This window comes from Pan paniscus, chromosome 11 (assembly GCF_029289425.2).
Source record: "Pan paniscus chromosome 11, NHGRI_mPanPan1-v2.0_pri, whole genome shotgun sequence".
NCBI lineage: Eukaryota > Metazoa > Chordata > Mammalia > Primates > Hominidae > Pan > Pan paniscus.
In genome coordinates, this window is record NC_073260.2 from 91,666,966 (window position 1) to 91,811,144 (window position 144,179).

The window sequence follows — 144,179 nt, forward strand, 5'->3', positions numbered from 1 at the left end:
TTTTTTTTTTTGGATGGTATAGTGTGAGGTAGGGATGCATCTTTATTTTTTTCAATTTTTACCTAATTGCTACAACTTATTTATTAAACTAGGCTTCATTTCTCATTCCTTTGAAATGCCATGTTTATGGTAAGTTAAATTCCAATACATATGAGTCTGTTATGGACTCCCTGTTCTGGTTCCATTGAGCAATTACTAAACTCATATCACAATTTTTATTACTATAATTATCTAGAAATTATTTTTTTTAACTTTAGGTATAGGATCTCACTATGTTGCCCAGACTTGTCTTGAACTCTTAGGCTCAATCTTCCTGCCTCAGCCTCTGAGTAGCTGGGAGTACAGGCATGAGCCAACATGCCTGCCTTGTAGAAATTCTTTATTCTCCCTTGTTTTTATTCTCCTCTTCCTCCCTACTTTTGTCTTTCCTACTTCCGTTTAACCTAGCCAAGCTAATACAGTACCCCCATGAAGATGAGGCAAGCAGGTGCACGCTTCACTCTCTATCTTCTCAACTATAGCTTCTTCTGTACCTTTCCTACTCATCACCTTTCCATTTCTTTGGTGCCCAGTATCATGCCTTCTAGGTCTTGCATTGTGTGGAAATTCTAGAATTAATAGGATTGCTACTTGTAGTTCAAACTTTTTTTTTTTTTTTACACTTCTTTTTGGACCTGCATTGTGCAAAATCTTCTGTTTTTCTCTATTGCTGGAATTAAAAATTCTCTTTAGGTTCTCTGAAGATGTAAAAACATCACTGACACCAGGATATATGGATTCACCTCTTTCTTTATTTCCTCCTTTATTCATCTTCTTTGACTGCCTGATTGGTTTCTTCAGGAAGGATGAAGCTCTTCTCTGACGTAGTGAGTGGGTGAATCTCAGAATTATGTGGCACATGAATGAGTTACATGGTGCTCAGTAGTCCCATATGGTCTTGTGAACAATTTGCTGCCCCAAATTCTGGCTGAATTTGTCCTGGATGCAGATAATGAGGAAGTTCATGTGACTCATAATGATGAGAAATAGGAGCATCCCTCCCTATGCTCCACCTCCCAGGGCTCTTTGGACTATTCTACTGTGACCTACCTTGACTTTCTCTATGGTCACGGCCTATCTGAACAGTGTTCTTTTTCTTAAACATTTTATTAGCTCAGCCGGGTGCGGTGGCTTACATCTGTAATCCCAGCACTTTGGGAGGCCGAGGCGGGTGGATCACAAGGTCAGGAGTTCAAGACCAGCCTGGCCAACATAGTAAACACCGCTTCTACTAAAAATACAAAAATTAGCTGGGCATGGCCTGTAGTCCCAGCTACTTGGGAGGCAGAGGCAGGAGAATCGCTTGAACCCGGGAGTCGGAGGTTGCAGTGAGCCGAGATTGCACCACTGCACTCCAGCCTGGCAACACAACAAGACTCTATCTCAAAACAAACAAAACAAACAGGAAACATTTTATTAGCTCAAATAGTTACTTTTCCAGATGAATGTTCTATGCAACTTGTCAGAGTCTATTTTTAAAAATTAGGATTTTCCTTTGATTATTTTTAATTTATCAATTAATGGGAGGGGTATTGCCCATATTAACCGTGTTGGATTATCAGAACAGATTTTGGTGCCAAGAGCTGGGACTGTAGTGGGTTTTGTGTGTATATATATATGTGTGTGTGTGTGTGTGTGTGTGTGTCTAGAATGGTGGTGGTGGGAGGTAAGCATGGAGGGCTTTCCTTTGTAGTGTCATTTTCATAGCAATTCTAGAGGGAAAAGTAAATTTGCTGGCTCACTCTGCCATCGTGGACTAGAGGCTCTGATAACTTTTATGAGATAAAACAATCTATATTTAAAAAGGATTCAAGGCCAAATAAGCCAATACAGTTTAGTTTACCTTAAAATGTTAATACATTATAAAGTCACTGAAGAATACACATGGAAAAGTTGCCATAGTAACAGTCATTTTCATGAAGTGGATTTAGATACTAAATTCTTGAGTGATGGCATGCCTTGTTATTTGCTTTAAGGCATCTTTAGTACTCTCTTTCTTGTCTCCTTGGGGAATAGAAAATGGGAAAGGGACTTGTACCTGATGCAGTTCTGTGGTTGAAAGCCACAGAAGTCAATTTTGGCTTATTTAAGTTGAAAATGTATTGGTAGGATGAAGGGATGGTTCATAGAGTTAAAGGAAATGTGGAAGAGAGGGAATTCAGAGAGGGGCTTTGGAGGGATCAGAAATTTGGAGCAACTCTGAGGACCTGGGGATCAGTAATCATGGGACAGCTTCTGATATGGTTAGGCTTTGTGTCCCCACCCAAATCTCATCTTGAATTATAATCCCCACAATCCCCACGTGTCAAGGGAGAGACCACGTAGAGGTAATTGAATCATAGGGGCAGTTACCCCCATGCTGTTCTCATGATAGTGAGTTCTCATGAGATCTGATGGTTTTATAAGGGACTCTTCCCCCTTCACTTGGCACTTCTCCTTCCTGCTGGCTTGTGAAGAAGGTGCCTTGCTTTCCCTTTGCCTTCCACCATACCATGATTGTAAGTTTCCTGAGGCCTCCACAACCATGCTGAACTATGATCAACTAAACCTCTTTCCTTTTTAAATTATCCAATCTTGGGCAGTTCTTTACAGCAGTGTGAAAATGGACTTAATACAGCCTCTTTAGGGCAAACATAAGGATGAGTGAGCTCTTACTATTTTCAATTTTGTTTCCCTACATTTGGAGTTCAAATTCCAGGGAGGTTCTGATCTGCCTGATTTGAAAAAAAATTCTGTGTGTGTACACACACACACACCCATACACACACACTTTTCTTTTTTCTTGTAGAGCGGATTCTTGCAGAGAAATTGTTCTAGTGGCTCACAGCTCTTTCAAATTATAAATAGTAAACCACAGGTAATAGACTAGGGATGATTATACAAAAAATGCCAGTTTCAAATGGAGAAACACATTATGCTGGAACAGCTTCACTTCTGTATGTGATTTTTCTTAAAACTTGTCATTCTCTTGGACTTCGTGTATCTTTCATGTATCTATGTGTTCCTGCTGTCTTATCTTCTTGTTCTTCATTTCTGATTTTCATCAGTAAATTTCAATTGTGAAGATGCTGTGCTTTACGATGTTCTTTTCCAGGGACTGCCACTGTGGCTCCTTCCCTAGCCCTTCCTCTGTCCCAGGCAATGTCCAAAATGCTACACATTTCTAGATCTTACTTTTCCCCTTCTTTCTGTCCTCTTCCTTTAGTGGCTTACTTTTAAGACCACTTGAATATTAAAACGGAAATGTCACCGTATAACTGGTTAACAGTGAGTTAATGTTACCTTTGACAGATTGTATTTTTGTTCACAATTCTTCAACCCTCCTATGTCCCTGCCTTTTGCTATGGGACTTTTTGTTTCCTCTCACTAGAGAGGGACTATATTTCCCTGTCCTACTGATGTTGGGATTGGCCATGTGATTTGCTTTGGCCAATGGGATGTCAGCGAACATGATGTTGGCAAAGGCTTAAAATATGCTTGTGGGTTTTGGGTTGCCCTCTTGTGCTTCTGCATTGCCATGAACATTTCTTGGTTTTCTGCTGTTCCCAATAGAAAATGTGACATATGGAGCAGAGCTGCCCCAACTGACTCGCACACCCACAGCCTGAGACTGAGCTGTCCCAGCAGACCTGCAGACTTATGAACACGAGAATAAATGCTTCTTGTTGCATGACCTTCAGTTTCAGAAGAATCTGTTAAGCAGCACTTTTGTGGCCCTATTTAATGAATACATTACTTTTACCAGTGAATGCATTTTCATTTAAACTGGGGTATTCTGGAGTTCATATTTGTATTCATGTGAATATTTTATAGATTCATTCATGGTAGCAAGAAAATGCTGGGCAGAAGGTGTCTTGTGGGATCTCCTCAGTATGCAACAGGAGGCAAAAACCTACTAAATACATGTTAGTTGCCCACATTAGATGATCAGTGTTTTCATTAGAGAATGGAGTAGTTCCTGAGAAGCCTTAGTAACTCAGAATCCTTTCCCAGCAAAGTACATTTTCACCATAGTTCTGGTATAGGTTAGAATGTGCCTCTGGTTACTATGAACTTGCCAGGGCTTTGATGGGCTCTTGAAACTGCTTAATATGGTACCGAGCAGATTTCCAGGTAGAAGTCCTCCAAGGTGGAAGCCAGCAACACTTTCCTGGAACTTGCTCTGTCTGAGATCAACTTTGAGTTTATCCTCTAGTTTTTTCTTTTCTTTTATTTTTTGGTCTATAAAAATCAGTGTTTTAATTTTGAGAGGCTTCTTATTTGTGGCAGCAGGCAGTATATAGAGGAGTGCTCATCTGTCATCCATGTCTTCCAGGAGCTCATGCTCTGAGAAGACACTGTGAACTATGTTTTAAAATATTTTAATTTATTGATTTATGGAGACAGGGTCCCACGTATTTTCCAGGCTGACCTTGAACTTCTGGGCTCACGTGATCCTTCTACCTCAGCCTCCCAGGTACCTGGGACTAGAGACACACACACCACCACACCCAGCTTCTTCTTGTTTTTTTATGCTTACGTAAAATACTTGCTTCTTATAAAATAGCCAAACAATACATAAATAAATGGCATAGTATGTAAAAGTTCTCAGTAATCCTACATCTCAGAGATAACTACTCACATTGCAAATGTATGCTTTTTTAAAAAAATTTAACAAATGGAATTACACTATAATGTCATTTTGCAGCTGGCTCTTTCCTACATAACAATATATTGTAGCCCTCTTTCCTTGTTAGTCAATACTGTATTTGAAAGGCCATTCTCTTTTAGGTATAATTTTGTTCTGCTTTCTAGGATTATATCATAAGCCAACGTAATTTTTTTATTTTATTTTTTTGAGACAAGGTCTCACTGTGTCGCCCAGGCTGGAGTGCAGAGTAGCTGGGACTACAGGCACATGTCACCATGCCCAGCTAAGTTTTGTATTTTTTTGTTTCACCATGTTGCCTAGGTTGGTCTCGAACTCCTGAGCTCAAGCAATCTGCCTGCCTTGGCCTCCCAAAGTGCTAGGATTACAGGTGAGAGCCACTGTACCCAGCCAATATAATTGTTTATTTGCAACTGCTGAAACAACAAAAACTTGGAAGAAAAAATTTTAAAAAGGATATTGGATAACCAAAATCAACACTAGAAAGTCCAGGTAATAAAAGCTCATACTCTTTACTCAGGAATGGATTTCAGTCTGAGGCAATTTTGTTTTAAAATTTAAATTTATTTTATTTTTTTTTAGAGACGAGGTCTCATTCTGTCTCCCAAGCTGGAGTGCACTGGTGAGATTATGGCTCACTGCAGCCTCGACCTCCTGGGCTTAAGCAATCCTCCTGCCTCAGCCTCCTGAGTAGCTGAGACCACAGGAGCATGCTGCCATGCCTGGCTAATTTTTGTATTTTTGGTAGAGACAGTGTTTTGCCATGTTGCCCAGGCTGGTCTTGAACTCCTGGGCTCAAGTGATCCTCCTGCCTCAGCCTCCCAAAGTGCTGGGATTACAGGTGTGAGCCACCATGACTGGCCCCCCTGTTTTGTTTTGTTTTTTTTTAACTTTAGATGCAATTTGTACACCTTAGCATAAACCCTTAGTAGAAGCAAGACATTAGAGGGAAAGGAACTGTTAGAAGTATGCTTGTGGACGCAGGAAGAAGTGACAGATGCCATCTGACTCTGAGGAAGGATTCAGAAAAAAACATTTCAAAAGAGTTTTAAAAAGACAGTAACCAAGGACCTTTTAGTATAGAGGCGGAGGATCAGCAAATCCTCAAGAGTTCCTGAAAGTAGTCCCAGTGAGAGGGCTGGTGTTCACGACAGTCGCCAGCCCTAGGAGAAGACTTACAATTGCCCACTGTTGAAACAGGGAAATTGTTATGCATCTTAGGAAAAGTTTCATCAAAATATGTAAAATCAAATGTGTAAAGGGCAAGCTCCAGTTACATGAAAAAGATAATTGGGTAGTTCCTTCTTCACCTATTGAGTAGACCCGGTTGACCATTCTTTCCTTGAGGGATGTGGAAGCAGTGTGGATCCACTTCCCAGGCTCCCCACTTGCGGATAGTTTGGCCTTGAGACTGAGTGCATTCAGAGGAATGTGAGCAGAAGGGAAGGCATCTCATTCAGATCTGGTCCATGAACAACATCCTTCTTCCTCTTTCCCCATCTGTTGGTGGGATGTCAAAGTTCAGGGCACCCTGAAAAACCTGTATTGAAGACAGCAGGGCTCCATCAGCCTGGTTCCTGACCTTCGTGTCTATCCAAGGCTGATCAGACTTTTTTTTTTTAATTTTAATGTGCACAAGGAGGCAATGATTAGACTTTTAGTTAAGTGAGAAAGTAATTTTCATTTTGTTCTACTATTGAGAAAATGGGGTTCATCTTTATAGCTGCAAGCATTACCTTCAGTTACAGTATAACACAGAGGCAAATACTCTTACCCCAGGCAACCTGCAATCTATGAAGATAGCACAGCTCCACTCGTTTATATTCTTTTGTGTGAAGTCTCATTACCATGAAAACATGACAACAAATGGACCTGGTGAGCTTTTCAGCATAGTGTCCTCCCATCGTCCAGTGGCTGATCACTGGGATCCTGCAGAAAGCCCAGCTCTCTATGTTTGGCATTACATCGTCACTGCCTTTGGCCTTGAATGGGGTCTCAGCGGGCCTGGGGAACTTCAGTTGTACAACCCTTGCACTTCCCTGGAAACTATTTGGTTCAAATCTTTATGTCTTACAGCACAGTTTTATAGTTTTCTTTCAATCTATACCCTCCACATTTCTTGTTAATGGTTATTCTTTATATATAAACAGATCATGTTGCTATTAAAGTGGTGGGATGTATATTTTTCATAATATTCATCATATATGATTTATTGTTCATATATAGCAAAGTTAGTGATTTGGGTAATTTATTGTATAACCAGCTCCTTAGCGAATGTTTTGATTAGTTCTGATAGTTTGGCAGTTGATTTACTGAAGTTTGTACATGGATTGTCATTTGATAATTCTTACCCCTTTCTGATAGTTTTACTTATTTATTTTTATTGCCTTCTCCCCACCCCTATTTGTTAAAATATTCAGAGCAATGTTAAATAATAGCTGTAATATTGGTTATTCCTGTCTTGATTATAAAACTTATTCTATATTTGTAACAGGCTTGATTTCTTATTTTTTGTTTTTTTCTATTCAGGGATATGTGAATTTTATTAAACGAAGGAAATTGTTCCCTAGTTTAATGCTCTGGAATGGATTACAGAGCATGGAAATTACCTGTACCCTGGAGTTGTGTTATTCTCAAATTATGTCAACTGGGGTGTGGAAGAAAATCACCTAAATTCTTTAAGAAGAAAGAAAATTGGAAAAGCAAAATACAATTTTCCCCTTTAAAAATAGAAGCCAGCTTATCAGTAGAGTGCTTGTTAGCTAGATTTTGAAGGTTCAAAAAAAGTGTCTAAGACAAATGCATTTGCTTTGATTGAACTAACTGTTCTCCAGCATCTGACACCCAAGGAGAAGATAAGAATTTTTCTAGCACTAAAAATCCTGTTAGTTCCTATCTTGTAGCACACGATAGATCTTTTTTTAGTTTACTGTCTCTAACATTTGTGAAATACTGTTTAGACACATTATATTATTATTATTATTTTTAAGACAGAGTCTTACTCTGTCCCCGAGGCTGGAGTGCAGTGGTGCAATCACGGTTCACTGCATCCTTGAGCTCCTGGGCTTACGTGATTGTCCCACCTCAGCCTCCTGAGCATCCGGGACTACAGGCACACTGATCACCATGCCTGGCTAAATCGTGTTTTTTTTTTTTTTTTTATAGAGACAGCATTTTGCCATGTTGCCGAGGCTGGCATTATGCTATTTTAATAGTAGTTTTTATGAAGGGGAATAATGAATAGCCTGTATGTTCAGTGATGTAAATGATTCACAGAAAACTTCTGAGACCATCCTTAAAGGTGAATTGTAATTACCATTTATATAAAAACATACACCTGATCTCTTCTATAATAGATTAAAACATGAAATAATTATTGGCAGTTTTGCCCCCTGAAACCTAAACACAATTCGATAAGTAATATGGTGAGATAAATATATGGCCATGGATAACCCCAAATTATAATGTAAACCAAACTCATCCAGTCAGTGTACAAAATGGATTGAATGTAAACATATTTGGCGCATACTGTATGCAGAAATGGGCACACACTTGTAGGCTATGTGCATCACCCACTGTCCTCAGCCCCTTGCTCTGCCCTCCCCTCTTCTTCACCTCCCCTCCCACTTTGAGAAACCCATTCATGGGGGAACCCATTCAGCCTGACTTCCTTCTTCTCCTTTTCCTGCATTAGCTCCTCCAGCTCTAAGCTTGGAGGCAATTGAGGCTGCTCACAGGTGAGTGTGCCACGTGTGCAGCTGCCCGAGTGGGATTTTCTCTTCCTGCAGGGAAATGGAGCACACCTAGGAATGACCTGCCAGCCCTCCCACGCCTCCCCAGCCCATTCCGCTTCCCTTCCTCCCAGGAGGGATCTGGGCGGTCAGCCTCCATCTTCTCAGGGTCACTTCCCCTGGGCCTGAAATGCTACCTGACATTTGACTCAAAGTTGACACACCGGGCTCAGGGCTGTGTGAGGCCAGGAGGGAGGGGGCACAGGAGCTAGAGCTGTCTGGTGTCTGGACCTGAGCTGCCAGGAAGTTGTCCTGTGTAGGCTCCATCAAAGCTGTGCTGGTCCACGTCGTGGGGGACTGCAGAGGACAGTGGTGTGGGCAGCAGGTCCCACTGATGCAGCACTGCAGGCTGCCCTCTGATGGGAAGGAGGAGGGCTGCTATGGGCTGAATGTGTCCCTGCAACATTTCTGTGTTGAAGCCCTAACCCCCAGTGTGATGGTATTTGGAGGTGGGGCCTTTGGGAGGTGATTAGGTTTAGATTAGGTCATGAGGGTGGGATCTTCATGATGCAATTAATGTCCTTATAAAAAGAGGAAGGCAGGCCGGTATGGTGGCTCACACCTGTAATCCCAGCACTTTGGGAGGCCGAGGAAGGCAGATCACCTGAGGTCAGGAGTTCGAGAGCAGCCTGGCCAACATGGTAAAACCCTGTCTCTATTAAAATACAAAAATCAGCTGGGTGTGGTGGCGGGCGCCTGTAATCCCAGCTACTCAGGAGTCTGAGGCAGGGAGAAGTGCTTGAACCGGGGAGGCAGAGGTTGCAGTGAGCTGAGATGGTGCCACTGTACTCCAGCGTGGGTGACAGAGCAAGACTCCATTTAAAAAAAAAAAAAAATAAATAAATAAATAAATAAAAAGAGGAAGACAGAGTTCTGTTTCTTTCCATACCAAGGAAAGGCCAGGTGAGCACACACTGAGAAGGTGGCTGTCTACAAGCCGGGAAGAGAGCTCTCACCAACAATGGAATCTGCTGGTACCTTGATCTTAGACTTCCCAGGCCCCAGAACTATGAGAAATACATGTGTTGTTTGAGCCACCCAGTTTATGGCATTTTGTTACACCAGCCCAAGCTGTCTAAGGAAAGGGCCATTCCACACAGTAGAACATGTGGAGTGCCTCTGTTGGCTCTATCTTTTCAGACAGTAGGCACCTTCTAAAGTATAGATCCTCTGTCCCTACCCCCTTAATAAATGTAAATTTTCCACAAATTCACTATTATTGTATCTTAATGGAATTACTCTAAAACATGTTCACCTAGCCCTAGCACCTACTTCCTGAAAGTAGTCCCAGTGCGAGGGCTGGTGTTCATGACAGTCGCCAGCCCTAGGAGAAGACTTACTAGATTATTCAGAATTTAATCTGTGTGTATGTCTATTTCTTTTATGCTGTGTATCTTCTCTTGTGACTTTTGGCTGGGTGCGGTGGCTCATGCCTGCAATCCCAGCACTTTGGGAGGCTGAGGTGGGTGAATCCCTTGAGCTCAGGAATTTGAGACCAGCCTGGGCAACACGGTGAAACCCCGTATCTACAAAAAATACAAAATTAGCCAGGTGTGGTGGCACACAACTCTAGTCCCAGCTATTTGGGAGACTGAGGTGGGAGGATGGCTTGAGCCCAGGAGGTCAAGGCTGCAGTGAGCCATGATCGTGCCACTGCACTACAGCCCTGGGTGACAGAGTGATACCCTGTCTCAGAAAAAAAAGAGTGACTTTTAAAATAGCAATATCTGTAATAATTTGAACTTACGGCTACATTTACAGGATTGTAGTGCTCACTGCGGTCTTCTTATTCCATAACATCCATGCTCTGGTTTCCATCTGTGGCTGGAGCAAGCCCTGTCAGGAGTTTCCCCGGAAGGTTGTGTGGTGGTGAACCCCAAGGCCTTGCACGTCTGAGCATGCACAAGTTGCTTTTCATGGGAAACACAGCTTAACTGGTGGGGAACTGTTGGATTATATCTTTCCCTCTTAAAATTCTAGCTTTTGTGTTGTGGGCAAAGGTTAGCCTGACTTTTCTTCTTTGTAGGTAATTTTGTTTTTGCTGCTTTGATGCTTCCAGGATTAATTTCTTACCTTAGAGTTCATTATTTGCATCTTGGTATGTCTGGAAGCTGGTCTTTTGCCATTTAATTCCACCTGGCTCCTAATGAGTCTTTTTCATCTAAGGATGTAATTCTTTCTTTTTTAGTTCAGGCAGGTTTTTTTCTCTTTCTTTATATGATTGTTCTTTCTTTTCTATTTGTTTTGGTCTTTAGGCACATACGTTATTCATATGTTAGATCGTCAGTCTGTTTTCGGTATCTATTTTCTTTCTCATAATTTTATCTCTGTTCTATTTCTTTAGCTTTCTGGGAAAGCATCTCAAATTTGTCCAAACATTATTGATTTAATTTTTTGCCGTGTTGATTCTACTCTGCATTTCTTCCAGTTTTCTGTAAGCTTTTGTCATCACATATCTGGTATCACAACATTCTTCCTGCTCTCATTTTAGGCTGTCTGGCTCTTAGCCAGACTCTTTTCCGACTCAGGCGGCTGCCTTAACACCTTGTCCCAGACATGTCCATCTGGGCCTGCCCTGCTCACAGCCCTTAAGAGGACCCTGGAGGGGCAAGCCCAGCACACCAGAGGCATCTCTCTCCTGCACTGGCTTTGGCTGATGGGACCAGGGATGTACATTTGAACTCAAGAGGCTTCATCTTTCACAAATTTGAAAAAAGCGACAGAGAGGAAAGTAGGCAAGTTGTTTAGGCACTAATATTTTATTGAATTCACTTTTTTAAAAAAACTTAGTGAATGTGCGAAACATATGTACAGTGAATACTCAGGTGTGCATGAAATATCACACTTAAAACTCTCTGTTCCTTGCCTGAATTTTGACTCTGGACCCCATCTTGTTAGATTGGTGGGAATTCACTTAATTTTTTTAATGGACTTTCTCATTCCAGGTTGGTAAAAAGGAGGTCTCACACAGCTTTAGGACATTGGGGTGGAAGCCCCAGGCATTGGTTCTCAGTCTGTTCTGATTATTACTGAGCCGTCTTGCACCGCACCTTCCGGTCCTAGGTCTCCTGTTTCTGTGCCAGGCATGGCGTGTGCAGCATTTTGGCATAACTGGGAACCTCTCAGCGATTCCTCTTGGAGGGCTTACATCTCCAGGCTTCGCCAGTGAGAGGGCTGTGGTCTTATCTACTTGTAGGCTTCTGGGAATCTTTTCTTGGTTTTAGGGAATATACTCATGTTCCTTCTTATTCCCTCAGAGACTCTTTTCTCCCTCAGGACATTTGGCAAATCTCCAACTGCTTTAGGTTTTGGAGCCAACAATCAGGAAGGGAAGTGTTGCAGCAACTTCTGCTTTCTGCCCTGCCATAAACCTCCACAAGGAAGGAAGCACAGAGCCTGTTACTGCTTGAGAGAGAAAAAGAAAAGAAGGAAACAGGTTGGGCAGGGCGTGGTAGCTCATACCTGTAATCCCGGCACTTTGAGAGGCTGAGGAGGGAGGATTGCTAGAGTTCAGGAGTTCAAGACCAGCCTAGACAAAGTAGTGAGCCCCTGTCTTAAAAAAAAAAAAAAGATGAAAAGAAAAGGAGGAAACACAAATTTATATTATGTAATGTTATGCTAATTTATTGCTTCTGGATTTCTGTTTTACATTTAAAAAAAACAGATCCCACTATATAGTTACTATTGTTTCTTTTTTGAGGTGGAGTTTTGTCCTTGTTGCCTGGGCTGGAGTGCAATGGCACGATCTCGGCTCACTGCAACCTCCGCCTCCGGGGTTTAAGCAATTCTCCTACCTCAGCCTCTGGGGTAGCTGGGATTACAGCTGGGATTACGTGCACCACCAGGCCTGGCCAAGTTTTTGTTTTTGTTTTTGTTTTTGTTTTGTTTTTGAGACGTAGTCTTGCTCTGTCGCCCAGGCTGGAGTGCAGTGGCGCGATCTCGGCTCACTGCAAGCTCCGCCTCCCAGGTTCACGCCATTCTCCTGCCTCAGCCTCCTGAGTAGCTGGGATTACAGGCGCCCGCCACCACGCCCGGCTAATTTTTTGTATTTTTAGTAGAGACGGGGTTTCACCATGTTAGCCAGGATGGTCCCGATCTCCTGACCTTGTGATCCACCCGCCTCGGCCTCCCAAAGTGCTGGGATTACAGGCTTGAGCCACCGCGCCTGGCCAGTTTTTGTATTTTTAGTAGAGACGGGGTTTCTCCATGTTGGTCAAGCTGGTCTTGAACTCCCGACCTCAGGTGATCCACCCGCCTCAGCCTCCCAGAGTGCTGGGATTACAGGCGTGAGCCACCGTGCCCGGCTATTGTTTGTTTTTATTCAAACTTGATCTATGAGATTCTATCCAAGATTGGTGTTGTAAGGATATTTCTTGGGTATTGTCACTTCTAGATGCTTTTAGGATCTCCCTCCTAACTGGAGCTGGAGGCTGGTTCCTTGCTCAGCGATGGCACAGCCTGAGAGAAATGTGTAGGCCGTTAAGCCTTGGTCAGGCCTGGTGGGACATATGGCACAACCGTCTTCGTTTGAGGAAATGACTGTGCTGGGAGTCAGACTTGCTGCCGCCGGGCTTTTTCCTCACGCTCCTGCCAGCTTTTTCAGGGAAGGAAATGCCCTGTGTCCTGCCCAGCCTCTTCTGGACATTGCTGTTGCTGTCTCGGGGCTGAGCCTTGCTGCACTGGGAAGATGTGCCTCCTGCTTCCACTGCTGCTGCTCTGGTTTGAAGCTTATGCCCTGGGCCCCCAGCCCTCCTACCTTCTCAGGCCCTTAGATCCACTGCTCTAAAGTTCCTCCGAGAGAGTGGATGTTGAGGGGATTCAGGTTCTCCTCTAAGTCCTTCCCACCAGACACACTAATTTTCTATGAGACGTCAGTTGGACATTGGCTTTTGCCCCCTTTCTTCATTTTGGCTACCAATATCATTATCTCTAGAATAATTTTTTGGCTCATGGATGGTACCTTTCCTTAATTTCTAGCACCAATGAGATTTGTCCCAGTTTTACATTTCCTTAGTCATTTCAGACACCTATGCTCAGATCTCCATCTGTTTTTTGAGTTGAACATCTTTTCCCACCCCGCTCCTCCACCAGTTGTCTGTTGCCTTTAATTAACCTCTAAATAGATAACACATTCTTCTTTAATTGTAATATGGAAATGTCTACAAACAAAACAGATACTTTTTTTTTTTTTTTTTTTTGCAAATGCCTAGGAAAGAGTGGTTCCAGTCAAGTTCATCCGAAGTTTTAGGCAGCTGCATCTACACAGCCCGGGGACATGGAGGTCAGTGTCTGGGGACAGAGGTAAATACCCACCATCTGTGCATCCCTTTGATTTTCCTTTTTTAGTGCCTGATTAATCATCCGGTGCTGAGGGACAGTTCTTGTTTCTTTAAATTCTTCTGGTTTGATTTGGATTTTATACATCACCTACAGCCTCCCGAAATGTCAGTGACTTGGATAGCTGTAGCTCCAGAAAACTTTTCTTTGAGAATTTGGGTCCCTTTGAGCTCCCCGTCAGTCTGGGAGGCAAACATTCAATGAACACAGTGCAGAAGAGGAAGCCTGCAGATCCTGCGTGGCAGAGGAGCTACAAGGGCAGGGTTCCACATCTCTGTGTCTGACTGATGTAGCCCGCCACCCCAGGCCACTGGGCCACCTGAAAGCTGAGCATCCTTTTTAAAAGAATTTTTGGACCTTTTATTTTGAAATAATTTTAGACTTAAAGAAAAGTTGCAAAAATTAAATAGAGTTCCTTTATACCCTTCACCCTGCTACCTCTGTTAACATCTTACATAATCAGGAAATTAACATTGACAGGAAATTAACCAGGAAATGAAACCAGGAAATTAACATTCGTACAATGCTCGTAACTAAATTGCAGACCTTATTCAAATTTCCCCAGCTTTCCCCTAATGTTGTATTATTAAGTATCCTTTAAAAAATGATTTTTAATGCATCAGAAATACTCACAAATGATTTGCATCGGATCTGTAGTCATACCTGGAGGCCCAAAGAGTGGGTTATATTAATTTTGAGTTATATGTTTGGTCGTTTGTGTGTTAATTTTGAAATCACAGACTAGCTCAGTGCCAAGCATGTAGTCTTGGCCGAATGAACATTGACTATGGCCCTATGCTTCACACTGATTTCAAAGACGAGCTAGATGGAGTCTCTGGAGTCGGCATTAAAATCTCTAGGGAAAATCATGTTCTTATGTTGGTAATTCCAAAGATAAGCTGTAAGGAGCACAGTTGGAGCATTTGCTCTCTAGAGATCACATGTTGTAAGGAAATTTTGCTTTTCTGAAAATTAGAAATTAGAAAAATCCTGTCAGCCAGTAAACTTTTAACAAATGGTGGAAACTAGAGCGAGACTGGGAGGAGAGGTATCAGGAATTAGGAAATGTGGCCTTGGCTGGCCTCCTCACCACACCCGGAAATATATCCCTTTGAGAGTAAATTAATGGGACCCCTACATTTACGGAATGAGGATAGTACTGATATTTGGATAACACTCTATAACCAGTGGTTTTCCATACAGCATGCCATTAAAAATCCTCCTCTCAAAACCTGATCATGGTGGTCTGGTGTGCAGAGTGAAATAAAGCATCTTCACCGGCTCTGTTTCTTTCCAGGCTTAGAGATGGCCTGGATCCAGAGGCCCCCTGTAAGTGCAGTCAGTGCGAGCCCTTCAACATGCCCTATATGGTGTCTGCTTAGACAACTCTCATGCCTATGCTGTCAGGACCGGAATCCTCCCCACCAGGTATGGCCTTGCCTAGGGATTCTCTACGTCTTATGTTTACCTGTGCTGTGCAGGTCAAATGTTCTAGTAGTGAAGGAATGACCCACTGATAGAAATGAAGTAGAGAAAGGCGACAATTTAGGAATTTCACCACTAGGCTAAACTACTTCCAAACATTCAGAGAACCTTGGATGAGCAGTTCAAAGTCCAGGGCAAGCACAGAAAATGTTGTGAACAGGTTTCACTCTTTATTCTCCTTTGTTATGAAGATGATGTATTAGTAACAGTGCTACAGGTAGTTAGGCATGAGTGGGGCAGGAGAGGGCTCTCCCTCCACCCACTAGAAATGTCGGGTGATGGTTTGGCAATTATTGCATTGCTTCTCTAAAACTTGTAATTTGGCAGCGCCAGGGAGAGGCCATTTCCTCATGGTTCACACCTGTTAACATCAAAATGCTAATTGAATGCAGGCCCCAGGGAGAAGCAACTTCCTGGGCATGCGTGTTAAGAGACAAAAATGGTGAAATATGATCTTCTGGGGGCACCCTCCACTGGAAAAGGAAGAAAGCCTCAGATGGGCATGTGTACAACTCCCTAAACTCACTGTGTGTGCTCAATTCCAAAGAGTAAGGAAAGCATGGGCATGCGGAAAGCCCACCCTAAGGGAAGAATCCTGGGAGAGAGGCGAGCCTATAAAGTCCCCTATAAAGGCGAACCTATAAAGATCAAGGTCAAAGGCCCCTTTTGCTGTCTTCTTCTGCTCTCATTTCTCTTTTGGACCTTCAGTGCCTGGTTGGGTCTCTTTCAAGCTAATTTTCCTTTCTTTCCTGTTCTAAAGCCTTTTAAATAAACTTCCACTCCTTCTCTGAAACTTGCCTTGGTCTCTTTTCTGCTTTATGCCCCTCAGTTGAATTTTGGAACCATACAGATATGCTGCCAGTAACTCGGGGAAGCTTGGATCTCTTTCACTGTAACGGTGGTAATTGTAATCAACGATAAGTGCTTCCTCTGTGGTTTACTTGAATTATTTCCTTTAATTTTGACTGATTTAATTTTAATTCTGATTTAATCTATAAATCTGTAAATTTTAATCCTGATTTAATCTATAAATAGGCAATAATACAGATGAAGCTTAAAAAGTTGGGTAACTAGATTGAGGTCAAGTAGCCAATAAGTGCACAGCAGAGCCTTGATTCACACCCAGGCATCCTGGCTAAGAGCCTGCCCTCTTAACCATAGACCATACTGGGACACAAGTAATCCCAACATCATTCTGTTTGATTTGACCTTCAGCATTCTCTCTTCTGATTTGTTTGACGCTCAAGGCCTGGTTTTCTTATTACCTAAACATATGCTCTTTGAGCTTTTGTTTCCTACTTCTTTGTAAAATGAGGTAACTCTGTTGGTCAGTCTCTAAGCTCCTTTCTAGGGCTAAAATTCTACAGTCCTGCAATTTTTTTTTTTTTTTGGTGGTTGTTGTTGTTGTTGTTGAGACAGAATCTCACTTTGTTGCCCAGGCTGGAGTGCAGTGGTGCCATCTCAGCTCACTGCAACCTCTGCCTCCTGGGTTCAAGTGATTCTCCCACCTCAGCCTCCCGAGTAGCTGGGATTACAGGTGCCCACCACAATGCCCAGCTAATTTTGTACTTTTAGTAGAGATAGGGTTTCACCATGTTGGCCAGGCTGTTCTCAAACTCCTGAGCTCAAGTGATCTGCCTGCCTTGGCCTCCCAAAGTGCTGGCATTACAGGCATGAGCCACTACACCCGGCCAGTCCTGCAATTCTTGATATCACTCTTTAAGTGTTGGATATCTTTAACATTGCTGCTGAAAATATGCAACAAACAAATTTTAGGCTTTCAAAAATAAAGAAATCTGGATGGACCCACCAGAATGTTACCCAGGGTTATTTCTGGGTGGAGGGATGATGGTTGTTTTAAAAACAATTATATTTCTTTTTTCTTTCTTTTTTTTTTTTTTTTTTCAGATGGAGTCTTGCTCTGTTGCCCAGGCTGGAGTGCAGTGGGGTGATCTCGACTCACTGCAACCTCCGCCTACTGGGTTCAAGCGATTCTCCTGCCTCAATCTCTCAAGTAGCTGGGACTACAGGCATGTGCCACCACGCCTGGCTAATTTTTGTATTTTTAGTAGAGACGGGGTGTCGCCATGTTGGCCAGGCTGGTCTCAAACTCCTGATCTCAGGCAATCCACCCACCTCGGCCTCCCAAAGTGCTGAGATTACAGGCATGAGCCACTGTGCCCAGCCTATATTTATTTTTGGCTTGTCTTTGTTTTCTAGTTTTTCTCTAACATAAATATTTGTGTAATAAACAAATATTAAAATTTAAGAAGTTGTGATCCTTTATTGTGGGCTGGTAGCCTACATTCAGCCCTTGACTTTGATGAGTAACAAAAGAATGAAATAGTCCCCTAGAAATAAGATAAAAATATTAAAAATTTTAATTGTGGTAAACAAAACCAAACCTAGCATCTTAACCATTTTTAAGTGTACAGTGCAGTAGTGTTAAGTATATTCATATTGTTGTGCAGCTAATCCCCAGAACTCTTTTCTTCTTGCAAAACTGAATCTCTACACCCATTGAACAACTCCCCATTTCCTCCTGCCCTTCAGCCCCTAGTGATATGGACAGGAGACAGGGAAATACTAAGGAGAAGAGGGTGGTTCCCTGCCAAAGGCCCCACCCTTAAGCCTGGAGACCTGTGGCCCTAAGTGGGAACAGGCATTTCTGTTTTTGTGCCCAAAAAGTTGTCTTTTGCCCTGCCATGCCCCCCATCCTATATCCATATAAACTCTGAGCCCCAGGCTTCAGAAGCAGACGAGCAGGTGAGGAGGCAGTGAAATAAGAGACAAGCAGATGAATGGCAGAACAACACAGCAGAGAAAGAGAGAAGAGGAGGAATGTCTGAATACCGAGAGGAGTTTGGCTAAGGGTGGTCAGAGGGGAGTTCAGCTGCTGGATGGCCATACTCCAGGGAAAGATCATCTTCCCACTTCATCCCCTTTCTAGCTCCCCACCCATCCCTCTGAGAGCCACCTCCACTGCTCAATAAAACCCCGCATTCATCCCTCAAGCCTGTGTTCCAGGGACACTGGGCAAGAGCTTGAGATACAGAAAGCTGTCACACTGGCCCTCTGCCCTTGCAAAAAGGCTGAGAGTCCATTGAGCTGGTTAACACTCAAGCTGTCCACAGACGGCAGGGCTAAAAGGGCACACTGTAACTCATGCCCACTTGGGCTCCTGCACCTGTCTGTCTATGTGCTTCCCCTCCCTTCAGGGGTTTGAGCAGCGGCAGTGACTGAACAGCTAAGCCACACCCCTGTTGCATGTCCTGTGAGGGGGAACAGGGAACTCTTCCGTTTCATTGGCAGCCACCATTCTGTTTTCTGTCTCTCTGAATCTGACTACTTTAGAAACCTCATATAAATGGTGCACAGTATTGTCTTTTTGTGACTGGCTTAGTTCACTTAGCATAATGTCCTCAAGGTTCATCTATGTTGCAGCATGTGTCACATTTCTTTTCCAGTTTAAGGCTGAATAATATTCTGTTGTATGTATATACCACATTTTTTTATCCATTCACCTGCCGATGAATAGCGTTGCTTCCACTTTTTGGCCATTGTGAGTACTACTACTTAAAGGTGTTTTTTAAAAAAAATGGGGGCTGGTGCCTAATTCAGGGAAAAAAAGGAAGTAAATATCTATGTACAGTAAGTCCTCACTTAACGTCATTGATAGGCTCTGGAAACTGTGACTTTAAGTAAGATGACATATAATAAAATCTTTTTTTTCAACTTTTATTTTAGGTTCAGGAGGGTACATGAGCGGGTTTGATACATGAGTAAATTGTGTGTTGCTGGGGTTTGGTATATAAGTGATTTTGTCACCCAGATAGTGAGCATAGTACCCAATAGTATAGTTTTTCCACCTTCACACTCCTCCCACCCTCCACCCTCAAGTATGGCCAGGTGTCTGTTGTTCCTATCTTTATGTCCATGTGTACTCAACATTCAGCTCCCACTTATAAGTGAGAACATGGAGTATTTGATTTTCTGTTCCTGCGTTAGTTCGCTTAGGATAATGGCCTCCCGGTGTATCCATGTTGCTGCAAAGGACATGACTTCATTGTAATTTACGGCTGTGTAGTATTCCATGATGTATATGTACCACATTTTTCTTTTATCCAGTCGACTGTAGGTGGGCACCTAGTTTGATTTTATGTCTTTGCTATTGTGAATAGTGCAGCAATGAATATATGAGTGCATGTGTCTTTTTGGTGGAATGACTTATATTCCTTTGGGTATATAACCAGTAATGGGATTGCTGGGTTGAATGGAAATTCTGTTTTCCGTTCTTTGAGAAATCCCCAAACCGTTTTTCACAGTGGCTGAACTAGTTTACATTCCTACCACCAGTGGATAAGCAGTCCCTTTTTTCCAAAATCTTGCCAACATCTGTTATTAACAAAACCAATTTTGCCATAGGCTAATTGATATAAACAAGAGTCAAGTTCCTATGACATATTTCTGGTCACAAAAACATCACCAAACTTCTAAATAAAGACTCCAAACACTCTTAATATTACACATTGAAATATGAAAGTGGACCATACATATACTTAAGAAAAATTAGCCGGCTGGGTGTGGTGGCTCACGCCTGTAATCCCAGCACTTTGGGAGGCCGAGGTGGGTGGATCACAAGGTCAGGAGTTCGAGACCAGCCTGGCCAACATGGTGAAACCCTGTCTCTACTAAAAATACAAAAATTAGCTGGGCGCAGTGGCAGCACCTCTAATCCCAGCTACTCGGGAGCCTGAGGCAGGAGAATTGTTGGAACCCGGGATGCAGAGGTTGCAGTGAGCTGAGATTGCGCCACTGCACTCCAGCCTGGGTGACAGAGCAAGACTCCATCTCAAAAAAAAAAAAAAAGAAAAAAAAGAAAAAAAAAGAAAAATTAATGAAAGCAAGTCAGATAACTACCCGCTTATTCCAGTTCAGGGTGCAGGTGGCCAGAGCCTCTCCCTGCAGCTCTGAGTGCCAGGTGGGAAGCAACCCTGGAGTTCGACATCCCATCGCAAGGCAAACTCACAAGCACCCACGCTCACTCACACTGGGACCAGTTAGACACCCGATTTACCTAATGTGTACAGCTTTGGGATGTGGGAGAAAGCCAGAGTACCCTCCGAAAACCCACGCAGACATGGGGAGAGGCGGGCAGATCACCTGAGGTCAGGAGTTCGAGATCAGCCTGGGCAACATGGTAAAACCCCATCTCTACTAAAAATACAAAAATTAGACTGGGTGCAGTGGCTCATGCCTGTAGTCCCAGCACTTTGGGAGGCCAAGGTGGGTGTATCACTTGAGGTCAGGAGCTCGTGACCAGCCTGGCCAACATGGTGAAACCCCGTCTCTACTAAAAATACAAAAAAAAAAAAAAAAAAATAGCTGGGCGTGGCGGCGGGCCCCTGTAATCCCAGCTACTAGGGAGGCTGAGGTAAGAGACTCACTTGAACCAGGGAAGTGGAGGTTGCAGTGAGCCGAGATTGCACCATTGCACTCCAGCCTGGCGACAGAGAGAAACTCCATCTCAAAAAAAAAAAAAAAAAAAAAAAAAAATTAGCCAGGTGAGGTGGCATATACCTGTAGTCCCAGCTACTTGAGAGGCTGAGGTAGGAGAATCACTTGAACCTGGGAGGCAGAGGTTGCAATGAACCAAGATTGCACCACTGCACTCCAGCCTGGGTGACAGAGCGAGACTCCGTCTCCAAAAACAAAAAGAAAAGAAAAATTTTTTTGAAATAGCTTAATCAGATATTTAAAATTATAGAATTATAAAAGAGATTATAGGCCATGATTACACTGTGCCCAAATGTTGTTGTTGGAAAATCAGGTTCTTGTGACACAACCAGGATAATTTAGGCACATGGACACATTGTAGGGTGTGTAGGGCAGGGTTCATTGGGTGAAAAGGAAGAAAAAAAGGGAAACAGGGACTCTCAGCAAAGTGAGAATCCTGCTAGATTGAATCCCCAGTTACCACATGGGAACAGGAGCGGCCAGGCTCTTCCCCACTGCAAACAGCTCAAACTTCCCGAGGCCCCACCCCGTCCTCCCAGTGCACAGGTGGGTTGGAGATTCTCCAGGGAGCCCTTTTTACTTGGCTGTCTCAATATCCTATAAACTCCATGAGAAGTGTTGCACCAGTATTCTCCTTATGTAAAGAAAGCAAAGACTGATATGGGAGGCATTCTCTACCACAAATACTAAAACTTTTTTTTTTTTTTAATTATTTTAGATTTACAGAAGAGTTGTAAAGATGGTACAGAGTTTTCATATACCCTTCACCCAGCTTCACCTTATGTTAACATCTTACGTAACGATGGTACATTGTCAAAACTGGGATATAATATCATCAACTAACATACAGAACATATTCATATTTTACCAGTTTTTCCACTAATGTCTTTTCTTTGTTCCAGGATCCAATCCAGGATACCATGTTGCATTTAGCCATAAAAGTTTTTAATTAGGAGAACAAAAGGAATATCAGCTGTTAGGTCGCAGAGAATATTTGTCAGTGGATGCATAGGGGTGTTGGTCAGGGCAAGTTTAAAAATCCTCTTTTTGACACTGGTGTCCGATGCAGTTCTTCCCAACTGTGAGAATGCCTTTTTTGGCATGATGTGGGCTGTCCAAGGAGCCCCAAGTTATTGAAGACTGGGAAGGGCTTGATTCACCCAAATGGTTCCTCTCCCGTTATTGAAATTTTTCTCACGTATCAATCTGTTGTTTTTTTTTTTTTTTACATTTGCACAAGGCATCTATAGCATGAGTCACAGTAAGAAACTCATCATGAGAAGGTGCCAGATTACAAAATAGATTTTCTTTTTTACCCTAATGGCAGAATCAAGATTTTAAAATTACTGTGATTCAGGAGGCTTAAGAGCATGAGTTTTGAAACTCCATGTCTTTTTTTTTTTTTTTTTTTTGCCAATGTAAACTGTATTTTGCACTATAAAAAACTAAAATTGCCATTTAATTCAGGCAATCTCAGGTTTAAAACAATTGCCCTGCAGAGCTGTGCTCTTCAAGTTGGAAATGAAATGTGCAATTATACCATAAATGAGGACACAGAGGGGACCACCAGGAGAGGCAGCACACGCCGCTTTGCTGTTCAGTGTGACTGAGTATGTGTGTGTGTGTGTGTGTGTGCTATGAGTGTATGTTGATTGTGTGTTGTGTGTGTGGTTTGTATGGCATGGGTGTCTTGTGTGTGGTGTATGTGTGTCTATGGTGGGTATGTGGTTTGTGTGTTGGGTATGTATGTGCTATGTATATATGGGTGTGGTGTGTGCATGTGGTGTAAGTGCATTGTCTGTGCAGTGTGTGTGTGATGAATGTGGATTATGTGTATGTCTGGTCTTGTGCAGGGAGCTGAGACCCAGGGCTTAGGGTTTTTGTTTTAAAAGTATCTCTGCATTGAGATCAATTGGTAAAGTCTTTTCAAATGTTTCGCCTCTCCAGAAATCATTTGGTAGGTATTTTCTTAAGCCCAAATGTTTGCTTTTTAGGAGGAAACTTCAAATACTGTAACCTAGATTAAAGTGAAAGTGATTGCTGCATTACTGTAATTTCAGTAAATGCTGAAGTTTAATTAAGCAAACAAAGCCACTTTTATTCAGTTGTTATGCTCAGAGATTCAAGAGGGCCTATCTCTTTTGTCTCTGATGTATAAATCTGTTTCTTCTTGTCAGTTGTAGCTATTTCTTGCTCTTCAGAGGTGGCTACATGGGATGATGTGCCTCATTTTGGCGTCTCTCCCCATTGGCCCTGTGCCACTCTGTGGGAGACAGACAGTGTTGTTTAGATGCTCAGTATGGGAGCCCTGGAATCAGACCGCCTGGGTCCAGCTGCTGGATCCACCAACTAGGTGAGGGCTTAACCTCAACGAGTTTCCTCATTTGTGAAATGGGCTAATGTTGGTACTTTCCTTGTAGGGATGTTGGGAGGCTTATGTGAGATGATGATGTAAACATAATGCATGGAACATAGTAAGTTTTCAGTGAACACACACTTTAGATGATGAGAGGATCTTGGATGGATACAGCTGTCCTCCACAGGTATAGAGGAGGGGGGAAGCCATTAGTGGGCCATTTTGTCCAAGATTTGTTATGAATGTATTCCATTTTGCTTGCCTACACTGATTAGATTCATGAGTGACCTCTTACCTTGTGCATCAGTGTACCTGCCCTCTTGGTGGGATAACTAATGCATCACTTAACAAATGCTCATGAGGGGTTCTGAAGATGCCAGTGTAGATCTGGTTCATTGTTAGGGCAAAAGTCCTTTGAGCAAAACTGCTCTCTCTCCAGTGTTGAAATTGGCCTTATCATCTATTTCCTGCACTGGAATAGGTAAGTGTCTCAGCAAAACGGTACTCTCAGAGCATTAAACAGTACTCTCAGAGCATTAAAAACAATGGTACTCAGAGTATTAAGAACAACGGTACTCTCAGAGCATTAAATGGTACTCTCAGAGCATTAAAAACAGCGGTACTCAGAGCATTAAGAACAACGGTACTCTCAGAACATTAAAAACAATGACAACAACAATAAATGCCTGGCATATTATATAAGTCACTCTGACTCTGCAGTTATTTGCCATGATTTTCAGATGAAAGTTCACTATTTCAGATGAAAATTCTGCTATTTCTGGGCCCTTATGCAGACATTAAGGTCTCAGCGAAGTGCCCATTAGAAGGCTCTGGGTGCTGAAATGGAGACTGTGGATGTGTGCTGCCTGCTGTGAAGGGCCTTTTCCAGGCCCTCTCCTGGTGTGAGGAATGCAAATTGTGGATTCAAGGGGGCTCTGGAGGTGGGGAAACTCCTACAGAAACTCAGAGCCTTCCACATGTCTAGCACTGAAGCCGCTGCAAAAGAGTTTTGTGAGGACATGTAGTGCCCAGCCAGCTGGAAAGATGCTGATGGGGACAACTGCTCCATCCACCATGCCAGCATCCGCTTCTGCCTGCTGGCCTTCCTGGTTAGTGCTGGTCTTTAAAATCACTGCTGGGAGTTTTGCTGAATGTCAAAAGTTATTAGTGAGAAAGCATTCCTGCCAGGTTTCTATCAGAACTCACCTCTCCCTCTCTTCCTGTCTTTTCTGCTGTAACCTCAGTCTGGGCCCCACAGGTGGATAAAGGGACGACCTCCAGGTAGTCGTCATTCAGTGTTAATGACAAAGCCTTCTCCTGCACCTGTCCTTTAATCCCAAATTTATCCCATCTCCCCTCAATCCCATCTACTCAGCCAAGACTTCTTCATTATTTCTCCAGCAAGAGGTGGATCAGTATCTTCATCTTTTTTCAGGCATGGCTTTGCTCCCTTCATTTCACTTTCTCTCCAGCAGTTTTTCCAGGACCATTTTCTTGTAGAATATTTTACCCCTTTTAGGTTCTCTGCTGCTAAACTTTGCATCAGGCTTAGCTGTACCTGCATGTCCTCCCCATCCAACTCACCAAGGCAAGTTGTCTTTTTGATGTAGATAACTCCTGCCCTCTCACTTTTAATAAATGTGTCCAAATTTTCAAAGGGTGATGACAATTTTCTTTAGACCCTGAATTATTCACCTGTACCACCTGGGGTTATGCTATTGATCAATCAACAAATCAATGAAGAAATTGGTAAATGATGAATGTTATTAAATGAATGTAATATGTGTTTTGAGGGCATATAAAAGGATAAAATCTATTGGGCTGCTTTCAAGAAGCTTATAATCATGTTAGAGAGACAATATTAACATACGTGAATCAATAAAAGAACAGAGGACTGGTATGTATTAATTTTTACAGCCTGCCCACATGAAGGAATTGAGGTGCTTTACAATAAAAGATAGGTGTATAAATGTTACAATAATGATACAAGATCAAAAGTCATATAATGAGTAGATAATTAAAAAGGAAACCCAATGTAAGGTAAATTGTTAGGCTTCAGTACAAAATTTAAGACTGAGCTTCCTGGAAGTTAAGACAAAGGAGAAACATGATGAGTTACATAATTTCCTTATACATTCCATGATTTTCTTACCTATTCCTGCACTGGAATAGGTAAGTGTCTCCGCAAAATGGTACTCTCAGAGCATTAAATGGTACTCTCAGAGCATTAAAAACAATGGTATTCAGAGTATTAAAAACAACAGTACTCTCAGAGCATTCATTGATTTATGTGTTGTGTACATACTGTGTTCCAGGCACCATGGATATGAAGGTGTACAAGATAAATTCTCTGTCTTCATAGGGTTTATATTTTAGTGGGGAGAAAGAGTCAATAAAGTCAGTAAAGTAAGTAATTCCTGGTAGTGATGAGTGCCCTGAAGGCAAATGAAGTGGATGAATGAGATAGAGAGTGTTGGGAAGGCGGGGGAAGATGTCTGAGTAGCTGACATTTGAGCAGACAGCTGAATGGTGAGAGGGAGCCCAGCTACCAGGCCCAGCCAACTTTTGGTATTTGTTGTGGTAGAGACTGGGTTTCACCATGTTGCCCAGGCTAGTTTCAAACTCCTGAGCTCAAGCATTCCACCTGCCTCGGTCTCCAAAGTGCTGGGATTACAGGTGTGAGCCACCACACCTGACCCAAGTTATCTCTTAAGTAGCTCAAATTAAACATGTCCAAAACAGAAGTCCTGATTTTGCTCCCCAGACCAGCCCAGTCTTTATCCAAAGAGCATTTCGGGAGAAGGAAAAGGAAGCTCCAAGACCCAGAGGTAGGAAAAACTTGGTATATTTGAGAAACAGCCAGTTGGACTGGAGAGGACTTGTACAGAGTGGGGGATACAGTGGTGGTGGTGGGGAGTGGCAGAGGCCTGGTAGGAGATGAGGTTAGAGAAGGTAGCCATGTATGGCTTTGTAGAGATTTGGATTTTTCCCCCAAGAGAGATTGGGAACCAGTGGAAATTTTAATCAAGGAGCAATGTTGTATATTTGAATGCCTAATTCTAATTTCCTCTGGCTACTGTCTGGAGAATGGATGTCAGGGAGCAAGAGTGGAAGCAGGGATGCCAACTGGGAGACTATTGCAGAAGTCTCAGTGAGAGATGACAGTGGCTTTATCCAGGATAAAGCTGGTGGAGTTGTGTTAAGTGTTCAGTATTGGAAGTAGAATCAACAAGACTTGCTGATTTGCTGCATGAAGGAAAGAAGAGAAAGAGAGGAATTGAGATTGCTCTAGGTTTTTGGCTCGAGACAATAGATGAATGATGATCCATCTTTTGAGATGGTGAAGACTGGGCTGGTTTGGGGAGCAAAATCAGGAATTCTGTTTTGGACATGTTTAATTTGAGCTACTTAAGAGATAACTTGACCAGGTGTGGTGATTTACACCTGTAATCTCAGCACTTTGGGAGACTAAGGCAGGTGAGTCGCTTGAGCTCAGGAGTTTGAGACTAGCCTGGACAACATGGTGAAACCCAGTCTCTACCACAAGAAATACAAAAACTTAGCTGAGTGTGGCGGCATGCGCTTACGGTCCCAACTGCTGGAGAGGCTGAGGTGGGAGGATTGCTTGAGCCTGGGGGGAAGAGGCTGTAGTGAGCCGTGATCACATCACTGCCCTCTAGCCTGGGCAACAGAGTGACACCCTGTCTCAAAATAAATAAATAAATAAAAGAGATAACTCATTGAGATGTCAAGTGGACAGTGGTCAGGTAGATTCTTAAGTATGGATGTCAGGGAAGTGGTGGGGAGAAGAGGTGTACACATTCGGGTGTGAGCAGGCATCCAAGTTGTGTCTATGACTGTTTCAGTGGAGCACTTGACATAATGGACAGGGTTCTCTTTTCTCTTTTTTTCAGACACCTATTGTTTGCTAATGGACAGTGTTTTCAATGGAACAAATATAGAAACATTTTTCAAATGGCTGCTTTGTGACTGTATTAGTCAAAGTTCTCCAGAGAAACAAATGTGTGTGTATGTGTATATGCGTGTGTGTGTGTGTGTGTGTGTGTGTGTGTATAAAATCTCCTGGTTCTCAGGCCTTTTTCAGATTTGGACAGGAACCACACATCAGCTCTCCTGGGTCTCCAGCTTGCCAACTGCAGATCTTGGGATTTCTCAGCCTCCATAATCACATGAGTCAATTCATTATAATAAATGCTAAAGTAAATCTCTCTAGAGGGAGAGAGAATATCTTCTATTATGTATGTCTAAATAATACATATTTATTGGTTTCCAGAGAAACAGAACCAATATGAATCTCTCTCTATTCTATATAATATATAGAATATTATGTCATATATAATACATATGGTACAAGTCTGATGGGGCACAAGACATCTCTGGTGGGGCAGCAAGTGTTGGTCAGGGAAGGATTCTCAGAGGAAGGGGGATCAGGGTTTTACTAGATGGAGGAGAAGGCAGGAAGCGGGGTATAGAGACAGGCATGGAGGTGTGGAGGAACCAAAGTGTCCAGACAACAGTGAGAAATTCAGTGTGACTGGTGTGTAGGGTGAACAGTATAGAGTGGAGGGAACTGAGACCAGTTGGGCCGAGGGAGTGAAGGACCTTGTATTTCTGCCTAAGGAACTTGGATTCTCTCCTGCAGGCCCATGGCTCTCTACCTTTCATGGGTACAAGAATTACCTGGGGAGCTCATTAAAAAAGGGAATTCCTAAGTCTTCTCTCCAAGGAGATGGTTGCAGTAGGTCTGGGGCTCAGCAAGCAATAGCTTAAGGAGCTCCCCCGCCTGATTCTTATGTGGTTGATACACAGATCCCACCATTGCTATGGGCTGTGAAAGGCTTTTCAGAACTGGAAGTGACATGGTCCAATTTACTTTTTAGGAAGATAATTCTGCCAACTGTGTGTAAGATGGACTGACTTTACTGGTAGGGAAAATATATAGGAGTTGCTGCAGGCATCCCGGTGAGAGAGGATGAGGGCTAGGGCTGAAATGTTAGTGGGGATGAAGAAAAGGGCTGAATCTAAGGCACCTGTGTGAGTTAGTGCGCACAGTTGACCTGAGCAAGTAAAGGACTGAGGAGATTGAAGGTTGATTCTTACATGTCTATTTGGAAGAACAAGTGGTCAATAGTAAGTACCAGGCAGTAATAATGCCTGGTTCTTGTTAGCTATTTGTGGAATGAGTGAATAAACAAATGAATAAATAAATATAGGACAGAAAGAAGTTGAGATGGGGGTAAGAAAGGAAAATTTCATTTTAGGTGTGTATTTAAAGTCAAAACAAGAAATATTGATCTAGTATTTGTGAGGGAAGTTCATACAGAGTTGGAGGTATGGATTTGGAAATTGCATAGAGATAAGGGTTCTTGAAGCAATAGCAGAGTCTGAGAATCTCACATTCATCAAGAAGGTGTAAGACCGAAAGAGAAGAAAGCCAAGGATGTAAAGCATTTGAGGTATTTAAGGTCAGACAGAGGAAAACTGGCTGGTAGAGAGGGGAAAGTGGTTGAACAGAAGTTAGGGGATTGAAAGGAGGTATGTTTTGAAAAGGCATAAAAATAAAGAAAAAGAATTTCATGAAGCAAGTGTGCATGTGTGAGTGCAAGTGTGTGTGTGTGTGTGTGTGTGTATTACTGGAGGGATATATCGGGAATATACTGTCAATCTGAATGTGTTCTACCTCAACTCTTTTTTTTTTTTTTTTGAGACAGAATCTTTCTCTGACACCCAGGCTGGAGTGCACACACGGATAATTTTTGTATTTTTATTTATTTATTTATTTATTTATTTATTTATTTATTTATTATTATTTTTTGAGACGGAATCTTGCTCTGTCACCCAGGCTGGAGTGTAGTGGTATGATCTGGGCTCACTGCAACCTCTGCTTCCTGGGTTCAAGTGATTCTCCTGCCTCAGTCTTCTGAGTAGCTGGGACTACAGGCACCTGCCACCATGCCTGGCTAATTTTTGTATTTTTAGTAGAGACAGGGTTTCACCATGTTAGGCAGGCTGATCTTGAAACTCCTAACCTCAGGTGATCTGCCCGCCTTGGCCTCCCAAAGTGCATGAGCCACCGTGCCTGGCCTGTTTTGTATTTTTAGTAGAGACAGGGTTTCGCCATGTTGGCCAGGCTGGTCTCAAACGCCTGGCTTCAAGCAATCCGCCCAGTTTGGCTTCCCAAAGTACTGGGAATACAGACATGTGCCACCACACCTGGCCCTAAATTCTTCTTTCTAATGTAGTTTGCAAGTTGATTTAGCTCTTTCTTAAAGTCATTCGTGAATCACGATAGGAAAACCAGGTCAACAGCATGAAGCTACTTGTCTTCCTATTTGCTACAGCTGGAGGACAGCACTTATTTTAAATAGAAGCTGTTTCAGCATATTTAGACATGAGGTGGGCCGGGACATATTAACTGTCACTCCATACCCACAGCATATGTTTCTTTGTAGTATTTAGGTTAGAATCAACCCTGTCAGTATCTCTTATCTGTTAACATTTTATAGATTTGAAGATGTATTAATATACTCCCATCATCAGACATGAGGGTGCCCATGTCACTCTTTTTTTTTTGGAAAATGTTTATTAAAAACATCTCTGGTAATATGTTTGGCAAAAACTGGTAATTCATTTTAATTTTGATTTCTACTCCAGGCAAACACTTTTCACATGGTTACTAGACATTTGTATTTTTATTAGACATTTTTTCTGTAAATTCTGTCCAGTTTTGTTGCCCATTTATATTTTGAGACCTTAGAGGTCTTTTAGATTGATATGTATATGTTCCTTTTTATTAAAGGCATTAATAAACCTTTTTTATACTTGTTCAATCATTGATACACTTGTTCAAACAATCACTTTTTCTTTTTTATTTTATTTTATTATTATTATTATACTTTAAGTTTTAGGGTACATGTGCACAATGTGCAGGTTAGTTACATATGTATACATGTGCCATGCTGGTGTGCTGCACCCATTAACTCGTCATTTAGCATTAGGTATATCTCCTAATGCTATCCCTCCCCTCTCCCCCCACCCCACAACAGTCCCCAGAGTGTGATGTTCCCCTTCCTGTGTCCGTGTGTTCTCATTATTCAATTCCCACCTATGAGTGAGAACATCCGGTGTTTGGTTTTTTGTCCTTGCGATAGTTTACTGAGAATGATGATTTCCAATTTCATCCATGTCCCTACAAAGGACATGAACTCATCATTTTTTATGGCTGCATAGTATTCCATGGTTTATATGTGCCACATTTTCTTAATCCAGTCTATCACAAACAATCACTTTTTCAAACAATCATCGATGCAGTGGTGGAAAGGAAGTGTTAACAGTCTTTAGAGCAGGCTTTACACTAAATTCTGGCCCTCTGACTCTCACCAGCCAGGGTTCTTGGTCTTTGGCTCTTACCCTTTTGTTTACATTTCTGGAAGATTCTACAGCCAAGCCCAAGAAAGTTTTTCTTACAGGAATGGTGCCCCTTGAAAAAAACTAGAGGATGAGCTTGTGGGTCCGATCTGCTGGATGACTTGGCTTCCTCTCCTCTCTTTCAAAGCTCAGGCAGGCATACTGGAAGTCTTATGGCACCCGGGGTATTGGGCTTCCTTGTAGTTGAATGCCAGGAATGTTGTTCTTGTTTTCTGCCTAAAAGGAAAACACACATGTATTTATGTCTCTTGGATAACAGGAGTGCAAGACCTTCTCTTTTGATTCCCTCCAAAGTTTTAAATTCAGCATCAGATGATGATTTTTAAAAAATTAAAATCTGCCCCAGTGGTCGGGTGCGGGGAGCAGATGAGAGCCACTATCATATCATTTTCACTCTGTTTTCCAGGCTTGAGTGCAGTGGCACGATCTTGGCTCACTGTAACCTCACCTCTTGGGCTCAAGCCATCCTCCTGCCTCAGCCTCCCAAGTAGCTGGAACTACAGGCATGCGCCACCATGCCTGGCTAATTTTTGTATTTTTTGTAGAGATGGGGTCTTGCCACATTGCCCATGCTAGTCTTGAACTCCTGAGCTGAAGCAATCCACCTGCCTTGGCCTCTCAAAGTGCTAGGATTATAGGCGTAAGCCACCATGCCCGGCCTCAAATTTCATTTTTAGTAGTTTATTTTTGGTGTTTTGTTGTATATTGATCTTGTTTACTAGTAAACTTGATCAATTCCCTTATTTATAGATTGTTTTCTCTGAGAGAAGTTTCTTAGTATTAGTCTTTCTTCTTCCTCAGTGGAAGAATTCATCAGTACGACCAACTGGATCTGGAGATTCCTTTGTGGAAAGACTTAAAATGATAGATTCAGTTTCTTTAATAGCTAAAGCACCATTCAGATTTTCTGATCTTTCTGAGGCAGTTTTAATAAGTTTTATTTTTCCAGGAGTTTGTCCATTTCATCTAATTTTCCGAATTTATTGGCCTAGGGTTGTTCTAATATCCCATTAGTAACTCTTTGATGTTTGTGGGGTGTAGGCCATTTTTGTAGTGAGGCCATTTTTGTTCCCTTACTTATGTAATTTGTGCTTGATTTCTCTTTTTTTTTTATTGGTCTTGCTAGATAATTATTCCTATTTTTTCAGTGTTGAAGGGAAAGTTACTGAGTATCAGGCTGTCTTCCCCAGGCCTCCTCTCTTCAGGAATCTTGGCTATTTAGGTCCTGGCTGTCTTGGCAGGCTCCAACCCAGCTCCACAAGATTGCCAGCTTCTTTGCCTCTTAGCATTCATTCTCTGCCTGCCTTCTCAGCAACCCTACTCCCTGACCCCCTACAACCCTGGCCACCCTAGGAGTCATTAATGCCTTGAGGGCGAAAGAGGTATAAAGAATATTGGACTCACTTAGTCAGCTTCTTTTTTCTTTGGAATCTTAGCCTTTCAAATTCTGGATATTTTTGACAGCTCTCTGATAATGTTAAACAGACAGTTTAAATCTCAGACCCTTTATCTATCACCCTCCTACCCTCTCATCATACCCTCCTCAGCCCTAGACAACCATTAATCTACTTTCTGTATCTATATAGATTTGCCTATTCTGGACATTTCATATAAATGGAATCAGATAGTAAGTGGTCTTTTATGACTGGCTTTGCATAATGTTTCAAGGTTTGTCCACGTTGTAGCCCTTCCCAGTATTTCATCCTTTTTTATTCCTTGGCAAATTGTCACCATCCTTTCAAGTTTGGATTCACTTTTAACATTTTATCCTCTGCACTTTCAAGGTTGTGAAATATCTTTGAGAGTTTCTTTAACCTGACATTTTTGGCAGCATCCCTTTCTCTGGGACATCTTTGTGCTTTTGTCATAGCCACTCTCTTGTTTGAGAGCATCATAACCTACTTTCCTTAACTAATTCTTGAAATCTTGTTTCAAATTTCACGGCAGAAAACTTATTTTCACCAGCTACTTAATCAGATAGCTTACTGTAAATCATTCATTCTGGCATCTGAAATGATGAAACCAGTCTTTATTAGCAGTAGAAGTTTCTTTGGCTTCCTTAGAATCACTGTTTTCTTTCAGCATGGCAATGATCACACTTTGGGATGCTAGCTGAACTGATTGAGATTATGTTTTATCGCAGCCCTCGATTCAAAGTGAGAGGTGAAGCTGACTGGACTTCTGGGTCGGGTGGGGACTTGGAGAACTTTTCTGTCTAGCTAAAGGATTGTAAATGCACCAATCACCGCTCTGTGTCTAGCTAAAGGTTTGTAAACTCACCAATCAGTGCTCTGTGTCTAGCTAATCCAGTGGGGACCTGGAGAACTTTTCTGTCTAGCTAAAGGATTGTAAATGCACCAATCAGTGCTCTGTGTCTAGTTAAAGGTTTGTAAACGCACCAATCAGCACTCTGTAAAAACGCACCAATCAGTGCTCTGTGTCTAGCTAATCGGGTGGGGACCTGGAGAACTTTTCTGTCTAGCTAAAGGATTGTAAATGCACCAATCAGCGCTCTGTGTCCAGTTAAAGGTTTGTAAATGCACCAATCAGCACTCTGTAAAAACGCACCAATCAGCGCGCTGTGTCTAGCTAAAGGTTTGTAAACACACCAATCAGCACTTGTAAAAATGGACCATTCGGCTCTCTGTAAAATGGACCAATCAGCTCTCTGTAAAATGGACCAATCAGCAGGATGTGAGTGGGACCAAATAAAGGAATAAAAGCAGGTCACCCCAGCCACCAGTGGCAACCTCCTCGGGTCCCCTTCCAGGGTGTAGAAGTTTTGTTCTTTCGCTCTTAGCAATAAATCTCGCTGCTGGTCATTCTTTGGGTCCGCACCACCTTTAAGAGCTGTAACACTCACTGCGAAGGTCTGCAGCTTTACTCATGAAGTCAGCATAGACCACAAACCCATCAGAAAGAAGAAACTCCAGACACATCTGAACATCTGAAGGAACAAACTCCAGACACGACATCTTTAAGAACTGTAACACTCACCGCAGAGTCCATGGCTTCATTCTTGAAGTCAGTGAGACCAAGAACCCACTGGAAGGAACCAATTGCGGACACAAAAGCAGAAGTAAGTACTCCATTTCAACCACATGTGGCCTTCTCTTCCTACTGCAATTTAAGCTAAAATATGTTGAAGCTGCTTTACCTCATTTTTTATATTCAGTGAACTTTGTCGGCATAGTTCATACCTTTCCTGAAGGCCTAGTTATTGTCCTATCTTTGCTTTGATGTTGCCATTTTCAAATCTTCTCATCACACCAATTTCAATTTTCTGCATTACCACTTTTCATTTCTTTGCTGCACTTTCAGATTTGTTGTAAACTTTTGTATGAATTTATCACTGGGGACGAGAAGGCGATACAACTCTATGCTTTATTGTCTGTACCTGAACTGAATAACAGATGCGTGGTGACCAGTCACTGACAGACTTTAAAAGAAGTGATGTGATTGGTTACTGATCATGATGCCCATCTGTTACTGATATGGTGATTTGTGGGCTTAGTTTAGCGCAAAGTTTGTATTTTATGTGATTACTCACCATTAATATACAGTGGTAACTGCACTTTGAGTTGTTTTGTTGGGTGACTGATGTTATTTAACTAAACTATGGTAACTGAAATTTGTACACATTAGAACCACGCAGAAGGTGGGACGTCTGTAATCGCTTATCTTTAAACATAATAAAAAATGTTCAAACACACTCTCTCATTATAATCATCTACTTAATAATGCTGGGTCTCTAACTCTGAATATCTTATTTGCATCAGAGTCTTAAGGCTGTACAGTTCTGGTTTTTGAGTTTAAAAATTATGGTATTGGCTCTGAGCTCTTGTGATTATCTTCCCAAAATGAGGTCTTCTCCTTGCTTCCTCCCTCTGCTAATGAGTTCTCCAGCAGCTCTTGCTCTGACATGTAGCATTTCCTTTCATGGACAAAACAGCAAGGCTGCTCTATCTCTAGCTCTTGTTCTCTCTCCCTTTCTTTATGTTCTTGTGATTTAGAGCTGCCCTCCAGAAACAAATCACACCCCACACCTGGCTTTATAGCTCCTAGCTTCCAATGAGGATGAAAGTTTTGCTTTGGCACCTACAGTGTCAGCCAGCTAGACCCTGAGTTTTCTAATGAATAACTTATAAACACTGAAAGCACTATTTTCCCTGAAGAATGCCTCACAGTGACTGTTACAACATTTCTTTCAAACCTCAGGCCAACCTATTATTTTTCCCTTTAAGAATCTAAGTTTCAAAAACTCTTCTATAGTATTTAACATGAGCTTCAAAGGCTCGCAAAAGGAAAGGGTTCCTGAAGAGGCTTTGTCTCTCTTTTTTTTTCTTTGGAACGTTTGATACATTTTCAATGTAACAAAATAGGTTTTAAATGAATCCAGAGAGATTCCATGTAGCTCTTTTGTACCTCCAAGCACTTAAAACATAACTAGGCATATAGGAAGCATTTAACAAATGCTTGTGGCTTTATTGATTGAACTTACAAGCTGCAGGCATACTTTTATTTATATGTAAATTTATCTCTGCAAATTGATTTTTGTGGGTTGGAGAGGGAGATGTGATATACTGAATTGGGAAGAAGGGAAGAAAACTTGCTCTGTGAAGATTCCTATTGTGGGTCATTTTATCAGAATGACAAATTCAGACATCTTTGTTTGATGATGCTTTTGTCAATAGGTTGTTTGCATCATAATTACTCTCTTTAACTAATTCTTGGAATCTTGTAGGGAAAATATCTTCTGTTTAAATCTGTATTTTAAATACAGCCACCTATTAGTGAATGATAGCCATCTATTAGCGAAAAACCTTTGCAGTCAAAATAAAGGATTGGCATTTAAAAAGATAAGGCAATGAGAATTGGGGAAAGGGATCTCATGAGCATCCTTACCACCTACCTATTTTCTGGAGGGAAAGAGCACAAAACCTAATGGGAATTTCTTCTGGAGGTGTGCTGGTGGCCAGGCTGTCAAGTCCTCCAGTAGTTGGAAGTCTGGGCTATGTTCCTTTTCACTTTGTGTCACCTATGATACCTTTGCTATGCTATGAATTCAGTAGACACCGAAAAAGTGTATAGTGAAGGGAGAGCTTCCTCTCCCTTCTGTTGTTATTTCTGAGCAACTTAGGGCTATTTGAAGGTAGAGATAAGTCCGTGAAGTAGTCTTGTTTTTGTTTTCTAAGCCTGTAGCAGAGAAGGGGCCTATTTACACAGGCGGGTGGGTGTGTCTATGGAGTGATTAAATCATGCTTTCTGTAACACTTTAGAAGATCCCTTCTGGGAGGATCAAAGGTCAGTTACAAAGCAGTTCAGGGCCCAACATGAAGGTTCTGAGAGCTTATGGTGCCATGTAGTGATATTGGATTTAGGAACAGAAAAGCATAATGCTAGAAATTCCTGTGTGACATGGTTCATGACATGATTTAAATTAAGGGTAAAATATTGGCAGTGAAAGTCTCCATAATCCTAGTGCTAATTGCACTGGACCAAAGCACCATTCAGGAGTTCCTCAGTGCTCGCTTAATTTGGTTTTTGTTCATCCATGTTGTTTTAGATGGAAAGTTTCTAGAAAGCAGGATTCGGGTTTGTTGTGGATGGAATTGTGTCCTTCCCAAAGTTAGTAGGTTGAAGTCCTAACCCCTAATACTTCAGAATATAACTATATTTGGAGATAGGGCCCTTACAGAGGTAATTAAGATAAAATGAGGTCTTAGGGTAGATCCTAATACAAATATGACTGGTATTGTAAAAAGATACTATTAGGACATGGATATGAACAAGGGAAAGATTACGTGAAGACACAGGGAGAAGAAAACATCTAAAAGCCAAGGAGAGCAGCCTCAGAACGAAACCAATCCCACTGACACCTAGATCTTGAACTTCTAGCCTCCAGAACTGTGAGAAAAGAAATTTGTTATTTGAGTCATTCAGTCTGTGGTCTTTGTTATGACAACCCTAGCAAACTAATACAAGGTCTATTTAAATCTCTCTGAATAGTGCCAAGTCTCAAGACGATATGTAAAATAGATGCCTTTAATGGAGAAGGCAGAAATATGACAGATGAACTGAACTTACTTTTATTTTTTTCTCGTGGCAGATGTTGCATTTAAAGGCCAGGAATTAAAGCAGGGAGAATCAGATAGGATCTTAGATTTATTATTATCTTTTATTTTACAACTGAAGATCTCTCAACTCCCTCAGAAGTAAGTCTTTGATAGGAGGCCGGGGATGGGAGGGAGTCCTAGACTACTTTGATTCCATTAGGGATTAGTAGAGATTATTTTGAGAAATGACTTTGGAGAGATATTTGGAAATTATTTGTATTTACTATTATCTGGTCTAAGCAGTGATTTTTAAATAGTGTAGCACCTTGGTTTTATCAATGTTCAGGTAAGAATGAAGTTGTATAGGATGTGCTAAAGATTAAGGAGCCTTCGAGCCAGGAGATCCCAAATGGGCAGACAGGAGTGGGCTCTGAGCAGAAATGGGCCCCCAAATGCTGCAGATGGTAGGGCTGACAGTTTCACCTGGGTTTCTGTTTCTTGTTTAATGGAATTTGTTTTTCCAGCTGTAAAAGTAGTGTAAGTTCCTTATAGACAATTTGGCAAGTCCATGGAAATGCCAATCAGAAAATAAAAATCTCAAGTAATCCCAGCAAGAAAAAAAAAAAAGTTGCAATAATAAAACAGGCAGTATATAGTATATATGTGCTTTTGCCCTAAAATGGGAGTTCCCTGTCCCTACTCACAGGACATGCGACAGGGTGTGGCTGGTCTGTTTGGCTACTGTGAGCACTCAAACCCCTTATGGGACGGGGAGCATGCAGACGGGCAACTGCAGGAGCTGGGGCAAGTGCTTTCTTGGCCTCCAGCGCCATGGAAGCTTTAGGGGTGAATGCCTGTGACTCCCAAAGCCCAAGTGGGTATGTATTACAGTGCGCTCTTTGAGCTTTGCCATCCATGTACAGCTTAAATATCAAACAGCTCAGTGGACCCTCTACCTTTTTGCAAGGCAGAGGGCCAGTGTGACAGCTTTCTGCATCCTGAGCTCTTGTCCGGCGTCCAGGAAAAATCAGATCGCACATGGACGTGAAAGACAGTGAATGCAGGGATTTTATTAGGTGATTGAGGTCGCTCTCAGTGGGGTGGGTGGGGAGCTAGAAAGGGGATGGAGTGGGAAGATGATATTCCCCTGGAGTTTGGCCATCTAGCGCTGATCTCCTCTCTGACCATGCCCAGCTGAACTCCTCTCAACATTCAGATGCCCCTTCTCCTCTCTCCTTTTCTGCTGCACCATTCTGCTGCTCTTCTGCTCTTCTGTTCATCTGCTCATCTGCTCATGGAGCTTGGGGCTTGGGGTTTATATGGGTACAGGACAGAGGGCTTGGCAGGCCAAAAGGCAACATATGGGCCTGAAAATAAGAATGCCTGTTCCCATTTAGGTCTGCGGCTTTCCAGGCATGGGGGTGGGGCCTTTGCCAGGGAACTGCCCTCTTCTACCAAGTACTTCCCTGTCTCCTGTCTGTATCAGCCCCATCTACTATTGTAGCACTTCCTACCCTGCTGTGAGTCTCCCTACTCTTTCTCCCTATTGCAAGTGATTCCCAGGGAGATATTCTCCTAGATCCTCACGAACACAGCCTTCTCATGATCTCCATCTGTCTATCTAATTATCTATCTATTTACAACAGTTTAAAGACTTGTTCAATATGTGTCATAAGTTTTAAGTGAGTTTGAATGTTTTTATTTGTTTACCTATATTTCATAATAGGGCCGCAGTAAAAGAAAATTTGTAAAATAGATTTTAAAAGATTACCCATGATCCCGTAATTCTAAAACAATTGTTAGCATTTGATTGATTTTCCTTTCAACCTTTTTATCCCATGCACAGGAACTTTTCTCCAAAAGTTGCAATTCTTTTTTTTTTTTTTGAGGCAGAGTCTTACTCTATCACCCAGGCTGGAGTGCAGTGGCACCATCTCGGCACACTGCAGCCTGTGCCTCCTGGGTTCAAGCGATTCCCCTGCCTCAGCCTCCCGAGTAGCTGGGATTACAGGCACCCCCACCATGCCCAGCTAATTTTTGTATTTTTAGTAGAGATGAGGTTTCACCATGTTGGCCAGGTTGGTCTTGAGCTCCTGCTCTCAGGTGATCTGCCTGCCTCCGCCTCCCAAAGTGCTGGGATTACAGGTGTGAGCCACTGCGCCCAGCTCCCAAAGTTGCAATTCTAATGTATACACAAGTTTCTATACTTCTATATATAGAAGTATAGAACTTCTATATATACTTCTATATATAGAAGTATAGAACTTCTATATATACTTCTATATATAGAAGTATAGAACTTCTATATATAGAAGTATAGAACTTCTATATATAGAAGTATAGAACTTCTATATATACTTCTATATATAGAAGTATAGAACTTCTATATATAGAAGTATAGAACTTCTATATATACTTCTATATATAGAAGTATAGAACTTCTATATATACTTCTATATATAGAAGTATAGAACTTCTATATATACTTCTATATATAGAAGTATAGAACTTCTATATATACTTCTATATATAGAAGTATAGAACTTCTATATATACTTCTATATATAGAAGTATAGAACTTCTATATATACTTCTATATATAGAAGTATAGAACTTCTATATATACTTGTATATATAGAAGTATAGAACTTCTATATATACTTGTATATATAGAAGTATAGAACTTCTATATATACTTGTATATATAGAAGTATAGAACTTCTATATATACTTGTATATATAGAAGTATAGAACTTCTATATATACTTGTATATATAGAAGTATAGAACTTCTATATATACTTCTATATATAGAAGTATAGAACTTCTATATATACTTGTATATATAGAAGTATAGAACTTCTATATATACTTGTATATATAGAAGTATAGAACTTCTATATATACTTGTATATATAGAAGTATAGAACTTCTATATATACTTGTATATATAGAAGTATAGAACTTCTATATATACTTGTATATATAGAAGTATAGAACTTCTATATATACTTGTATATATAGAAGTATAGAACTTCTATATATACTTGTATATATAGAAGTATAGAACTTCTATATATACTTGTATATATAGAAGTATAGAACTTCTATATATACTTGTATATATAGAAGTATAGAACTTCTATATATACTTGTATATATAGAAGTATAGAACTTCTATATATACTTGTATATATAGAAGTATAGAACTTCTATATATACTTGTATATATAGAAGTATAGAACTTCTATATATACTTGTATATATAGAAGTATAGAACTTCTATATATACTTGTATATATAGAAGTATAGAACTTCTATATATACTTGTATATATAGAAGTATAGAACTTCTATATATACTTCTATATATAGAAGTATAGAACTTCTATATATACTTCTATATATAGAAGTATAGAACTTCTATATATACTTCTATATATAGAAGTATAGAACTTCTATATATACTTCTATATATAGAAGTATAGAACTTCTATATATACTTCTATATATAGAAGTATAGAACTTCTATATATACTTCTATATATAGAAGTATAGAACTTCTATATATACTTCTATATATAGAAGTATAGAACTTCTATATATACTTCTATATATAGAAGTATAGAACTTCTATATATACTTCTATATATAGAAGTATAGAACTTCTATATATACTTCTATATATAGAAGTATAGAACTTCTATATATACTTCTATATATAGAAGTATAGAACTTCTATATATACTTCTATATATAGAAGTATAGAACTTCTATATATACTTCTATATATAGAAGTATAGAACTTCTATATATACTTCTATATATAGAAGTATAGAACTTCTATATATACTTCTATATATAGAAGTATAGAACTTCTATATATACTTCTATATATAGAAGTATAGAACTTCTATATATACTTCTATATATAGAAGTATAGAACTTCTATATATACTTCTATATATAGAAGTATAGAACTTCTATATATACTTCTATATATAGAAGTATAGAACTTCTATATATACTTCTATATATAGAAGTATAGAACTTCTATATATACTTCTATATATAGAAGTATAGAACTTCTATATATACTTCTATATATAGAAGTATAGAACTTCTATATATACTTCTATATATAGAAGTATAGAACTTCTATATATACTTCTATATATAGAAGTATAGAACTTCTATATATACTTCTATATATAGAAGTATAGAACTTCTATATATACTTCTATATATAGAAGTATAGAACTTCTATATATACTTCTATATATAGAAGTATAGAACTTCTATATATACTTCTATATATAGAAGTATAGAACTTCTATATATACTTCTATATATAGAAGTATAGAACTTCTATATATACTTCTATATATAGAAGTATAGAACTTCTATATATACTTCTATATATAGAAGTATAGAACTTCTATATATACTTCTATATATAGAAGTATAGAACTTCTATATATACTTCTATATATAGAAGTATAGAACTTCTATATATACTTCTATATATAGAAGTATAGAACTTCTATATATACTTCTATATATAGAAGTATAGAACTTCTATATATACTTCTATATATAGAAGTATAGAACTTCTATATATACTTCTATATATAGAAGTATTGAAGTTCTATACTTCGATATCACTAAAATGATGTATAATAATATACATCATTTTAGTGATGTATAATATAGCACTCAATCGAAACAGTAGTTTACTTATCAGTTTCTCAATTCTTAGACATTTGGATTGTTTCTAGTTATTTGTTTTTATAAACAACATGGATATCTTTTGACAATAGATATATTTGGACATAGGGTTTTTTTTTTCTATTTTGCATTTCTTCTTTAGAAATTCCACTTCTTTTGAAATTCCAAATAGCTAGTAATTCCCACTGGCTGAATTACTGTCAAGGGGCATGCTAAGTTTTGTGCAGAAACTTAGAGTATGTCTTATTGATGGCAGTAGGATCTCTTAAAGAGAATTTGTATCTGGAGCCACTCTTCTTATTTTAACCTCTTCCAAGATCCCTGATGGATTACAAAGACTTCTGTTGTCTTTGAGAAAGTCATCTATCTAGTTCATAGCTAGTGTATTTTACCTAATACATTTGAAAGATTGGTCTGATGAAAGACAAAGATAAAGATGGGACTAGACAAAAAGTGTCTAAGACTCATATGAGGAATTCGTGGAGTGCCTGAGGCTGCTTTATGTCCTCAGTGATCCCTCATGTATCGGTGAAGGGAAGTGTGAACCCAAGTAAGTGGGTGCAGAGAAGCAGGTCTGTGGCACTGTCCAGGGAGGAACCCTGGGTGTGGAGACTGAATTACTGCGGCTGTGGGTCTTGTTTGAGGAACCAGATCTCAGGTTTTTCTAGAGTTTAGGGGAATGTCTCTCCTCAGCCCATTATATTTCCTTTGTTCTGAATAATCTTCTGATTGGCTTCTCTGGTATCTTGATACGATGATGGTGGCACCATGTAACTCACTGTATATGCCTTGTGATTCCAGCTATAAGGAGGCTATTCTACAAGAATATATACCTCTCTCTATACATTGTGAGCTTACTTCACTTCCGATGCCACCTTGCTGTCTTATTTTTATTTGTTATTTGCCTCTTCTGTTTTTAAATTTTTGATTTATTTTCTCTGATAACTTGCCCACATATTTCTAAGTGGCCTTAAATTTGCTGTGGAATAAGGTGTGGTTTGGATGCAGGATGAATTGATTGGCTTTCTGGGTTTAGGAATTGGTTTGGCTCATTTAGTATGAGTTTGTCATGGAAAGGCTACTCTTCTTGGGTCTAGTGCTGTTAGACCTGACTGAGTCAAGACCAGAGAGTAGATCCTGTTGATTCAGCCCCAGTGCTGTCTTGGAGGACCTGTCATTAAAACACCAGCTGCCCTGAGTCACTCCACTTCCCCATTTTGTGCCCCTTCAAAAAGGCAAACACAGAGTTCGATAATATTTGTGAAAGAGTTAAAAGCTCAGTTAATAGTAAAGCATACTTACTGCGTTTGTCTTTTCTGTGTCCTTATACCTTTTCCTTCTCTACTTTCAACCTACAGAAATTTTAGTTTTGATCAAAGGAGAAAAGTGAGTTTAGCTTTTAGCCTGGATTATTCTGATGACTAAATGTTACAATTTAATAATTTAGAATTTTGGAACTAAACCCTTTCAATAGTTAGTAACTCATAATATTGAGCTTCCTAGCATCATTTTTTTAAACGAATATGTCTCTTCTTTCCTGAGTATGAACTCTACGCCCTCGCAGTATTGAGACCAAGTCTTTGCACAAAGCAGGAACTCAACACATGTGTGCTGAATTGAATACTCTCACCTCCAAACAGGCTTGAGAAAGCAAGATTTCTTGTCATCCTATCTTAAGAAACAGAAAGCAATGCTGCTAATAACATATATGTAGGATTGATACCCTTTACCAGAGACCCCACTCACTCAGGGATGGCAAGGAAAGACTGGCCTACTAGAGGTGGTGTTCCAGTTTCTGATTTAAATTTCATTAGTAGTCAGAGGAGCTTTGTTTATTTTAAGATTAAAAAGTATTTGTATGAAGGGCGTCATACAGTTAGTGCTAATTTTTTAATTTAGGAAGTGTCATTTCTATTCAGCTACTTGAAATTAAATTTTAAATCTTTCAAACGGTGAGAAACATCCCAAAATATTTCATGTAAGGTGAGAATAAGAGCCAAAGCTTGTAGCTATGGCCAAGAACCTCTGATTTGAGGTAAACATGTGATTCCTTTGGAAATCCATTCTAACATTCCAGTACATTTTATTAATCCCCTCCAGTGAATCAGATGATTTTGAGAGTGTAGGTAGGCTGAGCCATTTTAGCATTTAAAACTAATAACTAGACTTTGAGTATCCAGCTCATCATTACTGTGATATCACTTGAGAACAAAAGAAGAAAAGGGTTTTTTTTAAAGGGCAAATTCCATCTGGTCACATTAGATCATAGGACTAGGAAGCTAAATAACCCATTTTCAGAGCTCTTCAGAGTGATTACAGGATGTTTGCTGCAGAGTAGCTCTGATAAAGAGAAAGGATTTAAATAATTCCACCAGTGATCATTTTTTCTCACTTTTTTTTGCTCTGTACTTTCTTGTCATGATAATTGATACTTTCTCACATGTTAATGTAACAGCTGTCTCTACTGATAATAAAACAGCTTCTTTCTTTTGCAAAGGGGACAAGTGGGAAATGTGCCTCCTAGATTCCTGACGATGGACAAATGTTCACTCACATCTTGTTTGCTATGGCAAAATGACCCATTGAAACTGAACTCCTAAGGTTTGAGGCATTTCTTTTTTTATCTTTTTTTTTTTTTTTTTTTGAGATGGAGTCTGGCTCTGTCGCCCAGGCTAGAGTGCAGTGGCGAGATCTCGGCTCACTGCAAGCTCCGCCTCCCGGGTTCACACCTTTCTCCTGCCTCAGCCTCCCGAGTAGCTGGGACTACAGGTGCCCGCCACCACGCCCAGCTAATTTTCTGTATTTTTAGTAGAGACGGGGTTTCACCGTGTTAGCCAGGATGGTCTTGATCTCCTGACCTCGTGATCCGCCTGCCTCGGCCTCCCAAAGTGCTGGGATTACAGGCGTGAGCCACCGCGCCCAGCCAGTTTGAGGCATTTCTGCTGCCCAGGTCAATGCACAGACACACAGCTGTCAGCCATTGTCAGACAAGAAATGAACTCTTTAATAAAATAATGTTTTATGCTGATGTGTAACCGCTAATGGAGTACTTGCTATAATTGGAATAAAAATAGTTCAAGGGTAAGACTAGAGTAGAAACTCCCTGTGTGAAATCCATTCACTGTTATTCATAGACAATCTAGTTTAGAAAAGACTTGAAGTCAAAAGAGTACACAGGAGGTCATTTATTTGGTTAATTTTATAAAAACAAGGACTTTAGTAGCAGAATCACCCCAATATTTTGTAAAAATAAGAGGGTCGATTACGCAAAGTCACAAGAAGTTTTCTGGTCATCTTGTAGCAAAAGAATGGTCTTTCCATACAATACCTAGGAATATAGCTAACTGAAGAGGTGAAAGATCTCTACAATAAGAATTATAAAACACTGCTGAAAGAAATCAAAGATTATACAAATGGAAAAACATTCCATGCTCATTGAATGGACAGGAAGAATCAACATTGTTAAAATGGCCATACTGCTGAAATCAATGTACAGATTCAATGCTATTCCTATCAAACTACCAATGACATCCTTTACAGAATTAGAAAAAAGTATCTTAAAATTTATGTGGAACAAAAAATGAGCCCAAATAGCAAAAACATTTCTAAGCACAAAGAACAAAGCTGGGAGCATCACATTTCCTGACTTCAAACTATACTACGAGGTTACAGTAACCAAAACAGCATGGCACTGGTACAAAAACAGACACATAGGCCAATAGAACAGAATAGACAGCCCAGCAATAAAGTCACACACCTACAACCATCTGATTTTCAACAAAGTCAACAAAAGCAACAAGAAAAGGACTCCTTATTTAATAAACGCTGCTGGGATAACTGGCTAGTCATATGCAGAAGATTGAAACTGGACTCTTTCTTACACCATATACAAAAACCAACTTGAGATAAATTAAAGATTTAAATGCAAAACCTAAAACTATAAAAACCCTGGAAGACAACCTAGGAAGTACCACTCTGGACATAGCCCTGGCAAAAATTTCATGATGAAGATACCCAAAGCAATTGGAACAAAACCAAAGATTGACAAACAGGACCTAATAAACCAAAGAGCTTCTGCACAGCAAAAGAAACCACAGAGTGACTAGACAACCTACAGAGTGGTAGAAAATATTTGCAAAGTATGCATTCAACAAAGGGCTAATATTCAGAATCTACAAGAAACTTAAACAACTCAACAAGAAAAATACAAATAATCTCATTAAAAAGTGAGGAAAGGACTTGAACAGACATTTTTCAAAAGAAGACATACATGCAGCCAACAAGCATATGTAAAAATGCTCAACCTTACTAAATGCAAATCAAAACCACAGTAAGATACCATCTCACATAGTCAGAATGGCTATTATTAAAAAGTCAAAGAATAATAAATGTTGGCAAGGTTGTGGAGAAAAGGGAATGCCTATACACTGTTGGTGGGAATGTAAATTAGTTCAGCCATTGTGGAAAGCAGTTTGGCGATTTCTCAAAGAACTTAAAACAGAACTACGATTCAACCCAGGAATCTCATTAATGGGTATATACCCAAAGGAATATAAATTGTTTTACCATAAAGATACAAGCACGTGTATGTTTATTGTAGCGCTATTCACAATAGCAAAGACATGGAATCAACCTAGATACCCATCAACGGTAGACTAGATAAAGAAAATGTGGTACATATACACCATGGAATACTATGTAGCCATAAAAAGAATGAGATCATGTCCTTTGCAGCAACATGGATGCAGCTAGAGACCATTATCCTAAGCGAACTAATGTAGTAACAGAAAACCAAATACTACATGTTCCCACTTATAAGTGGGAGCTAAACATTGAGTACACATGAACACAAAGAAAGGACCAACAGACACTGGGGCCTCTTAGAGGGTGGAGGGTGGGAGGAAGGTGAAGATTGAAAAACTACCTATTGGATACTATGCTTATTACCTTGGTGACAAAATAATCTGTACACCGAACCCCCATGACATGCAATTTACCTATGTAACAAACCTGCGCATGTACCCCTGAACCTAAAAGTTAAAAAAAGGATGGCCTTTCTTAAAGATGAGTTATATACTTTTCTTTTTCAAGAAGAAACTTATTCTAAATCCACTGACATTTTCTGTAATACTAACAGCTATTTAAAATAAGTTTATTCTGTTTCTTCAAGGAAAAGATGATGTTTTGTTAGTGAGAGAGAAAGTATTATATCTGCTTTTCAAAAGAACTCTTCCTATGGAAGAACATCTTGAAAATAGATGTTTGGCACTGTTTCTATTACTATGCAATTTTATTGTTGAAAAGTGAGTCTCATCCTTAAAGATCTTGATAGTTCTGCACTTCAGAAACCACAGTTTTCTTTTAAAAAATTTTAAACACAACCTATGTGATTTGCTCTGTATGTACATATGTATGCATTTATCTATTTATTTCTCAACTTTTATTTTAGTTTGAGAGAGCACACGAGCAGGTTTGTTACTTGAGTAAATTGTGTGTTGCTAAGATTTGGTGTACGAATGATTCTGTCATCCAGGTAGTGAGCACAGTACCCAATAGGTAGTTTTTTGACCCTTAACCTCTCTCTTGCCCTCCCCCTTCTAGTAGTCTCCAGTGTGTGTTGTTTCCATCTTTATGTCCATGTGTACTCAATGTTGATGAGCACCTAGATTGGTTTCATGTCTTTGTTATTGTGAATAGTGCTGTGATGAATATACAAGTGCATGTGTCTTTATGGTAGAATGATTTATTTTCCTTTGGGTATACACCCAGTAATGGGATTGCTGGGTTGAATGGTAGTTCTGTTTTAAATTCTTTGAGAACTTTCCAAACTGCTTCCTTAGTGTCTGAACTAATTTACATTCCCGACAATGTATAAGTGTTCCCTTTTCTCCGCAACCTTGCCAACATCTGTTATTTTTTGACTTTTTAATAATAGCCATTCTGACTGGCGTGAGATGGTATCTCATTGTGGTTTTGATTTGCATTTCTTTAACGATTAGTGAGGTTGAGCATTTTTTCATATGCTTGTTTGGCCACATGTATGTCTTCTTTTGAAAAATGTTCATGTCCTTCACCCACTTTTTAATGAGGTTATTCATTTTTTTTCTTGTTTAATTAAGTTTCTTGTAGATTCTGAATATTACATTTTTGTTGGATGCATAGTTTGCAAATATTTTCTCCCATTCTATAGGTTATCTTTTTACTCTGCTGATAGTTTCTTTTGCTGTGCAGAAGCTCTTTTGTTTAATTAGGTCCCACTTGTCAATTTTTGCTTTTGGAAACTTAGTCATAAATTCTTTGCCAAGGTTGATGTCCAGAATGATGTTTCTACATTTTCTTCTAGGATTTTTCTAGTTTTATTGTTTAATTTTTTTGAGATAGGGTTTTACCCTGTCACTCAGGCTAGAGTGCAGTGGCAAAATCTTGGCTCACTGCAACCTCAACCTCCTGGGCTCAAGCAATCCTCCCACCTCAACCTTCCAAGTAGCTGGGACCACAGAGCATGCCTCCACACCTAGCTAATTAAATTTTTTTTTTTCCCCCGTGGGGACTGGGTCTCCCTACGTTTCTCAGGCTGGTCTTGAACTTTTGGGTTCAAGTGATCCTCCTGCTTTAGCCCCTCAAGTGCTGAGATTACAGGGGTGAGCCATCACCCCAATAGTTTTTTATAGTTGTAGGTATTAGATTTAAGTCTTTAATCCATCTTGAGTTGATTTTTGTATAAGGTGAAAGGTAGGGGTCTAGTTTCATTCTTATGCATATGGCTAGCCAGTTATCCCAGCAGCATTTATTGACTAGGGAGTCCTTTCCTCATTGTTATTGTTGACTTTGTTAAAGATCAGATGGTTGTAGGTGTGCAGCATTATTTCTGGGTTCTCTATCCTGTTTCATTGGTCTATGTGTCTATTTTTGCTCCAATGCCATGCTCTTTTGGTTACCATAGCCTTGCAGTATAGTTGCAGGTCAGGTAATGTGATGCCTCCAGTTTTGTCCTTTTTGCTTAGGTTTGCTTTGGCTATTCAGGCTCTTTTTTGGTTCCATATATAGTTTAGAACAGGTTGTTTTCTAATTCCATAAAAAATGATGTTGGTAGTTTAAAAAACAGAATTTTCTAACTGTGTAAACATCTCCAGGAAAGTCAGTGGGTTTGATTAGTTTTTGAGAACTGATTGACATGAGAAAGTAAGAATTATTTGTGAACCTAATATCAACAAAAGCCATTGCATAGTGGTTGGGATTAAAAAATAAAAAACCTGGCCAGTGATGTACCTTTTATTTCATTTGGACCCGTTTGTCACTCTGAATTAAGTTTTCAGTTGTACTGCCATTAAAACCAACTCTTGGAATAAACTGAACCTATACAGCATCAAATGTGAACTTTTACATCATCGAATTAAATGAAGTATTTTAAAACAATGAATAATAAATTAGTATTAAAAATTGAAATATTTATAATTTTGTTATAGAGAATACATTTTTATTAGTTATAAACTAAAAATATTAAAAATACCTTCACTCAAAGAAAAAATAATAAAAACAAACAAAAAACAACAAAAATACTTTCATTCCTCTTTTACATTTTTAAAAAAGATTTAAAAATTTTATTCATATAATTTATCAATAAATGTAATTATGAATACAGTTTGTAAATAAAAATATATCCATTGAAAGTATGTAGTTAAATTTTTTTACTGATAGAGATGTATAGTCAAAAAAGTTCAGAGATCATATACAGTATATATATTTGGGATTGAGATACAGTTTTCTTGTTTTTCAGTCACTCAAGCTGGAGTATAGTGGCATGATCTTAGCTCACTGCAGCCTCAAATTCCTCACTGTCACTTAGGCTGGAATATAGTGGCATGATCTCAGCTCAATGCAGCCTCAAATTCCTGGGGTCAAGTATCCTTCTGCCTCAGCTCCTGCGCAGCCAGGACTACAGGTGTGTGCCACCACGCCTGGTTAATTTTTACATTATTTGTAGAGATGAGGTCTTGCTACGTTGTCCAGGCTAGTGTCAAAGTCCTGGCCTCAAGTGATTCAAGTGATCTCCTGTCTCAGCCTCCCAAAGTGCTGGGATTACAGTCATGAGCCACTGCACCCAATCAAGACTCAAGACACAGATGTATATATATGTGTGTGTGTGTGTATATATATACCTATATATGTATATATGTGTGGGTATATATATATTCAAATTTCTAGGAAAGAGAAAATGATTGATATAGTTGGGTCAGGTGTCCTTCTCTGATCCAGTCAGCGGTAGCCCAGGAAGGAGGGTTGCATAATACAGGCATCCTCAATATCTGAGTGTTTATCATCTCATTCACAATGATTATGTAGTTTCATAGGGAAGCAAAATTTACCATCACATGAGAATAATCATTCACTAACTTGTACAATTTGTCTTCTCTCAAATATCCTCCTGCTTAATGCTAGCACCTCCATCTCTTCACCTATCAACACATTTTTTCCAGTCAGTTTTACTGATGGATATTGTAACATCTGATAGTATAAATGCAAAATCAATATAAATAGGTTCTGAAGTGAAATTGTCTTGCAAACATTTCAGGATTTCATGAAGTTGGAGAAAATGATGTTGGAGTATTGCTCAAATTATACATACATGAAGCTTGGGTAAGTCAGATAAATTAACAACTAGAGAAGAGAAAGCCAGTAAGGATTATGACATTATAGTCTTCAGCAAATGATTTGAATACCAAAAGATGTTAATATTGGTAAATTAGTAATCCTTTGACTATTTTTGGAGTAGTGACCTTCTTTAAGATTGTACTACAGAAATCGAGTGTGAAATGAAAGATATTTTATGCTACTATTATGACCTTTTTGTTGGCCCTATTTATGCCATCCTAGCATAAATATTTGAGTTCTTCAAAGACTTAGTACATGGTTGCACCAGTTATAACCTAATTAAAAAGTAAGATAAAACAAACTTATTGTCTTAAATTTTAATTTCATTTACTAAAGGTAAAGTCCTCATCAGATGTTTCTCATCAGCTATTTACTGTGGAACTTTGATTGCCACCTGAGTATTTGATGCTCAGTTTACAAAGGAGAACATCCTTGTTCCAAGGCTGACCCTCCAGAGAGCTGTGGGTGGGAAGCGGTCTTCTGCACCCAGCCCTTGGCACCTTCTTTGACTAATCCATGCTCATTTGCTTCTTCAAACCAGATTCAGTTTGAACCCTAATCCCTCAGGGTCTTTCCAAGTATCTGGCTTGTTGATGTGAAGATTTAATTTGAACTAAGGTGTTTATGAAAGGCAATAGCTCAAACTGTTACTCTTTCCTGAACTGGTACTCTTTCCTTTGTTTGAAGAGCAACACTCAGTGCCTAACACCAAGAGGTAAAATGGGAGAGGTCTGTGGATTCCAAGGGATGATTATGTGCAGGGGGACCTTCTCTGCCACCTGCCACTTGTACATGCCCTGTCTGTGCCCTTTGCAGAAAAGGCCAACTCTGCTATCAGTTCGTCTCTGCGTTATCAACACTAAAATCCCTGCTCATCCCCAAATTAACATTTTGGCCTTAATCATCTCACAGAGTAGGAATGGCTAATAGATTTCTTCTCATGTGCCAGCTCTGACTGCCTGGGGAGCTGCAATAAGGATTCTGGGACTATACCTGGTTCAGCAGGAAAGACTGTATCAATGGATTCCTGATGGCTGTCAGGGTCACTGGAGGTGTGATGGTAGCACACACAACATTCCTGCTATCTTTTTCCTCGACTGTACTATGCAGTGAATATTCCTGTACCACATCAAGGAAGTAATTTGCTACCATTTAGCTCTTGACTGTTCACCAAGACTCAGGGTTTACTATTGAGCTCCTAGCACCTCCAGAAGGTACCAGGGTGCACCTTTTATATATGGCTAAACGCATATAAGATTAGTAGCACCATCTTAGTGTATAAAGAATAGCACATTATTCCTACTGATACAGCTAAATACACTTGATTTTATTAAAGGGCTTACATTAGAGAGTACCAATGTATAAGACTGTTAAGCACCATGCTCTAGATACAAGAATATTTCAGATTTGGTTATTCATTCTTTCAAATATAGCCAGAGTAGACATTTCTGCACAGCTCAGGCTTAGGGAAGACATTATAATTTTTCTACCATCACTTTCAACACTATGCACTTTTATACTTTCTGTACTGTCAGAGAAATTTGAGCAGCTTTCAGAGTTAGGAGCCTCAGGGACAATTCTGTTAGCAAAAGAATCCCAGGGGGAAACAGTAAGGGCTAAGGACCCTTATTTTAGCCAGTACACACAAGAACCTTAGGAAGTAAAGCTGTTTGCTGTGGTTTTATTGGACTCTAGTTAACTTCACCCCTGAACCCCAAGGTCCCTACAGGAATGAGATGTGCCTCATCAACGTTCAATCCTTAAAAAGGCTGTTCCTTGTGGGACGGTCTCAGAGCACTGTGGTTAAAGTAATACAGTCCAGTTTTCAAAACTAATTTCCAAATATCTCAGCCATCTAGCTGCCTTTCTAGAACTCTGCAAGGGGAGATAAAGAGACCACAGCAATATACCTTCCACATATCCTTTTCTCTCTCATCTATTTCCTTCACACTGAAGCTGCTCCATCTCCCTTACCCAGCCTTCCTCCAGAAAAACCCTCCATACCCCCCTCCCAAGCTCTAGACCCTATGCTTCTTACCTACTCCCCAATTTCCTTCCTCTGCATTACCAGGCCCCAAAGGGCTTATTTCACAAAGCAGGATGGTCCATGGATGGAAGTTGAGTGAGAAGGGTCCAAACAAAATTCTGTTAAGCATGGGAGGAGGAGAAATGCTGGGAATTAACATACATGACTTGCTTTTCTTTCATCATGTACATCATATACATCCCTTAAAGGTCCACTTTTAGGTTGTTGTATCCTGGATTGTATTACAGTCCCTGGGAAAGAAAGATTGAATTGCAATTCTCACACTGGGGCGGCGGGGCGGGGGAGGTGGTCTGCAGAGTCTCCTCCACTCCAGACCTGGGTCTGCCTTCGGGATGCTATTGCGTCTGGGTGTCTGTCTGGGTTGAAAGCTGTTGCTCTGGGTCCCTACCAGTGTACTCCTGAGACCTGTTTGTCATGGCCTCTTTCCACTGGCATCAGGGGCTGTCCTCTCTAGATTGCACCTTTTGGGGTGGTTGTCTTTCTCTTCCACTCCTCATATGCCCTTCTGGAGTGGGTCTTGAGTTCACACATTCAGTTGGTAATATAGGTCCAAGGTCTATTTTATTAAAGTGTGAAGCAATTTGGATGATACCAATACACACAGGCAGGTTAAATTACAGCTACAGAGCTGCACTAATGAGTCCTACCACTTTTATGGCTCCTGCTTTGTTTCACTTCCAGAGCCCTGCTTAGGCCCGACCCCAGCTTCTGTTTAGGCTCAGCCTCTTAGGTGGATTTTAACATTTTCTCTACCAACTTCATCCACAGCTTCTTGGTGGAGTTTGGAGTTCTTTCCTCTCTTGGTTTTCTCTTCTCAGGGGAATTTGTCTCTGCTTGCTGTTCCTTGATCTCAAACCTTTTCTTTCTTTTTTAAAATAAAACATTTCATCTTTATACATGGAAGTCAAAGATACATGCTCATTGTAAAAATCAGGAAAATACAAAACCTGCAAAGAAAAGCCATCCACGATTATCCACAATCCTAGGAATAACCACAGTTAAAGTTTGGTAAATGTTCTTTACTTTTACATCAGTGAAAATATGCTGTATATTTAGATTTGCATTCCGATTCTCCCTTATCTTTTCCTCTGAGTTAGTCTGTATCAACTCTTGGCAAAGTCATGAGGCTGTTATTACATTGTTATTTGTGTGTGCACATATACAGGCATGCACACATGTACACGCACATATATACATGCACACACACTTTCTCTCTTTCTTTCTCTCCAACTGGTATCTTAGGGTAGGATCAGGTACTGAACTCCCGGCTCCTCTACAGCCTGACTCATAACACTCAACTTTTGGGCTCTCTTTTATTAAACAGTTACTTTTTTTCTTACCTGTTCTGTCCCCTCTTCTCAACCTTTATGGATATATGTGGTTTCCGGTTGATTAAAGGACTTATTATATGACGTCTAAAGCCTGACTTTAAATTGGATAACAGGTAACACTGAACACATATGAGGAAGGCCCCCTTCTCATGATTGCCTCATTGGTCCACTTCCTCTCATATTTGGGACCTTGGTCTCTACCCTTCCCCGATCTTAGCTCTATTGCTTATTCTTAAGAGCCTTCAGCCTCCATAGATTGCTAGGAAACAAGGTCTGAGCACCCAAAGAGAATTTCCTGTTATTCTCTTGTACAATGACAGTGAAGAGATTTGATAAAAGCTGAGTGAATTTTTAGTCTAGGACGTTCTGTTCTTAAGCTATAATTGCTGTTTTTTCCTTTATCTCTAGAAGTGATCCTGCCAGACAAAAGAAACTTTGTTTTCATAAGTGTATTATTATTTTATCAAAAATTTCTCCTTTAAAATGCATGATTAAAAAAGGATTTAATAGTTGAAGATGGTTTCATTTTGTCTTGGGATTGGTTTTATATGACTCTCAGAGGGGGAAAGTTCACTTTAAAGGTGAACCTTCTGGGATGCATTTATTCTACAAAGTAAGGCACACCTGATTGCAGTAAATATAGAGAAGACCATGAAGTTCCCAATTTAAGAATAATTTAAGATTGAAAAATGTTAAATCGGCTCTTGGTTTTTAAGGTCTACCACCTAAACAATGTGTATTAATCTTCAAAATTTAATATCACTGAGGGTAGCATAAGAGAATAAGGATTAAATTATACTGTGGAAAGATTTAAGTTAGATATTCCAAGCTTTGAAAGATTCAGAGATGCCAGTACCCATCCATGGTCATAGGTGGGAGGAGTTTTATCTTGGAATCTGTAATAAGAGAGCAAATAATCTGTCTCCTTGTTTTACCCCTCCAGGAATCAACCCCATGATTCAGGGATGTTTCTCTTTAATCAATCATACGCCCTTGGTTTTGAGTATTTTAATCTGGATGAGGGATGTTGTTTTAAGATTAATGGAAAATAAATATGGTTCATGAGCTATATTTTTCTTGCTGCCATGTACTCTCTAATGAGGTAAATTACTTCTCCTTATTCCAGTGGAAAGATCAAGTTCAATGTTTAGTACACCAAACAGCCCTAGGGTATTTATCGTCTATTATGTATTTTTTCCTTTTGCTCTACAGCTGCAACTTCATGGATCTATGCTGAAGGTACCCATAGATCCTGGGGTTCCCAGAGCAACAATGCATAAACTAGAAAGAATCAGCTGGAAGGGATGGAATGTACCTTGGTTGTCTGATCCCTTGTTTTATTGCTATTCCCGGTGGTGTTGGTCCACACAGGTGTGACTTCTCTTATTGCCCATATCAGAACTGGAAAGAGGTAAGCTGCCCTGGAAGCCTAAACACCATGCTACCAGCAGAAGGTAAGGAAGCGGAGTGTCTGTTCAGCAGGTCTGAAGGTGATTCTAAGCTCTGTGAAGGCAGAGCTTGCTGTACCCACAGTGCCTAGCACTGTTCCACAGGCACCCAATAAGTGCTGTTGAGTTTCTAAAGGTGGTTTATTGTTTCATGGCCAAACTTGTCTCCCTTCTTCAAGGGTCTTGGCTGAGTCTCTACATAGAAGCTCTAGTGATCTCTGCATTACAGCATTCAGAGTTTTTGCCTGGACAACCAGAGATGGTGAAGCTCTGCAGGCCTGGCTGGGTTTTGGAGTCAGGACTGGCTTTGGGAGCACAGGGAAGCCTGCAGACAGCATCAGAGAAGCCAGAGACTAGACCCAAGCTGATTTGAACATCAGTCTGAAGGGCTGGGACAGAGGCAAACTCAGGTTTGAAGCACAGAGATGGAACAAGTAGACTTAGAAGATAGGGCAGGTGGTCACCTTGGATAGACTCCAAAGGGCTTGACTGAGACAGGGCTTTTGTGAGGCAAATGCATCCTCATTCAGGATGCTGAGCCTCTGAGAACAGAGTAGCTTTGGGTAGCAGCTTTTTCTACACACACCTTGATGCAGAGCCCCATGTTCCCTACCCCGCCCCCTTTAAGAGCTTGCTTTGTTTCCTGCCTCAGGAAGAGGAACTCTGGAAGTCCTCCTAGAACCCAGATAAAACTCAGGCTTTCATCTTCCCAGCAGGGAAGCCAGTTCTAGAATTGGCTGTGGCTTTGGCAGAGACCATCAGTACTATTGCCTCAATCATCCAGCTCCCCACGACTTCCCGCAGGCCTGGGATTGAAGCCAAGACCCATAGGCCCAGCCCTCTAGAAAGCAGGTTTGTCATCATTACCGGCCCTAGGAATTCACAAGCAGATCCTCCCAGCTTTTCCTCTTGGTGACTTCTGAGGGCATCACAGATGAAGCCTTCGTGCCAGATGGTCTCACGTTAGGCCCTGTGAAAGGAGCACTCACAGAGCCGTTGCACCTTTAAAGAATTGCCCATTTTCGATACCTGGCATATCACTTGAATAGAAGAAGTTTAACAGAATTAACAGTCTGTGTCTGGATGCAAGATGGTTTTAACCTACAATATATTTAGGGTGCTGCCCGTGCACCCCAGGGCTCCTTGAGGCAATTAAAACTGTGCCCTTGGCAATGTGGCTGACTTCAGTGGCTCTTTTGCCAGAGTTACAGCAGTTTCTCATCATGTCTGGAAGAGATTAGATTTGTGTGGTGTGGAGAGAGGATGCTTCTGACATATGATAGGTCATGTTGGTGGAATTGTGGCAGGACCCAGAGTGCTCCCAGAAACTTCATTTTCTTCCAAACAAATGTAAATGGGGTTCAATTTACTGGTTAAATTCAGCAACTAGAAGAAATTACATAAACTGTGAAGCCACAAGGAGCAATTTTACTAAAAGTTATCTTGGCCTACATGGAGAAATTTAGGCCATGGAAGACTCAGGACCATTTTAAGCTTTATGTAGACTCTTTTGGAGGCATCATCACTTAGATCAAACGAATTAAAATGCACCCACATCTTGAATTAAATGTAAAATTTTCCATAAAAATGTTGAAGGGATTTTTATATTTTTGCCTTTGAAGTTATTTGCCTATACATGATTATTCAATTTACAATTGTCTGTGTCTACTCTCCTGAGTAGGCATAAATCAATCAGTGTGCCTACTCAGGAATTCTTGTAAAACAAGAGAATCTAATCTACAAGTGTTCTCACCTGTAATAAATTTATAAATGAATAATAAATTTAACAATGACATTGACATAGTGTTACATTTTTCAGGTAGTTAATTAAATGGCTATTAATTTCAATTTTGTTATCTGTATCTTGGAACCTTTTTTTTTTTTTTCCATAGGCCCCTGAAAAGCAATGGACCCTAGCCACTGAGTTTCGTGTGCCTCACAGATAAAATAGCTCTCAGGGAATTTGACTCTTATGTTTAGCTCAGGAATAAAAGATTTAAAGGGTACAGGATTACTGTTTTCAAAAAGTAGAAGGTCTGTATGTGAAAGAGGGATAAGACAATTCTATGGCACTCCATGGGACTGGAGCAGGTGGCTCTCCAGGGCAACATAACAAAGAGGCTGTCACAGGAGGTGTGTGACCTGGAAGCATCCCCTCCCAGTGTTTTATTGAGGCTGGGAGGTTGCAGAGGGCCAAGGAGTAGAGTCAGAAGATCAGAGTTGAAGTCCTCGTGCTGATTATTACTTGTGTGACTTTGAGTAAGTCACTGAATCTCTTTGTATTTCCCTTTCCTTATCTACAAAATGCAGATGTGTCCCCAGCTTGACTTATCACATAGGGTTGCTAAAGATCAAAGTGGGATCATTTCAAACTGTTAGTCAAGTTAATAGTTTCTATACAAACATTCAGCCCTATTCAAGTGTTATATTGGAGTTAATTGGAGTGATAGCTCCAATTCTAAGGATACTAATGGAGCAACTGGTAGTTACAGGATGGAAGGAAATCTTCAAAATGAGTCATTTAAAATTCATTAGTTCTACTGACAATAATCTTCCAGAGCATAAGTGACTCCTAATAAACGTATAAGGAACAAGTAAAATGTATTGGAGAGCCCAGTGCTGTCTATATTTACTAAGTCAAGGCTCTATAAAGACCACCTAATATTATGGCCTTTGAGGTGCAGAAATGAAAGACTAGAATCAACAGGGTTAGAGCTGAAAGGAATGTTGGACAGAGTCCCAACTCTTATTTTAAACACAGGAAAAGAACATGTAAAGTAGTTGAGTGACTCACAAAATGATTTCTATTTATTTATATTCTGCCTTGTTTCATAAAGTAATTCAAGTGGATTACAAGAATAGATACAATGAAATAGGAAAATCTAAAAAAAAAAACAAAGCTGTGATTATGGCAAATCAAGTATAATGGCTGAGTGAAAGGGGCAAGTGGAATTGCAGTCATAACATGTAGGCTATAAGAACTTCTAAAGGGTTACTAAACATGAACAATAAATTTGACTGTGAGGTTCCTGCTAGCCAAAGCAAAACTGCAAACCAAGTTAGTGACAGAACCAGCATCAAAATTAAGCGTCAGTCATTTTGCTTTTTGCTCCATTAAAACATTTGTTTTAATTGAGTCTACTTTTATGGTCTTAAAATATTTTTGGGTGTAATGTTCTTTTTCTTTCTCTCCATTTATTCCGTCTGTGGAAATGGCCTGTGTGAGGGGACTCAGAGCTACTCCCTGTACCCAGCTCCCTGGGGAACGTCTACTTTCTGTAAGTGCCTGGGCGATGGCTGCCTTTCCAATCTGCTTGGTCTGTATTGCTTTCGCCATAACCGTTCTGAAAAGATCTAATCAACCCCTCGTGCCAAATTTTCCTTAGTTATTTATTCCTTATGTTTATTATCCTCTGCTAAGATCTGACATCTAGGATCTCAGATCTGAGGTATATGATTTCAGAATTCCCTGTTGTTAAGAGTCCTAGAAATTATGTAACCCATTCCTGTTACTTTACAAAAGAGGAAACTGAGGTGCAGAGATGTTAAATGATTTGTCCAAGGCCACACAGCAGCAACTGACCTTTATTGAGTGCCTACATATGTCTCATTTAATTCTTATAACGAATCCCTGATAAGTAAATGTTGTTATCCTTTTTTTTTACAGGCGAGAAAAATGAGGCACAAAAAGCTGGAGTGCTTTGCCCTAGGTTACAAGAAGAGTAATTGAGTGAGCTGGGATTTGAACCCAGTTCTGTCTAGCTCCAAAGTCCATTTTTTTTTTTTTTTTTTTTTTTTGCACGATCTCTCCACTCAGCATTGCCTCTTTGTGAGTTGGTGACAGAGGTTGGATTGAATTCAGTTCTCTGGTCTCTGAGTCTACTGCTCTTCCCACTATACTTTAGCTCTGATCAGAGAAGACCATCTCAGGCCACAATTCCTCTTGGGCTGGAGAGGAGTGCAGGTCCAGTCTTGGATTTGGAAAGGTTCACACTGAACTTGACCATTACTGTCTGTCCTGCTTTTTGGGGATTTTTTTTTTTTGCTTGGCCATTGGCATCTGGATCTGTAGATATTTCTAGATTTCAAATGGATTCTTTGGTTGACCTTCAACACGTAGGTTAAATCCATGGTTCTCAGCCATGCTATTAAGATGCACTGGTGTGGGGCAATGAGTTGTGAGGTGCCAGTAATTAATAATAGTTAAAGTAATCTGGATTGGTGCACCTGGGAATTTCAGAATTGACAGCTGGGACTTCTTTGCCTCTACCAGAGCCTCAGTGAAGGGAATGGGGCATGCAGTGCATTCTATTTGTAGCTAAATGGCCTCAATCTTATCTCTGCCCCAAGCAGTAAACTCCAGTGAGAATTTCCTGCCACACTATGTGTAGACCTCTGTACTTTTTAATCTTATTTTACAAAAGGCGGAGTATCTGATGTCAAAGACCTTAATGACTAATAGGGAAGAGGGGTGCAGCCTATGCTAAAAGAACAAAATACCCAGACACACAACCATATCAGTGACTACCAACGAAGCTGGTAACTTGAAACTTTGTGGACACTTATGTCATACAGATAAGGATAATCACTCATGGTCCAGTCCAGCACAGAGTCCCATTTAATACATAATAGACCAGTAAATAATAATTATAAGCAGATCAAAGCATTCTTGCTGTCTCTCCTAAAAAATAAAAAACATTATTCTAGAAACTATTATTAGAAAGGCCCAATTACCCCCCAAAACTTATATAGGATGCAGTAGTCCCCTTTCATCTGTGGGGGATACTTTCCAAGACCCCACACCAAGGATAGTACCGAGCCCTCCGTACACTGTTTTTTTTCCTATACATCTAATGTCAAAGACCTTAATGACTAATGGAGGGAGGAGCGCAATGTATGCTAAAAGAACAAAACATACAGACGAAATGCCATGGCAGAACTTCTTAACGTTCTAACGCATACCTCTGATAAAGTTTAATGTATAAATTAGGCACAGTAAGTGATTAACAACAATAATAATAACGTAGAACAATTATAACAATATACCAGCATCACTATTCTTTTGCTTTGGGCCCATTGTTAAGTAAAATAAGGGTTCCTTGAACACCAGCACTGCGATACCATGACAGTTGATCTGATAATGGATCTGGCTGCTAACTGACTAATGGGAGCGTCTACAGTGTGCAGACGCTGGACAAAGGGAGGATTCACATCCCGGGCGGGACTGAGTGGGATGGACGAGATTTCATCACGCTATTCAGAATGGTGTGCAATTGAAAACTTATGAATTGTTTATTTCTGAAAATTTTCATTTAGTATTTTCAGACCAGGATTGACCATGGGCAACTGAAATCTTGGAAAGCAAAACTGCAGATAAGGGGGGGCTACCGTATTCTGAAACAAAAAGCCCATGGTTTGGCATTTTCTCCCTGGGATTGATAATAGAGCTCATTGACTGTGGGGGTGGAGTGAATGTGTGTATGTGTGTGAGGAAGACATAGTTCCTTGCAGATTTTAATGAAAGAATGGAGAGGAGTTCCCAAGATTAATAAAGAATGGTTCCAGACTGGGCATAACTCAGGCCTGTAATTCCAGCACTTTGGAAGGCTCAAGTGGGAGGATCACTCGAGGAGCTTGAGACTAGCCTGGTCAACATAATGAGACCCCATCTTTACAAAAAAAATTTAAATCAAAAAATGGAAGAATGATTTCAGGATGGGTGTAATGGCTCAGGCCTGTAACCCCAGCATTTTGGGAGGCCGAGGTGGGATGATTGCTTGAGTTCAGGAGTTTGAGACCAGCCTGGGCAACATAGCAAGACTCTGTCTTTACAAAAATTAAGAATTTAGCCAGGTGTGGTGTCATGTGCCTGTAGTCCCAGCTACTTGGGAGGCTGAGGTGGAAGGATGGCTTGAGCCCAGGAGGTTGAGGCTGCAGTGAGCTATGATCACACCACTGTACTAAAGCCTGGGTGACAGAGCAAGATCCTGTTTAAAAAAAAAAAAAAAAAAGAATGATTCCAGAGAGGCAGGAGCAGAGAAGAGAGGAAGCACAGCAATAGTTTTTAAAGGGCTAAAACCCAAAATATTTGTCTTTATGTTGAAGCTGAAATGTACAATGTATCAAAATTAAGGATTTTGATAAACCTGAAATAGTTGGGTTATGTTTTAAAAATTGTACTGAATTATCAAATTCCTGTCTTTTCATTTATACAACTTGCTAATTGAGGTCCTTATTAAACCAATTGCAATTGGCTTTACTAACGAGTACTATCTTCTTATTTGTAGTCTTACTATAGCTAATGATGAATAATTAAGTATTGATTTTGTGCTGAATGTTATTAATTTTTACTGTAAAGCATTTAAACTGTATTTTAGTCTTTTTTTTTTTAAGTGGTTTCAGTATCAGAAAAAAAAGATGTTTTAGGGTAAAAGGTGGATAATAGATTTTGTTCACATCAAACAAGGTTTGTAAATAACCAGAATCAGAGTTTTATTTCTAGGGTCCTTATGACTCATGTTCCCAAATGTGGACTCAACATTGGTTGAGATTAGAGTGGTCAGGATCCAATAGCCGAGATTCATGTTATTTGTTCCCAGTAGTCTAAGAGTCTAGTACCCATGGTTTTTCTGCCAAACTCACATTTGATGCCTGGAGAGTATCTTTAAGATTTAGAGAAAGAGGAAAGTTCGACCAGTTGTATACTTGATCCACCTGCTGAGAAATGCTGACTGGTGGCAAAGATGAGTGAAAGAGAATATTTATGTCATACCTCTAACTTTTGCAAGGACATATTAAAGGTTATAGATCTTGTTCTTCCTCTCTTTTTTATAGTAACACTAAAAAAAAGAAATTGAGAAATGAGCAAAAGGTAAAATCTCCCCTTGGAGGCTGATGAAAATTGTCAGATTAGATGGGCTCTTTGGGAATCATTACTTCTTATAATGCTCTGCATATACCCAGAAAAGCACAAGAAATCACATGTCAAGGTCACTCTGCTCAGCAGAAAATTTCCTTAATGCCACATAATAGTGAGTGAAAAGGGATGCAGATAAGGCTTTGGCCACCAACTCATGAGGACTGCCTGTGTGCGCGCTTCACTTTTTCTGGGAGCCATGTAGCTTCTGTTCAAAGACCCCAGTGCTTTGTATGTATGTATGTATGTATGTATGTATGTATGTATGTATGTATTTTGAGATGGAGGTTCAATCTGTCGCCCAGGCTGGAGCCCAATGGTGCGATCTCGGCTCACTGCAGCCTCTGCCTCCCAGGTTCAAGTGATTCTCCTGCCTCAGCCTCCTGAGTAACTGGGATTACAGGCATCCGCCATCACACCTGGCTAATTTTTTGTATTTTTAGTAGAGGTAGGGTTTTGCCATTTTAGCCAGGCTGGTCTCAAACTCCTGGCCTCAGGTGATCCGCACGCCTTGGCCTCCCAAAGTGCTGGGATTACAGGCGTGAGCCACCGCGCCTGGCCTGACCCCAGAGCTTTTGACAGTGATGGTTGATGCTTTTCTGCTGAAATTCTGTCAGCTTAAACATCCAGCCAGTCTCAGGGTTGGTCCCTCCCAGGTTAGCACCCTGCCGCTTAATGTGTCCCCTGAAGGCAGGCCAGCTTTCCCTTTGGGGTCATGGAAACCTGTTATCCTCAGAAAACCAATAGTGAGGGCTCTGCCGTTTAAGGTAGAAAATCTGTCTTGATCTTCAGAATGATCAGGTCCTCACTCACTGTTTGGGAAGATAATCAGGCTCTCAGCCAAGTTTGAAGAAAAATACTGCCTCAAATTCATATGCAGAGCAGTGAATGATTGGAATGCTTCTAGGAGATTAGCCAGGACAATTCTTACCAAGGAAAGCCATTCATCAGTATTGCCAGGTTATTTTACTATTCTTGTGGAAAAGGAGGGAATTTATATTTATTGGGTGATTGTGGTGTGCCAAGAGCTGTACTAGACACTTTACATATGTGATCTCGCCCATAGCACAACTCTTTGAGGTGCGTATTATAATCCCCTTGGAAAATGAGGAAACAGGCTCAGAGAAGTTGGCACTTGCTCAGGAACTTAAAATAAGTAGTGGAACTGAAATTCTAGCTACCTCTGACTTTGAAGCCTCATTCTCCCTCATGAGGTTCTTTCTGAAAAAAAAAAAAAAAAAGCAAAAATTATGGTTTATCCCATTGGTCTCTTTAGCCCTGCCTGGTGCCCTTCCAGAGCTGTTGGATCATCTAGCTGGGAAGGAAATGTTTAGGTAACAGAAAGTGGTGAGTCCCCTCACTAGAGTTTTGGAGGGATGGCTGATTGATCACAGTTTACAGTGTTGTAGAAGAGATTTGTGCATCTGATAAGGCAGTGTGTGCCAGTAGTGGTTTAGGTTCTACTGATGGGAAATTAAAAAAATAAAACCCTTTAATTGTTGTGCATTTTCATGCATATTAGAAAAAAATTGACCAGTATATTAGCTTGTGATTTCACAGATACTACTGTTTAAACACAGCTAAGTAAAAATAAATAGACCAGGTGTGGTGGCTCATGCCTGTAATCCCAGCACTTTGGGAGGCCGAGGCAGGTGGATCACCTGACATCAGGAGTTCGAGACCAGCCTGACCAACATGGTGAAACCCAGGTTTTACTAAAAAATACAAACATTAGCTGGGTGTCATGGCACATGCCTGTAATCCCAGCTACTCTGGAGGCTGAGGCAGGAGAATCGCTTGAACCTGGGAGGTGGAGGTTGCAGTGAGCCAAGATCGCGCCATTGCACTCCAGCCTGGGCAACAAGAGTGAAACTCTGTCTCAAAACAAACAAACAAACAAGCTATTTTGCAGAAACGCATGAAGTAAACAGTGGTCCACAGATACTCTAAAAATTGTGATGGTAGCATGTGACTGCCTGACGTTTGGGAATCACCAGGTGGACCTGCTGAATTTAAGGTTCCAGGGGCTTAGTCCAGTCTTGGAGGAACAAGTGCCTACGCACAGACAGGCAGGCACAGGTGGCAGCAGGGGCAGGGAGCCTGGGGATCCAGGTATAACACCACCGGGCAGCTGAGGGAGAGACTAGATTGCAGGCAGCAGAGTTGCTGGGACCAGAGGCCTCTAGAGACTCCACATCTGTGAGAGCCTGTCCTGGTTCCTTCTCAGGAGAAGCAGACATGTAGTGGTGGATGGCATTTAAACAGAGACCCTGGTCTGATCTGAATAACTTGTCGGCTGTGGAAGATGGCTTCATTCTTTCTCTGTTTTTGCCTCTCGGTTAAGAGCTCAGGCTCTGAGTTAATGGGCCCAGTCACTGTTGTGTGACTTTAGTCAAATTACTTACCTGCTCTTAGCTTCACTTTCCTCATCTATAAAATGAGAAGGAGGAGACACTAAAAATATCTCTATGTCCGCAGGTACCATGGCCAGAGCCAACACTATAAATAATCCTCTTTGCTCCCTGGAGACTCAGACAGGTGACAAGAAGGGACCTGCAGGCCAGTTTGCACGTGGGGGTGCAGGGGGAGTCATCGGCCAGGACTGGCCTTGGTCCTCTAACAGCTGAGGCATGGCCCAGGGCAATGGAGATCCCGTGCATCCCTGAGTTATTATATACTTCTTCATAGGGTTGTTGTGGAGATACTATAACTAAGCTGTAACTAAAGCAGTGACTGGCTCAATAAATGTTAGTTATTCTTGTTATTATTAAGTGATAGAACTTGTGGGATTAAGCCCTTCTACTACCCAGTGACCTGGGCTTAGTATAGCCAGATATGATATTTTAATCAATATACTACAATATTATTTGAGTCTAATCCTAAGTTAATTTGAGTCCGAGTCCTTGCTTATAATTCTCAAATATTGAGGGAAATTATTACGATTATACTAATAACAAAGCCCCCTATTCTCCTAATCCTCTCATCTTCTCCTCTGGGCCACCTCATGACTCAGGGATGGATGGGGCCTCCATTGCCCTGGGCCATGCCTCAGCTGTTAGAACACAAAGGCCAGTCCTGGCCGATGACTCCCCCTGCACCCTGACATGCAAACTGGCCTGCAGGTCTCTTCTTGTCTCCTGAGTCTCCAGGGAGCATAGAGGGTTATTCATAGTGTTGGCTCTGGCCATGATGCCTGCGGACATAGAGATATTTTTAGAATCTGTTCCCTAGGGTCTGGCTGAAAAGCTCATGCCTATCTTTTTATGCCTAATGTCAACTTCTGAATAAGTAGGAGGAGGAACTCATTTCTGTTAATAGGACACAAGTAATGTCAGGGTTGGGTCCTATTAACAGCATGCCCCCCCCACCCCACCCCGAAACCCAAAGCTGTTTAAAGGAGTTCTTATAAAGGAGAGGAGAATGAGGGACTGGGTCAAAGGCTGCCTTGGAGAAGGTTGGTTAGATGAGTTCAGGTAGCATCAGGGGGGCTGGACAAGGACCAATGGATGGTTTTGGATTTCATGTTTTCTACTCATCAGAGCTGGGAAAAATGGAATGTTATATTACCAAACAATGAGCACCTCACCTTTGAATGTATTCAAGTGAAGACTGGAAGGCCTCTTCCGGGATGTTGGTGCCTGGGCGTCCTGTGGGTGCAGAAGACTGAATGAGATGGGCTCGCCGGCCCTCCCATGGTTGGGATCCAGTGATTCTGGAGGGGGTGAGGGTAGGAGCTGCATTTCGTGTTTGGGCACTGAATGAGGTGGATGCCAAAAAAATTAACTGGAGTAGCCCTGAAAATAAACCTATCCATCTATCTATGGCCACGTTTTCCTGGGGCTGATTTTGTGTTTCAATTTTCCCCATGTCTTTCTTTTCTTTTCTTTCCTTTTTTTTTTCTTTTGAGACGGAGTTTCGCTCTTGTTGCCCAGGCTGGAGTGCAGTGGTGCGATCTAGGCTCACTGCAACCTCTGCCTCCCAGGTTCAAGTGATTCTCCTGCCTCAGCCTCCCAAGTAGCTGGGATTAGAGGCATGTGCTACCACGCCCAGCTAATTTTGTATTTTTAGTGGAGATGGGGTTTCTCCATGTTGGTCAGGCTGGCCTCGAACTCCTGACCTCAGGTGATCCGCCCGCCTTGGCCTCCCGAAGTGCTGGGATTACAGGCGTAAGCCACCATGCCCAGCCAGTCTTTCTTAATAGTCACAGGGAATTTCATTTGTCTGATATAACGTTTAAATTAAATAGGGTGGAAATACCTGTTTTCTTTTCCCTCCTCCCATAAATTTCAATAATAATCATCCTTAGATTTGTCTTGTTGGATCTTAGCCTGTCAGATTGCTTTTTGCACACGAAACTCCTGAGGTGGGATGGTTCAGTGACTTGCCTAAATCGTGCAGGGGGTGAGTGGCAGAGCCCAGACATAAACTTTGGCTCCTTGTCTGTTGCTCTTTCTAGTAAATTGGACTGCTTCCTGCTGTGGGGCACTGAGAAAGCCCGTGACACCCAGGGTGCTGAGATGAGCAGGAAGTCACATGAGTCTGGAAGGCCACCTTTTTTAGGTGTAAGTCCTTTCTTCCTGGTAAAGTGCTTGTACATATAGATACTCAGGAAATGTTTATTTACTTGAACAGAGTAATACTGTCAGTGCCTGGTACCTAGTTAGCAGTCCATAAATAGTTACTAAATGAAAGCAGCAGAGCTTTCAAGAGCTTCAACGGAGCTGCCCACAAAAGCTCAGGATGCCTGAAAAGGCCGATGTCTTTTTCTCTACTCCTGGATTGGTAGGTAGGCTCAACCCTCGCATGGTGGCAAGGCCTCCTACATTCTCTGATGGCTCCTGACTTAACCTCCATTCTGGGCTGCAACTAAGATGAATCCTGAGGATACTTCCTACAAACAAGGGCATTGAGCCCAGCAGAGCCCGCTGGGCATCCAGGTTGACTCATTAGTAGACAGCAAGCAGCTCTTCCTCCTGCCATGGCCCTGCAGCATGGGAGCCATCCAGTCTCCTCCTGTGATTAACTGGCTGCAGTGTTCAGCAGAGCTCTCAGTCAGGAAGTAGCTGGACTCCAAACCCAGCTTCTTGGAAGCTCCTAAATGGGCTCTACCTGTCAAGAGGTAATAGAGAGAGACTTATTGATATGTTTGAAGTGCAACTTTGTGCTTTTTGATAACTAATAAATAGGATATTGGAACTTTCTTATTTTGCAGCCCAGTCTACAGAAGACATGTGAAAGATATTTATAGCTTTCATAACTGTGATCCTACTCCTTCCTAATTGCCAAGTAGTCCTCCCCACCCCCATCCCCCTTTTTTTTTCTGTGAATCATCTAGGACTTAGAGTCATTGCAACTGGCTATGAGAGGGACTTTAATCATCCTGAAGATTCCCAGATAGCTTGGGAGACAATAATATCATGTAAAAGATAGCTGCTTTCTTCCCTTTGGTTTGGGGACTTGGTTAAAGAAATGTTAGTAGATGGACAATATTTAGATTTTATATTCTGTGCCAGTAGTGCTAAGAAAAGATTACTGGCTTCAAGAGTGAGCAGTTCTAGGAGAGCGAGAAACCACAGCTAGGAGCTCCACCAGCCCTTGAAGATGCAGAGACATTTATCCAGTCCAGAGGGATGGGGAGATAACACACTGAGTATGGAATAGTGGTTAAGAGCCCTGGTTTCACAGTTAGGCTAATTCAGTTCAAATTGTACCTCTATTACTCATTAAGGGGTGACATTAGGGAAATCACATGATGTTTGAGCCTCAATTTCTGCATTTGTTTTATTAGGATGATGGTATGTATGTAACTGGGTTATAGCACATTCTAAGAGGATGTGGGTAGGGATAGGGATGGTGGTATGTACCTCATGGTGTTATAGCACATTCTAAGAGGACAAATCATAGCAACATTATTTTATATTCTTACTGAGCGTGCAAGCTTAAGCATGTCACTTAACTTCTCTGGGCCTCAGCCGCCTCATTTGAAAGGCATTAGAGCAGACGATGATTCTTTGTGTAAAACGGAGTCCAGTCAGGAGACAAGCCATGCCCGTTATTTTAAAAGAGAAGTTGATACAATTCATTATTAACCAGGAATTAAGAACTGGAAAGGCAATCAGGGAGCACAAAGGAACCACAGAGGAAACAGCTGCAGGGGCTGGGAACAGAGTGAAGAAGTTGTGACTATTAAAACTCAGAAACTTGGAGAAGGGGATGCACCTCTTAGCTCAGGTGGGTCCTGATGCCTCTGGGGAGGGGGAAGGAGAGTGGTACAACATGGCTGGTGCTGAGAAAACTGCAATCAGAATCCCTGTGCTGTGGCAACAGACTGCTATAGGAGTTCTAAAGAAGAAACCTTTCTGGGGCCATGCTGACCTAAATGGGAAGCAGGCAGGAAGTAGCCGATGGCGTCTCCCTCCGTTAGGTATCCCTTTAGGACTCCCCACCCCTAGAAAACACCTCAAGAGAGCAGCTGGCAAAGGAGAAATGGGCTGTTCAGGGTCCCATCCCCAGTATCACAAGGCAGAGTGTACAAGAGTGGGCTTGGAGAACATACTGTAATAACTGAGATTCTCAAACGTTCCTTTTAGGTCAGAGTCTATGAGTCAGATTCTGAATCCCAAGCAGAGAACTCTGTACGTGGGCTCTTGGGACAGCCAGCATGTATGGTGGAATGAGTTTGAGCGCTGGAGTCAAACAGATCTGGGTTGTAATCTTATCTCTGACTCTTATCAGCTATGGGATGTTGGACAAGCTACTTTGAATTTCTCTGAACCTCATTTCCTCCTCTGTAAAATGATGGTCCAGTACCAATACCCATCTCACAGGGTTATTGTGATAATTAAACAAGAAGACACATGAAAAGTGCCAGGTGGGGGTGTCTGGCACATGCACGGTAGCCATTATTATTATGAGGGGTTCTTTTTCAGTGATATCTGCTGATCAGCTTGTTCCCTTTGTTGGCTGCACACACTGATGTGGGCTGTTTTGTTTCTTCCACTCAGATGTGGTTTGGTGGACTGTGGAGGGGAGCCTGGGCAGCGGGTTGACAGTGGCCAAGGATTCCCATGCCAGCAGGGGCACTGGGGGCAGCATCTGCATGGCTGCTCTTGGCTTCTAGGAAGTGGCACTTCACCCAAAGTAATCTCGTAGGCTGGTTCCTGAGGAGTGTGTTCAGTGCAGGGCAGGGGAGATGTTCCCACGACTGTGCCAAGCTTGAGCTGCAGTGAGTGGGCTCTTGGATGCCCTTCAAGCCAGAGGCAAGAATTTGATTTCCTAGGCAGAAATTCTGTAAACTAAGAGAATCATCTAGAATCTTTTTTCTCCACTCAACAGAGCTCTTATCCTTTTACTTTTTTTGGGTGAGTTCTTAAGCTAGAAATGATATGGACATACAGACCATTCATATTCTTGGAGGCATTAATAACTGGCTTTTTATTAGGTACCTACTTGGTGCCAACTATTGTACAAGGTCCTTTCTATGCATTATCTCTTATTCTTGAATCCTACAAGGTAAGTTTTAGTTTCCTAACATTCTATTCAAGGAAACCGAGGCACAGAGCTGGGAAATAAACTTGCCCAGGGTTTTCAAATAGTATTAAGTGGAGTCAGGATTGGAACCCAGGTCTGTTGGATTCTAGGCCTTTCTTTTACTCTTAAGCCAGGCTTTTCCCAGTGCTAGTTAAAAGTAGTGCAAATGTAACTTAGACAATGTCTGCATTTGTGGGTCACGCGGTGGTAGATTACCTAGCAGTGTACCCAACATACTTCCTTCCAACTCCCTATTGAAATAACAATTAAAGTGGTTTAAATGGCCTCTATTTAGCAGCCTCCCATCTTTACCCAGTGTCTCAAGAAAATGCCTAAAACACAAAGAAAAAGACAAATACTCGTAACTCAAATGGACAGTTTTGGGTGTGATTTAAATCTGCTATGGAGAATATTTTATTTAGCCAATATTCCAACAATTATTGGGGAGGAAATCTATGTAACTAAAAATGTGTTCTTAACCCAAGACAAGGCAGTCAGCTTTTTATGGTAAAACCATTCACCTAAGAGGTACATCTCTGACAATTTTTTCCCTTTAAATGTCTAAGTAATTTTGCGATTGCTATAAGCGTCATAGGTGATAGGATTAAGCAGTGCTGTTTCTTAGAAGCTCCTGCACACAGCATGGCCACCCGTCCCCTTCTGACAGATTCACCATAGGCTTAGCTAGAACAGGTTTTGCTAACAAATTCTGCTTGATGTGAGAAAAGCTTCTGAAAATACAGATTTCCAAAAGTTGTAGGAAGAGTGAAGTTGGGTTGAAAAAAACAATTTGCAGACTCTACTTGCTTCACCCTGCATAAAAGAGCAGTATTATTTGCTCAAGAGAAGGTGGGAAATGGCTTGTTCTTGCCCCATTCCCAGCTCCCTGCCTTGGAGGCCTCGGGTCTGTGCTAATATTATGATTCTAAATTTTATTTGGAAAAATTAACAGATGAGAGTAAACAGGGATGGTGTGTGTGTGTGTGTGTGTGTATGTCAAGGGGGTGGTGGTGGTGGTGAGAAATAGTATGCAAGAGGAGTACTTTCACTATTTGATTTTTTTAAAATATTAAAGTAATTAAAAGAGTGTATGATTGGGAAAAAAGACTTGACAAATAGATTTGGAATAGAATAGATAAGTTTGAAATGGACAAATGGATATGTGTGTAATAAATGCATGGCAAAGCTCAAATATCTGAAAAGAGGAAAGATTATTCAATAAATTGTGCTGCAACAATAGATTAGTATGGAGGGCTGGGTGTGGTGGCTCACGCCTGTAATCCTACCACTTTGTGAGGCCGAGGCAGAAGGATCATTTGAGCTCAGGAGTTTGAGACCAGCCTGGGCAACACAGTTGACCCCATCTCTAAATAAACAAACAAACAAAAAAACAAAAAATAAAAAATAAAAAATAGATCAATATGGGAAAAATCAAATTATAGCCTCACCTTATCTTATTTCTCAAATTAATTTTAGGTTGTTTAAATAATTCATTGTAAAAGATGAAAGGAAAAAATTTTAAGAAAGGAATTTACGAACCGAAAAGCAATGAATAAACTTGAAAGGAACATATTGATAGATTTATCTGCATTAAAAGATGAAGATATATAACTTATTTGATTCTTCTTGGAAGACCAAGTGAGATTAATTTGTATTAAAATGCTCTGCACACTGCAAAGTGGAATAACTTAAAAGTATTCGGAGCCATTGATAGGAAGATGTAATTTTTTCATTTGGTGGTCACAATCCAAATTTTTTCTCCCAATTTTCACTTAAGCATGCTAGAATTTAGTTCATTACAGCTGTTTTCTAAAATTTTTTATTAAAAATTTTTTTTAAAATGGGGACTTCCTGTGTTGCCCAGGCTGGTCTTGAACTCCTGAGCTCAAGTGATCCACCCACCTTGGCCTCCCAAGGTGGGATTACAGGCCTGAGCCGCTGCACCCAACCTTAGAGCTGTTTTGTTTTAACAAAAGCATAAACAATAATTTATTCCCTACCATAATTTCACAGCTAAGGTATTCATTACTATTTTGAGAAGGAAAGTAGCACCTAGCTAACGTATATGAATTCATTCTCTCAAATATTTCCTACCTGAAGAACACAGGACTGCACTGGTGTAGATTCGTAGGACTTGGAATTGCAGTAACACTGCCAGCTCTCTGGATTGTTGGAGAGGTTTCAGTAACAGGGAGGGGGTTCTGCAGAATGGAGACAGGGCAGAGCTGCAGAACCAGGGAAAGGGACTGGGCTGAGCTGTGTTTTCTTAGAGAAAACAGCCTGGGCTTTGGAATAGGTAGATGCGGGTTGAATCTTGACCCCTCACTCACTAATGACTATCTCTGTGCCAGTTACTTAATTTCTTTGTTCTATTCAGAGAAGGTAACAATAGTGCCTACCCTGGTTGGGTTCTCACAAGGATTAAATCATCATCACCCAAGGTAGGGGAAAGCATGTCAAGTGTGGAGTCAGTATCCTGTGGAGTTCTCTTCTCCTTCCTTGCCTTCCTTTCTTTGTCTTCTTGCAGCCCCTTTGTCCCCAGCTCTCTATCCAATTTATTCTACAATCTTACTCTGAAAGCTGGCTCTGCACTTGGCAGTGGTGTGGGGAATATGAGCAAGAAAAAGACATAAGGCCAGGCACAGAGGCTCACATCTGTAATGCCAGCACTTTGGGAGGCTGAGTGGGGAGGACGGCCCAGGAGTATGAGACCAGCCTAGGCAACATAGTGAGACCACAGGTCTAAAAAAGAAAGAAAAAGACATAGCGCAGGTCTTCAGGTTGTTCACAGGACAGTGCAGACATGTGCACTCAAGCAGATAAGTCCAAAGCAAGGTGATTAGAAAGGATTACTGCAATATTTTGGGGAGCTCCAAGAAGGCAGCTCCTAGAAAGGCTGAGAAAACAATCAAGGAAAGGTTATCCTCAAAACTTTGTAGGAATCAATGGCTCCAAATACTATGCGGGAATCCCCACCCCTGTCTCCTCATTTCAGACTCCTCTTAGAGGCCTGAAGCTAACAACTGGGACCCACAGGGAAGGTTTTCAGCAAGAGGGGCTGCAACGCTGTTAAGATACCTGGTAGCTTTTTCCAATTCCTGAGCCTCCCCAGCAACTGAATGTCTCATGCTCTCTAGCTAATTCCTGTGCCCATCAAACCAACTTGTCCTGGGAGGATGCCGCTTTAACTTTACCCATGGGTGAGAGGGGGAATGTAGTTCTGATCTCACACAAGTAAGAGTGTACATAGCTTATCTTATTACAGTTATGAGGACTGTGGCCATAAACAGGATCAAGAAGAAGACATTTACTTTCTCCAAAGTGATCCATAGGGAAGTGCTGCAAGTAAAGTAAACAGAATACACGGGGCTGGTGGCCTTGAGGAACCACCCCTGGGGGAAGCCTGAGCCTGAGATTGTTTGCTGCTCACAGGTGGCTCCTTCATCCTGTGGAATGGATTACGAGCCTCAATGTTGGGGAGTGATTTATTGTTTGTGAACCTCTGCTTCGTGGGTCATTGTTTCCCCATTGCTGTGGTTTGTGGGGCTATGGTTTTGCAGTGCGATGGTCTTTCTGTAGAGGTGCCTCTTCTGTTGTTAGACTGCTCTAAGTTAGCAAGTTTTCCTTATCATGAACGCTAGTAGGTCTTCCTGTAACTTCTCCCCACTGGTCTTTATGCTGAGTCTGACCTATCCTCGGCTGCCATGTTACCCACTGGATGCTTTCTATGTATCAGTTGTATTCCTTACTTCTGGCTACCCACCTAATTAGACTGGTAGGCATTATTACTCCCATTCTGCAGATAAAGAAATGGATTCAGAGAGGTTCAGCAACTTGCTTGAGGTCACAGAGCCGATAAGTAGCCCAGTCATAATTTGAGTACCTCTCTGCTTGACCCAAAAGCTTGTACTCATACCACTGCACTGTGCTATTTTTAAAAACTTTGTTTATTTTTCTAAGTTAGAGACAAGGTGTCACTCTATTGCCCAGGCTGGTCTCGAGCTCCTGACCTCAAGCAGTCCTCCGGCCCCGACCTCCCAAAGTGCTGGGATTCAGATATGAACTATTGTTCTTGGCCTGAACATTTTTTTTTTTTTGTGGTAAAATATACATGACGTAACATTTACCATTTTAGCCATTTTTGAGTCCACAGTTCAGTGGTGTTAAGCACATTTACATGGTTGTACAGCCATCAGCTATCTATTTTCTAAGCACTTAAAGTCAGCAGGGGCATTCAAGCCTTTTGGTAGTGGGCCACAAGATCATTAATTAAGATTGTTAACATATGTGTGTGGGCCAATGCATTTTTATTCGGTAACAATGGCTTGGTGAACAATTATTTGGATGAAACTCAAATGCATAACCAAATTTAGGAGTTTTTGAATTATTTATTGTCTTCTGTCAGAACATTATAGTAGTCTCTTAACTTCAGGAAATTAAGAACATCTCACTGCTATGTGGTTAATTACATTCAGTTTTAATTACAATTGCTAATTGATCCCAGCCTACTAGCTTGACATCTGGGTGCAGCAGGCCCACCAGGATAGTGGCAGGCAGGTAAATGCACTGGAGAGCTTCTGTGGGTTACCTCATTAGATAAGTTAGTGGTTGCTAAGAATCTGGGAAGCTCACCTTGGGGGCAACAGGTATTACCAAGAAGGGTGGGTATCTGGATTCCCTGAAAGTTTTCTCTTCAGTTTGAACATCCTTGTTTTTCTCCATGAAACATAGATTCAAAAGCCCTTTATCGAGTGCACTGCTCTCTAGCTGTTGACTAACAGTTCTCTCCAAGCATGCATCTGGAATGAAACCCAACACTCCTGCCACAATCCTGCCAGTACAGAGCAGATCGTGCTTCCCTAGCCTTGGACAACATGCCTCCACCCATGCTGCCATCTCTGGCAATGCTCTCATGTTGCTGGCTCATATTGAGCTTGTAGTTGGTCCAAACTCCAAATCTTCATATGTATTATTGCAACACCAACCTTCCATACTGATGTCCTTGTGAACTGGCCTTTTGGACTCAAGAGTAAGACTCTAAATCTTTCAAGGATGGACAATGTGTGCATTGCTCATGCCCATGGACCGCTCTAATATTAGTACCTTTCCTCTGAGAACAGATCTGGCCTCAGAATCCTTCCCAACAGAGTGCTTCAGTCATCTCCAATCATCTCTCAGAGTTGGTACACAAGTACAAACCTAATAGTTTTCCTTGCTTTTCATTTACTTTATTATATCTTATTTTATATTTAACCCATCATGGCAAAGGATAAGTAGAGGTTCTTCTTAAGAACAAGAAGACGAGTGATGGCCAAAGGATTAGAGCTTGATAGAATTAATATCACAAATGTTTAGAGAACTTGAAAGTTGATTGCAGCAAAAGAACAATGGCTTTTATTAGAAAAAGTAATTATTCTCTTACAGTCTAAGGCCTTATTTTGTGCACAGATTATGCCAAAAACTTACCTATTAGAGGAAATCACAATTGCGCTTCCCCACCGAGGTTCAGCTTCTTTCTGCTCCCACCACTCTTCCCTATTGCATCAGGCTGGCTTTAGATTCAGGAGAGGGAAGAGAGAAGGGGAGTAGGCCTATTTCCTACTCTCTTATTCCAAAACACTCATACAGCAATATATTAATATCAGTTTTCAGTTCCTTCTTCTCTAAATAGAAATGGGTAGGGAATGGAAGAGGAAGATGCTGGGTTGACGGCAGTTTATCTTGGTTAAGAGAGAATGGGTTGGGTTGAAGTTTGGGGTTTTGCAAAATACAGCAACTAATCTTCCAGTTAGCAAAGGAGCCTGCAGTATCCTGCAGCTACATACTATTTCTTCACATTTGCAAAAGTCTCTGTGATTCACTGGGCTCAGCAAACTAAAGCATCTTTGCTTGATGAGTATATAAAACACATATTATAGATGATAAAGCTGGACACAGATAATTGTTCTCTTAATATGCCCTACGTCAGGTATTTCAGACATCTCATCCTGCAGTTGGGAGGGGTTTCCTCATGTGCCCTTGACTTGGTGCCATTCTAATGTTGATAGAGAATATTTTCAGAGCCTGGTTTCCAAGAGCTCTCAGTTGTTAAATGTTCAGGTTGCTATTCATCTCTTCTTCCCTTTCTGCTTCTGACCAATGGGAAGAACACATAAGGAATAATAGCAAGAGAAGAAAGTAACACTTGTCCTCAGTATCAAGTCCCTGATATTCAAAGCAAATTCTGCTAAAAGCTGGATTGGAGAGCCAGATGCTGAAGTGCATGCTTCTACCACTGAGCCCACATCCGAGTCATTAGACCCACATGCTCAGCCAGACGAGCGAGTGGGCATGTGAGCAGCTTGGCCTGCAGAGCAGACATAAAGTCACTTATCTGACCACCTACACACCAGAACTATGGGCCTATCTCACCCACCCCAGTTGTAGGTAGAACAAGAACGGCAGCTCTTCCCACAGAGGAGGAACTGCCCAGTGGTGCTTACCATGTGGGAGCAGTAATGGAAGAGATGGTCTTTACCACAGTGATGCCGCCCACCAGTAATGGTGACATAGTGAGTGTGAACTCCCACTCATCGATGATCCCTTTCCTTGGTGGGAAGTGAGTAAGGGGTAGGAGATACCAGAGAATTCCACTCTGAAGAGTGGGGAAAAGGCCCTTCATCTACCAGCTGGGACTTACTACAAGCATAAACATTCCTCCCCTCCCTGGCATCAGTTCTGAAAAGTACTGCTATTGTGCTATTCCTTGGAGAATGTCTTGCGATGTAATTCGAGATGTGATGATTGGGGAAGCAAACTTAAGCTGAAAAGACAGTGGATATTTTCCCTCCCCTACTGCCTGTGTACTTGCATAAAGGATAGTGGAATCTTGATTGGAGAAAAATGTTATGACTGGAAAGCTCCTCATGGATAACCTGCAAATCAATCTTTGGTTTATGCAAGGCAGCACCTGTGCCTCTGTGCTGATGGTGCAGATGTAGTAATGACCACGCTGAAATGCCAGCTGCAAGCCTGGGATTTAGGGAGCCTACTCTTTCCCTGGGGTGGGGGTTGGGTGAATCCAACTTAAAGAAAAACAAACATATGAGAGGTTGGTGTGGAGAGACTGAAAAGTCTGTGACTACTTGGCTTGTGAAAATTGCCTTTTGTTTCTGAAACAATATTATTTGTGAAGAAAATTCAACTTCTCCCAGTGTAAGAACTCTTCTTTTTGTATTTGTATTTTATATTGGAATGCACTATGGCAATGTTTGAAAAACACCGTGAATGAATTTGGGAATTAGGCCAAGTCAGGTTTAGGATCTAGCTCCATTACCTATCAGGGGGACCTTGGCTAAGTTACATCACTTCTCTGAGCCTTGGTTTCCTCATTTAGAGTGAGGACAGTTATAGCCACCAGTCAGGGTTGTTGCACAGATTACAGATATTGAATGTAAAGTTCTGGCCCAGAATGAATTTTGATGACGATTATGTTTTTTTCTAAGTGCTTTACCCTGCATCACAGTGGGTGGGTTTGCAAGCTTTATTTTTGCACAACACTAAATCCAGGGGGATATTTGTTTCTTTATGTGGTCAGAAAAACTAGGTCAGATTTTAAAGTGGGAATTAGGAGATCATGTCCCAGAGAAATCCTTTCTGATCTGTATTGGTTTTTCTAGAGAATTAGATCATCCAAACATCTGCAGATTCACTGGAGGCTGTATTGCACTGCCAGATGTGGTTATTGTGATGGAATACTGCCCAAAGGGAAGCTTGATGGATGTTCTGCTCAATGATGACATCTCTTTCAACTGGGGTTTTTGGTAGGAGCCAGACATTTGAGTGGTAGGAGTCACAACCAGTGAACTCCTACAACTAAGCCCTTCTTTGATCAACATTCCTAAGGCTCATTGCCATGTGAATGCATTATCTTGGGATCAATTATCCTGGAAGTGAATGCAATATCTTGTGGCGTGGATGGGCAGGTTGGTATACCTAGACAGGGAAGACTAGAGGAAATAGGATTTTGAATGAGGTCCCTCTCCCCCACCTGGTGCCCAGAGGAGACCTGGCTAAGTAGAACATTCTGTTTAGAACATTGTTTGGCATAGCTATAGGCCACAGCAAATAGTCCTGACAAGACGAGCACTAGGTCTAATTAATTAATCTAAGAAACACTATGCTAGACACTGTAGGTAATAAAAATAAATGAGAAAGATTTTCTGCCTTCAAGAATGTCTTGGTCCATTGGGGAAGGCAAATAAGCAGAGTTACAGAACAGCGATAGAGTTCCTAGGGGTATGTCAGGTGCACAGGAGTGGCATCTAGCCCAGACTGGGGATGGGAAATGGGCTTTGGAAGGTTTCCTACTGGCGGTGAGCTGGGGAAGGGTAGACATTTCTTCTTCTTGTTTTTTTTGACAGTAACCATTCTAACTGGAATGAGATGACATCTCATTGTGGTTTTGATTGGCGTTTCCCTTCCTCTTCTCAAATATGATCAGCTACAGAGATTTGATTACCTGAACTCTGGGGTACAAGTGGAGAACAGGCCAGGAGTTCAAGCCAGGCCAGCAGGTCAAGCCAGAATTTATGTGGGCACAAAATTGATGATGGCCCAGAAGGTGGGGTAATCCTCACTGAGTCCAACAGTATTAGGCTGGAGGTCTTGAAACCCCTTCTGCCTTGAATCGGGATTGGCATGACAACATTCCAGATAAGGTGCTTTGGTGGTAGCTGTGGGGATGTAAGGCAGACAGACTTGGATCCTGTTAGCTACTCTTCTGGATGACACTTTCCTTTTAGAAACACTTTCAGGTTCAGGAAGCAAATGAGGTGGAGCCGAATAGAACTCTAAGAAAACTGAACTCGAAGACTTTCTAAAAATATATGTGTGTGATACTATGCTTCTCTCTTCCTTCTCCTCCTTGTTCTTCTCTTTCTTTTTCTTAATTTCTTCTTCTAACTCCTTCTTTTCCTTTTCTCTATTCATATTTGTTGTGGGTGCATATTGAGAAGTCAATTATTTATGATATGTAAGTTCCTCCTAAAAGATGTAGGGAGCTTTGTTTTTGTTGCAAACGTTTATTATTTTTGTTCTGGAATTGATTAAAGTATCACCTTTCTAAGAACATTGGAGGCCTGAGTCCTGTTCTCAGCTCATATGGAGTCCTTTGGCATGTCCAGGTTTTCTTTGCCTGGACGTTGCATAAGGAATGGCCTATCTTCATCAGTGCAAAATGTACCGTGGGAAGCTAAAATCTACTAACTATGTGATTGATGGTTGCTGAGTTTGTAAAATTTCAGGCAAAGGGAAAAGCATCATATTGGTATACATGCTTTCCTAGCAACAGAGTATGTTTCCTTCTGGAATCACTTTTTAGACACGGTCTGTTCGGTTTTGACAATAGCTATCATTTATGGAACTATACAAAAGGCCAGTGTTGGGGAGGGATGGGGATGTCAGCAAATTACAGCCCACAGCCTGTATTGTTTGTTTGTTTTTAATTCTGCAGCCTGTTTTGGTAAATAAAATTTTACTGGAACACAGCTATGCTCATTTGTTTATGTATTGTCTGTGGCTGCTTTTGTGCTACAACAGCAGATTTGAGTAGTTGCTACAGAGACTGTATGGCCCACAAAGCCTAAAATATTTATCATCTGGCCTTTAAAGAAAAAGTTTGCAGACTCCTCTTCTGTGGCAAGTGTTGTACATGGTTGCCATATGTGGCTGCTTAGGCTGTGCACTGCACAAAGACTAGTGTGAATGGCGCTCACTGGGGTTGTGCAGTAGCGGTCCTGGCATTGAACATGCACATTTGTTGGGCATAGACTAAAGTTGTTTACAGGCAATATAATAGGGTGCTTGAAATTTACTTTAAAATTCTCCAGCAAAACAAAACATGCCAACTGTAGGGAGAATGTAGGTGGAACACAAATGATAGAATTTGGTCATTGTTGAATCTGGGTGATATGCATGTGGGTTTACATATGTTTGAAATCTTTTTTCTGTTTTTGAGATGGAGTTTCGCTCTTGTTGCCCAGGCTGGAGTGCAATGGCACTATCTTGTCTCACTGCAGCCTCTGCTTCCCAGATTCAGGTGATTCTCCTGTCTAAGCCTCCCAAGTAGCTGGGATTACAGGTGCCTGTCACCACGCCTGGCTAATTTTTATATTTTTAGTAGAGATGGGGTTTCACCATATTGGCCAGGCTGGTCTTGAACTCCTGACCTCAGGTGATCCACCTGCCCTGGCCTCCCAAAGTGTTGGGATTACAGGTGTGAGCCACTGTGCCTGGCCTGAAATCTTTTATAACAAAAAAGGTAAGACAAAAAAAGACATAGGTCAGTGATGGATAAAGATTAAGTCCAAGAGGAGATTGGTGGGCAGACCAGGATTGTCATAGTAATCTTCTTAAAATACAATCATGCAGATAATCTGGAGTTCATGAATTAGTGCTTAGATTTGGGCAGTGCTCTTTGAATGAAAATGGATTAGTTTTTTCACATTATCTTCTCCTTTCCCTCATGCATTACCTTTAAATCTAAGTTTAGTTAGGCAAATGCTTTTTATTTAGTCAAATCTTAGGTGATTATGATTCCACTTTCTTTACTTGGTCAGTTCTGTCATTGTCATCTGTCATGGACTTCACATGGACCTAAATCACAAAGACATTTAGGTCAATGATGACGATGACGATACTTGTGGTGCTTTCCAGTTTAATGGTTGTACATCCCCAATGAAAAATGTGTTTCTTTTCTTTAATGGTAAACTTTAGTTTGCAATTGTACAGAAAATAAGATTTCAATGCATGATGTGGTTCATACCAACAGTGCCTGAAACAGATGCATCTGGCCCCAGAAACTTACTTCATGTTGGATTGTGAAACTCCTGCTCCAGGAGATGTGTACAGATAGCTCTTCGTCTCTTCATTTTTTCCTCCTCTCATTGTCCTTTCTTTAATTACACTTAATGAAGACTTACTATGAACAAAGCATAGTTCTGGGCACTAGGAACAAACAACAACAAAAAAAATCAAATAAGACTGGTTCTTCCCTTGGGGAATAGATGGAATCAGAGGAGTAAGCCAGTGAAGACCAGGGTGGTAAGTGCTAAGAGGGAGGCAAGCTCTGGGTGCTAGAGATGAGTAGGGTAGCTAAGGAAATGATAGAAATGATAATAATGAAAATAGCTAACGGTTATTGAGCATGTACTTGCCAGGCACTTTGCTAAGTGCTCTATATCATGACCTTATGTAATCTATACAGCAAACCTGCAGGGCATATACTGTTTTCACCTCTATCACATAGGAATCTGTAGGTTACACAGTGATGAGTGGCAGAGTGGGGATTCAAAACCAGGTCAAAGCCATCCTATCCAACCTGCCGTGGCACTCAGAACAGAAGGAACTTCCTGGGCAGAGACTCAGAGGTGTAACAGTATAGTGCTCATTAACTCTTTAGGAATTCATACAAGCTTGGCTAAGCATGAGAAATGTAAGGTTGTTATTCCCTATTGCAGGATAATAAAAGTATCTCCAAGCACAAACTGGTTAGTTATGGTATAACATCAATTTTGATCTCTTGGAGACATAATCTCAGGTTATTAGACAAGACTGAAGAAAAAGTAGAAGACTGGAAAATAAGAATGTGTATTCTTATTAAAAAAGGTTTAATTTTCATTTTTGTCTATTGTCCCAGGGAAAAATTAAATGGGCAGAATGAAATTGCAATCTTTTAAGGGAGAGATGAATAGACTTAGCGTGACTCTACTGGGTTGAATGTGGGAATCTTAGAGATGGACATTTAGAAGCTCTTTATTGTCTATAAGTGGAGAAAATATTACAAATACAATTTAGCATTATAATTATTCATGTTGAACATTTAGCAGTTGAATTAAAAATATTCTTTTTTGTAGAAATATTTTAAAAGTTCAGAAAGAAAAGCAGGCAGAAAAAGGTGGAAGGAGCTGACTTGCTGAGTCTTCTGGCCTTCATCTTTCTCCCGTGCTGGATGCTTCCTGCCCTCAAACATCAGACTCCAAGTTCTTCAGCTTTTGTACTCTTGGACTTACACCAGTGATTTGTCAGGGGCTCTTGGGCCTTCGGCCATAGACTGAAGGCTACAGTGTCGGCTTCCTTACTTTTGAGGTTTTGGGACCTGGACTGGCTTCCTTGCTCCTCAGCTTGCAGACAGCCTATTGTGGGACTTCACGGGTGATCACATGAGTCAATTCTCCTAATAAACTCCCTATCATATATACATATATCCTATTAGTTTGTCCCTCTAGAGAACCCTGACTAATACAGGTTTTGGTACCAGGAGTGGTTCTAGAGGAACAGAATTTTAAGGATGGATTTCTTTAGTTGGTTTTGGGGTTTCTGGAGTTGGCTGCTTAAGCTGATTAGACCTGAAAATGCTGAGGACTCTGCTTCTAATAGTATAGAAAACACTGATAGTCTTTGGTGTGAACTCTTTAGAGAGTTATGCAGAATAAATGCATTTGATACTCCTGATTCACTGCTCTTGAGAGGCAAGGAGTTTAGTGACTATACATAGTAACTTTGACCATATGTGGAGAACCCAGGAATGTAATGAAGTTGGTTAGTTGTTCCTAAGTTTGCTTGACAAAGTAATGAAAGAAACTGTTGAGCTCAGGGATTGTAACTCCCAGCCCCAGAAGCACATACTGAGCCTCAAGTTTTCTAAGGTTGCCCTGAGTGAGAGTCTTATCTCTCGTAGACAAAGGCTGAAATTGTGGAAAATCACACACAAGCTCTTATCATGCAAGTGGCTGACCTGCAATGAAACGTGCATGCTCAGTCTCGCCAGGTGTCTACTGTTAAAGTGAGGGCATTGATTGGAAAAGAGTGTGACCCTGCAACTGGGAATGGGGATGTGTGGGAGGACCCTGATGAGGCTGGGGACACTGAGCCTGTAAACTCTGATGAGGCTTTTTTGACAGAGGAAACAGCCTCCCCACCCACCATTTAGGGATGGGAATGACTTTTCAGCTACCTCTGCTGACATCTGGTGAAGAAGGTGTGAATGTCAGGGCCATGACGCTTCAAGACTTGATGGGTGCTTGGGAGGCACCGGAGCCAGTGGCTTCCCAGCTTGGTGGCTAAGAACCCTTTTTCCAAATGGATGACAACTCTCAGAGGACTGGACATCAATGGAAGGAGTCAAACTGTGACTTGTTTTTATCCTTCTTTCTGCCCTTGACATAAAACCAAACCAATAAAATGCACAAAACAAACATATATTTTAAAAAGTGGAAAAGATGGAAGTGGATTTGGGACCATGTTATAGGTTCTGGAAAGCTGACTGTCACTGTCTTCCAGGAGCAGAGGGCACAGATAAAGTTCACATTGTCAAGACAAGATATGTGAGAATAACCATGAGAAAGTTAGGAAAGGACTAGAAAATTATAATTAAAATAGCTTAATATTGCTGCACGATTCCATTTATATAAAGGACAAATACAGGCAAAACTAACCTCAGTTGTCGGAAGTGAATATAGTGGTTACCCTGTGTATGTTTGTGTGTGTGTGCAGTGACTGGGATGGAGCTTGAGGAGGGCTCTGGGGGGCTGGCGTCTGGGAGCTGGTGTCATAGTGTGTTCAGTTTATAAAAATTCATCGGTGGTACACTTATGCTTTGTGCACTTTTTAATATAAACCTCAACGAAAAGTTAAAAAATTAGTATGATACTATTAGCAGGATAGACAGAAAGATAGAGATAAGAATAGGTAATCCTGGCTGGGTGTGGTGGCTCACGCCTGTAATCCCAGCACTTTGGGAGTCCGAGGCGGGTGGATCACTTGAGGTCAGGAGTTCAAGACCAGCCTGGCCAACATGGTGAAACTCTGTCTCTACTCAAAATACAAAAATTAGCTGGGTGTGGTGGTGCATGCCTGTAATCCCAGCTACTAGGGAGGCTGAAGCAGGAGAATGGCTTGAGCCTGGGAGGCGGAGGTTGTGGTGAGCCAAGATCACACCACTGCACCCCAGCCAGGGCTATTGAGCAAGACTCCGTCTCCAAAAAAAAAAAAAAAAAAAAAAAAAAGAAAAAATGGAATAGGTAATCCTGAAATGGATCTGATAATTTAGTATTTGATGATAATTTAGTATTTGATAAAAATGAAATCTCAAATAAGTGAGGAAAGGAGAGATTGTTTAAATAAAGGATTCAGGACAACTGTCTGAACATTTGGCAAAAGTAACATCCGGTCCCTTCACCAGAATTAATTTGGGACAGGTTTATACTTTCAATATGAAAAAATGAAACTTTAGAAGTACTAGAAGGAAATACCTACATGAGATTATATAACACCACAATGAAAATTAACACACATGAGTAACTGGGAAAAGTTATTTTTAACATTATCTCTTGTGAGTATAACTAACAAACAAAAAAGTTCAGGCTGATAGCCATAGTCTAGTGGATATTAGTAATGTAAATGTCCTAATGAATAACTTCTAGTCTATAATTATAGATAAGTTTATGGACAACTAAATTAATTTTAATTTTAATTTAATTTAATTTTATTTTACTTTTAGTTTTATTATTTTTTTTGAGATGCAGTCTCCCTCTGTTGCCCAGGCTGGAGTGCAGTGGCGCGATCTTGGCTCACTGCAAGCTCTGCTTCCTGGGTTCACGCCATTCTCCTGCCTCAGCCTCCCGAGTAGCTGGGACTACAGGCGCCCGCCACCACGCCCGGCTAATTTTTTATATTTTTAGTAGAAACGAGGTTTCACTGTGTTAGCCAGGATGGTCTCGATCTCCTGACCTCGTGATCCGCCCGCCTTGGCCTCCCAAAGTGCTGGGATTACAGGCGTGAGCCACGGCGCCCGGCTAAATTTATTTTTAAATGTGACATATGTACAAGTGAATCTGATTTATTTGGAAGAAATATTTACCCTTTTTTTTTTGGATAATTATCACCTGGTAGAATTCAGAAATGTGGGTATAGCCAAGCTCACCTAGTCCATATCTTTACTGTCTCTGCCAACAGTGGCTCTGCTTTCACAGGAGATGGGAAGATGTGTGGATTTTTAATTTGCTCTGGATGAGAGATTTTACATCAAAACGAGCTGTGTGTCTTTTTGCAGCTGCTGTCATTTTGTTGGAGATCGCCACATCCAGTGACCCAGTCTCAGTAAGACTCTATTAAACACATTTTCAAGTGAACCATCAAGAAGTCTGTTTCTCAGTTGTTCAGCTGTGAACAGTGTGCTCTGCCCTAGCCAGAGAATTATGTTGTGTCTGATTTGTTCATATATGTTTAAGAAAGAATATGATATATATGTCTATATCTATATATGCATACATATATAGATACATCCATAGATATATATATAATGTATATTTTAGTATATATTTAGAATAGCATATGCTTTTTGTTTGAAAAAGTCTCATACTGTAAAGTCTTCTGGCTATTAGGGTGAGTTTCCCCTATCCAAATTTAGGTATATTGAGTTGAAAGAGACCATAACTAAAAATACTCTGGCTACATCCGGAACATGGGGATCCTTTGGGATTTGTTTCATTTGACCATATTCTAATCATAATGATTTTGAGCACGGATTTTGTTCCCCAGGATGTGAATCCTCCAATACATTTTTCTGTTAGGTTTTGTTTATTTATTTTAAGAAATTTACCTCTAGGTTTATAAATTCTTGTGGGTCAGAAATATACGCATTTTCAACACAGATCAAAACTGTCATAAAGCTATTGTTTATAAGAGAAATAGGTGAGTGAGGTAGAGCCTGGTTCTTTGAAATCATTTTTCGTTGCATTATTTGAATTGTAAAACCCTCGGGAATTGTGTATGTTAACCAATAGTTTCGTGTGCTTCTAATTGCCATTTGACAGATAAATTAAGGGGTGTGGGAATATCAACCAGCACAAGCTAACATTATTAACTGATCTTGCTGCTTTATTTTTATTTTTTTGAGACAGTGTCTAGCTCTGTCACCCAGGCTAGAGTGTAGTGGCATGACGGTGGCTCACTGCAGCCTCAACCTCCTGGACTCAAGCCATTCTTCCACCTCAGTCTCCTGAAGAGCTGGGACTACAGGCACATAACACTGTGCCTGGCTGATTCGTTTATTTTTTTGTAGAGACAGGGTCTCCCCCTGTTGCCCAGGCTGGTCTGATCTTACTGCTTTTAAATAAATGCAAGGAGGAGCAGAAGGAGAGATAAAAGTATATAATAAGAAAAATCTGGCCGGGTGTGGTGGCTCATGCCTGTAATCCCAGCACTTTGGGAGGCCAAGGCAGGTGAATCACCTGAGGTCGAGAGTTTGTGACCAGCCTGGCCAACATGGTGAAACCCTGTCACTACTAAAAAATACAAAAATTAGCTAAGTGTGGTGGCACACGCCTGTAATCCCAGCTACTCGGGAGGCTGTGAGGCAGGAGAATCGGTTGAACCCAGGAGCTGAAGGTTGCAGTGAACCAAGATTGCGCCACTGCACTCCAGCCTGGGCAACAAGAGCAAAATTTGTCTAAAAAAAAAAGAGAGAGAGAAAGAAAGAAGAAAAACAAAGAAAGAAAGAAGAAAAAGAAAGAAAGAAAAGAAAGAAAGGAAAAATCTGCCTCAACTTTCAGATCAGAAAAATCATGACATTTTGACTATAACGAAGAATTCATTTTATGCCAATTATGACATTATTTGGGTTCATACACTGTTCCAATTTTCCCCCAATCATCTGGTTACCACCAGCTGCAATGTATGTTCAAGTAAATTAATTTTCAACAACAACCTTGTATTTGCAATTTAAGTGTAGTTCCACAGAGACCCAAAACAAAACCAATAAAAAAACCTACCATTCTTCATGAGGACTGGATCATGGTAGTCAACATTTGTTGTTTGTATCTGAAAGCACTCTCTCAGACAAATGCAGATGAGTGAGGTCATTTCTATACAGAGCAATAAGCATATATGGAACAAGTCTATGTCAGGGACTAGGCTGACCGCACCCTGTCCTCCACAGGAGGAAGCCGAGTATGTGTGTGGGGAGTAAGGGACCGACCAGTGTTGTTAGAAGCCATCAGTCTGTGCTGGGGAGCCCGTGGAATGCTGGATATCTAGGAGGGGCCTTTTGGTGGAGATTCGTAAGTGCCAGGATGTGGAAGCCACAGTTGATCAGAAAGGAGCACTGTTACCTCTTAAATGGTGGGAATGACACAGTGGAAAGAAGGAGACACACATGGGTGGCAGAATGGACTTTTCTTTCTGTCATGGTTAATTAAGGCACTTAGAAAAGGCTCTAGAGTGGATTTCATATAAGCAGGCCTAATTCGCAGTGTAATTCTAAGTGCTGTTTAACAGATAAATGGATACACTTGCTAATTTGACCCCCCTTTTTTTTCCTGTCAGGAGGAGACTCAGGGGTTGAATCAACCATTTTAGCTTGCTCTTTGGGGGCATCTGGAAGTCACCTTATAGATTATTTGTGCCATTTTATTTCCAGACAAGGCAATTGAGATTAAAAGACCTGTTTAAGACTCCAGCTCACTCTCTCACTCCCATTTAGTTCTCTGGAGGAAGGATATAAATTCAGCCCTGGGCTCCCCATTCCTCTTTCTCCAACACTACTTCCATTATGATTTTGGGTGATGTCAGTATCCCGAAGGACGATGTGTCCAATATCTGGCCCATCAGTTCTTCGACCCCATCTTCTCCCATGATCTTTTCCTTCATTTTGCCTCAGCTACTCATACTGTATAACAGCGAGACAGTTTCATTACCTATCATTGGATCCTCCTCACAATTTCAATGTCACCATTTCACTCTTTGGCCTCCTGCTCCTATTTTTCTAGCAAATTCCCTTTAGTTTCCCAGTTCCACCAGTGGATCAGGCTGGGACATCCAACCCATTGACTTGACTGCGTCTCACCCCTCCCATGCCTCCTTTTCTGAACCTGGCTTAGATTCCATGGTCCATCATTGATACAGACTCACTTGCCTATGCTCTCTTCTTCTGTTGTCTTATCACCAACTGTTGAATTATATATGTTTGGTCGATCGCTATCTTCTCCACCCAACCACAGACTATACACTCTTTGCTCCTTGCTGTAGCCCAAGTGTCCAGAACACAGTTGGCACAAGGTAGGTACTCAATAAATGTTAGTTGAATGAATTAATAAATAAATCAGTGAAGGTGAGACTAGCTTTCAGAAGGGATTAAATTATATTTTTGCTCTAAAGTAGTTGAGCACATGGTTCTGTTTTAATTATTTTGAATGCTATGTTATTTCTATTTTTCTTCATTTCTTTTCTCCCCTCCCATAGAAGGAAGAGCGTTATTCTGAAGAGCATTCCTTATGTCTCCCTCTTGAGTTGCTGATATAGGGAAGCCTGAGAATCACTATCCTTGCCCCTCAGAGTATGCAGAGGGCAGGAGGTAAGGAGGGAAAGGTTATTTGATGGGTGCTGACTCAGAAGCCATCCCATTGTCTAACCACAAGCTCATGGTTTATGTCTTGGAAAGAGATATATTGACAGGAGTAAGCTGTTGCCTTAAGTAACAATTTCTTGGTGTCTTTCTGGCTTTTTGGAATCTACCTCCAGGTGCAGATGATTCAGCAGGCAATCGGAATATGTGTTAGGAGCTTGGGGTAGAGGCACAGATGGAGGGAGAAATTTGGCAACCAGCACTGTAGGGCTATAATGCAGATGTGGATGAAGATGTAACCTTCTCAGGGAGAATGTTTATAGAGAAGAGCAGAGAGAGGAGCCATGGCAGAATCCTGAGACGTGAGCCCAGCATTCCCAGAGAGCTCTGGTGCCATCAAAACATGACAAAGTGACCCATGATGAAACAAAGCAAGCACGCTTGTATATGCAGCATGCCCCATCACAGACACAGCTGTAGTGCCGTTTAACACCCGTCACTTGGAGATTTAGACACTCATTTAGGCTTATTATAATTTGTCTAATTGACAGGAATTAATTTACTAAAACATAAAATGAGAATTGTAACTTCGAAAGGGAGAGTGGTGGAGTGGAAAGGACCAGCCAGTGGTGTTACAAAGCCTTTTTTTTTTTTTTTTTTTTTTTGAGATGGGGTCTCACTCTGTCACCTTGGCTGGAGTGCAGTGGTGCAACCTTGGTTCACTGCAACCTCTGTCTCCTGGGCTCAAGAGATCCTCCCACCTCAGCCTCCCAAGTAGCTGGGACCACAGGTGTGTGCCATGATGCCCGGCTAATTTTTATATTTTTGATGGAGACAGGGTCTCACCATGTTACCCAGCCTGGTCTTGAACTCCTGAGTTCAAGCAATCTTCCCACCTCGTCCTTACAAAGCCTTTTAATCTAGCTCCAGCCATGGCATTAATTACCCTCACGAGCTCAAATCCCAGGCTTCTGGCATTCTAGCATCTCTGGGCCTTAGTTTTCTCGTCTTTGTTTATTTATTTTTATATTTTTTGAGACAGGGTCTCGGTCTGTCTTCCAGTCTGCAGTGCAGTGGCCTGATCACAGCTCACAGCAGCCTTGACCTCCCAGGCTCTAGCTTTCCTCCCACTTCAGTCTCCAGAGTAAGTGGGACCACAGGTGTGCACCATCATGCCCAGTTAATCTTGAAAATTTTTTTTTGTAGAGACAGGGTCTCACTATGTTCCTCAGGCTGGTCTCAAACTCCTGAGTTCAAGCAGTCCTCCTGCCTTGGTCTCCCAAAGTGTTGGGATTACAGGTGTGAGCCACTGCTCCCGGCCAGTTTTCTTATATTTAAAATAAAAAAATGGTTACTACATTAGTGAGTCCAAGGGGCAGACACAAGTAGCATATCTGAATTGGGAACAGTCCCCCATAAGAGCATGCATCATATGTGATCTGAAAAAGCACACTAGATTTTATCATCAAGTTTTGTATTTGTAAAATGATCAAAAATTGTACACATTGATTTTGGAATTCAAGCTACTGAAAGTAAAGCTCAACCAAATTTTCTTGGCTGATGGGACTAAGGTCAAAAGAGGCAGAGAAACCTGGGACTAGATGATTTACAGATTGTTTGATTCTGCAACTCTATTTAGAATATTGACAAATCAGTGTTTGATTGCTACTTTTAAACACTGCACCTTATTAGGAGGTGCAGGAAAAACAGCTCATACCAAAGACCTGTGTTTCAGCAAATAAAGAAGCTTTAAACAAAATAAATCCCAACAAAGATAGTGTGCCATACATGATGATGCCCTTGGTAAGCCTTCCTCCTGAACTGCACACAAGTAGCTGATTGAGGCTCACTTGTTCAGGTATGGATTTGCCATAGCATTCAGGGCAAGGCTCAGTGGTGCACCCCCTCGCAGGGAGCACTCAGCTGGCTTGGTTATTAGATCCCAAGCGGATAATAATTACAAGCCCAGTAGCTCCCTACTGAAATTCCCCTGCCTTTTAGGAGCTTTCAAAGAGTCAGAAATTAATACACAGGGAGCACCGTGTTCCTATGAAGTACTTTCCCTTTGTGATTAATGCTTAGATGGAGAAGTACAGCAAACACCTGAAAGCATTGTGGCAGAAAGGACCCATGACCTAATGCATGAAAAACACAAAACGGACCACCTGCTCTGTAGTAAGTAATGCTATATTGAAGTACAGTGTCAATAATACTGATTTGGTTAGTTCATACATTTCTACTTGTTTCTCTGAAGTGTTCTTTTCTGAGAGCTAATTGTTGAAGCCATGGAAATGACAATTTTACATCTTTGTTTTAGAATTTTATGTTCTTCTTACATGGATTTTTAAGGATCAGTTCTCATTTGTACTAGGATTTCAGTAATTCTCAGTCCCTTTAGCAGAAGTTACTGTGTGTCAAAGGGTAAAGGTAAAAGACAAATCTCTACCTTGAATGCCAAGGAAATAATTTCATATCAGCACTGGATCTTAGGCAGCTGTGCATGAGTCTTGGAAGGAAGTGTCCAGACTCTGGGGAAGTGGAGCTGGGAGAGCAGCCCTCCTTGGAGGCTGCAGGGCAGGTGCTCAGGCAGGTTGAGGATTCCAACTCCCATGGTGGAAGGGAACTGGTATGACAGAGACACGGATCAGAGCTTAGGTTGTGAAGTGAACTGGAATGGACAAGTATCCCAGCTCCGCTTTCTTCTAGCTTCATGACCCTTGGGCAAGTCACTTTGTGAGCTTCAATTTCTTTATCCTATGAAATAGGGTTAGAAACTATACCTACTCCATAGGAGTATCCTTCATATTAAATGAGTTAATGCATGTAACACTCAGCAAATGCTTGGTACAAATAGGGTAATAGATACTATTACTATTATTATTTATAAGTGAATCAAGTAGGATCTTTGTTTTAATGATCTGCCAAACCAAGGAAGCAAGTCAGTAGAAGGTACCTGGCAGAGAGAGTGGCCGTCACATCCTCAGGCTTAGGTGCTGATATGGTTTGGCTCTGTGTCCCCACCCAAATCTCATCTTGAATTGTAATCCCTATGTTTGGAGGTAGGGACCTGATGGAAGGTGATTGGAACATGGGGGTGGTTTCCCCCATCCTGTTCTCGTGATAGTGAGGGAGTTGTCACAAGAACTGATCATTTTAAAAGTGTCTGGCAGTTCCTCCTTCCTTCATTCTCTCCCTTGCTCTTGCTGCCTTGTGAAGAAGGTGTCTGCTTTCCCTTTGCCTTCTGCCATGCTTGTAAGTTTCCTGAAGCCTCTCCAGCCATGCAGAACTGTGAGTCAATTAAATCTCTTTCCTTTGTAAATTACCCAGTCTCAGGCATTTCTTTATAGAAGTGTGAAAACAGACTAATACAGGTACCTAGGAAAGGTCCGCCAGCATCTCAACAGATTGTTCCGATTATCTCCAGGTCCAAAGTTTTCTGTCCTCTGCCCTCTGCCCTCTGGTTTATAATCTTGTTGGGTGGGCTAGGATTGCCCAGAATGTACCAGGCATAGAGGTTCCCCATGTGTTATTGTAGAAAGCCCAGCTCCCCCTCGCACAGAATTTCTCAATTCTGGCTGCACATTACCATCCTCTGGGGGCTGTTATAATAAACTAATGCCTGTGCCCCACCTCTCAGACATTCTGCTATAATTATTTGGGGAGAAGATTCAGGCATTGGTATTTTAAAAGATCACTGGTGGATTCTAATATGCAACCAGCTTGGAAAACTACTGACTAGCAGTTTAATAAGTAAACTAAGCATTGTTTTAATGCACTAAAATCAGTAAACGTCTGGTAGCACAATAATTGCCAAACCGATAATTCTTTAGTAACCAATTGGGATAACTGGTTCTTCTTTTTGACCTCTTTTCAGCACTGGACATGGCTGACCTCTCTCTTCTTTTTGAAACTCTCTTCTCCATGGATTTCCCTACTCCCTCTCTCCTGGTTCACCTCCCACTGCTCAGCTTGTTCCTTCACAGTCTTTTTAGCAGCTTTGCATCTTTCATACACCTTGGACATTGACAGTTGTTATTTTAAATATAAGAAAACTGGCCGGGAGCAGTGGCTCACACCTGTAATCCCAACACTTTGGGAGACCAAGGCAGGAGGATTGCTTGAACTCAGGAGTTCGAGACCAGCCTGAGGAACATAGTGAGACCCTGTCTCTACAAAAAAATTTTAAAGATTAATGGGGCATGCTATTCCTGGCATGCTTTTTATTCATTCTAAACCCTCTGATTTAGGCTGGATGTGGTGGCTGACACCTGTTATCCCAGCACTTTGGGAGGCTGAGTTGGGTGGATCACCTGAGGTCAGGAGTTCGAGACCAGCCTGACCAACATGGTGAAACCCAGTCTCTACTAAAAATACAAAAATTAGCCAGGGGTGGTGGCATGTGTCTGTAGTCTAGGAGGCTGAGACAGGAGAATTGCTTGAACCGGGGAGGTGAAGGTTGCAGTGAGCCAAGAATGCGCCACTGCACTCCAGCCTGGGCAACAGAGCAAGACTCTGTCTCAAATAATAATAATAATAGTAATAAAATAAATAAATAAACCTTCTGATTTAGTTCCAGCTCCCAGTTTCCACCACCACCTATATGCCAATGATTTCCGTACTTGAAGTTTTAAGCCTCCATCTATCTTGGGACCCAGATATGTAATTCCAGGCATTGATGTAGATATTTCTGGGCCACCAGAACTATAGCTGTTCAGCAATCTTTTTATCTATCCCTAATTGCCATGATGGCCATTACTAATCTTTACTTCTTCCTTACATCCCTTTTTAATCTCATCTCTCCTCATTCCCAACGAATCACCTGGCTTTACCACCATGTCTTCCCAATTACAGGTTCTAAAGTATGAAACTGACTGACTTCCAACTATCATGAAACTTACCAAATTAAGGCCCATCTCTACCTCGTTTCTTATTCTGCAAATAGAAGATCTGTGCCTTCCACTTTCTGAGGCCAACCTCTTCACTTGGGTTCTGGAACCCATCCTTCTGCTTCCTTTTATTTAGACATTGAACAAATGCTTACTAATTATCTGCTGTGTGTTATATATTGTAATAGGCAGACAATACAGCAGTTCACCAGTGCTTATAGTCTAGTGGAGGAAGACAGAAAAGGCACTGACTAGTAAATAAATATGTGATACATCAGGTGATGATAAATGCAAGAAGGAGAGTAAAACCATGTAAGGAGTGAGAGAGTGACTGGGGCTGCTGTTTTCTATGGTGTGGTCAGATCCCTAAATGAACTGAGTGACTTCTAGGGGCAGAGGGGCAGGAGTAGCAGAGGTAGAAACATGGTTGGCAAATTTGAGGGACAACAAGCAGGCTGGTGAGTGGGATGGCGGGGTAAAGAAGTAGAAGATAAAGTATAAGAGGCAGCTGGGACAAGCTTAAGCATGGCTTTGGACACCTTAGTAAGGACTACAGATTTCTGAGTGCTGTGAGAAGCATTTGGAGGGTTGAGCAAAGGAAAAATATGATCTGACTTCTGTTTTTATAATGAATGTTTTGGTTGCTGAATAAAGAAGATGGTAGGAGGGGTAAATGTGGAGTAAGAGTGCCCAGTTAGGAGGTTTAGTCCATAGGAAGGGTAATACTGGCTTCAATTAGGGATGTAGCAATAAATTAGTGAGAAGTGGTCTAATACAGGATTTATTTTAGAGTTAGATATTATAGCACTTACTCTTGGATTAGCTCTTGGATGTGCAATATGAATGAAAGGAATCAAAGATGCTTTGTATATTTTTGGCTTGAGCCATTGAGAGCATGGAGTTGCTGTTTCCTAAAGTCTTGGAAAGAAGTCACTTTTGGGAAGAAAAAGCAAAATTTGGGACATGTTATTTCAAGAAGACTATTAGTTATTCAAGTGGGGATGTCAGTTAAGCATTGGCTATACAAATTTGAAGTTCAAGAAGGAGTTCCAGGCTAGGTATATAAATTTGAGAGTAATCAGCATATACTGATAGATTGTATATTTAAACCATGAGACCGCATGAGCTCCCCTAGAACAGTGAATATAGATACTGAAGAGAAGAGATCTGCCGACTGCACACTGTGGTCCCTCAACGTTGAGGCTTGGGAGAGAGAGAGAAGACAAGCCAGCATGGGGGACTGTGATAGGGTGGCAGGAATCAAGATTAGACAGTGTCCCCAAAGCCAAGTGAGGAAAGTATCTCCCGCAGAAGGGAGTGAACTGTGGTCAACTGTGTTAAATACCATGGCTGGCCAAGCAAGGTAAAGTTGATTCTTAAATCAACCTCTGCATGTGACAGTTGAGAGATCCCTGGTGGCCTTAACAAGAGCAGTTTCCAGGGAGTGTGGAGGAGAAAAAGCCTGCTTTGGAGTGTGTTCAGGGGACAATAGGGCAAGAAGAAGTGGAGGGAGACTGCAAGTTTGGGCAACTCTTCTCAGGAGTTTTGCTCTAAAGAGGAGTAGAGAAATGAAACTGTAGCTTGAGTAGTCAACAGACTTTTATTAAATTTAGGAGATGCAATAGCTGAAGGAAGGACCCAGTAGAAAGGAAATCATTAGTGGGCCTTGCCCCATCAGTTATTTTCTTTCTCCGTTGCACCCCATAACCCCAGTGTCTCCTTTGGTTCTAACTCTTTCATCTCAGTTTATAAATATGTGCAGTCTTCCTTTCTTTTAATTAAGTGAAATGTCAGGCGTTTCAGAACCAGACCATCCTGAGTTCAGAGTTGGCTCCTGCCGCTTTCTTGGCTGTGTGACTCAATCCCTTTGAGCCTCTATATTTTCATCTGTAAAATGTGGGAGATAACCCTAATGAGTCTATTGTGAAAATTAAGTGAGATGACGATAAGAAACTTAGTACCTAGTTTTTAATAGGAGTGCCACAAATGTTCTCCTACAAAAGAGCAGAGCAGGGAGGTTTATTTAATTAAATTAATTAATTAATTTTTTTTAGAGGTGATGTCTCACTCTGCTGCCCAGGCTGGAGTGCAGTGGCACAACCATAGCTTACTGCAGCCTTGAACTCCTGGCTTCAAGCAATCCTCCCACCTCAGCCTTCCAATGTGCTTTATAGGAATTATAGGTGTGAGCCACCATGGCCAGCTGGTAGGTGGGTTTAATTTGAAGTTCCTCATCCCAAAGTAGATTTGTTTTCTGTCCTCTTGTCTAAAGAATTTGAAAAAGTAGTATCTACTCAATGATTCCTCTCCACTTCTCATTTGCTCCTCAACCCTTTGCAATCTGCACCCTCATCACTCTATAGGAACCGTCCTCGCCAAGGCCATGACTTACACCAACAGTTACTTTTCAGTCCTCACCCTAGGTCACGTCTCTAAAAACTTGAGAAAGTTATCACTCTATCCTTTTTGTCCTTTAGCTTCTAGGGCACAATGCTCTTTTGTTTCTCCTCCATCTTCTCTGACTCAAGGAAGGTCTAAAACATATAGGTTCAAACCAAGGCATATGGGCAACTTGGGAAGTCTCAAAGTTTTCTGTCTTTAAAACTGTTTTATTGGCTGGACACGGTGGCTCATGCCTGTAATCTCAGCACTTTGGGAGGCCAAGGCAGGTGGATCACGAGATCAGGAGTTCGAGACCAATCTGGCCAATATAGTGAAATCGCATCTCTACTAAAAATACAAAAAGTTAGCCAGGTGTGGTGGTGTGTGCCTGCGATCCCAGTTACTTGGGAGCCTGAGGCAGGAGAATCATGGGAACCTGGGAGGCAGAGGTTGCAGTGAGCCAAGATCACGCCATTGCATTCCAGGCGCAGTGACAGTGTGAGTCTCCATCTCAAAAAACAAAACAAAACAAAACTGTTTTATTTGAACGTTATCAGTATTGTGTTGTGGCTAAGAAAAAGGGCTCTAGATTTAGACTCCCTGTGTTTAAATTTCATCCCGTCCATTCTTGCTCACCTATAAAATGGACATCATAATGTCTACATCATAGGAGAGTTGTGAGCCTTCATTGTTAGTCTGTGTAGTATTTAGACAGCGCCTGGAGTAGAACAAGTGTTAGTGATGATGTTGATAATGACTGTGATGATGGTGGTAATGATGATGGAGAGAGGGAGGTGTGTACTGACTATATAGGATTGAAGGCAAAAAAGCCTCCCAGCTTTCACTACCCCAGCCCTACCCCAAGCAGTTCAGCTTTGGCCCCAACCCTACAGAGTCTACTCAGCAAAACAAAAGCCAAGTAGTTAATCTGACCTGTCTTCCTAGGAAGGCAGTTTGGTGACTATGTTATTAGAGAGTATATCCTTTAGAGGTGTCATTGCTTTCCCAAGTGGGCTATCCAAGTATTCCATTCAGTCATATATGGTAAGCCCCTCTAGAGGAGTTTTTGGTAAATACATTTTTCTCCATTGATATGGTTTGGCTGTGTCCCCACACAAATCTCATCTTGAATTGTAGCTCCCATAACTCCCACATATTATGGGAGGGACTCAGCAGAATATAATTGAATCATGGGGGAGGTTTCCCCCATACTGTTCCTGTGGTAGTGAATAAGTCTCATGAAATCTGATGGTTTTATAAGGGGAAACCCCTTTCATTTGGCTCTCATTTCTCTCTTTGCCTGCTGCCTTCCGTGTAAGACATGACTTGCTTCTTCTTGCCTTCTGTCACGATTGTGAGGCCTCCCCAGCCATGTGGAACTGTGAGTCTATTAATCCTCTTTCCTTTATAAATTACCCAGTCTCAGGTATGTCTTTATTATCAGCCTGAGAACAGACTAGTGCATCCATTTTATTGCATTTACATGGATATTTTACCAACTGGTGATGCCTGATGACCCAGAGAGCTGCCCTGGATGAATAGCCCCCACAGTCCAACTCAATTCTGACAATGCCATAGTTTCTTTCAATGGCTCTTCTCTGTTTGACTTCCTCTAAATGCCTTTTTACTTCTAAATATTGATGTTTACTAGAATGTCATTGTTGGCTCTTTTGTCTGCTTATCTAAATTTGGTGGTGCTCTAGACAGTCCATGTTGAAGTTTCAAGTGGCCCATGTATCCCTGAAATTACATGCAAGGCTGGGTATATATGTGCATTTTTCCAGGAGAGGACCCGTGTTTTCATCCATATTCTCAAAGGCAGCTCAAAAACGAAGAACCAAGCTAATCCAAGTTATTCATTTTCATAAGCCTTTGGGGTCTTTGCCAGTCCTATTCTGTAGACTGGATGAGTTAATCTCTTCCTTTTGGTGAGATGAATAACTTTCTAAATCTATATGAAATAAAAGATATCCCCCCTTTGGGTAGAAACATGTCAATACTTCCTGTGTAACCCTTTAAACCTTCTCCTGGCCATGGCAAGCCTGACTTTTATATTCAAGTAGTATACGTATGTGATTAACTGTACACATTTCTGTTTATCTAGCAGGATTATATAATTCTTGTGTGGCATAACTAAATTTTGTTCATTTTTACATCCCTCAGTGCCTAGTCCAGTGCTTGGGACATGGTAGGTGCTCTGTAAACACTGATTGGAGGCCTGACTGCATTTTATATTCCTCAATTAATGATGAAGCAATATAGCCAGATCATGCTGCATTTATAAGTATTTAGCAGACAATACTACCAGGGTAGATTATGAACACGTATAGCAAAAACGCTATTGAGACAGAAATTCCTAAGGGAAATTTATAAAATCACCCTATTTCTTTCACAGAAAAAAATACAAAATCAGGTTTTTCCACCATTATTAGGCTCCAATAAATATTCATCCTTTATCCCTCCAGGGGATCCCAAGCTTCCTGCAAGGGAAATGAGTGCTAAATGTGCCCAGTAAATCACTCTGTTTGTTTTCACCCTGTAGACAGAATGGCGATCTTAGTTGATTTTTTTCTTCCGACAGCCTAACAATTCAAATAACTTAAGATTTTTAATTCCCAAGACTAGAGGAGGACATGGTAAAATTGTTCATCCACTGCTTCCTGTTTAGAAAAAAACTCCCCATGAGGAAGGTAATAGCCACCTCTTGGGAGCAAAAAGCCCCACAACCTCCCAAAAGGGCAAAGCCCAGCTCTCTGAACTAACAATGCTGCCACTGCTCCCAACAAGGAAATTGCAAATCACTGCAGGGTGGAAGCTGGGCCTGCTTAACGCACCCTGAGAGGTCCTGGTTCCCATAATAAGTATTTTAAGTTAGGGGAGGCATCAATCTCAATGACCAAAGTGCTAGATGAGTAAAGGTCGATCCTAATGAGGTTGCAGGCAGAGCTTCCATTCCTCCAATTGACTCTCCTCTCTCTCCACTCCTAGCAGCACCCCTGACCCCATCTCAACAGTGGCCCCAGGGAAGACTGGGTTAGGGAATACACTTGACTTGGTACAAATCCACTGTGGCCCAGCAAACAGTATGTAAACCATACCCTACTTACTGTGTATGGAGGACAGAACAATCGAGAGTGCCAATGTAAAAAATGATGCTGCAGGCATGACAGTGGGCCCCCGTGTGTCCTTTTCCTTAAGGGTAATTAACTGTTCGGATTCATACCTAAAAATAGGCACGCTACTGAAACAAGTTGTTGATGACCTAAGACAAGGCCAACCTGCCTGGCTCAGAGATACCTGAGTGTGTCCATCTTTTCAGGTAAATTAACATGACTGGCATTAGGATTTCAGCTTAAAAGGCAGAGAGTTGGAGCAATCTACAGTGTTATACAATTTGTGCGTGACTGGCAGTAGGTGGAGAGTAAATAATATCTGCAAAAGAAGAAACTGCAGGCATTTGAATCAAGTGGCAGCAAGCTTACCACTTAGGCATGTTGTTAATAAAATACGTTGGTGTGATTTGGTTAAGTCCCTCCACCCCACCACCTTATTTTTTTTTTAACTTAAATCAATTTCTTAGAGCTAAAAGGCATGCAGGTTAGCAAAAACAGCAGGAAATTGCTTTAGAATGCTTATACTTCATTTCAGGGAATTTTTTTTAAATCTAAAGTAAATAAGCCATAGAGTTCTTCCCTGCCATAACAAAACATACAATGACCCCATCTGTGATGAGGCAGAACCAGGGTTGCCTTGCCTGGGGGAAAGTTTAGAAATTTCTGAGAAAAACCCATAAATTGAAGTTGTAAGCTGTGAGGTGGAAGCCTTGCAAATGATTTGCAGTTTACAGCAGTTACTCAAAGCAGTCAGTTTCTAACTGGGGGTCAAGAGAGCGTCCATGTTTTACAGATGGATAAACTGAGGCATAGAGCTTAAAGACCGGCTCTTTAGAGTTTAAAGCCATGCCATGTCACTGATAGAGACTCCTTCCTGGGAGGAAAAAGACAAAAGACCTCTCTCCAGCAGAGGCTAGTATAACCTCAGAGAAATCTATCTGAAGATATGAAAGCATCACTAACAACCAAAAAATAAAAGATCTAGAAGGCTGTGGTGGGAGGATCACTTGAAACTAGGAGTTTAATACCAGCCAGAGAAACAGAGAGAACCTGTCTCTACAAAAAATACAAAACATTAGATGGGCATGGGTGGCAAGTGCCTGTAGTCCTATCTACTCAAGAGGCTGGGGTGGGAAGATCACTTGAGCCCAGGAGTTCAAGGTCACGGTGAGCTACAGTTGAGCCACTGCACTGTAGCCGGGATGACAGAGAGAGACACTGTCTCAAAAAAACAAAACAAACAAAAACAAACAAACAAAACTAGAATGTAGGTAGGAATCAGGATAACTGGGAAGCAAATTAACCTCGACCTGGGACTTCTCTAAATGAGTTTGCAGAGCTGTCTCAGTCCATGTAAATCTCTTGTTATATAAACCCACTCACTTGATCAACAGAAACAGGGGGAGTCCAGATGTTAGCGGATAGAGCTCTCATGCACCCAGCTTCCCTAGCTTTGAATACGCCAGCACTGTCTAAAATGAAGCTAAGCAAAACCCAAACAAAACCAACACCCAAACACCGAAAGCAAACCCAAACAAAATCCCAACCAAACAAGTTACAAACAACTAAGGATATTTTCTAAACCCATTGACTGACTCATGACTTTCTGGTCTCCCTGGCTCAGATTTCTGAGAGCTTTAAAAAATTGTGCCAAACAAGGAAGTACCATTTCTTAGTTAGGTCTTGCCAATTATTTTGCCTGATTTTACTTTTTTTCTACCTCCCTGCTCCATTCCAGTGACATAGTAGGCTTCCCTCGACTTTCTACATCAGCACACTGTATCAGGTAGTGGATTTCCTGGACAAGCTCTATACCACCTTTGGGAAAAATTATAGACCATTATGATGTCTACAACATGGAGACGATAGGAAATGCTTGTGACTATTGATGTATGGGTGGGTATTACCTTAGACATGGAATAATATTAATTTCTAGTGGAGACAAAGCTTGGAATTAAGGGAAAGTAACCATTTATGTAAACATTCGAACTTTCTTAAGTTGTAAGCTCCTAGAAAGCAAATCTTCTTAGTAGTCTCAATTGTGCCTATGGCTTTTCTCATTGCTGGCCCTGAGGAAATGTCTACTGCTTTGATTTGAGAGCCATCCTTTTCAATAATAAGGGAAACAAACTGGTTTTATATTTTTATTTTTGTGGTCAGACTTTCCGGCACTTAGCTCAATGATCTCCAACCTTTTACTGACATAGGTATTTTCCTTTCCTCATGGCCAGTGAGGAAAGGCGGTGAATTTTGAAAGACGCACAGAACAAATATTTAGATAAAATTATAATATCAATAATCATTACCGACTGTAATTTCATTTTTAATTGTATAAATTGAGAAGGGAACAATGAAATGTTTTGTTAGCCATCAGGCAAACTGAAAATAGATTTAGAAAGTATTTAAGATTCATTTTTTCAATGCACAGTAATTGAGAAACCTGTATGTGCCAGGCACTGTGTTAGCACTGGAGCTCTAAAGGGCAGGAGGCTGAATGTGATAGATGGATCTCTACCTTCAGGGTGCAGTCTAGTAACACACAGAAGGACTGAGACCAATAGCCATGTTGAAGAGGAGACGATGGTTCTCCCATCACCTTCATTACTCCACCTGCTGCTCATGAAGGTTGCTGCGGTGAGTCACTGCAACCCACACAGTTCCTTTTCTTTCCATTCATTACTGAAAAATATTGCATTATGAGGTTAATGTTGATGAAACTATTGTGTTCCTACAATTCCTTGTGTTTCTTTTCATTACCATAAAACACTGCATCATGAAATTAAAGTTGCTATCATACATGACAATGTAATTAAACCACATTTACTTTGAATTTTACTATTATCTCTGGGTTTTCTTCCCCTTGCCTCTAATTCAGAACCATTGAACGGGTGTTTAGACCCAAACCTGCTCCCAGCAAAGATAACAACTTTTAATATATCTAACAATTAATGGGTAAATACAGGGCACTAACTACATAGTAAGCAGGGATTTTGATTTTCAATAACCCTCAGATTTAAAGGATTTCCCTTTATTCTCCAAAGGTAAGCTCATTATACAGAAATGTGGGTGAGGGTCATAACACTATCTCTGATGGCCACCGCTGAAGAAAAAAAAAAAAAAAGAAAATTGAAATAACCTTTTGGCTAAATTTGAAGTAAATTTTGCTTGGAGTTGATGAAAAATATATTAAGTACTTAGGCATTTAGGACTTGATTGTAACTAACTTTCTGCTTTGTTATACTTTATGGATGTGCTGATTAACTTGTGTTTTGGTCAAAATCTGAAGTGATGCTGAATCTTCGTCCTTTAATGTTGTCTGTTTTATTGTTGAACAATTTTGTCATGCATCGTGTGAACTTTTATGCTTATGGTGTGTATCATCACAGCACTGGACAATAATGACTCACACAGTAGAATAACATAACTGTATACTTGCATCAAGGGTAGTTAAAACATGGTAAGCTTTTCTCATGTCTTTATTAGTAATGATTAAAAAATTAATTATTCACCTCTGAGTTTGGCCAATGGAATTATCTGGAATGGTGGTTTTGGGGCTAAGTTCTATGATATCTCATTGCATGAAAACTAACAATAAAACCGTCATGTATCAAATACTTAGTCATATGTCAGGCATTGTGCTAAGGGCTTGACATAGATTATTTGATTATGGTATATATCTTCACAACGTTTCTATAACCCAGATATTATTATAATCCCCATTTCCCAGATGGGAATGCCAAGACTCAGTTACTTGTCCAAGGTCACGTAGCTAATAAATGCAGAGTCAGGTCTTAAACCTGTCTGATTTAAGAGCACATGCTACTGATCACTTACTACTTTGCTTCTTGTGGCCAGTAGGGAATTTAGAGATTTACTCCACCTGAAGAGGAACCTTAGGCCCAGGAAAGTTAAAAGACTTAGCTAGGTTCCCTTTGTTAGTTGGCAAATTTGAACCCCCCATGACTTAGATCTCCTTAGCTCATGTCCTTTTTGCTCAAGGTGAAATAGGCAATTTGGGCTATAGGAACATCTGCAATTTCTGTTTCTCAATATGGAAAACCCTAGAGTTGTCCTGTCCTCTTCCTGGCTTTTTCATCTTGTATCCAGATGGCCAGTCAGCAAATCCTGTTGATTCTTTTACCACGGTGTCTTCCATGTGGTAGCGCTTATGTGAGATAATGGTTATGAGTCTGATTCTAGCTGGGTTCAAATCTCAGCTGTGCCACTTCCTGCTGGATGATTTTGGGCAAATTAGTTAGTCTCTCTGGGCTTCAGTTTTTTGGTCTGTGAAATGGAGGGAGAATGTCGCCTGCCATATAAGATTGTTTTGAGGATTAAAAGCACATGGAGCGCTTAGGATGCCTGGCATGGCATATGCTCAGTCAGTGTTATTATTCACACAGCTTTTCGTTTTCTGCCTCAGGGCTGGTTCAGATCTTCATCTTCCCACATCTGGACAAAACACAGTCCTCTAAGCATCCTGTCTCTTACACTATTATGAGATGAAGCTTGTCTTGTTCTCTTGCTCAAGAATATAACTGCCTATGGCATCATATCCAGACTCTCCAGGCTTACATTCAATGCCCCACATGACTAACTTCTTCAGCCTTTGCGATGAGTTAAGACAACTCTACAGTTTGAGGGAACAGTCCTCACATGACTTCCCTCACTTCTGACATCAGCTGCAAATTTGGTAATGCCCAGGATCATCCTTATTTTAGACCAGCTGGCTACAAATCTGGGGACTCCCACAACCACCCTCAAGTTCAATAATTTACTAGAATGACTCACAGAACTCAAGGAAGTGCTATACTTCTTATTGTAGTTTTATTACAGTAAAAGGATGCAAATTAAATTCAGCTTAGAGAGGAGACACATGGGGCAGAATCCAGGCGGGGTCTAGTGCCAGCTGCCAGTCATTTTCTCCCTATCGGGTCATTGACAACACTGCTTCCTCCTGGTCACCATGTGCAAGAGGCACACAAAGTGTTGTCAACCATGAAAGATCACCTCAGCCTTTGGTGTTCAGAGATCTACTGGGGCCTGATCACATCCTGCCTGAGTGGCTGACCTTGAGTTTCCAGCCACTTCTGGAGACTGGAGATCAAGCTAATAGCTTTAGTTGTTTCTCCAGAGGTCATAAATGACGCTGCGTGGCCCTAAGGCCACAATCACAAATCACATTGGTAGGCTGTTAGTAGCCAAAGCTCCCCAGCAACAAAGACTCAGGCAGGGCATTCTAGGGGCCTAGGAACCAACTCCCAGTACCTTAGGGTAAAAGCCAGACTTCTTTTTGGGTAAGGTTAATTGTTAACTACACAGCCTTGTTTCCCATTGCTCTTCTGCAGGGCATCTCCTGCCAAACAAGGTAATACTCAAACAGTCCCATACCATGCAGTTTTTTTTTCCACCTGTAATATTCCTCCCTTTACTTCTAAAATGCAGAAGCACTTTGCATTCCATGAGGCTCAGCTTAAGTCTTACTTACCCCTAGAAACTTTGCCCAAAGCTTTTCTAATCACCCACTTTTCTAACTAGTTGGCGTATGCCTTGTGTGGCTTTGCAATGTGGCTGGTATTCATAGACTTCCCTGAGCCTTATATCTGTCTGAGCCTATGTATCCACCCAAAGTAATTGCTTAGAAAATGCTTATTATTGATGATAATTTTCCTTGTGTCTAAGGCATTCGATAAATCTCTTGACATGAACTGAACTGTTTCTTCATGATTGTAAATTAGGCATCTTTGTTGGGTGTATCTTATTCTTTCTGATGATTTGGGCTTTAATTTAGATATGTCACTATCTAAGTGAATTATTAGATCCTAAAACAATCAAATTCAAATTCACCTTCAGAATGTTTGCAAATGAAAACAACAAGTGGTGGGTTAACATAAGTGGTCCCCAAGAGGTCAAAAAATGTTTCCCTGCAACCAATGCACTGAGTGAGACTGGCTTGGCAGTTATTTTTACTGTGACCCCTTGTGGGTTAGACCCTATAAAAGTTGGGTAAATCTCATCCAGAGAGCTCTTTTGAGAAATAATGATGCCTTGTTTTAGTATCCCGAGATGCCAGGATTGAGCACTTAGTTAGGAAGGACCACTGTCTGCAGGGTAGAAAGATGGGTTTTTGCTACTGCTGGGTAGACAAACAAGTTCCCTCACCCCCAAAACAAAACACCTTTACCAAGGTGTCTGAATGACTGGCTCCATTCAGACATGGCCTCAATGTCCATGCCTCAATTGTCATGACAACCGTGTATGTGTGTTTGTGTGTGTGCACATGCATGTGTGTCTGCTGAATGGTGTCTGGAAGCAGCACCTTCAGCATCCAGGCAGAAATAGGTAGGGTGTGCTGAACAGGGAGTGTCTACCCACTCATTTAAGCAACAGTGTCAGAAAAGGTTGAAGATATTATTCAGCATCACAATTTCAATTAAACTCCCAATCAGCTATTCCATCATTCATACATTCAAGGTTAGTGTCTAAGTATCTAAGTTCTTATTCTTTATTGTACCAATGCACACTATGATTCAGCAGTGTTCTGATCCTGCTGATACTGCTCTATTAAACTTTTCTGCTCTTTCTAGTCTCATCTCTTGCAGAAGCCTCTAACTCTCTGTATCCCACTCTGGAGAACCTCTTACAAATTACAGTTTCAAGTTTCTAAGATTTTTGTCATGCATCTCTAAAGAAGGCCAGCTTTTTCAAGACACATCATTCAGCTTTGAGCTAGGAAATCCATTTTGTCCGTAGCTTGGAGCATTGAGCCCAGGACTCGATCTTTATGAATTTTCCATATCCCTGGAAGCCCTTTGACTCTTGCATGCTATTGGACTGCTATTTCATAAGTACTTCTCTCATTGCACTAAATTTTCTCGTGGAAGTCAAATAATTAACTTTCAGGACATCATTTCATTATTTCTTGTGGCCCTCAATAGCTTTGACCCAGAGTTCCTATTCTCAGTATGAAAGAACTATAAGAAATTGACTCAAACATGGCTGGCTGCTCCCGAACTGTTTCTCTTGTTTGTCTTGAGACTGAGTATTAAGAACAAGGCTATGTCAGAAAGACAAGGAAGTCAATGCTGCTTGAACATAAGAAGGAAGAAGCACTGACTAATAGTTGTCAAGAGGCAGTCTGTTTACTTCATGGACCGGAAACATTTATTGGATCAGTTCATGTCCAGAGCACCCAACCTTGTAGTGACTTTTGCTCTCAAAGACCCATTCCTTGAAATGTTTTTCAAACCCTCTGCCCTAAATAAACTTTCCAAGCTGCAAGGGAAGGTACAGGTAAAGGTTTTGGATAGAAAACCCTTGCCAACAGCCTTAAAAAAATTACAGTCTGCTTTAGTTCATTCAAGTGTGCCATTTTTTCATGTATTTTCAAATATGGTGGCATCTGGGGTGCACAAGGCCAAAGGGATCCTCCATGCTAGGGAAATAGCAAACATGGCCCTGGACCTAGTACCTGTGCACAAAACCTTTGAGATTCCACATAAGTCCAATGTCCACCTGAAAATATGTGCTGGGATCCACTCAGGTAAGACAAGATAGTATGTGTAAAGAGCCCACTCTTATAGGATGTGTAAATAGCTACTCTGATAGGATGGGTAAAGAGCCCACTCTGAAAGGATGTGTAAAGAGCCCACTCTGAAAGGATGTGTAAAGAGCCCACTCTGATAGGATGTGTAAAGCCCACTCTGATAGGAGGTATGAAGAGCCCACTCTGATAGGATGTGTAAAGAGCTCACTCTGATAGGATGTGTAAAGAGCCCACTCTGATAGGATGTGTAAAGAGCCCACTCTGATAGGATGTGTAAAGTGCCCACTCTGATAGGATGTATAAAGAGCCCACTCTGATAGGATGTATAAAGCCCACTCTGCGCTCCTCCCTATACTCCACAGTGCATCAATTTTCAGAGGAGAAAAAGTGACCTAATCTTCGCAGGCCAAAAGAAGAGTGAATATTTAAACCCCATGTTTGTAATATTAACATTTTGCCAAACATTTTCCTTGGAAATGAAAGCAATGGAGATAAATGAACATTTATTTATTTATTTAAGACAGAGTCTTGCTTTGTTGCCCAGGCTGGAGTGCAGTGGCACCATCTTGACTTACTGCAACCTCCGCCTCTTGGGTTCAAGTGATTCTCGTGCCTCAGGCTCCCGAGTAGCTGGGATTACAGGTGTACGTCACCACACCTGGCTAATCTTTGTATTTGTAGTAGAGATGGGGTTTTGCCATTTTGGCCAGGCTGGTCTCGAACTCCTGGCCTCAAGTGATCTGCCCACCTTGGCCTCCCAAAGTGCTAGGATTACAGGTTTAATCTGCCACACCTGGCATGAATATTTATTAATCACCATTTATTATGTGCCAGGAATAATGTCAGGCAGTCACACATACAATCTGTTTTGATCCAAGATTGAAAGATTATTATTATTAGCTTTTTACTTTTTTACTGAGGTCAACATATACACAGTAAAGTGCACTCGTCTTAATTGCACAGCTCGATGAATTTTTATCTATGTATACAAACATGGAACCAGCACCTAGATGAAAATAAAGAACAATTCCAGCACCCTAAGACTCGATCGCACTCCTTTCCCCATCTCCTCCTTCCTGCAACAGTCAATACATCTGACTCCTGCCAGAGGTAACCACTTACCTAATTTTTATCTCCACAAATTAATTTTGCCTGTGTCTTAGGCTGTTTTCTGTTGCTTATAATAAAATAACAGAAACTGGATAATTTATAAATAAAATAAATTTATTTCTTACAGTTATGAAGGCTGAGAAGTTCAGAGTCAAGGGGCCACATCTGATGAGGGTCTTATTGTTGTTAAGGACCCTCTGCAGAGTTCCAAGGCTGCACAGGGCATCGCATGGCGAGGGGCTGAGAGTGCTCTGATCTCACTTACTCTTCTTATAAAGCCACCAGTCCCACTCCCATTATAGCCCACTAATCCATGAATTAGTTAGTCCATTCATGAGGGCAAATCTCTTATGTCCCCATCACCCCTTAAAGGCCTCTCCATACTGCTACCTTGGGGATTACGTTTCAACATGAGTTTTGGAGGGAACACACATTCAAACCGTAGCATCCTGTATTTGAACTTATGTATTCTTTTGTTCCTAATGTGAGTATTCGTATCTCCTGCATGTTGCTGCATGCAGTTGTTAAAGATTGGTTTTTAAGAAAATCAAACACTCTTAAGGCCATAGGGAAATATTTAACATCATCATAGTGATTTGATTCGTGTTGTCTGTTGGGGAAATAAACCAGATGTATACTGCTTAGCAGAAGACATATACTTCTTGTATATTTACATACATAATACATAAAAAGACACTGAGTATTGAATGTGGAGAGAAGTTATATAAATCTTGGCCAGCCAAACGGTAATTATATTCATTTATTCCAGGTTCTAGTTATTCAGAGAGGTGATTCTTCCCACACTCTGATCTTTAAAGTGTGAATACATGCATTTGGAGCAAAATGTAAATGGTGCAACACAGATTTGTAACAGCAGCATTATTCATGAGAGCCCCAAACTGGGAACAACCTAAATGTCCATCAACTGGTGAATGGATCAACACATTGTTATATAGCCATACTATGGATAATTGCTCGGCCATAAAACAGAATGAAATAGTAATACAGGCCACGATGTGGACGAATTTCAAAAACATACTAAGCAAAAGGCCAAATACCACATAATGTATGATTCCATTTATATGATATTCTAGAATAGGCAAAAAGATCATGTCAGAGAGCAGATGGGTGTTGCCTGGGCCTGTGTGGAGGAGGTTATTGACTGCAAAGGGGCACAGGGTATTTTTAGGGTGTTACCGCTGTTGTATATCTTGAGTGAGTGGTTACATAATGACATGATTACATTCATTTTCCAAATTCATTAAACTGTACACTTAAAATGGGTCAGTCTAATTGTTTCTAAATTATACCATAATACAGATGGAAATAATTTCTAAGTGTGTAAAAGGGAACAGTAAAAAGTAATTCTCCCTCTCACATCTGTCTTTTACCCTTTTCCCTCCCAGTATCCCTCCCCTCAAGCTCTCACCTTAGTTTTATAGTGGTTCTTTAGATTTACATCATGGACACTTGAATAGTTTGAAAATTAGATTAGGAATACAGGAATTCAGATGTCAAATTTTGATAACTGATATTATGAAAAGGTCCTCAATATTATTATATTTGACTGTACACTCAGAACTGTCTGTTTCTTGGTGCCCCTTACTGAATACTTGCTATGGACCAGCTACTTTACAAACGCTTTTTATTCCATTCTCACCACAATCCTCTGAAATATGTATTAAGAATCCCCTTTGATAAGTGAGGAAGCTAGAGCTTAGGGAGGTTGGGTAACAAGGTTACCCAGCTAGTTAGTAGCAGAGCTGGGGTTCAAATCCAGGTCTGTCCCAGGCAAACAGTCCCTAATTCATACTTCACTGTGCTATGCCATTACCTTGGTTTGGAACAGAGGGAGGGAGGAAGGGAGGGAGGTCCACTGGGTCAACAGAGCAGCCTTCGTGAGCTCACTTCCAAATCCTGTTACTGTCTTTGCCAGAAATTTAGAACAACCTGCTTCCCTTACCTCGATGTCCATAACCCTTCAGAGTTTCTGATTAGCACTAGTTCTCAAAACAGGAATATTATGGTTTTGTTTTATTGTATTAAGTTCTTTGGGACCTTAGGTGTTTTCATCCTTCTTTGCTTCTTGTTCAGTGAAAATTAATTCTACTGCAAAAGATAAAGGTCATACTTTTATGTGATGTGCCTTTTTCAGTTCCCACTAAAACTTTATCAAATGTATTTTCCCCATTGTCTCTGCAGAAGGAATAGGGGAAGTCTCAGTAGTGAAAAATCCCTTCTGTTCCACAAAGCACCTTCTCCTTAAAATAGTACCCTCAAGGGACACAGGCAGGCAGATGCTTACATTGGCCAAATGATCAGCTGCAAGAGTTTTAGGAAAACAAATAAATCCTCTGAGCCCTGCGGGTCATACCTGCTCTATTGTTTTAATCTATCTTCAGTTGAGTCCGGCAAAGACCAGGTCAGATACCGGCACAATATTGGAAATGACTCCAGCTTGTAAAGAAAAATGAAGGAATGCAATGAAACTGCTATTGCCAAAAACATTCCAGTGCTCTTTTAAATTCTCTTGTATCACACTGAATTATTCCCCTCCCTGCCCTCTTCAGACAGTGGTCTGACCTGATTGCTAAAGCAATGTGTCACAATACAATGTCAAACTCCAGGAAATTTGTGTCAAAATCTCTATAGTGAGTTGAGCATCCATTCTGAATGTGCTTTTGTTCATCAGTGGGTGTGTGGGATGAGCAGACAGCTGGAATATTCCCTACATGCAAAGTTAAATCTGCACTGTTAAAGGATGCCAGCAGCCCCACCCTGCTGAGATTAGAGCTCCATTGGCCTCCCCAGTTTCTAAGCTCTGTGAACAGGAAGAGTGTAGCAGCTACTGCTGTATCCCTAGTGCCTTCAAACTCTGCTTGGCACATGGAAGGTTCTCCATCACAAGGTAGGGCTGGGACAGACAACAGCACCATGGGACCCACCTTTGTGCAAGGGCAGAGGAGTTTGCCTCTTGGGGCCAGGAAAGAGGCTTGGGGAGGCTATGACAAGCTGGATGGAGTGCATTTGCCCCTTTTCAATGGGGGCAGAGCAGCCACTCAGATATCTGAGGGATGCCACGCAGTGCTGGTGTTGCCAGATCTTCGTTTTCAAAAGAATTTAGCAGTCTAGATTTTTAAGTGAAATTTCCTATATTTTCTAACACTGTTTAGGCAAAATACTTATATGCCAGCTGGATTGGATGTACAGGCTGCCAGTTGGGATTCCCTTTTCTAAGCATTTACAGGATCTAAAAATTTATTTTGGTAAAAAACTAGAAAACTTTGTTTCATGGAATAACTTTAAAAATAAGTTTTAGTCACACTACCCCAAAATGGTGGTGCTTTAAATAATTGGGGCCTGGTACTAGTAACTTACAAACTGGTGTGGTCCCAGTTGTCTAACAACTTACATGTTCCTTTGTCCCTTCCTGCCTTGTCTTCCCTCTCCTCCTCACTGGGATGGTGAACTCCGGGGTGATCTGAGACCCTTCGGGCTGTCTCCACTATGGAGAGGTGACTGGAAGCCTGGGCTCAGCTCCTTTCAGGCTCAGCCTGGCCCATGTTACATCTTCTTCCTGCCCCCTCAGCCTCCTCCTCTTTACTGACTTCTCCCCGTTAGCCTTTAAACATGCTCAGGTCTCTGTAAACTTAGAGAGGGGTTTTGGCATTTGGCTAGGCTGGTCTCAAACTCCTGACCCCAAGTGATCTGACTGCCTCAGCCTCCCAAAGTGCTAGTGATTACAGGCATGAGCCACTGCGCCCGGCCTCATTCCTCCTTGAAACAGTTTTCATTTGAGCGTCACCATTCCTCATTTTCCAGGTTTTCTTTTGATGTATCTGGTTGATCCTTCTCAGGCTCCTACAGGTGCTCCTCCTGGGGGTGTAAAGTTGATGATACTCGTAGTCCTACCCTAAGCCCTGCCCTGTCCTAACTACTCCCTCTCTATGGATGCTCTAAACTGCCCCCGTGGCTTATGCTGGGACCTCTGTGCTAGAGACCCTGAAGACTCTGTTGCCAGCTCGGATTTCTTCCTGCATACCAGGGGGAATTATTTCACTCCTGCTTGTCATCCTCGAGTAGTGTTCCTTAGGCACCTCCACCTCAACATGTCCAATACTGAACCCCATACTCTTCCCCACTTCAGTACTGCTTCTTTTCCTCCCATTTTCAGCTTTTCAGAGAATGGCATGTCCATCCACCAGGGCAGACGCACCTGGACGTCATTCTCGACCCCTCCTTCTCCCTCTCCCACCACTCCTAGCAGTTCCAGGTCCTGAATCTTCATCACTGTCCTTCTCTCCATCCCTGGGGCAGGGCACCATCGTCCCTTGCTCAGATGATAGGAACAGCCTCCAAGTGGTGCTCCCTGCCTCCAGTCTTACCCATCCCTCCCCCACTACTTTTTTATCTACACTATAACCAGGCTCATCTTTCTTTTCTCTGCTTAAAAAATTTTGTTTTAAATTTTCTCCACTTAAAAAAATTATGTTTTAAATTACATAATGCATCACAGCAATCTTTCTAAAAGGCAAACCCAACCCTCTCATGCTTCTATTTAAAACTCCATATTGGTTCTCCACTGCTCACAGACCCTGCATGGCCTGGGTGGGGTTAGATGATGGGGTTTCTGCCCTGGCCCACCGTCTGTGCCATGCTCACTCATACTAACCTCTTAGTATCTGCTCACACCTTCAGGCCGCGGTGCCTTAGCACTCACTCTTCCTCAGCTCAACACACCCACAGCTCTCACCTTTCCTGTCTACCTACTGCTCAGTGTCTAGACTAGGAGCCTTCTCTAAACTCTCATATGGGTGAGGTGCCCCTCCCTGAACTTCCTGGCCACACTGCTCTTCCCTCATGGCTTCTACCTCTCAATGTTGTCATGGCTGTCTAATTGCCCACCCCTCCTTGATCACAGGCTCTGGGGGAAGGAAGGGCCAGTCTTCTTTATTTTTAAAATCCTCTTTGCATGGTAGATGTTTGACCCACAATAGAGTAGGTGTTTGAGATACATCTATGTATCTCTATATATGCATATCTACATGCATTAAGTGAACAGATGAATGAATTCCCAAAGACCTTTGGGAGGAAATCTCAGACAACCATCCAGAGGTGAATGGGAGCTACCTTATATGACTCCTGAGAGCAAAATGTGCACCCAGAGATAGATATCATGTAATAGCATGAAATTGCATGTAGCTACAAATCAGCGCTCTCCTACCTGCACCCTTCAGCTGCTGTGTAATCACTTTGGAGAGCTCTTTAAAGTGGCTACAATCCCTCAGCAATAACTTGGGAGCAGTTCATTACTCTCGGCATACTATTTGGGAACCTGATAATAGTAATAATAATAATAATAATGATAAAAGTAGCTACTGTTTAATGAATGTTTGCTATGTGTCAAACCCTGTGCTTAGTGCTTTATGTACTTGATCTTGTTTAACCTTTGTAACAAAGGTTTCATTCATAGGTATTATGAAGTGGATTCATAAATACCTTGGAAAGACCAAGTAGGTATTATGAATCCACTCTACAGAAGAGGACAGTAAGAATCAAATTTGTGGAAGTCTACCCATCTGGTAAGTTGGAGATGTATCTTGATGCCAGATCTCATCACTGAGCCAGTAATCTTAACTCTTCACTGTAGTGCTCTTCACAGCAGGGGGCTTGAAGCTTTAGTTCCTATTTCTCACCTTCACTTCTCCAAAGTGGTTCCTAAGTTTTCAGCTGGCCTTCACAATCGAACTTCCAGTTGACTGGGGAAAGAATCTTGCAATTGGCCAACCAAGATGTTGATAAGCTTGTTTCCAAGACAGAAATAACCAGGGGAGTTATCAGAACTGGGTGTCAGCAACAGAGTGACATTTTGAATTGAGTCATTGATTTTAGTTTTTTGATAACACGATGGTGTGAATTGTTTTCAAAGAGAACTTTCCCACCCCCTGAGATAATATAGGTCAGTAATTGTTGATCTTCAGGGTTTAAATGCTTCAAGGAAGGTGCCAGAACACCATCAAGCATATGACTCAAGTCTATCTCCCCAGTATCTCATAACAATAATACTCTAATGCTTGGAGGTTATAGAGCACTTTTAATTCAGAAGCTAACTAATGTCCTGTCAGACAGGAATAAAGACTTTTTCCTCTACACTCTTAGGTTCAATGACTGGAATTGAACTGACAAAAGAGAGATTAACAGGAGAAAAAGGTTTATTTTATATGCATATGAGGGGCTCATAAAAATGAAATAAAAACCCAAAGAAGTAGTTAGACCTGACAGTTATTTTTGCCCTTTTAACAAAGGGCAATACATTTGCAGAGAATTGACAAGACAAAGGAAAGGGGTTTGAGCTTCTAGTGGCAGTAAATTGTGGGACGGCAAATATGTGGAAGAAACTAATGGAAGATAAGGGTTATTTAAGTAACGTTTGTGATGCAGGTTTCTCTCAGTACTATTTCTGGGATGATAAGGGTCTAGGAAATTTATGCCCTTCTTTTAGGCAAATAGGAGGAGGGTAGAGAGCTTTTTTTCTGTGTCTGCTGGTTCTCACCTGCCTTCAGCTCAAAATATCTTTATACCAAAGTGGCATACTTTGTTGTGTCATGTTCTGAACCCTTCAGTTCATAAACAAAAGTCTGTTGACTTGCATGGTTCTCTGAACACTGTGGTGGGTAAACGACATGCTGCTGCTGCTGTTCCTGTGGTCACAACCCAGACCTCATCATTGCTTGAAACTGCTCCTTTAAAAAAATAAGTCCCACCCTGGGTCCACATCTTCCAACTCTTCTCTCTGTCTCACTAAATCTATTTGTTCTTCAGCTGCTCCAAGGCTCCGGGATCTCAACTGTTCCAGCCTAACAAGCTTTTCTTTCTCATGGAGCCTGGAATCCATGATCAATCTCTAGAGTGGTTTCCTGTTGACAATGCTCAACTCTGTGCCACCTCTTTTTTAATCTGCACTTGCTCTACAGTTTGTGTCTCTTGGTCAGTCTAACAGGCCTCAGATTCTCCTTCTGCACAGCAGAGATGCTTACATAACCTCACCGGATGACGAGGGCTCCACCTAAGATAAACTTCCTAAGGAGCTGGTTTCAGGGCTGAGGCTCCTGGTGCCTCTAGCTCTTCTTATTGATCAGATGTCTTCCTTTTCTGTTCCCTTTGTTGGCTGTTTCTGATCTCCCATTTCTCCTTTGAGCCACACCCACATGCCCCTCAATCATTGCAGGTGGGACCAAGTCTTTCCTTTCTTAGAGAAAACAGAAGTTCTTAGATGTAAACTTTCCTTTTCACTTTTAAACTCATCTATAAAAGTACTTCTTTCTCCATCTTTTGTTCTTGTTTTAGAAAAGAGTTTCCTCTTTCATAAAGCTGGTTTCTTTCCACCAATGAGTTCTTTTGATAGTTTAAACCAGTGAAGGTGAGGATGTCATTTTTCTGCTTGAAACCTCCCAGATACTTCCAATTACATCCTCACTAAAAAGCAAACTCCTTACTGCGGTCTTCAAGAAATGCTTGCCCTAAAATGGTAGTTCTCTTCCCAGATTGCACTGGGAAGCTCAAAAGCATAACCATGCTCAGGTGCCTCCACCAGGCACTCTGCTTTAATCGGTGCAAACCAAAAAGTGACTGAAGCAGATCTCAATTAATTAGAGGTTCATTTTGCCAAGGTTGAGGATGCACCCAGGAAGAGGAAACAAAAATCGTGGTAGAACCTGTGACTTGCACCTTTTCCAAAGATGGTTTTGGAAACATTAATATGTAAAGGAGAAAGAGCAAGCAGGAAGGGAAGGAAAAAAAAGAGACAGCAAGCAATGAGGCCAGTGGTTACATTCTTGTGAGGCTCTGATTAGCGCTCAGGAAATCTACATTTTACATAAGCTAAAGTAAGCATGCGAAATTACAGCTATCTGGGAACAAAAGGAAGGCAGTTTTTGCATGACTCAGTTCCCAAGTTTAACTTTCCCTTTGGCATAGTGAATTTGGGGTCCTGAGATTCTATTTTTCTTTCACATTTGTATGAGGTGAGATCTGGTCAACAGTATTTTTTATTTATTTAATTTTATTTATTTCTTTTTGTTTCAATAGTTTTAGGGTTACAAGTGGTTTTTGGTAACGTGGATGAATTGTATAGTGAAGTCTGAAATTTTAGTGCACCCATCATCTGAGTAGTGTCCATTGTACCCAATATGTAGTTTTTTATCCCTCATCCTCCCAGGAGTATTTTTAAGACATCCTGGCGGATTCTGCTTTCCTCTTGCAGCACCTTGTCCCCTTCTCCCCGTGACTCCCCACCTTGACCTCTCCCCTCCAGTCTCTATAAGGCTGTTTCCCAAACTTCAGGTTTCAGTTTTAGTGTCACCATTTATGGAAGATAATATTTTATCCAGCACTTGGTTTGTTTCCTTCACCACACATACCATGGCCTATATTTGTCTCTTCCCTTGTTTCTCACCTGTCGCCCCACTGCTAGCCTTGACGCTTCCTGAGGTCAGAGCCCCTTTGGGAATCAAGTTCACCATTGATTCCCCAGTGCCAAGCTGAGCCTGGCACACAGGCATTCACTGAGGATTTGGGGAGTTAATATTAGATAAAGAATTGCTTCTGATCTTGCCTTCTTCCTATGGGACCTTGTTCTATTGACTTTTTTTTCTTTCTCAGATCTTCAGACTTTCTCCACTGATCCCTTTCTCTCAGTCTAAAAACATACTCAGAACTTTCCCATCCAAAATCAAACATGTATAGAAAACCTCCTTTGGCACCTTCTCTTACTTAAGTTTAATCCTGTCTTTTTTTTTCTTCTACTTAGAGAAGCAATGTAGCCTCAGGATAAGAAAGTCAGATTGCCTGGATTCAAATCAGATTGTTGCTATTTACTAGATTTGAGATATTGGGTAAATTGTGTCACCTCCTTGTGCCTTGTTTTCCTCATCCATCAGGTGGAGATGGTAAGAGTACTTTACTCATGGGGTAGCTATAAGGATTAAGTGAGGTACCGTATGTAAAAGGTGCCTGGCTTCTATTAAGCACTCTGAAATATTAGTTGTTATTCTTAAAGTCATCTCCATTGATTGTTTCTGCTCCTCAATCCATTATAAATTATCCTCTGCCCTGAAGCATTACCTTGCCCTGAGGCCTTTTATTACTTCTCACTTCACTTGATCCTGCTGAGGCACGGGATGCTATTTACCATCTCTTCCATCTCTTCCCTCTTCTCCACTCACCATTCTCTTTTCTCCCTTCCTACCTTTTGGGCTGACTTTTCTCCAGGTCTCTTCCACTGTTTCCTTCTTCTCTGATGGTTTTAGGACTTTGTTTTTGGCCCTCTGTCTACTCAATCTTTCTATTCAAGTTGGGCAATTTCATCCACATTTATGGTTTGCAACCAGCTCTTTGCTGATGAAAACTCCCAGGTCATTATCTTTATCCTAGACCTCTCAGGAGCTATAGGCCAATGGTGACAAATGTCCCTTAGACCCCTCCATCTGCATATCTTAAATGGACACCACTTTCAACATGTTTAAACCAGATATGTTAACTTCACAGCATAATCTTCTCCATCAATCTCTACCTCATTTAATTACACATCCCTTGTAAAATGTTTGCTGCCTGAACCACAGAGCAAATCCTCTGAATGCTAAACAAATGGCTGCATTCCCTTAGGGAGTAAAGAAACAAGAGTTAAAGGCTGATTAGTTACTCCTCAAAGTTAAGTATGTGGCATTGTACAGTGAAAAGAGAACAGGCTTTGAAATTAAACAGACACCTTTTTGGATCATAGCTTTGAGCTTTCCTGTCTGTGTGACCTAAAATGGGGATGACAGTGCTTACCTGTCAATGTTGTTAGGATGATAAAAGGAAGTGCAAAGCACATGGCACAAATTTGACACACATTAAGTGTTTCATGTTTTCTTACTCTAGACTTGATTTATAACTTCCTTCATAGGCTTGTAGATTCTCAATCCATGAATTTTTCTCACTGACTAGGCCAGTGTTGCTGGAGTTGTTGGAACCAAAATGCCTTGATGTTGTCTACTTGGAGATGCAGTTGTAGCCAAATCCAAAGCTTATACTGTTTGCCTCATGACAGCCAATAAGTCAAGAGACAAGGTGTTCGGGTGAGAAAGGTGACTTTATTTTGGAGAGGCAGCAAACCAAGAAGATGGCAGACTAGTGTCCTGAAGAACCATCTTAAAGGCATGAATCTCAGGCTTCTTTTTATATTGGGAAAGGGGGAACAAGAAGGGGGCTGTGGTCAGGATATGACAGGTGACCACAGATATCTGGGTGTCAGCCGGAGTCTGAGGGGGTTGCAAAACATCTTTGTCCTTGGTCAGGTCACAGTGCTCCTATAAATCTTTAACATAATATTGTTACTTGTGTGTATGCTCTCCTCATCTCTTTGGGGGTTAGTTTTCGGAAGGGACTATTATCATCCTTGCTTTAATGTTAAACTGAATTCCTCCTACAGTTAGCATGGCTTACAGGCAGGAACAAATAAAAGCAGTCAACTTTTGAGGCTAGAAGCAAGATGAAATCAGCTATGTTATATTTCTCTCACTGTTGCACTGTGAACACAGCCTCCGAATGGAGGTAACCAGCTAAGGTGAGATGCCCTCTCTGGCAGACGGTGAAAGATCTGCTTTTCCAAGGGTCTAGTTTGTGTGCTTTCCCATGTTGTCCAAAAGACCACCAGGGTGGCTAAATAACAGAAAAGAGAGCTTTATTGGTGATATCAGTTTGCACACTGGGAAGGGGCAGTCTCGGTTGTGGACTGAAGGTGCTCTCTATTCAAAGAGGGAAAGGGCACGTTGGGTTTTATTCCTCACAGGGCCTGCATCACACAATAGAGTCACACACATCCAGCAGGTTTTGGGGAAAGGTTATATGTATTTATGGGGGGAGTGGAATGCATGTTCAATGGGCAAATGTATATATAACATACATCACATGTTCACTTTGGGGCCAGGTTTTAGCGTTAAAATGAGGTGAAATTTGGCTCTTTACATCAAAAGGTGAACTATAGGACACAAAGACAGTTTGTGTGGAGTCTCTATAAGCTGCTGAAATTGGCTTAAGGTCTGCAGTTGCTTATCACGGAAGAATGTTTGTAGGGCTGTTCTTCTGTCCAATCAGCATTGTAGTGGTCTGGGTTGTCAATCAGCTGATAATTTTCCCAGTAGCTCCTAGTTATAGAGTTTAGCAAGAATATGGTTGTTCTTATAGCTGTAGAAATTTAGGAAGTTGCCATGCCAGCTGATCCCTGAACCCTCAACCCATGGGTAACTTCTGTTTCTTTAACCTTAGGGTTCATCTTAGTCAATAAAAGAGCTTTTATTTTGGTCTCTCAGATCACAGCCACACATCAAATTATGTGGTAATTCCTCTGTCTGCTGCCTTCTAAAAAAAAACCCTTAAAACCTTTTTTCTTTTAACTTTCTATTTGTCGAATCCAAATAGGTCCAATACAGGGCATTAACATCACAACTGCTTAGATGAGAACTTGCACTGCTTGATGAGGAGGGGGAGGATTCAGGGGAGGGGGAAACATCACCGGGGCTCTGCACAGAAGACAGTGCAAGCTGGATGGAAATTTTGTGAAATATAAGGTTATTGTTGTAGTGAGCTGATTGTGATCTGCACATTCTTCATGGTCTTCAAGATAGTAGGGTCCCTGTATTGGTCAGGGTTCTCCAGAGTGACAGAGCTAATAGAATGTATGCATATATGAAAGGGAGTTTATTAAGCAGAATTGGCTCACACGATCACAAGGTGAAGTCCCATGATAGGCCATCTGCAAGTTGAGGAGCAAGGAAGCCAGTAGTGGCCCAGTCCAAGTGCCAAAAGCTCAAAAGTAGGGAAGCCAACAGTGCAGCCTTCAGTCTGTTGCCAAAGGCCCAAGAGCCCCTGACAAACCACTGGTGTAAGTCCAAGAGTCCAAAAGCCAAAGAACTTGGAGTCTGATATTCAAGAGCAGGAAGCATCCAGCACGGGAGAAAGATGAAGTCTGGAAGACCCAGCAAGTCAGATTCTTCCACCTTCTTCTGCCTGCTTTTTCTAGCTGTACTGGCAGCTAATTGGATGGTGGCCATCCACGGGGTGGGTGGGTCTTCCTGAAGGTGGGTCTTCCTCTCCCAGTCCACTGACTCAAATGTTAATCTCTTCTGGCAATACCCAGAAGCACCCAGATACACTCAGAAACAATACTTCGCATCCTTCTATCCAATCAAGTTGACACTTAATATTAACCATCACAGTCCCAAACATTTCCAGGTGTGTTCTACTTGAGTTCAGTTCAGGGGGCATTTACTTCCCTGAAGAAGTTCATATGAACCTAAGTGATGCTCCAAAGAGTGGAAAGTAGCCCTGGTGATAGGGGGATGGGTACAGGTGGAGGTCTGAGCCAGGCTGAATGTGGTGATTTTTGCCAATATTGGGATGATTTCCCTATAGCCTCCCTGCTAGCTGATCACAGGGGAGTAGAAGACATGGATCAGAAATGGCCCCCAAACCCACAAGCACTCATTTCCACCTCATCATCTTATAAGAGCATCTGCAGTCCCCGGGTTGCTACAAGCACACAGTCGTCACCAGTAGTGAGAAGATGTGTTGGCATGGGTTACAGTAAATCGAAGAAAAATGGCACCAGATGGAGTTAGATAGTCAAGGAAGGCTATTCAAGATGATTGCGATAGAGGAGAGGGATTGAACTCAACTCCACTAAAACAAGAGAGGGAGCATTTTTAAAGCTCTGGGTGAGCTAGTGGAAAAGTACTAGAGTATGTTAGGGAGTAAGTTGGTCAATGTAATTAGGCCATCAGTGTTTCCTAGTTGGTCTTTATTGAAGTTAGGTTTTTAGTCTCCTACAAAGTCTGGGAGATAGGGGCATTGTCTTTCTTGATAATTACATTTCAAAGGATGGCTCCCAGATCCTTAAGAACGATATTCCTGGGTTACAAAAGTGGCAAGAGGCTAGGAGAAGATGTACATCTCAAAGGATCAGAAATAATTTACAATTGAAAGTTTTCTAAAATAAGTGCTCTAAGAAGGGGAGGTCAGAGAAAGCTGTGTAAAGTTTGTCACGCTGAGGGGAACATTGAGGCCATCTTTCAAAAGCCAGCCACCAAGTGGAAAATTTCCATTTGGATTTCTGGTTATGATGCATTACCAACCAGGTTATTTGTGTTACTTAAAACCAAAAAAGATACTCAAATGTCCTAAGCCATGCCCTTTTAAAAACCACTTTCATTCATTAATGGAGGCTCTTTACCTAAAAGTAAAAGACTCAAGTAGCAAAAGATTAGAATTAAACTAAAAGTCTTTTCTCCAAACCTCTACTGGGTTGATAAAAGCTCAAAATAAGGCAAATGTATCCTCTGTTCTATAGACAATGGTATTTAAGCTCTCTCATTTTCTGCTTTCCATGATTCATGTGTATGAGGGGAAGTAGTTTAGGATCTAGGGTGATATTATTCAACTGTTTAAGGCACGGGATTTGGGATCCTGGCTCTGCAATTTATAAAGTTCTGTTCTCCTGGGCATGTATTTAGCTTCCCTTAGCCTCGGTTACCTAACGCATACAATGGGGGTGAGTCTAACTACCTCTTAGGGAAGCTATAAGGGTAAAATGACATAGTAGACTTATTAGAATCTTAGCACAGTACTTGGTATATATGTCAGGGCCAACAAATGGTAATAACTATTAATATGATATAATGTCTTTATGGAGCTTCAAAAGAGAATTTTAGTATAAAAATTTTAAAAATGGTAAGTGCTGTTTCAAGTTTATTACTTGCCTTATTGGAAGTAATATACTTTCCATTATTTTTGTTCAGTCATGATTGGCTTATATAATTAATACAATTATTCACAGAACAATTATTCTGGTTGGCATTATCCAAATGTTGCCTCTTTCCAGCTTAATGAAGCTTAATTAGGTGGGCAGGGTAATAAAAACACAGGGTTGGCCACTCAGTGTTGTCACTTGTTAACAAGGTTTAGGGTTGACTGTCAGAGGAAATGACATTCAGATCCTGCTGACTGAGCAGAACCACTTCTGAGCAAGAGAAGTTCCTCTGCCCCGCAGCTCAAGGCTCCTTAGGATCCACTCCAGCATCCTAAGGCTCCAGATGAAAGAAGGTCCAAAAGACCTATACAGAGCTCAGAATTCTTTTCTTGGAGGCCCCAAACAGGCTAGCTTCAGCTGTTCTCTCCGTACCTCCTCCGGGTCCCCCAGTTTTGTTTTTTCCGAGGGTTGAGTGTGGGAGCTGGGAGTCCAGTAAGTGGGAGGCAGCCTCTGGGCTATCTGACCACCCAGTGGAGTGGGAAGAAGTGAAGGAGGAGGGACGATCTGGAAGAGATCTAGGAAGGGCGCCATGTGACATTAGACTCAATCCTTTTGGTTTAACCATCCAAGCTCCCAATCTCTGTTGACAGCTATGGCCCAGCGTGGGGCACTTGATGATGGATCCAAGTTTCTCCATGGTGACACGTGTGTGGAAGGTGGGGTGTGGATGTGTGCATGTGTATGCATGTGCAGGTGTGGGAGAGGGAGCTTGGGCTTTTCCTAGAGCCCCTCACCCCCAAACACGAGGTCATACTACTAGGTGATTTTATTTATTTACTTATTAATATTTATTTATTCTTAGTGCAGTAATGGGAAGAGGGGAAAGCATAGAACAAGGAGTTTGATCTGTAACTGACTGTGAACAATCAATTGAGATAACTCACTACCTTTGGATCCGCCAGTAGGTGATGTTAGATGGTCAAGAGACAAGAGCTTATCATTAAGTCACATCATGAGAAAGTTGTTTGTTTTTCTGTTTTCTTTCAGTGCTTCTGATTGTCAGGGAAAAATGGGAATTACTTTGGTAGTAAGATGCTTTCTTTTGACTCTCTAAGTTTTCCTACTCTTTATTAAAAAGATTAATTGAGGCCACTTAAAGAAAGATGTTAACTCAATAATAGCTCAGGTGAGTGTATGGCTGTGGCAAAAATCATGATGTGGGCCAGGTGTGGTGGCTTACTCCTGTAATCCCAGCACTTTGGGAGGCCGAGGTGGGCGGATCACAAGGTCAGGAGTTCGAGACCAGCCTGGTCAACATGGTGAAACCCCATCTCTACTAAAGAATACAAAAAAAAATTAGCCAGGTGTGGTGGTGCGTGTCTATAATCCCAGCTACTCAGGAGGCTGAGGCAGGAGAATCGCTTGAACCTGGGAGGCAGAGGTTGCAGTGAGCCGAGATTGTGCCATTGCACTCCAGCCTGGCAACAGAGCAAGACTCTGTCTCGAAAAAAAAAAAAATCATGATGTGGGATGCACCTGACAAGGCAGACCCACCATCTTGGCTCTAAGAAACGGTTAGAATGAGAGTGCAGAGTTTTCAGGAGGCTTCATATCTTTACCTTGCTCTGACTGCTTTTCTCTCAGGTAGCCAAAGGCTGGCTCCTTGAGGGAGGTATGTGATAAGAAGGGGCAGATATCCCTGAAAAACTGTCCAAAAGTAAGAGTGGACACCAGCTTTTCTCTAGAATATACAAGATTTTTTCCCCAGGTCAGCAGCCCCTGCCACGTAACTGTGATGGGAAAAGCTAATCAGGTAGAGCTTATTATTATATGCGAAGCACTTGGGAATGTTTGCTGGGATGTGCTCTGGGATACCTCTTCGCTAGGTGAGATTCTTGAAGTTGAATTTTCTTGGTCATGTTTCAGGGTTGCTCAGTTTTTCAGGGCAAGGCAAAAGCAAGGGATGTTGCCCGGACTTATGTAACTGTGTTATTTCCTCTTCTGTCCTCCAGCTCTGAAAATCCAGTGTAGTTCAAGTGCATATCAAATCTTGGAGCAAATTGGAGACTACATACTGGTATGTCTTAGGAATTTACAAGTCAAGGTATATATTGGCCACCTGTATGTGTGGAGGCAGGCATGGGAGAGAAGCACTACAAGGGAACTCTCACCATTAAAGTCCTAAGAGTCACTGTGCCCAGTAAACTCGTGATAAAAATTTGCAGCATTGCATATTATGTCTCTGCTACAGGTGAAAAAGTCCCAAACAAAACTGGAAATTCTTTGATTTTCACTACTCAGGAGGCTGAGGCGGGAGGATTGCTTGAGCCTAGGAGTTTGAGACCAGCCTGGGCAACATAGGGAGACCCATGAAAAACTATTAGCCTAGGTAAGGTTTGGATATACATCTGCTAAAGAATTGCACATGTTTGTTTTGGCTCATAAAGAATATGTATTTTTTTCATCCCCAGACCTTTATGAGCAGATAGGACATCTCTTAAGATGTTCCTTCTTGGGGATGAGGAAGGGAAAAGAGAGAAAGGGACAACAATCCTTGGAAAAACTGTGCAACAGGCAAAATATGTCTGTTTTTTTTCCACATTCTCTCTCCAAATTCTTCCCCCTAATTTCAGCATCCTTCTCATTTCCAGCCACTCAACCCAATCTTCTCCCAGTGCTTGACATTCCTCCTATAATAGAAGAAATCCATTTATGAACTCTTCCCAATGAGGTACTCCCAGGGTGCTTCCCTTGCAAGGTGTCATTATTTTAAAAGAGGATCAATCCCTAGAAAAGGCAATGAAATTAACTATATGAAAGTAATTGAAATTCACTACACCTGGGACAGAAGGCGGAGCGAATGCGAGCTGAAGGTGGTAGAGATTTTCAGACCCCCCTGTGCTCGATCCATCCATGGGGCAGATGCAGTGGACGGGGGGTAGTCCTGGCTCTCCTGCCACCAGAGCCTGATTCTTTCTCAGCTCACACTAGCTGTAGTGTGACTGGACCCCTTCACTCTGCTCCAGTTTCCTCAGATGGAAAGTCACAGAAATAATAATTGTGTGACTTAGAAAAAGACTAAATAAACCAGGTCTGCTGCAAGCCAATCTAACCAGCTGTAAAATAATGTGAGATGCGTGTGCATTAGTTGTGGGCAGTTCCCTCCAGACATTGCCCAAATAGTTTCTGTGGTATTTTTGTATATTTTAAATATGAAATATGTTCAGAGAGAGTACCATGGTAACCTACGTAGAAAATCCCAGGAAAAGCACCACACTCTTAACTCTGAAACTTGTTTTGCACAGGGCTCTGGCCGCATGAGTGTTTATTGAAATGAATTACAATTAATTTGATTGAATCTGGTCAGCAAATACAAGCAGGTAATGTTTTCTCTTGCAGAGTGTATCAGAGCGAATCTGGAGTGACAGCTTTCAAATGCCAGTTTCCATGTAAATGAGAGGCAGAAATTCTGACCCCGGTGCTGGAAGGAGGCTGTGACTGATCCACAGTTGTTGGAAGGGCACTAATTTTTCATGTGGCGATATGCCTGTTTAGTCACTGCCCTGAAAAGACGTTATTCTTCAGAATTGCCGGGTCATTATACTCTTTTAGCTTTGTCAGAAGGGCTAAGTAGCTGCAGAGCCCAAGTTTGTGTCTCCCCTCCCAGCTTGGCAGTACATGTGGGATTTGTTAGCCATGGCAGCACAGGTGAGTGTGTGCCGGTGACTGACTCAATCTGCCTGTGTCTCCAGGTGCCATGAAGCAGTGGTCTCTGCCCTGAATGCAGGGTGTGCACTCAGCAGCAAATGGGAAACCAATTTAAGAGCTGTCTCTTGGAGATGCCAGTCCCTTGGGACCCCAGGATTTCCCTGGGCAGACTTGAGGATGTGCCCTGTCATGTCCAATGAGTTGATGGGTCTATCTCCAGATGGCTCCCTTTCTGGCTGAATTGGCTATTTCTCCCCTAATTAACACTTGTGGTTTTCCTCCCTGGGAAAAAGGGAAATGGTCACCTATTGGCTGGAAGGAAAGAAGTTCACTGCATCCTGCAAAGAGTTCTTTGGCACTGCTGTCCCCATTACAGAACCAGAGAGAAGCTCTTTTAATTTAATTCCTGGAGTGATTAACAACCAACTGCTCTGTAGGTCAGCTTAAAGTCATGTCTTTGTTCTGTACCTGCGTTTTTACTCATTCTGGCCATGTAGATCAGCCTGTCACACTCTTCTCATGAAATGTAGGGAGCCTAGACATAGATATTTTCGTGGCATCTTTGGGCTGCCTGGAAGGGGTGACACTTGCTCCCTTCAGACCATCTGAAACCACTGAGGGTTAAAACTATAGAAACTGTAAACATTCTCTCATTTTTCTTTTTCCTGGGGAAAATGAGTGAGTAGTGGTCCCTGGCAGGGGTGTACATGCAGCTAAGAGGAGAGAGCGTTAAGTCAGGTGGCACTGAGGACCAAGGTTTTCTGGTTTGGTGGCAGATGTCAGTTTCATCAAACATGTCAGGGCAGGGCTGGTTGACAACAAAATTTTGAGATTGGCAAATATATTCCCTAAGCTGCTTTATTCTCCTTTCTGCATCTGCTGCCTTTATGTGGCTTCCTTCTCACATTCTCCCTGTCCTGTGCTTTTGCTTGGACCCTCACCCATGCCAGCATCTCATTCAGAGCTCTAGATCAATTTGTCCTCTAGGGTCTCAGTCAAATCCAGCTGTCCTTTGGGGCCTCATTAGTGACTGGTTAATGGAATACGTTACTCTTCTTGCCATATTAAATTTGTATGGGACAGGTGATATTTTGCGTTTTAAGAAGGATCACTGTTATTTTATCTTATGGAAGTAGCACACAGTAAGAACATAGATTTTGGGACAAGCCTTTAGAAGGGAATTTTAAAGTAATGCTCAACACCTTCCGAAGAGGGAAGTGTCTGTTCTCCTTTTGTGAAGACCTGTATGTCCTTTTAAACAAGACATCCTTAGCTTCCTTTCAGTCTTAGTTCAGGACACAGAAAGAAAACTGGAAGCTTTTAGAGGTCGGTTTTCCTTTTGATATATCAAGAGTTACCTTCCACTCTTTGGAGAGCAGCTTTTCCTGTCACAGATATTAAACCCCTTTCATGGTCCTTGACATTCTAATCATGTGGTTTGAGCGAAGAGTAGGAGCCTTAAGGGGTGCAGCCACCCGAATGCTAAGGAGCCCTTGGAAGCTGCCCACATTATCTTCAGGGGGAGAACTCCCTCTGCCACAGCCTGGAGCCCATGTTCACTTCCCCAATTCCCAACTGCCATTCCCATTTCATTCCCTTCCTTACCTCATGCCAGACTCATTGTCTTAAAGTCCAGTTCCAATTTTTTCCTGTTACAGCTCAGAGAGCTTTCCTGGCTCTCTGTCCAAACTGAACAAATACTTCACCCTGACCTCTTGGATCCTCCATGGTAATGATCTTGGCAGCCATCTCTCACACTGCGTTTGCTACATGCCATATGTGATTCTAAACACTTTACACATATTAACCTATTTCATTCTCTCTTTTTTTTTTGAGACGGAGTCTCACTCTGTTGCCCAGGCTGGAGTGCAGTGGCGCAACTTGGCTCACTGCAAGCTCCGCCTCCTGGGTTCACGCCATTCTCCTGCCTCAGCCTCCCGAGTAGCTGGGACTATAGGTGCCCGCCACCACGCCCGGCTAATTTTTGTATTTTTAGTGGAGATGGGGTTTCACTATGTTGGTCAGGCTGGTCTCGAACTCCTGACCTCTTGATCCGCCCACCTCGGCTTCCCAAAGTGCTAGGATTACAGGCGTGAGCCACCGCGCCCAGCCAGACTGTGTCCTTCTTAATCACCTTGATGTGCCTGGTGTCTTGTGGCCTATCAAAAGATAATTTTTGTATTGAATAAATATTTACTATGACAATTTTAAAGTGTGTAATTTGTGACGGGCAACTCATATCCTGCATGGTTATTTTGTCTGTGTAAAGTATTTTATGTTTCTTAGGTGACTGCCATGCTATTTGTCTCTCCTTGCTGCAGTGCAAATTAGCTCCCTTCATTCCTTGAAAGGACAACTTGTAAGGGCTATACAATCTACTGGTTTGTCTTTTACTCCATGAAAAAGATGTAGGGACAAAAGTACCCTCCACGCTCCTGCAGGTTCAAGTCTGCTAAACAAACACGATAGATTAACAGGAGAAAAAGCATACAAATTTATTAATATGCAAATGGACACAGGAGTCCCACAGATATGAGACTCAAAGAAGGGCCAGATAGCTGAGGCTTAAAATAGCACCCTCTTCATCAGGGACAGGGAAATGGGGGTGTAGACAATTTTGAGGCATAGCAAATGGTTTTCAGGGGAATCAAATGAGCCCAAAGAGCAGACAGTAGTTTGTAAATGATCCCCTTTGAAAGCTGAACAGAACAAGTTATGGGAAGGTTTGGGGCACTGTGAACAAAGGTTATCTTATTACACATGTAAAATCTTTTCAGTAATCTCTCAGAACTGCCTACAGAAGAATAGATAGAAAGTCTGTCTGGGTGTGGTGATGACTTTTATTTAGTCTCTCCTCTTTTCCAGTAGTTAATATTTCCTGGTTATTTGATGGGATTTCTGGAAATGGAGTCTTAAGACAATTGTATTTCTTTTGTTTTTGTTTATTTTTTATTTTTATTATTTATTTATTTTTTTTGAGACAGGGTTTTGCTCTGTCACCCAGGCTGGAGTGCAGGGCGCCATCTCGGTTTACTGCAGCCTCCGCCCCCTGAGTTCAAGCGATTCTCCTGCCTCAGCTTCCCAAGTAGCTGGGATCACAAGCCTGCGCCACCATGCCCGGCTAATTTTCGTATTGTTAGTAGAGATGGGGTTTTGCCATGTTGGCCATGCTATGCTGGTCTCGAGCTCCTGGCCTCAAGTGATCTGTCCGCCTCAGCCTCCCAAAGTGCTGGGATTACAGGGGTGAGCTGCTGCGCCTGGCCTGTTTTTTAAAAAAACTTTTAGGTTCGGGGGTACAAGTGAAGGTTTGTTACATAGGTACACTCATGTCACAGGATTTATTGTACAGATTATTTCATCACCCAGGTACTAAGCCCAGTACCCAACTGTTATCTTTTCTGCTGCTCTCCCTCCTCCCACTCTCCACCCTCAAGTAGACCCCAATGTCTGTTGTTTCCTTCTTTGTGTTCATAACTTTTCATCATTTAGCTCCTACTTGTAAGTGAGAACATGTGGTATTTGGTATTCTTGCATTTCTTTTGGAAGAAGTTTTACCCGGTCAGATAAGGGAACCTCCAGAGAGAACCGGTCTCTGTGCTTGGTGGTGGTGGGGAAGGGGCTCAAGGGGAAACAAGTGAAGCCTTCTAAGGCCTTCCAGTTTCCTTTAATCCAAAAGTGTTCAGCATGCCAAAGTGCTGTACTTTGGGGTATTGTTTCTGTGCCCCAGCAGTGGCAGACATACGTGTTCTGAACTCCCGTTTTCACTGCCCCTTGGGCCACAGGTTTGGCTGTTGTCCTGAGGTCTTTGTAGCAGGGGCTGCAGCTGGGAGTGCTGACCACACAGGGCCAGCGGTCTGACTGTGCTAGCATTGCTCACTGGTAACACCAGCAACCAAAGGGCAGGCTGTAGTAAGGGTCAGCCTAACACCTGGTCAGGCCAAACAGAAGGCGCTAGGATGGCTGTGCTGGTCGTGAAGCTGATATTGACAAGGATCGGTAAATAAAATGGCCAGAAATGATCAAGACCAGTGATTTTACCTCTTGTCACTCTGAAGGACTTTGTGAATTTTTTTTCTGAGAGTTTTTTCTCACGTGTAAAATTATATTATTAAGTATGCTTCACATGTTTCTTAATCTTTTGTTTATCAGAAGTCTATATTGCTACCAACCAGAGGCTCAGATAAGTAGGAGTAAACCCCTGTTACCCCAGGGAGCAGGGATAACGCCAGCAAAAGGCATATGTACTTTGACCAATGTGGTTTTATTGAGAAGAATGAACCATTTCTTTCAAGTTTTAAGAAATAATGAAAGAGCTCTAACCCCTCACTTATAGACCATAGGTCAAAGTAGAGAGAGGGTTTGCCAATCTTTGGGGCCTGTCCCAAGACAAAGTCAAGTGGACTTCTCGGCTGTGTTCTACCTTCACCAGGGTATGTGCCTTGTCCGTCTGAATGTGTCAGTACTGGAGGGTTATCATGGGGCAGGAGTTCTGCGGGTCCACTCAGATTTCCTGCTGTATATCAGCATGTAGGCAGGACATAAGGACACTCATGAAGGGTACCTTCAATAGAATCTGTGCACCTCTTTTTCTCATCATTTTATCTCTGGTGATTGCAGCAACTTAGAATTTCTGTGAAGAGAGCTTCAGTAGTCTGTTCTGTGAGAAGGAAGATGATACTTATATCACAGAGTTGTGTTAAAGTTCCTACACCTCACTGAGGTACGCCATAAGGACTTAATATTTTCTATTTTTGAATAAAAGAGAAGTAGTTATTGTCAGGAAAAGCGATGGGATAAACTAATGGGGTTAGAAAATGTCATTGTCGTTATTGTGTTGAGTCCTCTGGGCCATGCCAGGGCTGGAAGAAAGGAATAATCAGATGTAATAATTGTGGCTATGGGAACACTGAGAAGACCTGGGGACTGGCTAGATGAGGAGGTGTGAAGAGTGAGAAAGTCAAAGATAAGAAGACAATCGAGATGTCAAATCTGATTACAAAAGCAAATGGTGGAACTGTTGACTTGGAGCTGTGGGGTAGGAAGGCTGGTGACCTGATGGGGAGGAGTGGATGTCCTCTCCAAGGGAGAGAGTGGGAGAAAATAGATTTTCCCTCAGAATTTTCTTTCTTTCTTTCTTTTTTTTTTTTTTTTGAGACAGAGTCTCACTTTGTTGCCCAGGATGTAGTGCAGTGGTGCGATCTCAGCTCCCTGCAACCTCTGCTTCCCAGGTTGAAGTGGTTCTCCTGCCTCAGCTTCCCAAGTATCTGGGGCTTCAGGCATGCACCACCACACCCAGCTAAATTTTGTATTATTAGTAGAGATGGGGTTTCACCCTGCTGGCCAGGCTGGTTGAACTCCTGACCTCAAGTGATCCACCAGTCTCGGCCTCCCAAAGTGCTAGGATTACAGGCGTGAGCCACTGCACCCAGTCGGGTGCACAAAAATTTCAGACTTCACTTATAATCCTATTATAAGTGAAGAATTTTCTTATTATCTGTATTTACTTTGTAGCAGGAATAGGAAATCACACAAGTACACTGAAGTTTTTTTTTTTTTTTTGAGACGAAGTCTCGCTCTTGTCGCCCAGGCTGGAGTTCAATGGTGTGATCTCCTGGGTTCATTGCAACCTCTGCCTCCTAGGTTCAAGTGATTCTCCTGCCTCAGCCTCCTGAGTAGCCGGGATTACAGGCACCTGCCACCATGCTTGGCTAATTTTTGTATTTTTAGTAGAGACAGGGTTTCACCATATTGGCCAGGCTGTTCTCAAACTCCTGACCTCAAGTGATCTGCCTGCCACGGCCTCCCAAATCGTTGGGATTACAGGCATGACCTACTGCACCTGAACTGTTTCTTGATTTAAAAGTAGTTTTAGGTTAGACTTCAGATGGAAAAGTCAAGCGGTTGAAGGAGAGATAGGCATAGCTATAACCATATTGGTAATTATGAGTATATGCTATACATTTTCCCCTGCCTTCTCTTTTCTCCCGGGGGTAGGGGATGTGGGTATGTCCTTCAACTGGCCATGTCTGTGTCTGGGAAGGTGCTTTTCCTGATGTCATAGTGTGTTTCCTCTGCATCTCTGGACACGAAGCACATGGCAGCTTCTCCCTTGAAGGGATGTGAGCCGATTATCAGTCATGGATAATCAGCTGACATCCAAGCATGGCAGGCAGCCCACAAGCTGCATTTCTTTTGTGAAGCTGGGGAGGGATCTTGCTACTGCATCATTTGCTGACTGTGTATCAGCCACTGGGAAAAAAATGAAAGGTGTCAGAAGCAGATACTCAGAGCTGATTGTTGTAGGCCTGAGAGCCTTAAAATTTTGGGAAGGGGTTAGTGATCAACCACTAAGAATCATGATGAAAGGTTTGGAGTTCCTCCCAGGGGAAGGAAGGCATGTTTGAAAACACACACACACACACACACACACACACACACACACACGCTCACACATTGCATATATTTTCATGGAGTTTGGTCATGGATTCCAGTGTAAGATCCTATTATGTAGGACATCCTTTCTAGAACTGTGTATTCTTATTAGCTTTCAGAGGGCAGAAATGCTTTGTAATAATCTCCATTCAGCTAAAATCAGTGATGTTTTCTTTTTCTTTTTCCCTTTAAATAAACTTTATTTTTTACAACTGTTTTAGGTTCATAGCAAAAGTGAGCAGAAAATACAGAGTTCCCATATTTTCCCTGTCCCCCTGCCTGCCCTCAAATGCACAGCCTCTCCCACTATCAACATCCCCCACCAGAGTGGTACATTTGTTACAATTGATGAACCTACATTGATACATCATTATCACCCAAAGTCCATAGTTTACATTAGGGTTCACTCTTGGTATTGTACATTCTATGGGTTTTGACACGTGTATAATGACTTGTATTCACGATTAGAGTATCATGTAGAATAGTTTCACTGCCCTAAAAATCCTCTGTGCCCTTCCTATTAATTCCCACTCCTCTTAGCAACCTCTAGCAATCACCAACCTTTTTATTGTCTGCACAGTTTTACCTTTTCCATGTTATATAGTTGGAATTATACAGATATAACTATACATCTGAAAAGGCTATAATAAATATGTATCTAAGTTTCCTCCATGCCTTCTCATGGCTTGATAGCTCTTTTCGTTTTAGCACTGTAAATATTCCATTGTCTGGATGTCCCACAGTTTATTTATCCATTCACTTATTGAAGGACATCTTGGTTGGTTGCTTCCAAGTTTTGGCAATTATGAATAAAGTTGCTGTAAACATCCATGTGCAGATTTTTGTGTGGACATAAGTTTTCAACTCATTTGGGTAAATACTAAGGATTGCAATTGCTGGACTGTATGATAAGAGTATATTTAGTTTTGTAAGAAGCTGTCAAACTGTGTTGCAAAATGGATGTACCATTTTGCATTCCTACCAGCTATGATTGAAGAGTTCCTATTGCTCCACAGCATTTGGTGTTGTCAGGATTCTGGATTTTGGCCATTCTAATAGGTGTGTAGAGGTATCTCCTTGTTTCAATTTGTAGTTTTCTGATGACATGTGAAGCAGAGCATCTTTTCTTGTGCTTTTTTTTTCCATCTGTTTATCTTCTTTGGTAATATGGCTGTTCAGATCTTCTGCTGATTTTTAAATTGGATTCTTCACTTTTTGGGGGGTGGGGACAGAGTCTTGCTCTGTTGCCCAGGCTGGAGTGTAGTGGTGTGATCTTGGCTCACTGCAACCTCTGCCTCCCATGTTCAAGTGATTCTCCTGCCTCAGCCTCCAAAGTAGCTGGGACTAAAGGCACATGCCACCATACCCAGTTAATTTTTGTATTTTTAGTAGAGATGTGGTTTCACCATGTTGGCCAGGATGGTCTTTATTTCTTGGCCTCATGATCCACACATCTCGGCCTCCCAAACTGCTGGGATTACAGGCGTGAGCCACCACGCCTGGCCTGGTTCTTCATTTTCTTACTGTTGAGTTTTAAGAGTTCTTGGTATATTTTGGATAACAACTTTTTATCAGATACGTCTTTTGCAAACATTTTCTGCCAGTCTGTAGCTAGTATTCTAATTATCTTGATACTGTCTTCAGCAGAATAGAAGTTTTTACTTTTAATGAATTCCAGCTTATCAATTATTTCTTTCATAGATCATGCCTCTGGTATTATAACTAAAAAGTCATAACTATATCTCAAGTCATTTAGATGTTCTATGCTATCTTTTAGGAGTTTTGTAGTTTTGTGCTTTACATTTAGGCCTATGATCTGAATTTTGAGTTAATTTTTTGTGAAGGGTGTAAAGTCTATATTTTATGTGTAGCTGTCCAGTTGTTTCATATATTAAAAAGCTTTATCCATTGTACTGCCTTTGCTCCTTTGTGAAAGATCAATTGACTATATTTATGTAAGTTGATTTCTGGGCTCTCTATTCTGTTTCATTGATCTATTTGCTATTCTTTTGTCAATAACACACTGTCTTGGTTACCGTACTTTATAGTAAGTCTTGAAGTTGGGTAGTGTCAGTCATCAAACTTTGTTCTTTTTTTTCAGTAATGTGTTGGCTATTCTAGTTCTCTTGTCCCTCCAAATAAAGTTTAGAATCAGTTTGTTGGTATCTATAAAATAACCTCACAAGATGTTGACTGGAATTGTGCTGAATCTATAGATTAAATTGGAAAGAACTGACGTCTTAACAATATTGAGACTCCCTGTCCGTAAACATGGAATATCTCTACATTTATTTAGTTCTTTGATTTCTTTCACCAGAGTTTTGTAGTTTTCCTCATGTAGATCTTGTATAAATTTTGTTAGGTTTATACATAAAGTATTTCATTTTGGAGGTGGTGCTAATACAAAAGATATTATATTTTTAACTTCAAATTCTACTTGTTTATTGCTGATATATAGAAAAGTGATTGGCTTTTGTATGTTAGCCTTGTATCTTGCAATCTTGCTATAATTGTTTATTAGTTGAACGAGTTTTAAAAATCAATTATTTCAGAATGTCTGTGTAGACAATAATGTCTAAGTCATGTGCACAAAGTCAGTTGTATTTCTTCCTTCCCAATGTGTATACTTTTGTTTTCTTGTCTTATTGCATTAGCTAGGTTGTCTAGTTTTATGTTGAAAAGAAGTGGTGAGAGGGAACATCATTGCCTTGTTCCTGATTTTTGTGGGAAAGCTTTTAGTTTGTTACCATTAAGTATGATGTTAGCCATAGGTTTTTTGTAAATGTTCTTTATCAAGTTGAGGAAGTTATCCTCTATTGCTATTTCCTGTGACTTTTTATCATGAATAGATGTTGGATTTTGTCAGATTTTTTTTTGCACCTGTTGATATGATATGTGATTTTTCTCCTTTAGCCTGTTGATATGATATATGATGGATTACATTATTTAATTTTCAAATATTGCACTAGCCTTGCATACCTAGGATAAATGCCACTTGGTTGTAATATGTAATTCTTTTTATACTTGTTGGATTTGATTTGCTAAAATTTTCTTGAGGATTGCATCTATGTTCATGAGAGATACTGATCTATAGTTTTCTTCTAAAGTCTTTTTTAGATTTTGCAATTAGGGTAATGCTGGCCTTATATTAGTACAATGAGTTAGGAAATAGTCCCTCTTCTTCTGTCTTCTGAAAGAGATTGTAGAGGATTAGTATAATTTCTTCCTTAAATGTTTGGAGGAATTCACCAGTGAACCCATCTGGACCTTGTGCTTTTTGTTTTGGAAGGTTATTAAAATTGATTCAATTCCTTTAATAGATATAGGCCTATTCAGATTGTCTGTTTCTTCTTGTTTGAGTTTTGGCAGATTGTGTCTTTTAAAAAATTAGCCTATTTCATCTAGGTTATTAAATTTGTGGGCATAGAGTTGTTCATAATATTCCTTTATTATTGTTTCAATGTCCATGGGATCTGTACTGATGTCCTGTCTTCTTTTTTTTTCTTTTCTTTCTTTTTTTTTTTTTTAGGAAGTACAATACAGCCAAGAAATTTAATGCATTAAATCTGAAGGAACATAAAAAGTAATTAACAAATTTACATTAGAACACTTGGTACCCTCTGTCAGAAAGAAACAGATTCAGTAGGCATAATATTTAAAAGGACAATTATAAAACTTGAACTGCATGATAAAAACAAGGTTATGTAAATATCATAATTATCTCATGTCAAGTGAGCAAATCTCCAGGGACAAAATTCACAAGCAACAAAAATGAAGAGAGGTCTATATACATCAAACTGACAATGGAAATCCTTACATTTCTACAGTTCTTTCTGCTGGCCTGATGACAAGAGCCCAGCCTGTTAAATTTTAGAAGTTACAAGGCAGCAGAAATCATTTTTGATATTAGTAATTTGTGTCATCTCTTTTTTTCTTAGTTAGCCTGGCTAGAGGCTTATTAATTTTTATCTTTTCAAGGAAACAGCTTTTGGTTTTGTTGACATTCTCTATTGATTTCCTATTTTCAGTGTTATTGATTTCTGCTCTAATTTTTATTCTCTCTTTGGATTTAATTTGCTCTTTTTTTCTAGTTTCCTAAGGTATAAGCTTGATGATCGATTTTAGATCTTTTTTCCTTTCTGATATGTGCATTCAATGCTATAAATTTTCCTCTAAGTGCTGCTTTCACTGCATACCACAAATTTTGATATATTTTATTTTCTATTTCACTTAGTTCCAAATATTTTTAAACTTCTCTTGAGATTTATTCTTTGACCCATGCGTAATTTGGAAGTGTGTTGCTTAATCTGCAAGCATTTGGGGATTCTCCAGCTTTCTATCGTTGTTTTCTAGTTAAATTCCATTGTAGTTGAAGAGCATACATTGTATGATTTCTATTCCTTAAAATTTAAGGTGTGTTTTATGGTCCAGAATGTGGTGTATCTTGGTGTATGTTCCATGTGAGCTTGAGAAGAATACATATTCTTCTGTTGTTGGATGAAGTAGTCTACAGATATTCATTATCTTCACTTTATTAATGGTGTTGTTGAATTCAGCTATGTCTTTATTGATTTTTCTGCATTCTGGATCTGCCCATTTTCTGATAGAGGGGTGTTGAAGTCTCCAACTATAATCATAGATTTACCAATTTCTCCTCTTCCAGTGTGATGATTTTGCCTTACATGTTTTGATGCTCTGTTTTTAGGTAGACACACATTAAGGATTATTATGTCTTCCTGGAGAATTGACCCCTTTATCATTATGTAATGCCCCTGTGTCTTAGTCAGCTCAGGCTGCCTTAACAAAATACCATAGGGCTGGGGACAGTGGCTCACACCTGTAATCCCAGCACTTTGGGAGGTCAAGTTGAGTAGTTCACTTGAGGCCAGGAGTTTGAGACAAACCTGGGCAATATAGTGAGACCCTGCCTCTTCAAAAAGATAAAAAAAAAAAAATAGCTGGATGTGGTGGGTGGCATGTGCCTGTAGTTCCAGCTACTTGGGAGGCCAAGATGGGAGGACTGCTGGAGCCCAGCAATAGTCTACAGTGAGCTGTGGTTGAGCCACTGCACTCTAGCCGGAGTGATGAAGCGAGAGCCTGTCTCAACAAAAACTAAAACAAATAACAAAATACCCTTATGGACCGTGTGGCTGAAACAGCACACATTTATTTTCTCACAGTTCTGGAGGCTGGAAGTCTGATCAGGGTACCAGTATAATACATTTCAAGTAAGGCCTCTCTTCTTGGTTGAATGGCTGCCATCTTGCTGTGTGCTGACATGACCTCTTTTTGTGTGTAGAGAGAGAATGAGATCTCTGGTGTCTCTTCTTATAAAGATACTTATTCCATTAAAACAGGCACCCTTCCTTAAGACCTCATTTAGCTTTAAGTACCTCCTTTATAGGCCTTATCTCTAAATACAGTCATATTGGGGGTTAAGACTTCAACATATAAATTTTGGGGTGTTCAATTCAGTCTACAGCACCCTCTTTATCCCTGATAATTACCCCAGCTCTGGAGTCTGGTCTGTCTGAAATTAATATAGCTACTCCAGTTTTCTTTTGATTAGTGTTAGCGTGATATATTTTTCTCCATCCCTTTACTTTTAATTATATATATTTTTATATTTAAGTGGTATTCTTGTAGACAACATAATGTTGGATCTTGTTTTTAATCTGCTTTGACAATATCTTTTCGTTGTCGTATGTTGACTATTGATGTTTAAAGTAATTATTGATATTGTTGGATTAATATCTACCATATTTGTTACTGCTTGCTATTAATTGCCCTTGCTCTTTGTTCCTATTTTTGTCTTCCACTCTTTTTTCTGCCATTTGTAGTTTTAATTTAGCATTTTATATGATTCCATTTTCTTTCTTTTCTTAGCATATCAATTACACTTCTTTTTTTACTTCTTTCAGTGGTTGCCTTAGAATTTGCAATATACATTAACAATGAATCAAGTCTACTTTCAAATAACTCTGTACCACTTTACAGGTAGTGCAAGTACCTTATGATAATAAAGTATTCCTCATTCATCCCTCTTATCCCATTGTTGTCATTCACTTTACTTAAAGATAATTTCTAATCAAGTGCATTGTTGCTGTTATTATTTTGAACAAACTGTTATCTGTTAGGTCAATTAAGAATAAGAAAAAGAAAAGTTTTTATTTTACTTTATTCCTTCTCTAATACTCTTGTTTTCTTTATTCAGTTCCTAGTTTGACTTATATAATTTTTCTTCCCTCTGAATAACTTTTAAAAATATGTCTTGTAAGGCAGGTCCACTGGCTATAAATTCCCTGAATTTTTTTTCCTTCCTTCCTTCCTTCCTTCCTTCCTTCCTTCCTTCTTTCCTTCCTTTCTCTCTCTCTGTCTCTCTCCTTTTCTTTTCTTTTTTTTTCTTTCTCTGTTGGCTAGGCTAGAGTGTAGTGGCATAATCATAGCTCACTGTAGCCTCAACCTCATGGGCTCAAGGGAATCTCCCATCTCAGCCTCTTGAGTATCTGGGACTATAGTTGAGCACCACCACTCTTGGCTAATTTAAACATTTTTTTTGTAGAGACAGGGTCTCACTATGTTTCCCAGGCTGGTCTCAAATTCCTGGCCTCAAGTGATCCTCCTACTTCAGCCTCCAAAGTGCTGGGATTACAGGCATGAGCTGCCACACACGGCCTTTTTTTTTTTTAATCTGAGAAAGTCTTTATTTCTTCTTTACTTTTGAAGGATAATTTCACAGGATGGAGAATTCTAGGCTAGTGGTGGTTTTTTTTCTCAACATTTTAAATATTTCACTTCACTCTCTTTATGTTTGCATGGTTTCTGAGGAGAAGTTGGATATAATTCTTATCTTTACTCCTCTATAGGTAAGGATTTTTTTCCTCTGGCTTCTTTCGTCTTTTTTCTTACCTTTGATTTTCTGCAGCTGAAATTATATGCCTAGGTGTAAATTTTTTTTTTTGGCACTTATTCAGTTTGGTGTTCTCTGAGGTATTTCTGAGGTTCCTGAATTTGTGGTTTGGTATCCAACATTCTCAGTCATTATTCCTTCAAATATTGCTTCTGTTCCTTGCTCTCTTTATTCTCCTTCTGATATTCCCATTATGTGTATGTTTCACCTTTTGTAGTTGTTCCACAGTTCTTGGATATTCTGTTTTTTAAAAAATATTTTTTCTCATTGCTTTTGAGTTTTGGAAGTTTCAGTTTATAAATCCTCAAGCTCAGAGATTCTTCCTTCAGCTACATGCAGTCTACTAACGAGCCCATCAAAAGCATTCTTTATTTCTGTTACACTGTTTTTATATTTGGCATTTCTTTTTTATTCTTTCTTAGCACTTCCATCTTTCTGCCTATGTTATCCATCTGTTCCTGCATACTGTCTCCTTTTTCCATTAAAACTCTTAGTGTATTAATCATAGTTGTTTTAAATTCACAGTCTGATAATTCTATGAGTCTGGTTCTAGTGCTTGCTCTGTCTTTTTAAACTGTGTTTTTTTGCCTTTTAGTATGCCTTGTAATTTTTTATTGAAAGCTAGACATGATGTACCAGATAAAAAGAACTCTGGTAAATAGGCCTTCAGTAATGTGGTAGTTGGTATTAAGGGAGGAAAAGTGGTCTCTAGTCCTATGAGTGGGTCTCAGTCTTTTAGTGAGCCTGTGTCCCTGGGTTGTGAATTTCACAAGTGCCTCTCAGTTCCGCCACTGCTTAGTGGGACAATGTGGCTAGAGACAGCTGGAGTAGGTATTTCCCTCCCCAAGGCTTGGTTAGCCTCGAATAAAACCCCAATAGTTCAGGCTCTCGTAAAGTAGATTCTCTTGAGGGCAGGCCTTGTTAACAACAGAATGCTCTGGCATATTTTAATGCTCTGTCGTATTTTCTCTCTCCGTGTTGGAAGCACAAGGGATTTTTCTCTGATTCACTTTGAGAACCAGGAGGCAAGACTTACAAAAGTATAGGACTCCCCCTGTAGTTTTAAACTCTCAGATTTGTCCACACTAAGCCTCTAGTAATTTGTCAGTTACAGTTCAAGGTTTTTCTACCCTGCTACTGGTTCCTGTGGATGTTTCTGTTTGTGTTGTGTTTCTGCTCCAGTATTTTGATTCTCTGTACCCTCTCTGTGTATCCCTCCAATTTTGGGAGGCAGTATATTGCCTGGTGAGCTCACTTCTCTGATAGATCTGAGAGTTGTTTATTTTTCAGTCTGTTCAAATTTTTACTTGTTGTTTGAATGGAGTGGTGACTTTGAAGCTCCTTACATGCTGGGCCAGAAAGAGTGATGTTTTCTTCAAAGTGAAATCTGATTTTCCTCACTCATGTTCTTATGATAGGGTTTCTTTTGTTGATGAGGGGGGCATGCCACTGGCAAGGATCATTTGAAAACTAGACCCTGCAGTTTTATGTGGTGTGAAGAACACATTTTAAAGAGCCAGTTACCCAAGTCCTTCTCCCCCCTGAGTCCATGCCAGAGCTGGTTTGAGGGGTTCAGGGTCAAGGGCAGATGAATCTCAAAGAGAAGCCCTGCTGATGACATTGGTCAGTGAGAAGTCTACACGAGCAGCTTCCCATAATTCATAAAATAAACTGCTGAGTGAGAATCTAATTAAAAATGTTTTCAGTCTAAAAAGATGTAAATGAAAAGAATATATCTTCAAAGTCTCAAAAAATGTAGAGAGTGCAGGCAGGAGAAATGAAGTTACTTACCAGATCCTGGAGAGCTCTTGAATTTTAAAACAGGTAAGTTTGTATGAGTAAAAGGATGTACACTCTTCACGGCAGTCAATTTCTAGAACTCTTTTCCTATAAAGAAGTGACGTGATGGCAATGTGATTGTTGAGGATTATTATGGGAAACATTTAGAAGTTAGTGACAGGGTGGGTAGACATATTCTCTCACAAATCTTCTTAATGTTATTGGCCTCTGATAAAAGCACATATTTGTGTTATAGCTGGGGTCCCCAAACCCTGGGCCACAGACCAGTATTATGAAACCAGTTGGCACAGCAAGACGTGAGCAGAGGGAGAGGGAGCATTTACCACCTGAGCTCCAGCCTCCTGCCAGATCAGCAGTGGCGTTAGATTCTCACAGGAGAATTAACCCTATTATGAACTGTGCATGTGGGGGATCTAGGTTGTGGTCTCCTTATGAGAATCAAATGCCTGATGAACTGAGATGGAACACTTTCATCTGGAAACCACACAACCCACCTCCTCCCCGATCCATGGAAAAATTATCTTCCATCGAAACTGGTCCCTGGTACAAAAAGGTTGGGGACTGCTGTGTTACAGGACCTAAGGGTATGCATTTTATATACTAAACTCACCCTGATTCGTCTATTTTCCTTAGCTCTGATTTGCTCACTTACTTTAGCAGATGTGGTTGGGCTCCACCCAGACTCCCTCCTTACTATTTATGTGCATACCAACCCTACAGTCTTCCAGATGCAGAACCTGTGACTCTTTCCTGAGGGTTTTCTCTGGCCATTGTAGCCTGCTAAAATTGTGTACAGTGCAGTGCCTTGGAGTTTATACCTTCAAGAGAGCAGCCCTCAACTAATGGCTGGTGGGAATTGATAGATTAATACCCCAGGCTCCTTGTTCCTCAGGAAAGGAGCCAGCTCTGAGGTGAGTTCTACACTGTCTCCCAGATAGAATATAGCCCTATTTGTCCACAGCTGTAACCTGTTCAATAACACACCCTGATTGTTTCTTTTCCTGCCTGATCTCACTTCCCACCCGCCTACTGATGCTTTCTAGGATCATGTCCCAAATAAGCTACTTGCACTGAAATCCTTGGCTCAGTGTATGCCTCTAGGAGAACCCAACTGAAGACACTGAATTTTTAAAAATTTTGTTGAATAGATAGGCTTTTAAATTGCTTTAATCCTACTTAGAACGTAGTGAAGTCTAAATGAATAAAAGTAAAGCCATAGTATTGAGTTTTATCCAAATCAGTTTCTGTAGCTTTTTTTTTTTTTTTTTTTTTTGAGACGGAGTCTCGCTCTGTCGCCCAGGCTGGAGTGCAGTGGCGCGATCTCGGCTCACTGCAAGCTCCGCCTCCCGGGTTCACGCCATTCTCCTGCCTCAGCCTCCCGAGTAGCTGGGACTACAGGCGCCCGCTACCACGCCCGGCTAATTTTTTTTGTATTTTTAGTAGAGACGGGGTTTCACCGTGTTAGCCAGGATGGTCTCGATCTCCTGACCTCGTGATCCGCCCGCCTCGGCCTCCCAAAGTGCTGGGATTACAGGCGTGAGCCACCGCGCCCGGCCTCTGTAGCTTTTAATTTTATAACTTTTAATTTCAATTTCAAACATAGAAAGGTGCAAGAGCAGCACAAAAAATGCCATATGCCATTCATCCAATTTTCCATATCCTTCATCCAGATGACCACATTTACCTATTATTTGTCTTCATCTGTTTTTGCTGCTATAACAGAATACCTGAGACTGAGTAATTTATAATGAACAGAAATTTTTTGGCTCACAGCTCTGGAAGCTGAGAAGTCCAAGCTCAAAGGACCAGCATCTGGCTAGGACCTTCTTGCTGAATCATCCCATGGCAGAAGACAGAAGGGCAAAAGAAGGCAGGAGAGTGTGCTTGCAGATTCAAGTCCTTTTTATAATCGCCATTAATCCATTCATGCGAGTGGAGCCCTTATAACTTAAACACATCCCTGTAAGCCATACTTCCCAATATTATTGCCTTAGGGAATAAGTTTCCAACACATGCTTTTTGGAGGACACACTCAAACTGCAGCATCATTCTTCTGAATCTTTTGAGAGTAAGGTGCAGATGTGATGCTCCTTTCTCCCTAAGTACTTCAGTATCTGTTCCATAAGAATAAAGGCACGTTTTTAATATAACCATAGCAAAATGATCAAAATCAGAAAATTAACATTGGTACAGTACTACTTTCTAATCTAAAAACCTTATTACAATGTTTCTAATTGTCCCAATGTTGTTTAATAACAAAATTTCCCCCTTAGGTTCAATATCTGATCCAGGATTATGCATTGCATTTAGTGTCATGTCTCTAGTCTCTGTTAATCTGGATCATTTCTTAGTCTTTGTTTTTTTATGACCTTGACATTTTTGAAGACTGTAGGCCAGTTATTTTGTAGAATGTCCCCCAATTTCGATTATTCTTATGTCTCCTCATGATTATTTTGTGATTATCCACTTTTTGGCAGAAATACTATCAAAGTGATTACATGTTCTTCTCAGCACATAATATCAAAAGGCACCATTACTGATGATGATATTAACTTGATCACTTTGTTAAGGTGTCATCTACCAGGTTTATCTGCTGTAAGATTACTATTTTTCTTTTTGTAATGAATAAGTGTTTGATGGAAACATGATAAGAAGTAAAAAAAAAGATTAAAGTAAGTGGAGATAAGTCAAAGAGAAACAGGAGCAAGCCCGAAAGTGTTCTCCTTGGCCAAATTTGGGGCAATTTAATCATTAAAAAATGATAGTTACAGAATTCTACCCATTGCATAAAATGACAATCTATGACAATTTGATTATTAAAAATATTAGTTATTTGTCAATTATACCTCAATAAAGCTGGAAAAATGACTGTAACAGAAGATAACCCATTGCATAAAATAATAGTCCATGAATTCATACTCATTTATAAATAAATAAGTGAACAAATAAAGGGAGGAGAAGGAAAAGTTCTTTATTAGGGTAGAATTACAATTGACAAATGTAGAATGAGTGAAGAAAAATGAATAGCAGTCATTAGAGTAATAATTGATTCAGGCAAGAATCATCAATGGGTGCTAAAACTTTCATCATTGGGCTATAATCATATTACATCAATAATTATGTAATCAAAAATTACATAATCCAACTCACTTTTATCAAGCAAAGGACTTTGTCAGGACTCTGTGGGGAATGGCAAACAGAGGACCATGTTCTTTTGGTCAGGCTTGGTGGCTCACACCTGCAAACCGAGCACTTTAGGAGGCTAAGGTGGGTGGATCAGTTGAGTCCAGGAGTTCAAGACCAGCCTGGGCAACATGGTGAAACCCTATCTCTACTGAAAATACAAACAATTAGCCAGATGTGATGGTGCATGCCTGTAGTCCCAGCTATTCAGGGGGCTGAGGTGGGAAGTTCACTTGAGCCCAGAAGCTCAAGGCTACAGTGAGCCCTGATTGTGCCACTGCACTCCAGCCAGGGTGACAGAATGAGACCCTGTCTCAAAAACAAACAAACAAAAAACCATGTTCTCCCAATATTTTATTTTTTAATTTTATTAATTTTTTAAATTTAAAATTTTTATGGATTAATAATGGTTGTGCACATTTATGGGGTGCATGTGATAGTTTCATATAATTATACAATGTGTGATGATTAAATTAGGATAATTAGAATGTTCAGCATCCCAAACATTCACCACTTCTTTGTGTTGGACACATTCCAAATGCATTCATCTAGTTATTTTGAAATACACAGTGAATTATTGTTAGCTATAGTCACCCCATTGTGCTACTGAATGCTAGATCTTATTCCTTCTATCTAACTGTACTTTTGTACCCATTAACCAATGACTCTTTATCTCTCCTCCCCTCTACCCTTTTCAACCTCTGATAACCATTATTCTACTCTCTACCTTCATGAGACCAATTTTTTCAGCTTCCATGTGTAAGTATCTGTCTCTCTGTGCCTGGCTTATTTCATCAAACATAATGTCCTCCAGATCCATCAAATGACAGGATTTTATTCTTTTTTTTATGGCTGAATAGTGTTCTGTTGTCTACATGTACCACATTTTCTTTATCCATTCATCTGATGTTACACCGTTTGGTTGATTCCATATTTGGCTCTTGTGAATAGCGCTGCAATAAACATGGGAGTGAATGTATCTCTTTTATATGTTGATTTCTCCCTAGACTTTATTTTATTTTATTGTTAGAGATGGGGTCTTGCTATGTTGCCCAGGCTGGTCTTGAACTCCTGAGCTCAAGCAATCCTCCCACCTTGGCCTCCCAAAGTGCTGGGATTACAGGCATGAGCCACTGCACCTGGCATCCCTAGACTTTAAATAGCCTACTAGCTAATAGAGAAGATTTGTGTACACAAGCCATTACAACACAAAATAAATTGATGGTGTATCATATAAAATGAAGAGGAAAAATGAAACTATCCAAGACAGAATATTAGATGGAATGCACAATGTGTCTGACCCAGTGTGGTACTGTTTTTACATTGTCTCTCATATGCACACAGTCCCCTAACGTCAAATGTTTTCAGTGAGGAAGAAAACAGGCTCTAGTCCTTGGGACTAATGAGTGAGGAGGGAGAGAGATGTCTTTGTAGGCAGCTGCTACTTTGGTTTCCAAGGGAAACAGTGGTAGAAGCTGCAAAAGAAAAGGAGTGGGAAGGCTGTGGTTTAGCACAGATGGGTCATTCTACAAAGTGTCTCTACACAGGCAGTTACCTGGACTTCCTCAGAGTCCTTGGATAATAAAAATACTTAAGTGTTGGGATATTAATAA

At 41.1% G+C, this 144,179-nt stretch overlaps 1 long non-coding RNA gene and 1 pseudogene across 1 annotated transcript; one reads left to right on the forward strand and one right to left on the reverse strand.

The window, feature by feature from the left end:
• The first annotated feature begins 9,895 nt into the window (after window positions 1-9,895).
• On the forward strand, window positions 9,896-57,181 carry LOC129398696 (uncharacterized). Its single transcript, XR_008626573.2, has 3 exons — window positions 9,896-13,759; window positions 15,113-15,243; window positions 54,647-57,181. It is a non-coding gene; the product is annotated as an uncharacterized LOC129398696 (long non-coding RNA).
• LOC117981667 (bolA-like protein 3) lies at window positions 13,758-14,178 on the reverse strand (annotated as a pseudogene).
• Window positions 57,182-144,179: the final 86,998 nt, after the last annotated feature.